The following is a 107,023-nucleotide window of genomic DNA, read 5'->3' on the forward strand; positions in this document are numbered from 1 at the left end:
AATGACTAGTGTATTCCAGAATCTTAGTTGAGGGAAAATGTATCTCAATGGCTTTGAAGTCTTCTAGGGAAGTGAGTGACCTTTGTCATCCCAAAGGTCCTTAATGGTGTTAGAAGAAAGTACCACTGGGCATGAAACATGAGCATGAGGAAGAGGGTACTGGCTAAGGAAGTAGATTCACAGTCATCTGTGATTAAATTGAAGAGGAGTCAAGTTTATTTGGATAAAATCAGTTCTTTTCACTAGTTTTCTATGTAATAAGCAATATTCACCAGCAGTTGGAAAAATCAGTTTTTAGCCTGCATAAATCTGCATTAACTCAGATTTCTCTATATTTTAATTTTTAATCATCTGTTGAGGGCCTGGACCAAAGCATGACTTTAAACTATTTATAAATAAAGGATTTGATTAGCATGTTCAATATGCAAGCTTACATTCCATGCCTTAATTTTGAGACACTGGAGAGCCAAGCTTTTAAAACTTTAAAAAATAACTTTAGAAACACTCATTTAACATTTAAAAGCTAATTACCTAATCATAAGTCATTTTTATTCATTCAGTTTTTTTAAACAAGCATCTAATGTTTTGCTAGCCTGGTGAAAGTTATTCATTATACTTGAACACTTTTCAAGACAGAATTTTTTATTTTTATCTTTTATAGTCCTTGTATTTTATTTTATTTTTACAGTATTTCTCTTTAAATATTGCGCAATTTATACTGGCCGGCCTACCAGTTAGTCTAGATGAGTGAGATCTGGCATTGCATTTGAGATTAGAACCAATGGACTAAGTTGAAAATGTGACAGCTTATTTTCCATTTTAATTACTACCTACATCACATACAGTTCCTTTGTTGGAATAAAAATCTCGGTAAAGTACACACTGACCACTAAAAATAGCAGTTATAGGCCTGCGCATTCAGGAGAGTCTCCAGGGAGTGTACTTACACATTGTTTAGAAGAGGAAATTCTTCTGACGTTCATATTTTCCATTGTGGGTGACATGGGTTCTCCCATGCCATGCCTTCATTAGCTTCCATTTTCTGTGCCATTTAGAAATCCGACTGACAGTTTTCAGAAGATTGTTCAATATGTGCTGTTTCTGTTTCTTTTCTTTTCTTTTCTTTTTCTTATACTGGGGATTGGACCCAGGGATACGTCCCCAGCCCTTTTTGTTTTTTTTTTATCTTAAAAGAGTTTTCCTAAGTTGCAGGAGACCTCACTAAGTTGCTGAGACTGTCCGTAAACTTGCACTCCTCCTTTCTCAGCCTCCTAAATGCTGGGATTACAGATGTGTGTCACACGCCTGATCAATATGTGCCTTTTATTTTCCTAAAGCTAGCTTGGGTCTCATTGTCCAGCGGGAATCTTGCGTCCTTCTTGGGGCTTTCCAAAAGAGAGCTCAAAAATCGAGAGCACGAGAACCTAGCTAATGCAGGAGTCCTCTTATTCCGGAGCCAGTAGCTCTCCTGGGCCTGCTTAGAATCACAGGAGTCATTCCCTTTCTGATTCCTACAGAAAACCTTGCACTGTTGGCAGGTTTGTCCAGAGGAATTCAAGAGACAAAGTGAGAAAACCCTTGAGCAGCCAAGGTGATGGGTTATCAAACTGATACAAAGACAAGAAGCATCGTTGGGTGTAATAATCCTGCAGCTCTCCCAAGGCACTGTTGGCAACTATGGTAGATGTTTATCTCTGCCCACTCCCTCCTTGAGCACTCCCTGTTTCTCAAAACTGTAGCGTAAGTCTGGTTTCCCCTCTATGGGGGCCTATTTTAGGAGTCTAATATTCTTTCCCCATTTCTCCCTCCTTGTGAAGAGGATGAGAACAGAACTGCTGTTTAATGGCCTTTGTTAAAAACTGAGATGTAGAAAGAGCTGATATACTTTTTTTTTTCTACCACCTTCTTTTAATAACATCTCATTCTTCCTACCTCACCAAGAAAGCTAACCATTCCAATTATATGAATCTTCTCTGAGCCAGCATTTTCATGGTCCAGCCTGGCTATCCAGGGATAATGATTGTTACCAATGCTCTGTGGATTTGGAACTAAATAGAATGTAGTTTTCGTAAAACTCAAGGTAAAGTCCCCAAATCCTTTAGTTGCTAAGTGCTTTACATCATGGGCATCTAGATACAAATTTTAGATTGTGGCATGTGTCTGCACCATGGAAAAGCTCAACTAACAAGGCATACCTTTCAGAAAGGGGCCAGTTTTCCATGACAGCACTGCCTGAAGTACAGAATTGCTGCTAGGAGATTTATCTACTGTCCTATTGGTTATTTGGTCAGAAAGGAATGCTCTCTTATATTGTGTGAAAGGGAGTTAGTGGCCCAAATGATTTGATCCAGGCTTATATACCTAGCAGAGCATAGTGGCACATCCCTGTAATCCCAGTATTTGGGAGACTGAGACAGGTTCAAGGCCCGCCTTGGCAACATAGTGAGAATCTCAGTAAAGTAGTGAGACTATGTTTTCAAACAAACAAAAAAAGGGCTTGGGGTATAGCTCAGAGGTAGAATACCCCTGAGTTCAGTCCCTAGTAGCTCCCACCAAAAAATAAAAGAACTGTCAGTGGTAGAGTGAAATCTGGAAGCCTTATCATATATTCCAACTTTTTTGGTGCATTTTTTTGTCTGTGTTGTGCTATGCTCAATTCTTAATGTATAAAAAGGCCAATCTATGATATTGACCTCCTACTTAAGAAAGTATCTTTTAGATCAAGGATAACAGAAATGACTCGGGTAAAGTTTCAGCAGGGCTGGGCTTCCTCATGTGTGAAACAAAGCCAACACTTCCCGGGGAGGAGGGGTTGAGAAAATGAAGTGAAACAAAGAGAAATGCCAACAAAAATGTAAAGGGTGATGATGCACCTGGTGTGCCTCTACCACGGCCAGGTGCCCGTGTGATTCATCTAAGTCAGATTCCTTGCCATTTTACTGGCTTCTGAGCTTCAGGTTCCATTCTGGTCACATACTGTGTTGCAAAAGAATGTTCTTACTTCTCAGCCTGCTAACTTATGCCATCTCAGGCATTCTAGGCTTTCAAAACCCAGATATAAATCCTCAGTAATGGTCCCAAAGAACTCAAGTCAACACACTCTAGCCATACATGCATGCCAGTGTTTAGAGTCATACAATTCATGAAAGCCAAGTTATGGAACCAGCCTCTATGTCTATCAACACAATGAATGGAGAAAGAAAATGTAGCATATATAATATATACATATATATATATATATATATATATATATATATATATACATATATACATATATATATGTACACACAAACATACATACCATGGAGCTTTGTTCAGTCATAAAGAAGAGTGAAATTAGGAAGTTTCCTGCCATTCGCAGGAAAATAGATGGAATTTGAGAGCATTATGATAAGCAAAATAAGCCAGACTCAGAAAGTCAAGGGTCATGTGTTTTTCTCTCCTATGTGAAACTAGAAAGAAAAAAAGAAGAGAGGGAGATATCATGGAAATAGATGGGAGACCAGTTGAGTAGAGGAAGGGAGATCAACAAGAAGGGGGAGGGGAGACAAAGAGAAGGCACTGGGGAATGAAACTGACCAAGATATGTTGTGCACATGTAAGCATAGGTAAATGAATCCCACTATTATTAACATGTATATTTATAATGCATTATAATTTTTTTAAAAACATGTCTAAGTCAATCACTAAGCCAAGTATGGGAAGGAAGGATGGGGAGGAAATGGGGTGGGGATCGGCTAATTGGGTGATGTGCACATGTATGTCTCCACAAGCCTTTTATCCCATTAAGATGTGTGACTACAGTGCACCAATAAAAAAATATATTTTTTAAAAACCTCAGGTAGCTTTCCCTAATATGTGAGAGTTAGGGAGAATTGGGTCATAGGAGAAACTCTAGATGAAAAAGAAAATCCTATGGAGGAGCAAACAAGACAACCTAAAGGAGGAGAAAGGAGGGGGGAAGAGGAAAATCTCTAAAACACACAATGTACTTAAACATATCGAAGTCAACCACTAAGCCAAGCAAGGGAGGGAGGGACGGGGAGGGAATGGGGTGGGAATTGGGTAGGGGTTAAATCAGTGATGTGTGCATGTCTCTACACACAAGTTTTTTACCCCAATATGATGTATGAATATAATGCACCAATAAAAATTTAAAAAAAACCTCAGGTACATAAACAAAGTTATAAAATATTACCTGCCACTCTCCCCAGAGAGCCTGTCATCTCTAGAGGGGACTTAGGACCTCAAGTGCAGGTTAGAAAAAGGGAAGCCATTTTCTCTCCCTTTCCCCTGTAGTTGTGAATCTGAAGAGAAAAGTCAAAAGATTTTAAACAACGACTTTACCCTAATTGGAATGACACTGTGATGTTTACTGAGAGAGCTGGTCACTTTTGGTCACCAGCCTGTCTGGTTTTTCTTCTAAGTTGGCAGAGGTGCTCGGGCTTAGACGGCTCAACACCACTCACTTCTCTCCCGCACCCCTTGTAACCGCGGAACTCTCACTCACCTTCAATGTCCAGCCCAGTGACCGCCCTATAGGAAAGCTTCCCAGACATCCCTAGTCTAAGCGGCTGATTTCTCACTGTGAGTCTTATTTAGGGCTTTTCTGTGGGTTAATTATTGTTACCTCTTTTTTTTTTTTTTTTTTTTTTGCGGGTCTGGGGATGGAACCCAGGGGCATTTGACCTCCGAGCTACACCCCCTGCCCTATTTATTATTCTTTATTTTGAATCCGGGTTTCACTGCGTTGCAGAAGGCCTCACTAAGTAACTGAGGCTGTCCATGAACTGAGATCCCCCAGGTCTCAGCCTCCCGAATGCTGGGATTACAAGCGTGCGCCACCACGCCCGGCTTTGTTACCTCTTTTATGTGTATATTTGTCCCATGTGTTTTCTCCACCAATAGAAAGTGACCATAGATCAGAAACCATGTCATTCCCCAAAGTTCAGAACGCAGCGTTGAAGGGGCACCAGTATTTCAGTTCAGACTTGTGTTTTGAGGCAGAACTTGGCTAAATTTGCCAAGCTGTTTAGAGGAGGCGAAATTGTTGGTGACCATCATGATATCCTAAGTATACAGAGACCATATTTATACTTCTAATAATTCATTTTATGCTCACTTGTGTTAGGAGAGCAAATGATATTAATAAAGAAAGAGTCAATTTCCTTGTGTTGACCCATTGGCTCTAGCACTCAAGCTCTTAGTCTTATTTGCAATTTGTATCTATATTTTAAAATCAGATAATCAGCAAATTGCAAGGTTCAGCATAAATCCTCAGGAGTCTAGCAGTGAGTGGACTGTATAATCAAACCTTTTGCCAACAAAAAACCAAGCATGTGGTTGGGAGGAGAAAAGGGCTTCAGTTAATCCCAAGAGAATGGGAAGAAGTAGACGATGGGTAGGACTAACCTCTAGCTAGTGTTCGTCAACTCTTTCCAAAATAGACAGTGTCTAATGTTTAAGTTGGGTCTGAAGTTTAGATTTTAAGTGAGGGATTGTTTTCTAGTACTAGGAGAGGATGGTCAAAGAGAAAAAAAAGGAAAAAAAATCAATACATTAAAACTAAAACTTTTCCTTAGTGCTTTCAAGTTTTATGAGCAATTTAATCATATTTTTTGACATTCATAAACAATACAATTTTACTTCTTACTTCTGGAGGCTGAGATGTCCAAGGTCAAGATGCCAGTGGCTTCTGTGTCTGGTCAGGGTTTCTCTCTCCGCGGCAAGATGGTGCATAACTCACTGCTGTGTTTGTGGAGGAAACGAACACTGTGCCTTCAAATGGTGGAAGAGCAGAAGGGACCTGGTGAAACCTCTCTTTTAAGAGCCTTAATTCCAGTCAAGAGGAAGATGCCCTCCTGGCATCATCGCTTCTCAAAGGCCCCACCTCTCAATACTGCTGCACTAGAGATTAAGTTTTTAACATGATTTTGGAGAGGACACAACCATCATATGTGATAAGAACTCCCCCAAAGAAGATTCATACCCACCCTGCCTCCCCATTCTCTAGCAACACCCTCTTCCGTTGTAGACACGGGCCCCAGCAGCCATGTTGAGCAATTGACCATTTCACATAAAGTTTTGAAATGCTCCAAAGCTAACAGGATGGTTGGCATTTTTGCATCTATCTTAACCCGAGCATGAATATAATTGTCGATTACATAAAATAGTATACACTAATATTCTCATAGATATACCATTATACAATATTAGTTTTATTACTTTTACTCTATAATATGTGTATAACCATCATTGACAATTTTACCTAAAAGGATAGAGCCAAAATTTTCTAATCAAGATTGAGAGTGGGTAATTTTCTTTTTTAAGTAAAGTGGAACATTTTTTGTTTGTTTGTTTTATAAATACTGAACGTAGATTGAAAAGTGCTGTTTGGATAAAAGGAGGGAGTATTCTTAAATTGAGTTTTTTTTCACATGAAAATTTGTAAATTAAAATAAAGTTAGTGAATTGGAACACTCAGGAGTTGGAAGCCCAATAGCCTTGCAATTGTGCCTCTTAGTTTTTAACTTAATTTAAAATGTTTACATCTACTAGAAAAGAGTCAGAAGGAAAGATAATTTCAAGTTATCCTAGAAGGACTCTGAATTCTAAAATACCTAGGAGAATCTCCAATTACTTCAGCTCTCTCTACTTTGCAACATATTTTAAGAAAGCTGTATTCATATTTCACAGCATTGGCTTCCAAATTTGAAGTGACTGTCTGCTACTTTTTTAAAGTACCATTTATTTTATTGTCTTTATTGTCTTCGTAAAGTCTTAAAATTAAAAAGTTTTCCAGATGGCTTCTGGCTTTTAAATGAGAAAAAATGAATGGGATTTTTTTTATTAAGTGTTTTCTCTAAAAAAAAAACTGTCTGGTTCAAGTCTATAACCTAATGAGCATAAAAAGAGCTCATTTACTTTTCTTGCCTTAATTCTAATAAGAGCTTGATTTTATTGCTCAATAACTTCAAAGTAAAATAGCATTCTAAAGCTGAAAAATCCTTCTTCTAGTCTATTTCTAATCTCCTGTATTACACTGCCACCATGAAGTCACCTAAGACTTCTACAAAAGACTATTTCATTTTTTACGTACTTTTTTGGTGTGTTGTATTATACATCATGCTGAGGTATCTAGTAATAGGAATATAGATGTAAACAACACTTGGAGCCCTTCCCTCCAGGTCCCGCTTCTCGCTCCCCTTTCTAGTCCATGTCACTGAGATTGCCATTCATAATTTCATATATGTCCAGAGCATTATTCCAGATATTATCTTATTTATGTCTTTATCCTCTCTCCTCCTTCCCCTAAACCTGCTCCATCACTCCATTGGAGTCTGCTTCTCTAGCTGAGATCTCACAAAAGAGTATGATAAATTCAACACATAAGGGTCAAATGCATTGCTATCCTTGATTTAAACAAGTGGAATCTAACTGTATGCTATGAGCAAACCTGCTGAGAGAATGGGCGAGTAGAAAACATCTGAATGAATGCCAAGTCCAAGTCCAAGGTGGCTCCGGGCATCTAGGAATGTTCAGGTGAGATAGGCTTTGGACCTCAGGGTCTGTCCGGGCCTATGGTGTGACAAGTCCTCTCTCACTGGAATAGGTGTTTCCTCGTGCTTCCTTTGGACTCTGGTGAGATATTCCTCGTGATGACTTTACCTCCCTTTGCTCTGACTCCATACTCATGAAGAAGTCTCTACAGATCTTCCTGACATTCTAGGTTGGGGAATGGGAGATGTCCTCACTGGGAAACGAGAGCTCTCCGGACACCAGAGAGCTCGGAACTCATTCGTTCTCTCTTATTGAATTGGCATTGTGGTGTAATACACTAGTCTCTTGTGCACCTGCACAGTCAATCAGTCTTTCTGAGACTTGGTTAACTCTGGAACTCCCCAGATCCAGTTTGTGGTGACCCAGCTTGGTTAACTCTGGAACTCCCCAGATCCAGTTTGTGGTGACCCAGCTTGGTTAACTCTGGAACTCCCCAGATCTAGTTTGTAGTGATCCAGTTTGGTTAACTCTAGAACTCACCAGATCCAGTTTTTGGTGGTCTAGCTTGGTTAACTGTAGAACTCCCAAGATCCAGTTTTTGGTGGTCCAGCTTGGTTAACTCTAGAACTCCCCAGATCTAGTCTGTGGTGATCCAGTTTGGTTAACTCTGGAACTCCCCAGATCCAGTCTGTGGTGAACATAGATCTTGGACTCTGAAGAATGACCAAGAGGACCGCTCTGCAGAAGCCTTTGGAAGGGCCAGCCAACTGGCATTCTGAGAACAGCTTCTCTATTTCGATGTCTCTCTTGAACGCAGATAACAAATGAGAAGTCCTTATTAACTATCTGCTTGTTTTGTTTTTGTGGTATTAGGGATTGAGCCCAGGGGCATTCTACCACTGAGCTATACCCCAAGTCCTTTTTTATTTTTTAATTTTGAAACAGGGTCTCCCTAAGTTGCCGAGGGCCTCACTAAGTTTCTGAGGCTTGCTTTGAACCTGCAATCCTCCTTTCTTAGCCTCCCAAGTACTGAGATTACAGGTGGGCACTACCATCTACTTTATACCTAACACTACTCCAGGCTGTACTGGATGCAAAACAGGTATTAGGACATATCCCTGCCAGCAATATATTTGTTTAGAAAAAGTTATATTCATAAGAAGAATAATGAATAAATAAGATACTATACATCTATCATAATTATGTACTGATTCATGTAATATATTATTTTAAAACAAGACGGTACTTAATACCTAAATAATGACACCTATAATTATATTGCCACCTATTTAATATAAATAATAAGCACAATACCCTAAGTTTCAAAAGCATACAATAGGCCATTTCTCTGGCTGTAGGAGCAAATATGCTTTAATCCAAGTTTGACTTCCAAAAAAAGAAATCAGTATTTTGCAAGACTTATATGGTATCACTAGAAAAAATCTGGATTTGATTCTAGCTATAAAAGCCATATGTAAATTTAATATCCAGATGCATGAAGTGGACACCAGCTAATATATTTATGGCTGTGGAGATATTTAGATACTTTGAACAAGAGTAATACACACTGAGAATTCCGTGGCTTATGAACTAGCATACTTCCTTTGAAGATTTGATCTTTTTTCCTGTACTAGAATGTATCCTTAGGGTCCCTGTGACAATTTCTTAATTCCCTTCACAGTGTAGTAGCATCTATGTACAACAGGTCTGTGTTCTAAAATATATCATTGTGACTTAGATTTAGTTTCCTGTGGATAAAAATCATATCCTTCCTGTACATGCTTATTTCCTAGAATTATATAAAGTAGGGAGTTTCACTAAGATCAGAACCAGGGATCTATAGACATTCACTGGCAACAATTCACTCAAGAAACTGTTTCTAGGGCCCTAATATTTCCAAGCACTGTTTCATTGCTTTAAAGATGTGTTTCAAGCTGGAGGGGAGAAGGAAGTTGAAGAAATGATCCTTTTAAGAGAGAGACTTTTCTGTCCAAAAAAAGAAAATAGTCTAGTTGATTAAAATCTTGATTTCAGAAAGATTGGGCAGAATAGACCTAAATAAGTAGTACCAAAGAATTTAACAGAAACCTGGGAACTTGTAGCAAGTTAGATGGAAAGGCTGATTCATACATTATGACATAATTATTTTTCAAAAACATGGAATAGTGGCTCAAAATTCCTGCTCTCTCCCTTTATATGTAATAAATTATAAAGATATAAAAGTCAATCCTAGGATTACATTTGTAATCCCAGTACTTGGGAGGTTGAGACAGGAGGATCCGTGTTCGTAGCCAGCCTCAGCTAGTGAGGCCCTCTGCAACTTAGTTAGACTCTGTTTCAAAATAAAGAATGAAAAATAGGGTTAGGAGTATAGCTTGGAGATAGAATGCCCCTGGGTTCAATCCCCAGTACCACACACACACACACACACACACACACACACACACACATACAAAAAAAAAAGTTAAACTTGGGAAGATTTCATGGAGGTAGAGACAAGCCACTGTTGTTTTATTTTGTACCAAGAATTGAAATCAAAGACACTCTACCTCTGAGCTCCATGTATGAGTTGCATGTTTACGGACCCATGGTTCTGATCTTAGCAAAAATAATAACACTCTCTACATAATTCTAGGAGAAAAAAAAGTATGTACAGGAAGGATATGATTTTTATGCACAGAAAACTTGAATCCCCTACTCTTTTATTTTTTAATTTAACACAAAGTCTCACTAAATTGCTGAGACTAGACCTTTGATCCTCTTGTCTCAGCCTCCTAAGTACTGGGATTACAGGCATGTGCCACCACACCTGGCAAGCCACTGATTCTTAAAAAATTACTAGAATCCAGAGAAACAAAGGGAAGAAGGCAAAAGAAAAGAAAGGCCTGTCACATAAGGACAGAGAACATCGAGAAAGGTCAGGAAGATGGTAACAGGTGGAAATAATGCTTCCTCTGAACACCAGAAGGGAGGGTTTTACGATACCCATTGGAGTGCATCACACTGCTGACCACATGTTGGTGGGCGTGTGGCTCCAGGTAAGGACACCCTCAGGGGAAAAGTGGCAGGGGGAAGGCCGGGACTCCAAGTTGGCTTGTTAATAAAAGAATGTCTTTTTTTAACTGAGCCATAGTCTCGTGTTAAGGAACCTGCATCTCACTGTGAAAACCACAGAAACGTTAAGAGTGCAATGTTGTCCCAGCATACGGTTCCACCCTGTTTCATCATAGAGTCAAGTAGATGCTGGTGACTCCGGTGAGCCCACGGGGGTGGGACCAGGGATGCGTGTGGAAGAGATGGGAGGAAGGGCTCACAAGATTCGCTGTTGAGAAAGTCAACTGTACACAAGCAGATTGAGGAACATAGCTACCTCCAGGTGGAGAGGAAGAGAATGCTACTCTAGAAGAATGCACAGAGGTGCTAAGTTACTTGGGAAACTTTTTTTTCTTAAGTTAGATAGTGAGGGTGCATGTGCTTCCTCTGGTATTTTTAATTCACTTTAGTTTGTCACATTTCAAGATAAAATGTAATTTTTAAAAGACAGAGAGCCCATCTAGCTGTTGCTCCTGTGACTTCAGAATCTGTTTACAGGGGGTCAATAGAATCACATTACTAGTCAGTGACAAATGACTGTAATCCCAGTACATGGAAGGCAGAGATGGGGATTACGGATTTGAAGACAGTCTCAACGGCTTAGTGAGATGCTATCTCAAAATAAAAAAATTTAAAAAAAGTGAGAGTGTAGCTCAGGGACAGAATGCTCTTGGGTTAAATCTCCAGTAGCAAAAAAAAAAAAAAAAGAAAGAAAAAGAAAAGAAAAGAAAAAAAAAGCTCATTACTAATAATATAATTCTTAATTCTAGCTACCATACCACCTCCAATTTAAAAAGTGTCTCCTAACTGTATGCGCATCTGTCAAGAGCCACCTCTGTGGCTCCTGTTGCCTGACCCCTGCCCCGTGAGACTCTGGCCTGACTCTGCTAGAAAGTCACTTGCAAAGGACTCTCTGTCACTGCCCTATAAACCCCACCCTAAGACTCGGGGCCTCTGTGCCAAAGACATTATCAAGTGCCCTGTGATGTAACTTGGAGGCACCGTAGTGGCCCCGCCTTCTTTCAGCCTTAAGTCCTCCAGTGTCCTGAAACTGTAGAAGTAGAGACAGAAACAGGGATAGTCGCCCACTCTCCTATTCTGTTTTTCCCGGTCAGCTAGCACCAGAGCTTGGCTTATCCTCGCCGCATCGCCACAGAAGGAGCCTCAGAATCCTTTGGCAGCCGCCTTTCCCTGGAGCACAGACATGCTGCGGTGGACTGGGCTGAGGGACCGGTTCCACAGCGTGCAACAGTGAACAACCTCCCCAGCCCCGTGCAAATTATCTGTCTCCTCCCAGTCCCACACACCCAGATATCTCTCAGCACTGACACCACTTATTTCCTCGTTTTTTAACTTAATTTCAGAAAAAACAAATTAACTCGGTCGAGGTTATAATTTGCTCTTCATGAAGCCACAAGTGCCTCATGGCTTATAGAATTCATATTACAGAGACGTACACTCTCCGAGTACTGTATCAACTGGAGTGAAAGGAGGATCGCAAAGATGGGTAAGACATACATACTCCCCGTTCTCAAAGGAAAGGCAGATAATTTAAACACAGCCCCGCTACAGTGCAGAACCTTGGACTGTATGGTGTTGCAACTAGGGAATTGGACTTCTTGAGTATTCGAATTCAGGTACTTACTCTCTGAAAGATCTTTGTCTCCCGTTTTGAAATCAGTCCTTGTGTTCTCTGGTTTCCTGTTCTGGTAACCAAGGCTTCAGACAAGAGAAATAGACTATCCTAAAAAAAAAAAAAGTTGGAAAACGAGCCCCTTGAAAACAGTATAAGGCTCACCATATTAAGTGAACCTTATTAAATAATAATAAGAAAAATAGCTTCACAGACAAATACTGGAAATGGACTGACCTAGCAACAGATCTGGAAAAGAAAAGATCCTGGGTTTGTCCCAGAAGTAAATGAATGTTCTCTGTAAGCAATGCTACTATCAATGAGGAAATTATGTTGGGATGTGTTCACAGGAACACGGTAGGTGGCCCTGGGACTCCATCCAGGCATATCCAGCCCCAGGCAAGCTTTTATGATGACCAATTTTGGTTTCCCATTTGAAGAGCTGTTATAGTTCAGGCCAATATGGAAAGGAAGGAAAATGGGCATTGGTGTCTAGCCTAGAAGAGACAGGCTTCCAGGATGACTTAACACCTGTGGCCCTGGTAGATAGCGGGTGTTTCTGTCACTGCAACAGGAAGTCTGGCTTGATGGCAGGACAAATGTCACTGAGAGTCTGAGCGTTGGAACTCGGAGGCCTTGATCACTGCATGTTACTTTTGAAGTCCTGCGCTTCGGCTTGATCACTTTGAAGAGTACCGTTCACTTTCTCGCCTGTGTCGAAATGTTTGCACGCGTCTCTTATCTCCCTTTGAGACTGCCCTCCTTATTTGGGGGATCTTCTCCCCTGCAGCCCTCAGTAGAATGAAATATTCAAATAACACTAAGCAGCAGGGCGTGGTGGCTCACGCCTGCGGATCCCGGTACTTGGGAGGCTGAGACACAAGGAGCGCAGGTTCAAGACCAGCCTCAACAATTTAATGGGACCCTATTTCAAAATAAAAAATTAAACAGGGCTCTGGAGGGGGGTGGCTCAGAGGTAGAATGCTCCTGCATTCAATCCCCAGTATCCTTCTCCCCATCTCTGCCTTGCAAACACACACACACACACACACACACACACACACACCCCCCAAAACAACAACAAAAAACTGCTGCTTTGGGAAGGGTTTGCTTAGGACGAAACTATACAGCCACCATCCCGAGGACAATAAGGAAACGAAGCAATCCAAACCCTTGCTACAGGCCTAGAGACAGAAGAGGCAAGAACGTGGTGTAGTTAAAGTCATGGTGTCAGCCCAGGCCACGACATTGGTGAAGACATGGGAACCAAGAGGAAGTTTCTGGAAGGCAGAAAGCTGAGGAATGAGAACGGGCATGGCCATAATTTCTATAAAGGGAGAGGTGTTTCGTGAGAATATTTCATAGAGCTGTTAAGAGGCAATGACCATCGAGCAGTCTGCAGCAACACTGTTTAAGTGAGCGTGCCCAGCGCTGTAGCAAAGGGGTGAGGTACCACCAGCCGTGGGGCATACAGAAGGGGCAAGCGGGAGGGAGGACGGGGACTGCTGCCTGCAAATAGGTAGTTATGCCCTTTACTTTTCGTTCCTAGCTACCTCTGTGTGAGCAGCTGTCTAGACAAGATTTTTGCCTGCTTCTAAGAGTATAATGTCTTTGAATTTCTTTCCTCCAAGAATCTTTTCAAAAAATCCATTTAAACCATTGCCTCCTGAGTGAGTAAAATGTAAGTTTCTGTAGAAAATGAATAGTTCCTTGAGTTTGTGCCTGTGCGCAGGCACACATGCACATGTGTATATGCACAGATGTGTGTGCGTGTCTTAAGTGAATTAGGGCGGTACACACAGCACTTCCTGCATACCTCTCTCTTCTCCATGGAATTGCTCCAAAGTCGAAGCTGTTCTTAAACAATGATTGCAGACTATAAAGTCTGGAACAGCTCATGTGGTCCAGTCTCCTACCTCCATGAAATAAAGTTATTTTTAAAATCATATTTTACTAATAAAGGACCACCCGGTGGTGGGAGCGATTCCTTTCTATCACACTGACCTCAGCCGAGCCTTTCCAGCCCAGGATCTCTTTGATGCAAACGGAAAGTGCCCAGGAACAAGGGAGATTGTGAATAATCTGAGCGAGGCCGTGGTTTTTATTTTGTTTGGTCAGATCCCTGAAGCATCAGCTCATGTGTCACACCTACCATCTCCCTGAAGGATGCCTGGCCCGTGTCCATGGTGCCAGCAAGTGGTCTTAGCTCAGTTCTCAGGTGCCAGCTCAGGAAGCTGGAGTCTGAATTTCTCCAGGCTCCGCTACCCAGTAAAAGCACAGGTGTCTGTACAGAACACTCTCCATGAATAACCTTTAGCTTGCTCTTCCTAATTCTTCTCCCTTGACCCCATTCCTCTCCCAGCCCCTGGCTCATATTGAGAAGCTGTCGCCCACCCAGGCCTGCTCTGATTCACTGTTCTCTCCCTGAGCACATCAGCCCGGCCCCTGCCCCTGCTCTGCCTGTTTCCCGCAGGTGTCTGACCCAGGTCCCAGACTCACGTCTCAATTCACTCTTTCCCACCAGTGCTATAGCCGGAGTTATGACAGCAGTGAGTTTTACTCTTGCATACTGGAGACAGACATCTACTTCCCAGATGTGTTGCATTAGTAACAGGGGAGCAGCTGAGAGTGTGCAGGGGTTTCCTTTCCCCTGTCTTTAGCAGGGGGGATAGCTTGGGGCACATCTTTGACACACCTGCACCTTCAGCAGACCTTCAACACATGAATATGAGCATCTGAGCAGGAGGTTGCTACATTCTTGCTTTCTTTTGTGGATGGCAAGGGAGTGTGTGTGTGTGTGAGAGAGAGAGAAAGAGACAGACAGACAGACAGACAGACACACACACACACACACACACACACACACACACACTACTGGCCTGGAAGAACCACAGAATTTTTTCTCGGCTATCCCATTCCATGAGCCCATTCTGAATATACCAAAACTATACTTCCCACCTCCTTTTGGAATGCAAAAGGATTGGGGGGGTAAAATTTATCCTAAGCAATGCGTAGGTTTTCTATCACCACTGTAACAAAACAACACAAACTCCTTATCTACAGGTGCGTAGAAGTCCACCACTGATGTAGCTGGGCTGAAGTCAAGGTGCTGGCAGGGCTGCGCTCCTTGCGAGAGGCTCCAGGGGAGGATCTGTTTCCTGGCCTTCTCCAGCATGGGCAGGCTGCCATATTCCTTGACTCCTGCTCCCCTTCCTCCGTCATTAAAGCCAGTAGCATTGCAGTACTCTGACCTTTCTCGTATAGTCCTATCTCCCTTTGGCCACGGGTAGAAAGGGCTCTCTGATTTTTAAAGACCCACATGATTACATTGAGCGCCTCTTGATAATCCAGGATAATTCCCCCATTTCAATGCCTTCAACTTAATCACCTCAGCAAACTCCCTTGTGCCTTGTAAAGTAACGTGTTCTCAGGTTCTAGAGATTAAAATGTCTCAGGACCTGTTTCTGTGTTAACTCTGAAGCAATCAACTCAAGCCAAGTCAGCGAGTATTTAAGTCCTCTGATGGGGAGACACACAGAGCTCTGTTTCTATGAGTGTCTTATGTCCTCCCGCCAACAAATGCTGAGCGGTACTGTAGAGAATCAGAGGAATACGTAAATGTAGAGATACAGTCTGATAAGTTAACTTTGAAGTTCATCAGAGTGTATTTACTCTACAAATGATGGCTTTGATGACGGCACAGTATTTAAGCAAGAAAACCACCAGAAGGTTCTGGCTAGTTGAGGTGGAGAGAGCTGTTACCCTAACTGAATTAAACTTCTCGAAGCTGAGCACGACGGGGTCGCTGAAGCCCAGCTCCATGGCACAGGAGTTTTGTTGGGTTTTTTTTTTTTTTTTTTTTTTTTGGTAGTACTGGGGTTCCTGGAAGCCCTTCTACCTCCAGGCTACACTCCCAGACCTATTTTATATTTTTGAAACAGGGTCTCTTAAGCCGGCATGCTGGCTTCGAACCTGCGCCATCCTCCTGTCTCCGCCTCCCAAGCGCGGGGATTACAAGCGTGCGCCACCACGCCCGGCTCGACACCCGAGTTTTTTAAATGTTCCTAGTCTCCATGTGCCATGAAGCTGTCGATCGCAAAGGCCTCTTTCATTCCGTGCAGTGGCGCTCCGCGGGAGAGGCTGATTACTCCTGCTGCTTCTCTACATTGAAGAGATCTGAGTTGTTCTGCTCATTTGACAGCCAGTCCCGCAAGTTGCTGGCTCCAATGCCTTCATTGCTTGTCAGAGGTGAAGGAATGTATTCATAACTCAGGCCGAGACGGGGTGTCATCTCCAGATAGGATCGCACCACCCCGTCTTCAGGGGCTGGCATTTGGTTGCTGTGGCTGACCAGCCTCCCTGGCAGGGCTTGGCTGATGAAATCACCTCCCTAGGGCCGGGCCGTGGGTGCAGAAAAGCCCCGTTTCCAGGAGGGCTGTCGCTCTTGTTCCTCTGAGCGGCGTAAGCACCTAACACCCGAAGTCCAGCCCATCATGGAACAGAACGCACTTCTCCTCATCTCTTACACTTGGCTTGAATTCTGATACCATATCTCTTTTCTGGATAAAAGGGATATGAAGAGTTTCTCAGATTTGATTTCTCAGTGGGAACTGTTTGCTTTGGAAGCCCACCTATTTCCATGCTAATTGAGAACAGAGCTCGGGACCAGGGCCTGAGAACACCACGGAACTGAGAACACCACGGGATCAGTGGGCTAATTTCTGTGGATCTTGTCAGATTGTCTGCCTGCAAATAATACCACGATCAACTGTTTCCCCTAAATGCCCAGCACAGGCCTTTTAGCATCTTCCCCTTAACCAATGACCTCCTGCTTTTGTATAGCTGTTTATTCCGTATAGATAAGCATATAAAATCTTCACCAGGAAAGCTACTGGGGAATCCTGACCCTTATGACCCAGCAAGAAGAGTTTGGAAATCTGCAAGCAATCCGCCCCTTTCCCAGCTAAATTGGATGGGCTTCTATTAGAGAGATTACAGTAAAAAATAACAATCAGCGCTCTGAAGATCCTGTGTGGAAGGGGAGGATGGGGAGGAGTAGATTTGGCTGAGGACAAGCCCAGGCTTTCGTCACAGGGACAGACCAAAGTGTGAACACAAAGGGAGGACCCCGGAGCATCCTGCACGCTGCATTTCAGCCACAGATGACATGGCCCATCCGCGGGCCCGGCCCACGCCCTGACGCCCACCGGGCTGCCCGCCTGGCCAGGTCGGGTACCTCTGCCGCTGCCCGCCGACCCCTCCGCCTGGCCCAGCGGCCCCAGCTGCGGACATGCTGGGCGGATCTGGGTCCCATGGAAGACGCAGCCTGGCCGCGCTCTCCCAGTGAGTCTGCACCTCGTCTCTTCCACTTCTCTCTTCTTTCTTTCCTTTTTTTCTTATTAAACAAAAGAATTGTTTAAAGAAAGAAAAAGATTGTGGGAGTGGGAGAGAAGAGAGAGACCCCATGAAGGCAGGAGGGCTCGCATTTCAGACCTGCCCAGAAACTTTCTGCTCTCAACGGAGTAGTGGTTCTAATCCTGTGGTTTTCCATGTTTTGGGTACCCTCGTCCGATTTATCCTTAGGTAGTACACGTTTCTGTATTCCTGGTGTGGATTCCTAAAGTACGTGTTGCTGAAGATCATGGCAGCTGGTGATTTAGACCTGAGCCCTCTGCCACAGACTGATCCATTTACAGGAGATTTCACATTGCCCAATCCCTAAAGTAAACAGCCCAGAGCCCTTGCACTGACCATCTGACTGGGACCCATGGTGACCCAGAGCATATGCTATTGATCGGGGACTTGCTTGGATCACGGGCTCTGAGGCTTTCGGATCATGAAATCCTGGATGTGAGCGCTAGTGAGAAGGGGCCTCCAGGATCCTTCACTGCAGTGCTGGGTGCTGCTCCCACAGGGTAACTTCACTCACCCAACATCAGGTGAAAGCGGGTGGGGAAGCCAGGTCTCTGTACTCCCGGGGAGGGCCATTTCCACATGGGCGTTTATGAGCTCTGAAAAACCTACTGGGTCTTGGGAAAGGCACGGCGGTGTGAGAGTGAGCTCACCGAATGGGCTTTCAGTGAGTCTTTTCCATGTTTGAGAGTCTTGGCGCTGAGTCAGAATGACAATTGTTGTTCCAGTTGTCCCAGCATTTGTGCAACAGCTAATCAAATAAACAGAAGCCCTCAATGGAGTCCTAAAAAATGAGACCCAAGTCCATTACTTGAGCAGGCTTCTTGGATAGCCAGTCTCTGCGAGTGTGGTCACACGAGCTTGAGAGGTTATCTCTGTAGTCCCACGCCTGACGCACTTTGTCAAATATCAAATCTAACTTTACAAGGAATCCTATTCTGTAGAGTTGTTCTAGTTAAATAAGTTTGTGATCCAGAGCTCCAGATCCCCACTCCACTGTCCATTCACAGCCCACCGCATGCTGTATCCCACTCTTTATTCCTCCTCCATCCTGCCTGTGGACCCCTCCACCAGAAAACTTCCTCAGAATCCTACAGCTTCACAGAATGGCCTGCAAAGCACCGATCTTGTTGAACGCCTTCATTTCAAATAAGGACACTGAGGCTCATGGAAGATTGAGAGCTTGCCGGGCCTTGTAACTGGTCAGCAGCAGAGCGCACATTTCTTTCTCTCTCCTTCCCTTCTTCCCTGATGCGCTGCCCTCCCCAGTACCTCTCTCTCTCTCTCCCCCTCTCTCTCCCTTTCTCCCTGACACTCAGGCCTCCGGCACCTGGACCAAGCTCTTTTTCCACTGCATCATGCCTGTGATTCCATCCATTGACCGTCTCCACGTTGCCCTCACTCTTCCCCACCCACTCCGTCATTTCCTGAATCCCAGGGGTTATTGCCTTCCACCTGGATGACGGTAATTGCCTCCCATCTGGTCCTTGGCCTCAGTCTCTGTCCCCTTTCTGATCCGACATCAGCCCCCTTCCCACATTCACCATCTCCACCATATCCGCTTTCCTCTCTACATTATTTAGAGCTCCCCACACCCTGCATTCAGACTTTCTCCCCATTCTGACCTTCTCTGGCTCCAGCCAAATCTGTCCACTCGCTGCTTCCCAGATGAGCGCCACCTCCAGCTCCTGGCTCACTCTGCTTCCTACACTGGGCACAAATACCCTTACTTTCCATATCTGCTTCTAACTTCATCGAGGCTCCAACCAAATGCTGCTTTCCTCCCTAAGCCTTGCTTGCTCAGTTCCTCTGTTCCCTCTACTCCCAAGAACCTGTGTCCACCCTTTATTAGTATTAGCCTTGTACTAAATTTAGAGGAGAACATGTCTGCTTCCTCCTAACAGCTGGGAATTCATTTGAAGGCAAAAAAACAAAACAAAACAACAACAAAAAAAAACTATTTGGAATTTTTGGAACTTCAGCATCCAGAATGTTGCCAGCCCTCCAAATAGATTCTTTAAGTTTTCTATTATTGAAGAAACCAAAGTCATTCCATCTTAAGTTTATACCCTGTTCATTTCAGTCATTTGAACACCCAGTGCCTTTGCTGTGCAAGACATGCTTAGGCTAAATGCTAAAGCAGGTGCCCAACCAAATGAATTCGAAATTCCTTTGCATTTCCGTCAGACCGTCAGATAATTTATCTCAGTTTCATCACCTACAGAGCATGATTGGAAGTGGGTGTTGTTTTTTTTTTTTTTTTTTTTTTAACGAGGCACATTAAAATTCCTGAATGCCAGGACCGACACAAGGGCCACGCTCTTTTCAGGAGCAGGTGTGAATGGCGAGCCAGTTCTTGAGATTTCAAGGTGTGTTTCATTTGTTCCGAGTAAGATCATGGAGAGATTCTGTCCTTTGCAGTTTAATATTTTTACTGCCACTTTTATCATTTTTCCCCAAAGCCGTAATAATTTACTTGAGTCTGGATTTTGGGGTTTCCTGTAAATATTTGTGTTTTAGTCCATTAAGAGAATATATCTTAAAAAGAAATCTGCTTTTATATATCCTCAGGATGAAAGGTCAAAGTTTTCTTCTGGCACCCCATTTTGTAACAAATGGGGAAGGGCACATGCATTTTTTAGATGCATGGAATCCAGGAAATAGAGAAAGTTATTCGGTGTATTCCACTGCTTTTTGAGGGAACTAAACTGAAAATGTTGCAGAGAAATGAGTGGTTGGCACATTTTATAAGGTTCTGTAGACACGGTGGAAGAAACGCACACAGAAATATTTGGATTTGTAAAAAGAACAGGCACCTTTTTTATCCAGTGTGATCCGGGAACGTGGCATTCCAATTCTCCAGCATGCTGAATTTGTAAATAATGATAGTGATTATGGAAACTACCTTTTCCCTGCCTTAAAATCAGTATTGCAATACATTTTATTTTGTATACTCGTTTACATTCTTTTAAAAATAAATACTTTTATTGGTGTATCACAATTATACATCATCATGAGGTTCAGACTAATAAAAACATACACGCACACAGAGCCTTGGCGCTCCCCCCCCCCCGGGTGCTAGCCCACTCCCCCACTCCTGGCGCACGTTGGTGAGATTGGTAGTGATACCTTCATATATGGACATAGTATTATTTCGAATGTTTCCTTCTTCTAGTCTACTGGTCTCCTCATTTATCTGCACTTTTGTTTCTTGTTTTCTCTATACAGCCCTTCACTTGCTGAGACCGGCTCATCTCACTTACCATCACATTCTCTAGTTCCGTTTATTTTCCTCAAAAGGATCTAGTTTTGTTTGTCTTCATGGCTGAGTAAAACGCCATTGTGTATGTGTACCAGATTTTCTTTATCCATTCATCTCTTGACGGACGCCTAGGTTCGTTCCATAATTCAGCGATTGTGAATACTTTTTAAAGACTCTGTCATTGCCGGGGTTTATCACCTTTAACATAGTTTTTAAGCCACGCATTTAAATAGTGATGCTTGAGAGGATAATGCACATCTCCCTGTGGGTAATCTTCTAGAGAACCCTTCAGTTAGAATATGTTCAAAGTGGAAATTAATAGTCCAGTTAAAGGGCCTTCTCTCCTACCAAGAAAAGAGTATGTACATTTTCTGGCTGCTAGTTTATATAACAAATTGGCCTTTTTTGAGGCATGTTGAGTTCAATGATAGATTGTAAAAGGTGAGATTTTTAGGCCTCTCATCTGGTGAAAGGCAAAGTTACTAACTTTTATGGATGAAAAAAAAAATAAGAGAACGATCTGGGCATGATGGTACACACCTATCATCCCAGTACTTGGGAGGAGGCAGGACAGTCATAGGCTTGAAGACAGCCTCAGCAAGTTGTCGAGGCTCTCAGCAACCTAGCAAGACCCTGTGTCAAAACATAAAATATAAAAAGAAAGGGCTGGTGGGTATAGCTCAGAGTTAGAATGCCCCTAGGTTCAATCTCCAGACACACACACACACACACACACACACACACACACACACACACACACGGACAGTCCCGTCCAGTTAGGACCGTGGCTGCAGTCGGAGCCCTACAGCTACGTGAATAGTATTATCTACATTCCTGTTCTCGGTTCTCTTTTTTTCTTATGGCCTTTTGAAAGAAATTCATTTCTCCTTGTGACCCTGCATTTACCCTTGCTGTATATATTGTCCTCTGATATTTTCCATCCTATTCTATTTCATTTAAGAATGCTGGTTACGCAGCTGGGTGTATGATGGTGTGCGCCTGTAATCCCACTGCTCGGGAAGCTGAGACAGGAAGATCGTGGATTCAAGGCCAGCCTCAGCCATTTAGTGAGACCCTTAGCAACTTATCAAGACTCTGTTTCAAATTTTAAGAAATGAGGCCGGCCGCCGGGCGTGATGGCGCACGCTTGTAATCCCTGCACTTGGGAGGCAGAGACAGGAGGATCATGCAGGTTCGAAGCCAGCCACGCGCGCTGGCTTAGGAGACCCTGTTTCCAAATAAAAATATAAAAATAGGTCTGGGAGTGTAGCCCGGAGGTAGAAGGGCTTCCAGGAATCCCCAGTACCGCCACAAAAAAAAAAAAAAAAAAAAATTGAGGCCAGGCATGGTGGTGCTTGCTTGTAATCCCCGCACTTGGGAGGCGGAGACAGGAGGATCGCGCAGGTTCGGAGCCAGCCGCGCCGGCTTAAGAGACCCTGTTTCCAAATAAAAATATAAAAAAGTAGGCCTGGGAGTGTAGCCCAGAGGTAGAAGGGCTTCCAGGAACCCCAGTACCACCAAAAAAAAAAAAAAATTAAGAAACAAAATGAAATAGGGCTAGGGATGTGGCTTAGAGGTAGAATGGCCATGGGTTCAATCCCCAGTATTACACACACAAAAAATAAATAAATAAATAAATAAATAAATAAATAAATAAATAAATAAAATTATTGGTTATGACACACTAAATAAATTTTATAAGCTGACAACAGGTCACAAACTGAAGTTTGACAACCACGGGACATAGCAGATGACCTTTATCTGGTCTGCGGACTCATAGCAGCTTAAGAAGCCCTTCTAACCAGGAACCACCCAGGCTGTTGGATACGGAGGTCAGCCTGGAGGTTAGGGGAAGGGTTGTGTGGATGGGAGTCAGGGTCTAGATTCCAGCAGAGCTCCTTCTGTGATCTCCAGAAAGTCACTTCAACTTGCTGCAACACAGCTATAACGCGGAGATGCAAATGCCAGCTCTGTGCAAATCACAGGGTGAGCACGGACACCCAGCGTAATGACATGCATTAAAAAGTATACCCGAATATTAGGTACAGAACCAAGGCAAGTTATTGTCAAGAGACCTTATTTTTCCTAGTTAAATGTGTTATTATTTTTATACTAATCTTATTGGTGCATTATAATTATACACCATAGCGGGCTTGAAAGTAATACATTCATACATGCACACTCACTTAGTGTATTCCCTCCCCATCCCACCCCACTCCCAATTAAAATTTAATATCAGAGGAACATCTAGCAGAGACCATGTGTTCTTAATAGAGCTGGGCAGGGATCCTTAAACAGGCTACAGTATGATGCAAACTCATAAGCAAAAACCTCAAAGTGACATTTGTTTGTGATATTGTAACTATTTGTATTTAAGAAACTCAGCCAGGTCATCCTCTTTCATTAAGTACTTTTCCTGTTTTAACATCAAGGAAGCAACTAGGTGGTCAGTGAGTTTTAAAGTCAGGAGCCAACTTGTGAAGGAGTGTGCTTTGTTGATGTTATCTGCTCTTCCCCGCTAGACTCATTAACACTAATTTCCACTCTTTTTAAGACTACTTTTTATTACAAGCAATGAATGTCAAGCAAAACTAACTGGTAAGGGAGATCATTTTATTAAGAAAAGTTAAAGTGATAAATTTATAGATAAAATATGGTGCTTTTCTCAATGATCTTTCATGTCTCCTTAATAACTTCATTCTAAATCTCATCTCACACAAATGTTGATGAAAATGAATGCTGCTTTCCAGTCCTGCTGAGTTTCCTGTCAGCACCATCCTAGACATTTGCCCCCTACAGGTTATTAATGCCAGCTATATCAGCTTTCTGTGTCTTGCCTAGAGTCTACCTTTCCATGAGTGTTTGCTGATTGTGTTAGTCAACTTTCTGTTACTATAACAAAATATCTGAGCTAATCAACTTAAAAAGAAAAAAAGGTTTGTTCAAATATTTCAGTTCATGGCATCTGGCCCTGTTGCTTTGGGCCTGTGAAAGCACAGTACATCATGGTAGGAACATACGGTAGAAGAGGCCCGTTTACCTCCTGGTAGCCAAGAATCAGAAAGACAGGAAGAATCCAGGGTCCCGATATACCTTCCAATGCCCCGATGATTTGACTTCTTCCAACTAGATTCTACCACCTCCCAACCGTACCACACGCTGGGGACCAAGCATGTAACACACAGGCCTTTGGGCAACACTCTAGATCCAAACTATAGCGTTGATCCTGCAAGAAAAGAAATTTCTCTATTCACCTTTTCTAGAATTTGATTCTCCAAATCACTCTACCTTTCACTTTATATGTAACCGAGAGAAAATAAAATAGTGGTGAAATAAGGGCTAGATTTACTCCAAAGAGAAGGAAATGAACCGGCCAATTCTGTTTTTCAGAAGGTGAAGTTATCACTTATTCTAGTTAGCCATAGTCTACAAAGGGCACCGAGCCTCACTACACTGTGTCATTTCCAAGGAAAATACGTAACATACATAAAATCGAAGCCATTTTTAAAAACTAGCTTCAGGCTGCTTTCATGACCATTGTAGCTTCTGTATAAATCATTCCTACAGCTATTTAATAAATGGGCATGATACGCCTACCCATCGAATTTAAAAAGACTATGTTTACACAGCTTTTTAATGAGTCATTCGAGGCCAAGAGGCATGGGGACCGTGGACTGCTGGAGCAGAGGGATGGTTTAGCAAGGATAATCTGTTCTCCAGTGGTGATCCCCCTGAGGTGCAGTAGTCCCTGCAGGTTGGAGAGGAGTCTCCGTGTCCCTGTTGTATAGACCCAGCTCTTTCCCAACACTAATGCCTATGTTCTTGACAGAAGGGAGACTGGGACCAGGCATTCTGATTCCCGAGCCCGTGTTAAGTCACATTCATTCCTGTATGACCTTGAACAGACTGCTTAATTCACTGTGCCTTATTTCTCCATCTGCAAAAACGAAGGGAGTCCTATTTGTCCTGCAGGTTTAGTGGAGGCTGAAGAAACTACCAAAGTGTTTGAACCACAGTGAGTGCTTGATCTATGTGGTGTCTCCTTTCCTCCAAGCACTCCTCTTCCCAGAGACCCCAGAGGAGAAATGACATGATGTCACTAAGCCCAGGAAGCGACCGAGGCTGGGCAAAAGGCAGCAGAATTGGGAATGACATGTATTTATTAAAACATTCCTCTACGTCTCAGAAAACCAGAGTTCTTCATCTCAGATCTTGGCTATCGTTTACTTACTACATAAAATGAGAATTTACCCTGGTATACTTGGGCCAACTGTAATCTTAAAGGAAATTGGCAAAAACTGACTTTTTTAGCAAAATTCAGGATTACTTCTTTTCTTAGTTGGCCTAAACCAGAGACAATTGGAAGGATATAGTAAGATGTAGGGATTTGCTCGCCAGCAAATGTCACCAATCTTTTAAGGATTCTTGACAGGTGAGGAGAGCACTGATTCAGAACACTGACTTCAAAATCCAGAAAAGCTTGGGTTCACATCTTAACCCCATCATTTCAGTAATGGCGATGCCCCTGAGCAGGTTACTTAGTCTCCCTGAATTTCTCAATTTACTCATCTGTAACAAAGAGGGGTAAATATGTAAAATAGCACAGTGCCTGGCATTTAGTAAATACTCAAAAAAGAGGGAAAGAGCTAGGCATAGTGGTGCATGCTTGTAATCCCAGTGCTCGGGAGGCTGAGATTAGAGTATCTCAGGCTCAGGGCGAGTATCAGCAACCTAGCAAGATCCTGTTCCAGAATAAAACATAAAGGGCTGGGGTGTATCTTGGAGGTAGAATACCCCTAGGTTCAACCCCTGAGGGAGTGGAGTAATTAGCCATGATAAGTATTGGCTTGAACCGGGTGTGTGGGAGAGAAATCTGGGGAACTTCTAGGTAATCACCAAAGCATGAGTGACTCTGAGGAGTTGAATTTGTTTTTCAGCACCTGAATAACAAGGTGCCACACTGTGTGGCTTAGAACAACAGAAACCTATTGTCTCTAAAATCTAAAGGCTGGACATCTGAAATCAGATGTCAGGCCCTACAGACACCTTGACCTCTCCTTGCCTGATCCAGCTTTTGGTAGCCCTGATGTGTCTGGGCTTGTGTCTGGCAACATGACTTGCTCTTCCCTGATTCACATGTCATTCCATCTGTGTCTCTTCGGTCTTCCCTCTGTGCATGTCTGGGTTTGTGTCCAAAGGGCATCAGTCTTACTGGATTGGATCCCATCCCAGTGACCTCATCTTCGTTTGATTACATCCCCAAAGACCCTAATTCTAAATAAGGTCACATCCTGAGGTGTTGGGGGTTAGGATTGCAGTTTACTTATTGTGTGTGTGGGGGGGGGCACAATTCAATCCAGAAATTAGTATATAGACTTTCTGGGATTAAATTAAATAGAATGAGTTCAATCATTATCTTCACATTTGAAAGTTTGCTGAGGTCTCCACAAGCTGCACCAACCTCTTGCATCCTGGAGAGGCCTATTGTGGAAAAAAACATTCTGATATTGGTTAGCTTTCTGAGAAGTAGATGCTTCCTGATCACAAAAGGGCAAAAGCTCCCTAAACCCAAGCGTGAGCAAGGCCTCTCCTTTTAACCTCACCAAGCAAAGAGCACCCAGGAAGTATGTATAATGTCTACTCACCTTGCAGTCAGAGATTGACTCATCCCAGGTTAATACCATATGAAATATTCTTTTCTACTTCCTCTCTTTTCCTTGTATAAATGTTTAATTTCTGATCTTACTTAAACATTCAGTTTGATCCAGGGAAGTATTATGAGTCTTCCTCTCCTGGATCTCCAGATTGGTGGGCTGGGAAGGAGACAAAATCAAACATGCCCTATCTCGGGGGAATGGAGTGGCTCTGTGACCCAGCAGCCCTGGGGACCTAAGGTCAAGTCCTGTGAACCTACTTCAGAGGTACAGGATCCGGCTCCAGAGGACAAAAGGAGCACAGCAGAAGTATAAACTGCATGTGAGAAAATAACTCTACAAGTTACAACAATGAAAGCGCCCCATAAATCAGATAGACTCTTGGCTCAGTGGGCTATAACAAAGGAGAGCCATAAGTCCCTCAGTTGAGTGCTGTGTTAGTTGACTAGCGCTGCCTGCACAAAGCACCACATATGGGTGGCTTGGCTGTGAACAACAGGCAGATTGTCCTTTGATAGGTGAATGGATTCATGTCCTTCAGTGAGTGAGTGGGTAAACAAACGGTGACACATTGAGCAACAGAGTATTATTCAACACTGAAAATATATGAGCTCCCAAGTCATCAAAAGACATGAGGGAACTTCATTGTATAGCACTAAGTGAAAGAATCCATTCTGGAAAGGCGCCTACTTTATGATTTCAACCCTAGGCATTCTAGAGAAGGCAAAACTATGGAGACAGGAGATCGGTGGCTGGCAAAAGTTAGAAAGGAGGAAGACGGGGGAGAAGAGATGAACAGGCTGAGCACAGAGGGTTTTGAAGTCCATGAAATGCATTATGGATACATGTCATTCTATACTTGCTCAAACTCATGGGATGTACAACAGTAAGAGTGACCCTGATAGAAACCGTGGACTCTGCCATGTGATAGTGACTTGTCACTGAAGGTTTATGAATTATAACAAAGGCACTACTGTGGACCCTTATGTCCATAGTGGAGGAGGTTGTGAGCAGGTGGGGACAGGAATGGATGAGGAATCTCTTGTATCTTCTCCATTTTGCTTTGGACCTAAAACTACTTTACAAAGGTTAAATTTTCAAAATAAATCAGTAACAGGCAGGGTTGGTTCCTTCGAGAGCTGTGAGGAGGCAGAGTGAGGGGCTCTTTCTGGCTTCTGGAGGTTGGCAGCTGTCTCTGGCATTTCTTGGCTTGTAGAACCATTACTGTGATCCTCTGGCTTCATTTGGAGTTCTACCCATCCCTTTACATAGTTACCCTCTGTCTCTGTGTCTGTGGTGTGTGTTCAGATCCTTACACACACACACACACACACACACACACACACACACACACTTTTAAGGTCATCAATCATATTAGATTTGAATCTACCCCATGTCTTTTTTTAAGTCTTTATTTCCAAATATGATCACATTCAGAGATCCTGGGAGTTATGTTGTCAACACCTTATTTTTTGGTGCATAAAACTCAATGCATGACAAGTCCTTACTGAATGATTTTAAGGCCTTAACAGGACATTTTGTAGTTTAATTTATAAGCAGTACATGGGGTGATTACTGAGTATACCTAAAATGTTAGCCGTCTGAAGGATGTTGGGCCAGTGGAGACAGCTGGGTACCTCCCTGAAAGGCTGCTGTCTTAAGACCAAGTGAGAGTCCGAACCAACCTCCCTACATGGAGCCCTGATCTATCAACCCTCCAGGAGGCTGGGTCCTAAAGAAGAACTGACAAGGGGAATTATCCTTTTCCACTAGGACACATGCCTTGTCTGGCATGGGAAGATTAAACTCTCTGTTGATAAATGTCCATCTATGTTTAATAAAAAATGACATGGGTTTAAAAAGAGAATCAGAGATGAAAGGCATTCCATTTATTGGATATTTTTAGCTGCTACTCTCCCCATCTACTCTCAAAAGAAAGAAAAAAGAAGGAATGAAATAAACAAAGGAGGAATAAGGGAGTACAAAGAAGAGATAAGAAATTCTCTCTGTATTTATCCCACATTTCTCAGCCTTCTCTGGTGTTAATATTACTGATGAAAAGGAGCCTGAGGAAGACCTTGAATTAGAAAAAGATTTCTAACCAATTCCCCCTTTATGGTTGGGAAAAACACAGTGTGCCTTGAACAACCTGTAACCATAGGACCTATTTTCTAGATGACAAGGGATGGTAGCGATAACATCACAAAAATGGTTAACACATACTGTATGCCAAGCACTGACCTATGTATTTTGCATCTATTAATTTGTCAAATGCTTAATACCACAATGAGTTAAGTACTATCACCTCCTTTTAACAGATGAGGCAATGGAAGCCAGAGAGATGAACTCACTTGCCCACCTCTCCCTTGCCTGGGTGTGTGTAATGGATTCCTACTGGCTCCCCCGGTCTCTCCAACTTAACACTGAGCGAATGTTATTCCCTGTGTGTCTTTTGGAACTCTAACCTCTGGTCTTTGAGTGGGTGAATCTGGCAGCGATTGTATTATTACATCAGATCCTGCCGGATGAGCAAGCTTCTCCTCCTGGAGGAATAGGGTTAAAGGGGATGGAGAAAAGGGATGGTGGATGGTCTTTCATCTTGCGTGACTCTACCTTAAAGAACCACCCAAGGGACCAAAGACTGCTTTAGGAGCCCTAAAAAGAGGTCATGAGTGTAATTTCTTCCCCCAGTAGATCTGAACTCCCACGAAACTAGCAACTTCTCTCATTTTCTTTTATTAACATCACATGACTTTTGTATGCCAATTAAAGGGAAGTAAATTCTTTCCATAATTTTGGACTCTGTGTGTGTGTGTGTGTGTGTGTGTGTGTGTGTGTGTGTGTGTGTGTGGTGCGGGAGATTGAACCCAGAGGCATTCTACCTCCGAGCTACACCCCCAGCCTGATTTTTTATTATTTATTCTGAAAGAGGGTCTCACTAAGTAGCTGAGGCTGGCCATGAACCTGGACCCTCCTGTCTCAGCCTCCTAAGTACTAGGGTTACAAGAGTGCACCACCACACCTGGCTCCAAGTCTTAACTTCTAAATCCTGTCCTGTCAAAAATCAGAAAACTGATAGTTGGAAAAAATGAATGAGCTACATTACTATGTAGAGAGAGAGCTCAGACTTTGGGATCAGCCAGGTGATAGTTAAAAGGCTATGTGTAGAATCCTGGGCAAGTGATTAGCTTCTCTGTGCTGGGTTCACTCATCTAGATTGTAAAATAAGAGTCACAGTGTCTATCCAGTGTTGCCTTTAGGAGTGGATGGATGCGTATGCCTAGGATCTAACAAGCGCTGCACCCATCCTTGTTTGTTTGATTTGCTGACTCAGAGTCAAGGTTGAAAAAAATAGAAAACAAAATAAATTACAAAAAACAAAGTCAAACTTGACTGGTCTTGTACCTTCTTTTTTTTGAAAAAGTCATTCATATCACTACTTATTTTTACATAGACAATGGCTATTGTATTTGGCATTTTAGTCTTAGAAATGGCAAACCTACAACTTCAAGAAGTAAAATTTCTCATTTAGTTCACTAGAAAACGCCTGATCTCAGGAGAGTAAGGTGATTCCTTGAGCGTCTTCTACAGTCTCCAAAGGGCCCTGATAGCCTTTGTTAGAGGCCCCTAGGGGAAGTTAGGAAGTTAAGACTTAAGTTCTCTTTTATAGCCTTCAGTGCTCCTTATTTGAGCAGAACATAGTACTTAGACATCTTGGAGACAGATGAGAACACCAGTCAGCAAAGCCCAAGATTATACTGATGTCTTGGCGCTGAATGCAAGTCCCCAGCCCCGCCTTTTCCCTCCACTGTGAAGTAGAAATGGGAATAGCGCCCACATCACCACTATGGTGAGGATCATATGAGATCCTGTGCGTGGTGAAAGCGCTTTGTAAAGAGCTGCGATCTGTTAGGGCTCGGATGCATCTGAGTTCATGAGTTGGCTCCAGAAACGGCTTAGCCACCAAACAGGATGGGATTGACAGGACAGCCCTGCTGACACGGACTGTGATACTGAGATGCCTCATTTTGACTTGGAAGCCACTCCCAGTTGTACCAACAATGTGTAGGGGGAACAAAATCTGGCTTGGACGGTGGTCCACTGCGAGAAGAGGAAGTAAGCATGAGCCGGGACTAGCGCCAAGGCACGGAGGAGGTAGCCCATACACAAGCTACACGCAGAAAGGTAGCAGGGGAGACAGTTTGTATTTCACTCTAGGTGAAAACAAGGTGGAAAAAGAGAGGGAGAGAGGGTGGGAGGAAAGGAGGGAGGGAGGGAGGAAGGAAAAGAGGCAGAGGAGAGAGAGGGGGGGGGAGGGAAGGAAAGAGAAAGGGAATTAAGGAAGGAAGGAAACATAGAGTTATATATATGTATACATATATGTATCTGAAGGTATCTATGTATATATGCATTAGACACTTCTCGATTCAAGTACATGCCCAGATCTTAGAACTGAGACAGCCATGCAAACAGCCCAAGCCCGGCCCTTCTTAAAAACAAAGATCAGGTACTTGCTATTCTATAGGGAACTCCCTAGGAGCGTGCAAATGACATTTTCCTTAACTGCATTACCAAGTTTCAAAAACACCCTTCCTAAAAAAAAAATGCATTTTATATAAAAAATTAAGATTGTGTTTTTTTGGTTTAGCCTTTAAAAAAAAATTTCCCCTCAAAGCGTAATTTTGTGGCCTGCCCCAAATGGATTCCCCTCCATACAGTGAGGCTTTAGCTTTTCCAGCCACCCCTCCTCCAGGCCCGCTCCCCTCTGCGTCTGATGAAGTGCACATGTGGTGGAAGCCACTCCTGGGCCCTCAGACAGGAGCAGTGCGCTCTGCCAGTGTCCTAATAAGGCAGCGAGGCGCTCCTGTGGGTGAGAGAAGGGGAGTCGGGCGCTGAGGGTATTTTTGCTGATTGAGGAGGATAAGGTGTGGTTTGGCAGGTACCTGGTTGGCTTGGCTGGCTCCCAACTTGGTATTTTCTCTTTTTACAGTTTAAATGATGTAAAGCAGACGGTAAGCATTGTTTTTCCTCAGCTCTTGCACTGTGGAGCTTTGGGAATACCCGGGGACGCAGTGTATCCGTGGCAGGGAAAGGTGGAGCTGGGCTTCTGTGATATTCGGTCGTGCTGGCAGGTGGAGGGCAGAGGTGAAGTCCTCTGTCACTGGCTGATGCAGGGCACTTTGGGGTTTGGAGAGAACATGGGATCTACCAACACAGGACACACCACTCGGCTTATTTAACCACTGTTTATTCACTTACCAGTCTATCTGCACAATGATATTAACACCTACTTTTTGCTCATGAATATTGATATATATTCCACAATTGTTTTTTGTTTGTTTTGGGTTGCTTTTTGGTGCTGGGAATTGAACCCAGGGGCATTCTACCTCTGAGCTACACCCCAAGTTCTTTTTCTTTCTTTCTTTCTTTTTTTTTTTTTTTGTGTGTGTGTGGTGCTGGGAATTAAACTCAGGGGAGTCCTACCTCTGAGCTACACCCCCTGCCCTATTTTATTTTTTGTTTAAAAGCAAGGTCTTGGTAAGTTGCTGAGAGCCTCACTAAGTTGTCGGGACTGGCTTTGAACCTGCGATTCTCCTGTATCAGCCTCGCAAATACTGGGATTATAGTGTGCACCACCACACCTGGCTTATTTTTATTTTTTTGTTGTTGTTGGTAGTACTGGGGTTTCTGGAAGCCCTTCTACCTCCGGGCTACACTCCTAGGCCTATTTTTATATTTTTGTTTGGAAACAGGGTCTCTTAAGCCAGCGCGCTGGCTTCAAACCTGCGCGATCCTCCTGTCTCTGCCTCCCAAGCACGGGTATTACAAGTGTGCGCCACCACGCCCGGCCTGGCTTATTTTTATTCTGAAACAAGGCCTCACTAAATTTCTGAGGTTGGCCTCAAACGTTTGATCCTCCTGGCTTAGCCTCCCACATACTGGGATTACAGGCAGGCACTACCTTAGTGGGTTTTTTTTCTTTTTTAAAGGAGAAGAAACAAAAAATCCTGCCATTAATACAATAAGGACAGGGCCTTCATTTATTTCCCTCTCATTTCTGCATGCCTGCCTCCTGTAGAGTCATCTCTTGGTTCAATTTTTTTTTTTTTTTTTTTTTTTTTTTTTTTTTTTTTTTTTTAGGGGTGGTGATGGTACTAGGAATTGAATCCAGGGGGAGTCTTCCTCCAAGCTACACCCCTAACCCTATGTTATTTTTTATTTTGAAACTGAGACTCATTAAGTTTGCAGAGGGCTTCGCTAAGATTGCTGAGGCTGTCCTCGAACCTGTGATCCTTCTGTCTCAAGCATAGTATGTGCCACTATGCTTGGCTTGGGTCTGTCTTCGGATTGACTCTGCCCTGCCTCTTGTCAAAACTGTACTGGCCGGAACCCTTCATTGGAATTACTTAGGGAACTTTCAAAAGTGCTGATGCCCAGCCCCTATCCCCAAGAATTCTTATTTAATTGGTCTGGAGCACAGACTTGGCATGGGGGACTTTTAAGAGTGTTTCCAGGGCTTGGCCAAGGTTGGTAACCTTGAGATCTGCCACTCTGAAAGCTTCCTCTGTCATATCATCCAGCTCCCTGAAGGATGGGCTCTTTTTCTATCTGATGTTTTGAAACCTTTAGATAAAATACAATATATATATATATATATGGATGAAACAAGTTAGGCAGGTTTCTTCTCAGCTTAGAAGGTTCCGTGGAGTTGTTTTAAACTCAACAGTAGAGAATTGTGCTTTCAACCAAAATCAACTTCTAGACACACAAGTATTGTTTAAATGCCATTTCCCATGCACGTAAGGAGGGGAATGCTCTGCCAAGCAGTTGAAAGCCATGTATCCGTTTCACAGTCATAAGTAATGGAGTTATATTTTTAATGTTTACTGTGTCCCTGAAAGCTCCCTTGACATTTAATTTAGTTACTAAATGCCTCTTTCTTTGATTTTTTTCTTTTAATATTAAGCCAACTTCACATCCTGAAATTGTGAAATTGCTGTATCTAATAAGGATGGGACAATATGACCAAAGAATGAAAAAAAATTTATTGGTGCAGTGTAACTATACATCCTAGTGACACTGACCTGACACATTCTTATATGCACCATCTCTTGATGCGGCTCCCTCCTAACCCCAGCCTACAATCCCCTTCCTCCCTCCCTGTACATGCTAGTAGAGTTGTTAGTGATACCTTCATACATGGACATAGTACTTAGGGTGGACAGAAATTTATGACTGCTGCTCATCTTCAGAAAGAATAGGGCATAAGAGCACAATAGAGACACAGGGAGGAATTTTGAGTTTTGGAAGAAGTGTGGATTAGTAAGGTGTCTAGAAGAACTCAGTACTGTCTTCTTTCTTAATGGATATTCCATTATTGAGGAAGAAATGTCATTGGGGCATTTAGGAGAGCAAATTGAGCTGGAAATACAGACTAGAGAATTGCCACCTTAAAGCGGACAGACGGGTTATAAATATAGAGGCACTACCCAGGCAGCGTATGTTGAGCCAGAGAAGGAATGAGGAAGAAAGTCAGTGAAAGACACAAAGGAAATTTTTTTTTTAAAAAAAAAGGTTAAGCAGAGAATTTTAAAAATTTGAAATTTTTTAAACAACAATGTCAAAGCTCTCTGTGAGGTCAATTAAAATGGCATGTTCAGTGCCCCCTCCTGTACTTTCCCCTCCCTTGGTTTCAGTTTCCTATAATCACCCTTAGTCCAGAAATATTAGAAGGGAAATTCCATACATAGACAGCTCATAAGTTGCAAATAACTTTTAGCATAGTGTATTATTATAATTTTTATATTTTCTTATTAGTTTCATTGTTCATCTCTGAGTTGAATCTACAAATTGAACTTTATCATAGGTATGATAGAAAATAAACATGATATATATTATGATAACATTTTGATAGAGTTTGGTGCTATTAACATTTCAGGAATCCATGAAATGTCTCAAAAGGAGCCACTGTATGAAGGACCATTGAACACATTGTCCCAAAGTATAGCCCCAGAGAGTACAAGCCATAATACAATGTCAGTTTGGAGTTATAATTACTAGTACCTGGCTAGAAAACACCACATGTATAGTCAGTATAGTGTTCTGAGATAACAGAATCAAACTGTTCTTTTGATATTTTGATCAACTGGGAAAATATTTCAGATGTCTGGAACCAAACAAAATCACTTCCCTGGCCCCATCTAGCTGTGTCCCAAAGTGAGCTTAGCACACATACAAAGTAGATCAAACTAACTTAAAATCTTCACTCTGAAATCAAATGTCAAAGTGACGAAACAGCCCATGAAAGAGTGGCATTTGCTAGTTGGGGCTATCTCTATAATATCCATTGAATGACAGAGCCAGTTTGGGCTAGAGCACATGAAAATATTTCTAAAGGACAGACAAAATCAAACGTGTTTAGTTTACCTGCTTGTACTGAATTATTTTTGCTTTCCAAAGATATTGCAAGAATCCTAAACCAACGCTCGGCTTGACGGTGAGAAGGGAGAGAGAATATAGAAAAACATGAGAAATTTGCAAGGGAAGAAGGAGAGGGAATGACAGACAGAAAAGTCATGCCCCAGGGCAGCAGCAAGACAGAGAACTTCTGCCCTATTGAATATGAGCAAGCCAAGGCTAGATTCATGACGATAAAAGAGACAGACTGATAGCACGCAGACACACACACACACACACACACACACACACACACACACACACACTTCCTGAGAGCAGGCCAGAGTCCACGGTCTGATTGGAAAATACCAGATCGCCCAGTTTGCCTTTAGCCCCGATTATTGATTAGACTGAAAAGGAAAAGTCAAATATCTTTTCAGCCCAAAAGCAACTGTTTCTTCTTGACAAGAAAAATAGACATTTTCCAACTCTGAACTCAAAAGGCTTTTCTGTATATAGTTGCCACATAATGCCATCTACAGAGAAAGTATCATGAGAATAGGAAACACCTTTATAACAAAGGCTTTAAGACTTTTGTGTTTTCTAGCAATGAGCAGGATGTACCAGGTACTTAACTAGGCAAACTCTGGCAAGAGAGTTCATAGCCAGCAATGGCTTCCAACTTTTAGAGGGACGAAATTGAGGGCAGTGTGAAGTGTTGAATTCCATTTCTTACATTTTTTTTCCAATGCCCATTCTCTCTCCAAGCCTAATTTTGAAGCCATCACCATCATTCCTAGGTTGGTTTAATATGGTTCTGTTCTATAACTTAATAGTTAAAAAAAATTGAAACTAGAGAGATCACCTCTTCCCTTGGTGAAATCCCCCACATTCAGGGATATGTTCACCTTCACGACTGCTGTTGTTTCGTTTCTTAATCTCATATGCCTTTCTTGAATGCGGTCACTAAAGGCACTTACTAAATACCTACTGTATGCAAGGCATAGTGGGAGGAGGGCCAAAAGTGTATACAACAACATGACTCTTGCTTTCAATAAATATATGACCAGACATGGGAGATAAGATAATAATACAGAAATAATGACAAGAAAGCAAATGTGCTAAACATCTGAACAATCAGAGAGATTTCAAAGAAGGGAAAGGTCTCCTTCCACTTGACTTCCATGATGGAAGAGTGTGGCATTTGAGCTGTCCTGGAGGGATAGATGGGGTCATCCTGGGTGAAATGGAAAGGAGGGGAGAACCCCATACGCAGAAGCATGATCAAAGAAAAGAAGGCAAGAGCCGGGCGTGATGGTGCACACCTATACTCCCAGTACTTGGGAGGCCAAGACAAGAGGATTTCAGGTTCAAGGCCAGTCTCAGCAACTTAGTGAGGCCCTGTTTCAAAATGAAAAATAAAATAGGGCTGGGGGTGTAGCTCAGAAGTAGAATGCCCCTGGGTTCAATATCTAATACACGGAGGAGAAAGAGGAAGAGGAGGACAAGGAGGAGGAGGAGGAGAAAAGGAAGGAAGAAAGGAGGAAGGTATAGAGGGAGACAGATGGGCATGGTGGTGCAAACCTGTAATCCCAGTACTTGAGAGGCTGAGACGGGAGGATCACAGATTCGTGGCCAGCCTCAGCAACTTAGCAAGGAAGGAAGGAAGGGAAAAAAAAGTAGAAAATGAAAAGACAAATAAATAAGGCTTTGCTGACGTGCTTTGTGACACCAGCAGCTCCCCTTCATCCACATGTGTGGCCGCATGTGACTGGTCCCAAGGGAAGAACATGTGTTCCATTCCCACAGGGCGGCCGGCAGGGCGCGGTATACTCAGCACACGGTGATTCATGGCCGTTTACTTAGAGCGGGCTCAGCGGATGTGCAGTTGGTGAGGCTTATCTAGTTTCACCTAAACTAACCTTCATGAAATGGACTTGCAGTTAGAGGGGTTTCTGCAGAAGCTGCAGGAGGAAGGCAGTTTGCTGGGAATGGACGCCCAAGGAAAGGCTGAGACCTGGGGCAGAGCCTTCTCAGCGCGTGCTCCACCTGCCCCTGCCAGCAAGGTGGGGTTCCCAAGATAGGGGGGCTGTAACTGCTTTTTTTCTTCTTTTCTTTTTGGTGGTACTGGGGATGGAACCCTTCTACCTCCGGGCTACACTCCCAGACCTATTTTATTCTTTTTATTTGAAAACAGGGTCTCTTAAGCCAGCGTGGCTGGCTTCGAAACTGGGTGATCCTCCTGTCTCCACCTCCCAAGCGCGAGGATTACAAGCATGCGCCACCACGCCGGGCCTGCCTTTCTTCTTTAAAAATCAGCTTTATTGAGATACAATTTCCGTATCATACAGTCATTTATAGTGTGCGGTCAGTGTTTCTTAGGATGATCACAGACTTGAGCAACTGTCACTACAGTCTTAGAACACTGTCATCTTCAGAAGAAACTCGGGCAGTAGAGAACTCATTCGGAATACAAGGGGTTTCTTTGTTCTGTTTTGTGATTTGGATATCCAAAAGGATGTGAACATGAAACCTACCAAGGCTAACACATCTTCACTCCTTACCTTGGAAAAAGTATTTTCCACACAACTTTAAAATCTCCCAAGCTGAGCATTTCAGGAGGTTTTGAAATAATCTATTAAAAATGTAAAACTAAAACACCTGTGCTTGACTTGGAACAAACAGCTGATTGACATCAGGAGAGATGTAAATCTTCTAGGCAAAGTAAAGCATGGTTGGTAGGGGAGAGTTTGTATCTTAATATCATGCTTCTACATGACAGGTCAATGAGGTATTTCTGCCATTTGTGCCCATTATTTTTATTTTTATTTATTTATTTTTGCGGGTCTGGGGATGGAACCCAGGGGCATTCGACCTCCAAGCTACACCCCCTTCCCTATTTTTTATTCTTTATTTTGAAACCAGGTCTCACTGAGTTGCAGAGGGCCTCACTAAATAGCTGAGGCTGTCCGCGAACCGCGATCCTCTGGTCTCAGCCTCCCTAATGCTGAGATTACAAGCGTGCGCCACCATGCCCGGCTCCGTACCCACACATTTTAAAGGGGATTTTTAAAATACTTTTATGGGTGCATTGCGATCATACATAGAGTAAGGTTTAAAGTGATACAAACACACATACACACATCACTCCAACCCCACCCCGTCCTACCCCGCTCCCCTACACGTTAGTGAGACTGGTAGCGATACCCTCATGTATGGGCACAGCGTTATTTGAACTGTTTTCTTCAATAATCCTCCTTTTTCCCCTCCCCACCCCCTTTCCCCAGTCCTCTTCCACTCTTCCACTGGTCTCTCTCCTCATTTCTGTAAAGGCCCTTTTATTTTCTATTTTCTCTCTAGCTTCACATATGAGAAAAAACGCACACCTCTTGACTTTCTGAGACTGGCTAATCTCGTATAGCATAACATTCTCTTGTTCTGTCCAGTTCTTGCAAATGATATCATTTCATTCTCCTTTATGGCTCAGTACAATCCCATTGTATGTATATAACACATTTTAAAATTCATTCATCTGTTGACAAACATGTAGGTCGATTCCATAATTTGTCTGTTGTGAATTGCGCTGCTCTAAACATGGGTACTCATGAGTCACTGTAGAATTTTAACTTTAGTTCTTTTGGAAAGATAGCAGGGTCAATGATGGTTCTGTTCCTGGTCTTTGGAGAAACCTCCATTCTAATCCCTATAGTGGTTGTAAAGGGCTTTTTAAAAGGTTAAGCTATGATGTCATTTAACACTTAATGCTAAAACAAACTGAATTTAGAGCCAGACCTTCCAATTACTGATGACAGTGTGCTAAACCAAGATTTTTCCAAAATAATAAAGGTTTTATGAACACTCACAGATTAAACATTGCTTTAAATATAGTTGTATTCCATTGTTACTCTTTTAAGTTTTTGTGTTTTATAATGTCTATAATTATTTAAGTAGCATTATATATATAATTTATAAATAAATGACTACATAGACATACATATACCTATATATAGATGTTAGTGGTACATGATTAATTTTTTAATTGACAGGAATACGCTATAAAAATAATTTAAGAAACATTGATTTAGACCAGGGATCAGCAAGATTTTTGCATATGGCCAAATAGTATATATTTTCAAATTTGTATGCCATGTAACCTCTGTCAGAAGTACTTAGTTCCAGCACTGAAGTATAAAAACCAACCACAGACAGTATGAGCATCGTTGCTCTCCCACAAAGCTTTATTTACAGAAGCTGGAGGTGGTGGAACATGCTTGTAATCCTAGTACTTAAGAGACTGAAACAGGAGGATTGTAGGTTCAAGGCTAGCCTCAGCAATTTAGCAAGACCTTCAGATCCTCCTTCAAAATAAAAAAATACAGTAGGATTGTGGTGTGTCTCGGCCTGCAGGCCATAGTCTGCCAGTCCCTGGCTTAGGTGGCAGAAATGTCGAGTTTTCAGAATACCCTAAGGGAGCTGCCATGTTAAAGGATGGCAGGGGTGGTAATGTGGAGGCCTAGGTCGGTACTAATCTTGTAATTACTTGTGTAAGTCACTTCACCTCTTAGCCCCAGGTTCCTGTGCATTAACTATAGAGCTTGGAAGGAAAGTCACCTCCAGAATTCCTCCCAGTAGCCGGGCGTGGTGGCGCACGCTTGTAATCCTCGCGCTTGGGAGGCAGAGACAGGAGGATCGCGCAGGTTCGAAGCCAGCCGCGCTGGCGTTAGAGACCCTGTTTCAAAAATATAAAATAGGTCTGGGAGTGTAGCCCGGAGGTAGAAGGGCTTCCAGGAACCCCAGTACCACTAAAAAAAAAAAAAAAAAAAAAAAGAATTCCTCCCAGTAGCATTCTTCTCTGATCCTAAGATCTTGCCACCTACCTCACCACAGCAGTGGGTTTCCGCTGGGCCTCTCAAAGCAGAGTGTGTGAAAATGGGGTTTAACTTTGTGAATGAAATGGTGCAGAAGAGCAGAGAAGGTGGCAAGATTCAAGAGGGCCGACATTCCATTCTGAACAATTGGAAGTCCTGGCTTGCTCTTCTGGAAGAATCCTTCGCCGTGCAAATGTTCTAACGTGATGGTAGCGTTCTCTGAACCACAGCCTCCTCTTGCGGCTAAGATTTATGGAGCTCTTGTTGGTGGTAGCCGGCCCTGATTTCTTTTATTTCTTGAGGAAAGCTGCAGAGTGAGAGGAAACACCTGGTGTGGAGACAGAGACTTAGAAAAGCCTCCACGCGTGCGGCCTCTTCGGGCTCCTTTTGGCAGGGCGGAGCCTATGGAAGCACCCTTCCCCCTTCAGCGCCACTGATGTCTGTCTGCCCTTCCCGGTTGCTAGAAGCTGTGCTTGTGTTTGCACCATGCACCACCAGAGCTTCGCTCATTCTCTCCGAGCCTTCCGCACCCCGGGCGAACTGGAATGTTTGCTTTTCCACGTCCGTATTTCCTGACCGTGCAACCTTGCCGTTTGAGCTCTCGTGTGTGTAGAAAGGGCCTCTCCAGCCGACCAGCTCCCCCAACCTTACCCATCTGAAGGGTTCCGGCTCAAATGCCACTTTCTCCACGAAACTTTCTCGGAGCCTTTAGCCAGAATTGTGGATTTTTTCCCCCTCTATACTTGAAGTCACTTTGTCTATAAGTCCCCTGTGATACATCTCACATTCAACTATCAATACACTTTTACACAATCTTAGCTTCCCTGCCAGATCATAAACTCCTTTATTCATCTTGGATTCCTCCCCCAGTGGCTTGAATAAAGAAAATGCTTTATCAGTATCCATTGGATGGATGCCCCAGTGCTAGCCATCCGGGTGTCAGTGTCCAGGTTAGAGCAGCCAGCATTGCCAGGGAGAATCCCACTACCACAAGTGGGCGTTGCCTGCCACCAGCTGACTCTGCCTGTCATCCGTCTCATCTGCTCAGAGTCTGGGCTCCCTGCAACCCCCTTTGCTGCCCAGGCTCACCAGTCTGTATTGAACTGTCTTCTCTCAAAGTCTAAGTCTCACATGGCTCAGTGGTTTGGTCAGAGAGAAGAATCTACACAAGTTTAGAAACCCATAAAGTAGGCAGGCGTAGTGGTGCACACCTGTAATCTCAGTACTTGGGATGCAGAAACAACAGGTTCACAGGTTTGAGGCCAGCCTCAACAACTTGCAAAGGCCCTCCGCAACTTAATAAGACCCTAAAATTTTAATTTACATTAAAAATAAAAGATAGGCTGAGGGTATATGTAGATCGCAGGTTAAATGCCCCTTGTTTCAATCCCCAGTACCACAAATACTCAAAAATGGGACCCAGAAATCAAGTCCAGTGATGTAACTTTGTCATTTGTATTCGAAGATAGGGCATTCTTAAAGTTTGTAATCTCCACTCCTGAAGCCACTCCTCCCTCTGTCACATAACAATTTTAAGGAATCAGTGATTATTACTAATGACTAGTCAAAAGACCCCGTAAGCCTCATCTTTTAACAATCTCTTGTTGGGATGGACATCCTCTGATCTAGGACGGGTTCCTTCAAGTCATTTAAGTGCTGTCCAAAAACCTCCCTAATGCCCAGGCCTCTCAAGGGCTCAGTTCCCCGAGTCTCAAGCTGTTGGTGATTCTAATTCAGTTAGCACACACAAACATGGGTTCGTGCTTCCTTAATGTTACCCTATCGATGAAAACATTTGCATTTTTACAGGGATCTTCTGTTTATTCAAAGGCAGTCTTTAAGCATGAAATCAGGTTCTATTTGGTTTGCTTGGTCAGGCTAACTTTTTACCAAATCACAAGTACCATCTGCTGTCCTCCCTCCACTTTGAGCAGATCCTGCCCTAGGTACGGTTTTCCTAGACAGGACAATGACCTGTCCAGAGCAAAGCAGACTCCTTGACTTCCTGTCCCAGCAGTAGGGAGGCTGGACCCATTAGCAATGAGTGGCTGCCAAGTCTCCTGCAAGAGTTAAGGGTTCTTTCCGGTGGGCCAAACATCCAGGATATGGTCCTTCATTTTCTGTTTCCTGTCTCCACATGAGGTTTGTCCTTCACTTGTAAATAAAACTACGCAATTCCAGCGTGCCGAGCATCTGGAGCGCCAGCTGGATGCTGGATGAGTTTGAGCAATACCTCTGCCACCAGGGAGGGGGCACCACCCTCCGTATGTTTTCTCCTTGGAATCACAGTCACTTCTTTGGCTAACAGTGTTAAAAATAACGCCCCAGCATCTCATCTATTGGTACATTAGAGCTATCTGCTTTTTTTTTTTTTTTTTTTTTTTTGGTGGTGGTACTGGAGTTCCTGGAAGCCCTTCTACCTCCGGGCTACACTCCCAGACCTATTTCTACATTTTTATTTGGAAACAGGGTCTCCTAAGCCAGCGCGCGCGGCTGGCTTCGAACCTGCGCGATCCTCCTGTCTCCGCCTCCCAAGCGCGGGGATTACAAGCGTGCGCGACCACGCCCCGGCGAGCTATCTGCTTCTAAAGAGAGATGCGGGACACAGAGAAGAGGAAGAGATGGGAGGTGATGCCACACAAATAGAAAGGAAGGTTGGGAAGAAGGCAATGAATAGTAAATCTTTTTCCAATTAAGAAAAAATGAGAGTGGCAGCAGAAAAACTCCAGAGGGCACTTTGGGGGGGAAGGGAAAGATGACAAAAGGCCTGTTATGAAAATCCATTGCCCATAAATTTCCCCACATTAAGCCCTGCCTGTCTAGAGAAGTGTCTGAGAATCCACACAGCTGAATCTCAGAAACACTAGATATGTGACTTGACTTAGCAGTGCCCGCAGGCTGGTACCCCTCCCATAGGCACGTCTGCAAGACCACTTTCCCTGACGGGGATTCCCTTTCATTAGTCACAGGTTCATCATCTCCGTTTAAGGACATCTTGTTTTCATTTTTCCAGTGACTTTCTTTCTTTGTCAGATGTTTTATCAGTGTGATAGCAGTGCTATAATTTGAAGCTCAACCACATGAAATCATAGACTTGTGTACTGCGCCGCACAAATATTTCAGATTTGGGAGTACGACGAGTTTTTAGATCACTCAAAGATTCATCTCAAAACGAGTTCCTATTTTTTACCTTTCAAGATGGAAATGGAAATGTCTGTTTCAGGGAGATTGTCCTCGAGTATGAAGAGATTTTGTCGACACACCTGTGGTCAAATGCAGTTTCACCCTGAGCAAGCCATGGGAATGTGAGACTGTCCCCTCGCCCACGACACAGCAGGTGTTTGTTAGTGTATACTCGCATCTAGACTTTTATAAAGTCTAGCAGGTGAACAAGCTGGCAGAATGTAGCTTTGCCAGACATGGGCACCTGGGTCGGAATTGTTTTCTCATCTTTTACTTTTAAAAAATTGGCTGATCCCATTGTTTGTCCATACAATATGTAAAGCAAGACTGTCCTCTTTGACAATAGCCAGAGAATGTTTTCAATTAAAATTTACTGTGTGTGGGGGAGGGAGCTAATTGGGGATTGAACTCAGGGGCATTCTACCTCTGAGCTACACCCCCGGCCCTTTCTATTGTTTTATTTTGAAACAGGATCTCACTAACTTCTGCAGGGCCTCGCTAAGTTGCTAAGGCTGGCTTTGAACCTGCAATCCTCCTGTCTCAGCCTTCCAAGTACTGGGCCTGTAGGTATGTGCCGCCACATCTAGCAGTTTTCTTTTCACTGGCACATTTTTTTAAAGCCTAAGATTGTTATGACTCACATTTTCCTATTTTATACATTCAAATTCCTTCAAGAGTCTTATTCATTATTTATGATTCTTATTAGACCAGAGGATCCTAGATTATCCTTGAAGAAGATAATGTTTAAGGAAATGCAAGCAGTAATGGAGCTTACCTGCATGAGTCACATTTATACCAGGTGAATCTCAAATAAAAGTAGAAAGTGAGCAAGGAATTTTTCAATTTTATTTTTGGCTTCCTAGACACGCATTTCTCTTTCTCCTTTTAGTTTACTTTACCCAAAGTTTGACCCAGGTAACCAAGTGAGAAACAAAGCAGCTGTCTTCTCCAACACCAATCTTCTCTTTCCATAACTATTCTTTAGAAATATTAATAAAAGATGAATATTATCGCTTTAATAGGGTGGCATAGATGGAATGGCACAAATTCAGTCCTATTTGTGACAAAATGTATAGATTTTAGTTTATCTCAGGAAACTCTCATGGAATACCCCACCAAAATCTATACTCGACAAAATGCATTCTTTCTTTTCAAAAGAAATGTGAGAAAAATAACAACTTAATAAGGAAGCCAGTCCAAATCCTATTGATTTTTTTCTCCTGAATATCATACCATTTGTGGCCCTTGTGACATTGAAAAGAAATGTCACCAGCTGAATAAGAAGTTAGACATTTATCCCATTCAAACTATAATCTCAAGAAAGGTTTGGAAAACCCTGTGCCTCCTCTGTAATTATAAACTATATCTATTCATAATAGAGAGATGAATCTCAAAAACATATTATATGAAAGATATTAGAGAATGCTTACATTAGTATCATGTACAGTTTTTTAAAGACAAAACGTTAAAAGTCCATTATTTTGTGATTCATATTATGATGGTAAAAACGATTGAGAAAAGCAAGAAAATAATATGAACAACCCCCAAATTTAGGCTACTGGTTACTTGGTGGCCTTTTAAAAAAGATAGAAAAGGAATTGAAAAGGGACACCTAAGATTAAGGTGCTGGTGCTTTTTAAGTTGGATATTAGGTACATGGGTATTTGCTTTATTATTATCTTTATAGTGGTTATATACTATTCATATATTTGCAGGTACAATGTAATTCATGATAAAAAATCCTTTTAATTAATTTTTTTTTGCGGGTCTGGGGATGGAACCCAGGGGCATTTTGAATTCCAAGTTATACCCCCTGCCATATTTTTTTATTCTTTATTTTGAAACAGGGTCTCACTAAGTTGTGGAGGACCTCACTAAGTAGCTGAGGCTGTCCGCCAACCGCTATCCTCTGGTCTCAGCCTCCCAAATGCTGGGATTACAAGCGTGTGCTATCACACCCAGCAAAAATCTTTTTAATTTAAAATAAGAAGCCCAAGGCTGGGAGTATAGCCCGGAGGTAGAAGGGTTTCCAGGAATCCCAGTACCACCAAAAAATAAATAAATAAAATAAAATAAGAAAACCAGCCGGGCGTGGTGGCACATGCTTGTAATCCCTGCGCTTGGGAGGCGGAGACAGGAGGATCACACAGGTTCAAAGCCAGCCTTTCTAAATAAAAATATAAAAAAATAGGTATCTGGGAGTGTAGCCTGGAGGCAGAAGGGTTTCCAGGAATCCCAGTAGCACCAAAAAAAAATTAATAATAATAAAATAAGAAACCTAAACAATTAGAATCTGTCGTCTTAAAATCCCCTCTGGTTATGTGCAATGCTTCAGAAATGAGCCTCTCAACTTGAGGATCTGCTTGTCTTGGGCCATTCTAGAACATTATAGAATCTACTGTAATCTGACTCAGAGTTAGAATCAGAACTCTGAGTAGCCCCAGGTCTCTGCTAACCATACATGATCAATGAGATACGATCTCACTGGACAGGATGTTTCTTCATAATGATGCCAATTACCAGCCTATTATGATATGGGTAGAAGCAAGAAGAGGTTTTTTTCCCTGTCTGATTCTCTGCAGCACATTCCCTGCATCACAGTCTGTGTTTATAGAGTTTATGTGATTATGGGAGGTCATCATTTTATAAAGCAAAGGCGAGACTGGTTGGTGGTGATGACTTGCAAGGACATACGTAAGAGCAGTCAAGTGTAAAGCACACAGCGTTCTATCTTGGAGAACCCAAGTGTATGGTTGGTATAAGAAGGCAGTGACTCAGTGTGTCTCTGTATGTAGAGAGGGGATGGAAGAAAGAAAAATAAATGAAGTGAGAAAGACTTCTTTTCCTGGAATTTTCTTCAAGGTATTAAATCTTCTTGTATACCTTTACTCCAGTAAAAGACACAATACTGGCCGGGCGTGGTGGCGCACGCTTGTAATCCCGCGCTTGGGAGGTGGAGAAAGGAGGATCGCGCAGGTTCAAAGCCAGCCACGCGCGCTGGCTTAGGAGACCCTGTTTCCAAATAAAAATGTAAAAATAGGTCTGGGAGTGTAGCCCAGAGGTAGAAGGGCTTCCAGGAACCCCAGTACCACCAAAAAAAAAAAAAAAGAAAAAGAAAGAAAGAAAGAAAGAAAGAAAGAAAGAAAGAAAGAAAGAATGCAGCACATTTTTACTTTTCTTTTCCACCAAAAAAACCTGCTAAGAATGCTTTCTTTCACTCTATCTTGTATTAACTACTAATGAGCCAATTGACTCTTGACGATGAGTCAATTTCTAAACATATTCTGACCTGAAGATATTTTAATTTTCTTAAGTTTTGTTTCTCCATTATAGTTTTTAATTGTCATCCTTTTAAGGACTGCAAGAAAAACTTCAGAGTTGGACTTTATGTGCATTCAATGAAACCACAACATTTTTTCAGACACCACACATAAACAAAATCATAATTAAGGGGCTGGAATGTCTCTATAAACTTCTTTTAACTTTCGGGCATACAGTTAAGTCTGCTGGGCAGATATGATTCATTTCAGTAGTCAGAATTCTCCCTGACTACTCCCTGATCACAGCATGGCCTGAGATTTTGCTAAGAGCCTTTGAAATTTTTAGAGTTGATTGCATATATTTGGAGATTCTGCTTGCGTTTCATATTATGAAAGAAAAATCCCTGGGGTTTTTGCTACATGAGAAAAAATAATGAAAGTACGTATGAGTCATTTTGCCTCCAAGTAGTCGATGAGCATATTTTCAACCACATGAGATTTTAACTCCTTAAGTGGGATTCTATATTAAGACCTCATTTCATACTGTGACTTCGGAAGATCCAGTGATGATGGCAATCAAAATAATAACACTAATTGGCTAAGAAGTCGACCTTCTTTGAAGCCGTGAGCCCCAGTCTTTCTTCCTCCTGGGACTAAATGGGCAATATATACTGCAGGAAACTGGGGCAGGACAGAGCTCTAACCTGAGTGTCTCAATTACAAGCCTGTAATCTCCTTTAGCCAACACCGCTTCCTCACATTAAAGTGGATTACAGAAAGGCACAAGGGCACACACCTGCACTCCTAGTATTAGGAAGCCTGAGACCTAAGAAGAATCGTAGGTTCAAGGCCAGCCTCAACAATTGAGTGATATCCTCAGCAGCTTAGAAAGACCGTGTTTCAAAAAATAAAAATTAAATTAAATTGGGCTGGGGGTATAGCTCAGTGGTAGAGTGCCGCTGGGTTCAGTCTTTAGTAACACACACACACACACACGCGTGCGCGCGGCAGTGCCATGATACACAGAAACATCAGTGCTAATCGTGGGGGCCAGCTGCCGTCTACTGGCCTACGAGTTGTTATGAATTCCTAAACAGCTGACTCCGGTAGGCTTCATTCTTTCAGGTGGTAAATCTAGGGAATCTGTTGGTGCATCTATTATATCCTCTTAAACATGTAATCAAACCAGCCCAGGCACCAATAAAAGCAATTAATATTTTTTCTTATTCTATTAGAGATCTTGTTTCATTAGTAAAATACAATTGCTGGAATTTTACTTAAAAATTTAAGGATATCCTATGGTCTCAATCAAGAAAGTAGCAAAGCAGAAAAAGGACAACATGAAAGGAAGTAAGAGCGACCCTCTTCAAAGCGCGGGGGACGTGGGGTGCAAACAGAACAAAGCAGCCCGGGCTGGAGAGCAGAGCGCTGTAAGAATTGTGTCCGTGTCGCCCAAGTGTTGGGTAGAAATTGGTGGGAAGTAAGGGATGAGGAGACCCTGAGGCAAGATGGCCCCTGAGATGTGGTTAAAGAAACTTCTGCCAGTCTCCATTTCTCTCATGTGAATGACATGTAGACCTTAGCCATCCCCATGTAAGGATGCCAAGTCTTCAACGGTTTCCTTATTTGCCATGTCTGCAGCACTTTTATGTATTTTAGTTTCCTATCTAAAAGGCCCAGACTATACCATGGTCATCCTGAGACTTGAATATACTGCGGCGGCAGAGCTCTGGTGGTGAAGACTTAAAATAAGCTTCTTATAAAAGCCACAGCGTGCCGGCGTGGTGGCACACGCTTGTCATCCCCGCGCTTGGGAGGCGGAGACAGGAGGATCGCGCAGGTTCGGAGCCAGCCTTGCTGGCTTAAGAGACCCTGTTTCCAAATAAAAATATAAAATAGGTCTGGGAGTGTAGCCAGGAAGTAGAAGGGCTTCCAGGAACCCCAGTACCACCAAAAGGAAAAAAAAAAAAGCCATAGCGTTCCAAGCAAGTTTTTCTGTTGCATAGACCCGTTTTTCCTTATCCTGTAACACCAGGGCCTTTAAGCAATTATTCTGGAAATGAAACAAAAGCCAGTCCTCCACTTTTCCATACTACTGACACAATCAAATGATGTCATGTAATTAGTATGGACTTTTGAGATTGTTCACACTTACTCATAGGTGTACAGGCATGCACATGAGCACACACACTAGATCATCCCTCTTATCTCCCAAATATCCCATCATACATTTTTCTGTCAACATCTCCGACCTTTCTGCAGAAAGGTCAATCATCCCTTTCTCCAAGTGTTTATGGCAAGAAATGAGCAAAGACACCTACCAAGAAACAAACTCTGGTTTGTTTACTACACCATGGCTGTAAGAAGACGTACCATAGAGTTTTTACCAAGAGTGTAAATCCTCTTACAGCCAGCATGGGTGGGAAGCCCAGGGATTCTAGTCAAAAAATTTAATAAGAGAGTTGCTTAGCAGATTATTTGAGAATTACCAGATTTGTAAAATAAAAAAAAATTGATCACAATAAAATGCATTCAAGCCTGGTGTGATTGCATGAGCCTATAATCCCAGTAGAATTAGGAGGCTGAGACAGAAGGATTGCAGGTTCAAGGCCAGCCTTTACAGCTTATCAAGATCCTGTTTTATTTTATTTTTAAAGGCTGGGGGTACAGCTCAGAGTTATGCCCTGAGTTCAATCTCCAATACAAATATATATAAATATATGTTATATATATAACACAATGCATTCAATTAGAACTCTATTAAATAAAGTTCAGTCTTCCTCATGAATCAGAGGACTTTGAGGCTCCAACCCCACTTCTGAGTTTCTGAGTCATCTGGGAGCATCCATTGTCTTTGTACTGTAGAGTATGTGTGGACTGGTTAATACCAGAATCTGCTGAATTTTCACAGAAGAGACAAATGGATTGTTATGCATTAATGACGGTCCAGTGGTTGGTTAGGTGTGATTTCTACTAGTCAGCACATTTCAAATAGGTTTACATCTGGTGTGTGGAAAACCAGAAATGCTAACATATTGTCTTTAACTGGAGCGTAAAGCGGAGCTTGTGCTATCATTTGGTTATATTTAGGATGCTGTGTACTTGTCTCTCATTGAGGGCAAATTCAGCCCATGGTGGATTTAGCACTCTTATGCATTGCTTATTTCATTTGGAACTTTTTGGAAGTCAGTTAATCAATGCATATCAAAAGCCTTTAAAATAAGCATACTATCATTAAAAGTCAGAAATTGTAACTTTTTTTTTTTTTTTTTTGGGTGGTACTGGGGATGGAACCCTTCTACCTCCGGGATACACACCCAGACCTATTTGGGTTTTTTTTTTGTTTTTTTTTTGGTGGTACTGGGGGTGGAACCCAGAGCCTTTCTACCTCCAGGCTATACTCCCAGACCTTTTTTTTATATTTTATTTGGAAACAGGGTCTAACTAAATTGCTGAAAGCCTCACTAAGTAGCTGAGGCTGTCTTCGAACCCGTGCGATCCTCCTGTCTCAGCCTCCCAAGTGCGGGGATTACAAGCATGCGCCACCACATCCAGACCTATTTGTTATATATATATATATATATATATATATATATATATATATATATATATATTAAATTTGGAAACAGGGTCTCTTAAACCAGCAAGGCTGGCTTCAAACTTGTGTGATCCTTCTGTCTCTGCATCCCAAGCCCAGGGATTATAAGCGTGCACCACCATGCCCAGCAGAAATTCTAACTTCTGATACCGGTTCCTAAATAATTGTACAAATGATATAAAGATAATTATAATGTTCTTTACAGCATTATTTATAAGAACATGAAGTTGAAAAAAACCTCAATGCCCACCAGTAGAAAATTGGTTAAATAGATTATGGTATATCCATTTAATTGTCATATGGGGGGTTGTATGTATATATGTGAGTGTAAACTACTATTTCTGTTGACATATTTTGTTGTTTCTAAAAAGTCATAAATAAGGTAAACTAGAGAAACAATGAAATTAGACATCATCCCACTTTATTAAAAATGTAAATATCTATATACACATAGGAAAATATCTGGTAGAAAATATCAAATATAGCTAGAATGGTGGCACATACCTGTAATCCCAGTGTTTGTAAGGCTGAGATAGGATCACAGATTCAAGGCCGGCCTCAGCAACTTAGCAAGACCCTGTTTCAAAATAAAAAGGGTTGGGGATGCAGCTTAGAGGTAGAATGCCCCTAGCTTCATTCCCCAGGACTAAAAAAAGAATATATCAAATGTTCATTGTGTTTATATCTGAGTAGTATGACTCAAGGGAGCTGATATTTACTTTGCCTATATACATTTTGTATTAACTGGGGTTTTTTGTTGTTTTTTGTTTGTTTGTTTGTTTGTTTGTTTATTGGTGGTACTGGGGTTCCTGGAAACCCTTCTACCTCCGGGCTACACTCAGACCCATTTTTATACTTTTTTATTTGGAAACAGGGTCTCCTAAGCCAGCGCTGCTGGCTTTGAACCTGCGCGATCCTCCTGTCTCCGCCTCTCAACCGCAGGGATTCCAAGCCTGTGCCACTACACCCAGCACGTATTAACTGGTTTTTAAAAAATAATAATAATTATATGTTATCTCTAGAATAAAAAAATAAACAATTGAATTTTTTCAATTTTGAAAGAAAATAGTATAAACCTGTAGTAGAAGTGTGAAGGTTAGGTCACTTTGGGAAATGCCTAAAAGCTAAGAAATTACCACTTGCTTCATATGATGAGGGATAAGATAGGATTTCTCACAGTGGAAGGATTTTCATACTTACCAAGTCATGTAGCACAGACACAATTTCTCTTAGAAAGTGCACGGGCTACTAGCAAGTTCTTGAGATAGCTACTGAGCGTGTGATGACCTAAAATACCATGAAACCATTTTGGCACTTTTGTTGTTTTTCTTCTTCTTTACTTTGTAAACAATCTTAACTTGTACCCTTCTTAGAAGTAATGAAAGATCCTTACAAACCTACCTCTGTTCATGGTGTATTCTAGAGAAGGGCTACCAATGGAGAGGGGCTGTCCATAAATCCTAAGCTGCAGTAAGGGAGAAGATCAGAAGAGACAACAAAGCTGATCCAGTTATTCAAGTCACTTCGCCAACAAGAAACAAAAGAGGAAGAAAGCTGAAGTGTGTTCTGGCAGAGGTGGCAGCCATAACACGTGTAGGAACTGAAAGCCACCAATATCTCACCATGAAGCTCACTGGATTTGTGGAGGAAGGAAAATAGTAACATCTCAAAACTTTCAAACATACTGGGAGTTGAGGGCTTAACATTAGATTCTGTTTGGGGCTGGGGGGTTGTTTTTAGCACAGATATGTCTCTTGCTTGTCTTGGAAGAAGAGAGTCCCCAGTAATAGCCATGAGCTCATGGCTGATGCAAAGATGCAGAAGAGCACATGAAGACTTTGATTAGCTTAGGAGCTGTCATGAAGGTCTCATTCTCCCTTCTGCAGTTAAAGCCGTCTCCTGAGAAATTAGCCAAGAGAATATTTAGGGCAAGAATCTAAAAGCCGGAGCCAAACCGCTGGGAAGGGCGTTCAGTTGCAAGCTCCAATGTGATGGAACTAGAAACGAACATTCGAATCATGTCATGTTGACACCTCAGATTCAACAAGTCTAAAATGGGACCCGTCTGTCCTCACAAAGTAACTCCTTAGCTGAACAAGCTAATGCACTTTAGGAAGCTCTGTGATAGCATATCCATTATTTCATTTGGTTGCCACAAGCTTATAGACAAGGACATTTAACTCAGGGTGATCAAAGGGCTGCCAGTTCCTACTAGTTCAATTCCAGAAACCAAGTTTTCTGAGTCCTAATCTAGCCATCCATTAGCTCTACCGCACTGCCCATCCTTCCATATTTGTGGAAAATTACCAGTCAGTTTTATAGAATTACTAAGTGACACTTTATTTATATTGGCATTTGAGTATTGCACACCAGCAGATTTTAGGAAGTATGAAGTCAGATTTTTGTGAAGTAGCAAAGAGCAAATCAAACAACCTTTGCAACTATTCATCTCGGTGTTTTTTTTTTTTTAAATAAGATGTTTAGTTAAAAAATGACATGTGTAGTATTATCATCAAGGAAATCAAAAGAGAACACAGGTAAATAAAGTACTAGATCTCGGCGTAAACCTGCCTGTTTGTAAACCTAACAGGAGCAAAACGTTGTCAGTCATGTCCGATGTTCTGATGTTTTGTTTTCTTTAATTTGAAAATCATTTTGGACTTTTCCTTGCCTAAGAATTAGAAGCAAGCCAGGCATGATGTTGCACCACTGTAATCCCAGTACTTGGGAGGCTGAAACAGGAGGATCACAGGTTCGAAGCCAGCCTCAACAATTTAGTGAGGCTCTCAGCAACCTGGTGAGACCCCGATTCCAAATTAAAAAAGAAAAATGATAAAATGAGCTGGGTATGTAGCTCAGAGGTAGAATACCCCGGGCTCAATCCCTAGGAACACACACACACACACACACACACACACACACACACACACACGCACAAAGCATTTTAGAGAGCTACTATACAATAATGTGCATATCATTATACTGTACTGTACACTTAAAATTTTATCAAGAGAATAATAGATCACATGTGAACTGTTTCTGCCACAACTTACAAAAAAAAAAAGAATTTTTAACATGAAACGTTTCCATATCTTAATTCCTATTTGTACTCTGTGAGTAACATCATAAAAGCACTTTAACTTTGTAGGGGAAAAAGCAGCCCACGGTGATTAAGCTCCATCAGGATCCCCAGCCAGCCAGCCCCTGCCAGGCTTATCAGCACACACACAAAAAATGCCCAGAGCATTTCGTATCTCAGTGCACATTAGACTTTCAAAAGTAGACACGTTTTCTGGGCATGGTAGCACAACCCTGTAATTCTAGTAGTTGGGAGACTGAGGCAGAAGGGTCGCAGGTTCAAAGTTAGCTTCAGCCAACTTAGTGAGATGCCCAGCTAATTAGAAGACCCTGTTTCAAAAAAGAAAAAGTAAAAATGGCTAGGGGTGTAGCTCAGAGGTAGAATTCTCCTGGTTTCTACCCCTAGTATAAAAAGACGACAACAGAAACATAGCCAAGTTAACCGTGCAGGCCATTTTCTCTTGATTTGGGGCATCTGTAGGTCCGTAGCCCCATTTCTTTATTTGGAAATCAGTATTAGAAGAAACATATCTAGCTTTGTAATGCTGGTTGTATAATTTTCCCAAACAAGCATTTCCTTTAGATAAAACCACAAACATTAAATAAGATACACACACATAAAGCCCCCTATAGGCTCTCCTACCTGCCTCAACTATTTTGCTTCTCTCCAAACATGCAGCTGTGGGTTCTGTGAGGTGCCCGGCATGGGCGTGCGAGGGGTGACAGCGTGTTTTAGAGAGGTCCCTAGAGGGAGCTGCCACCTCTTCAACATACACTGCCTTTGAAGCCCCCTACCGCTTGTCAGTAACACCTGCCTTATCCCGTAAAACGGAACTAAACAGGAAAAAAAACAAAATCCAACCAAAGAAGACATCCCACTCTCCATTTGGATGAATAGTTTTGGCTTATCACACCAACATCTTGCTTGGATCTGGTAACTTGATACTTGTCTGATCTTTGTAACAGCCCCTAGGCACACACACACCAAAAAATTCACACAATATGCCAAATCCTTTTTAATATGTGTTTTGATTATTTTTCATTTAATACTTTGGACTTTTGCTCCTACGCCTAGGTGTGATGAAGAGCGCAGTAAATCTAAATGTACTAACCAATAGTCTCCAAAGGCAGCCTGCTTTTACAAAAATGTTTTTCTCTAAATTATTTGATTGTAATAAATTCTCTTCTGTAGTTATTGAATTAATGCTTTTTAAATACCCAGAAGAGCCGGGCGTGGTGGCGCACGCTTGTAATCCCCGCACTTGGGAGGCGGAGACAGGAGGATGGCGCAGGTTCGAAGCCAGCCGCTCTGGCTTAGGAGACCCTGTTTCCAAATAAAAATATAAAATAGGTCTGGGAGTGTAGCCCGGAGGTAGAATGTTTTCCAGGAACCCCAGTACCACCAATAAATAAATAAATACCCAGAAGTTTGAAATCTGATCAAGTTAGGTCTCCAACTGAAGGAACAGAGCCATCCTGCTAGAACTCCGTAGTCAAGTTCAGTAAAGGGATGAAGGCTATTTCTGCCCAGAAGTCAAAGCAGGTAGTTGGCAGCCAGCATGCTCAAGAGGTTGTCTTGTAATGTTTCAGAATTGCCTACCAGAGGAACGATGATGATGAGGAAGAGGCGGCCAGGGAGCGGCGTCGCCGAGCCCGCCAGGAAAGGCTGCGGCAGAAGCAAGAGGAGGAATCCTTGGGACAGGTGACCGACCAGGTGGAGGTTCATGCCCAGAACAGGTACTGACCTTTTTGGAATGGAGAATTTCTCAATTGTGTTTTAGCCTGGCTCTTTACCAAGCAAAGCATTCCCTTCTCAATCCAACTCAGCCCTTTTCAATCTAATTTACTTATGGCTGACTTGGGCAACATGAACACTTAATTTGATTTAGACATTGGGATGCCCCCACTCCCTACACACACACCATTTACATCCCCTAAATATAGTCCAAGTGAAGGCTTTTGTTTTATAAATTGATATTCTTTTAAATTTATTAAATATGGTAGGTTATGTCTTTTTGTAAGAAAAAATTATTATGTTCTTGCTATGTTGCCATATTTTATAAATTAATATTCTTTTAGTGTATTAAATATGGTATGTTATATCTTTACATAGAAAAAATTGCATTCTTGATATGCTGCTATCTGATCTGCACGAAGATTTATTATTTTAATAGAGTTCTATGTACCTACCAGTAACAGTTAAAATTGAATTTTGAAAGTAGTCATGAATTACAAATGCCTTCTTTTTCTTAGTGTACAGCTTGAATCAATAGTTTTTGATCACTATAGTACTAGTCAAGGTACAGAATCTCACTTAACTTAATATGATTATTCATATATGCTTAACATGTTTACCATTACATTGTTTTCTACTCATGCTCTGGTAGAAATTGAAGAAGTAGAGAATACCTAATAATAATTTTTCAGGAAGGGATTTTGCAACAGAAATAGGATCACAGAGTTCAGTATGTCCATGGTTATTGTATGCCATTTATATGCTAAGGGTCTAAAAAAGATAAGGTTTAAGGTTGAGGGCAATGGAGAAAAAAATTATTTTAATATAAAACTATGAACTGATTAAATTTAATGAAGCCATATTATAAGGTCTCGCATGTGGTTGTGCTTTTCGTTTGCTTTATTGGTGCACATTGGGAGGTAGCCGTCCATAGTTCTTTAAATCCAGTCTATTTAGAAAATCCAGGAGGACACTGGTCATGGCCTTTTGTGCTCATGGCTTTTTGAATGGCTCCCTTGGGTTTCTGAGGTGGTCTTTCAGGTGCTGTTGGGCAAGGCAAGTTCAATACAAAAGCTATTGGATGAGAGAGAAAATAGAAACCTTGGCCCCTGGTGAGTTACTTCAGAAGTATAGCAAAGTGGAAATAGGTTCACCAGCTGGCTTTGAATCCAGCCAAAGCTTAGCCTTTAGCTGTGTATGTAAAATGCTCAGTGCCTTGCAGATAGAAAACACTCAACGAATTTAGCTATTATCAGTCTTACAAGAGGGCACATTCATTCACTGCCTTTTCTATGTCTAAGCTGAGGGAAAAGGGATAGAAAGAGCTTTTAAAATGTCATGTTGAGGCCTTTTCTGAATCTAGTTTTGAGTAAGTGGTCAACAGTAACTATAAGAGTTACTACTGATTCATAATTTTCTTCATTCATTTATTTCTTTGTTTATACCGGGGATTGAACTCAGAGGAATTCTATCCCTGAGCTACACCTTCAGCCCTATTTTTTTTTTTTTTGAAACAAGGTTACTGAGGGTCTCACTAAGTTACTGAGGCTGGCCTTAAAACTGTGATTTTCCTGTCTCAGCCTCCCACATACTGGGATTACAGGCATGCACTACCATACCTAGCCAGTTTTCTGCATTCAAAATCTTACTTTAATTTGTGTTTCTCTTCTACTTTTACTTTTTATTACTCTTAGTTATATTATGGCGTTGATTGAATTAAAATTTCTTCCTTTTTTCCTAAGGAAGGTATATTCAGTCTGAGAATATGTGATTTATTTCTGGCATATTAATTGGCTCAAGATAAACACATCTTCTTGGAGCTAAATACCTCTTAACTGGTCCTTAACATCTACAGTGACTGTTGCCATAATTTGTAAAAAGGCAAAGAAAGATCGAATAGAGTCTTTTTTTTTTTAACTTAAGAGTATTTGCATCTGGCTAGCACTTTGGAATTTTTGTGCCTTTTAAAAATTATTAGAATTCAGTTGATCCAAATGCCTTATGTAGAGATTTTTTTCCCCTTGAATACTAAATTCATGGACATTTAATCCTTATATGTCTAACTCATAGAAACAGTATCCTGCAGCAACAACTAAGGCCAAGAAAGTTTAAAATCTGGGCTCTGCTCTGCCATAGTTTGCTGTTAAATACAAAATGTGGTTTTGCAAAATTAAGTGAACTTGAACATCAAAAAGGGCTGAGTTTGGTATGAACCATGAAATTTAGTGGAGTTCTCTAAACATTGCAAGACATATGCTTTCCAACTCTGGTATCACATGATTAGTTATCTCCTGCCAGGGGAGACCAACCCCTGGCGTGGGCAGTAGCCAACATCTTACCAGAGGGAATGAGATGGTAGGCATGGCACTGTCTGGTTTTTAGAGATTTTCTTTTTATATATATAAGCATGAAACTTAACCGCCCTTTATCCACTGTTGAAAAAGGACAAAAAGCCCTTTATTCCTGGGAATCTTGACAAAGAAGGTAGATAGTCTATATATTAGTGAGGGTAATGCAGCTACTATGATGATGACACCCCCCCAAATTTTAGTAGTTTAATACAATACACATACCAGTCTGGTGTGGGTATTTCCATCTAGCTAGGTAGAACCTATCTTCTTTCCTCTGGTGACTCTGCCAGGCACTAAGGATTTAGACTGATCTTCCCAATAAAGATAGAGAAGATGGAAAATGCACCTCTGCTTCTTAATTGCCTTGGTCTTGTATCTCTTCTCATCATATGTCACTGCAATTATTGGTCACACGGCCCTCCCTGGGCATAAGGAAGACTGAAAACATAACCCTTGAATGGAAACCACTCCCCCGTGCTCCTCCAAGAAGGAGCAGGAGACATGGAGGTCACTTAGATTTGTCTACCATGGGGGTCACTGGCAGGAGTGGAGAATGTCCACACTGCCTTCCCCTCAGAGTGCATCTGGACCCACTAATCCAGAGCAAGAATTTTATATGACTTGGTACCACGCGAGAACACTATATGATGCTAGAGGAATTCATTCATTGTTTTCATCTGGTCTGTGCCCTACCTTGAATTCCCAAAGAAGTAGATTCCAAAGTGAAGATATGAGTACAAGTAGTCTATCTGTGAGGTGATCCTAGGGATGTAGGGATCCTGGTAGGGATGTAGGGAGGTGAGACAGGGAAGAGGAGGCAACCAGATAAAAGGTGCATCACAGACAGGCATGGTGACCCACACCTGTAATCCCAGTATCTGGAAGGCTGAGACAGGAAGATCACAGATTGGAAGCCAGCCTCAGCAACTTAGTGAGGCTCTCCACAACTTAACAAGACCTTGTTTCTAAATAAAAAATAAAACGGACTGGGGGTATAGTTTGGAGGTAAAATGCCCCTGGGTTCAATTCCCAACACACCACCAAAAGAAAAGGTGCACCACCAAGCAAATTACCAAGATGGGTATCTGGGGCATAACTCCCCTGGGCGGGGCTAAGAGCCAGTGTAGATATGGCACCCCAGAGTTCCCCAACCCAAACAGGAAAGGAAGCTGAGGGATCTATACACTGATGCTCATCAACTTCTGCTGGAAGGATGCTCACAGTGGTCACTAACACCCAAAGCACTCCTAGCCTGTTGAGCAGACTCCACCGGCCAGATAAAGACCAAGGACAAGTGCTTCTGCAAGTGCTGTCAGTTGCAAACCAGACGTGTGCTGAAAGGGTGGTGGCCGAGGGTGGACAGGCAGGGTGCGCCTGCCATCTGCTCTGGCCCTGGGTGACCCCGCTATATGGAGGCAGCTGACTGATTAACCAGCAAGCTGTCTTTGGCATTGTTCTCTTTGTTCAACAGTGTCCCCAACGAGGAAGCCAAGCCGACCGCCACGAACACTCAGGTGGAAGGTGACGATGAGGCGGCCTTGCTGGAGCGCCTGGCTCGGAGAGAGGAGAGACGCCAGAAACGCCTTCAGGAAGCCCTGGAGCGCCAGAAGGAGTTCGACCCGACCATAACTGACACCAGCGCGTCACTCCCTAGCAGAAGAATGCAAAACGACACGGAGGACCACGAGACCGCAGAGAAGGAAGGAACGCGAGAAAGTCGCCGCCAGAGATACGAGATGGAGGAAACGGAAATCGTCACCAAGTCCTACCAGAAGAATGACTGGCGGGATGCCGAAGACAAAAAGAAAGAGGAAAAAGAGAGGGAGGAAGAGGAAGATGAGAAGCCAAAGCAAGGGAGCATTGGAGAAAATCAGGTAGAGGCCATGGTAGATGAGAAAACGGAAACCCGGGAGGAGACGGTGGTGATGGCGTTGAAAAATGGGCAGATCAGCAGGGAAGAGTCAAAACTAGAGGGGGAAGGGGAACAAGGCTCAGAGGAGAGGCCCTGTGATGAAAAGATGGGGGAGGAAGAGAGGGAAAGGGCCGAGGCAGAGAGGCTGCGGTTGGAAGCAGAAGAAAGAGAAAGAATTAAAGCTGAGCAAGAGAAAAAGCTAGCGGAGGAGCAAGCAAGAATTGAAGCAGAAGAAAAGGCAGCCGCCCAAGAGCGAGAAAGGAGGGAGGCCGAGGAGAGGGAGAGGGCGCAGGAGGAGGAGAGAAGGGCTGCTGCAGAGAGGCAGAGGGCCAAGGCCGAGGAGGAGGAGAAGGCTAGGGTGGAGGAGCAGCTGCGTGAAAAACAGCTAGAGCTGGAGAAAAGGAACGAAAAAGCACAAGAGACAAAGGTAAAAGGGGAAAAGATAGAAGAGAAACAAGAAGGGAAGGGGGTAAATGAAAAGAAAGTGCAAGAGGAGAAACTCCAGACAGCTGCCCTAAAGAAACAGGTACAGTAAGCCTTTTGCACCCGATGTGTGATGCCTGTGACTTACGAGAAGTGTCATGCACCTCCCATGCGGGCCTGAGGCACATGCGTACAGCCCCACTTGATCGCTTGCCACGCTATTCATTTTTTTTTCAGACCATAGCAATATGCAAGCACGAAGCAATCGATTGATGGCTAATGATACAATCAATCAGATTTTCTGGGACAACCAGAGGAAAATTAATTGCTCTGTGCTTGGTTGTTATGAATACCAAAAAAAAAAAAATGAATTAACCCCAAAATGATCAGTGTGGTGGTGCTGCACTGACTTCTGTTTCTGCGTCTGCATCTGAACTAATTTTCTTTTACATCCTTCCTCTATCCATTGGTCTACATGAGGCAGGATGCCCATAATTCCTTGTCTCACCTATGTTTTTGATATTCAATAATTATAAAATGGAGGGCGGGAAATTTACATAAGGAATTATGGACAGATATTTGGTCTTAAGAAGATAAAAATAGATCCTTTGAAACCAACTGGTGATAAAGAACAGAAAGGAGTTTTATTTTAAAAATTTAAAACTCTGATTTGCCATCATCTAGACCTAAGTTTAATGTGGGCTTGCAGAAGGCCATGCATCCCCAGATGGGACAGTATCAATTAATAGCTGATAGGTAATTAACAGCAGACAGTTTGCTCCATTTACTACCTGGGAGACATAGATTTGTGTGGTCTGAGAAGAATGGGACTAAGGAAGGTGGGGTGTGGAGGTGGGGAGAATGTTTATAAGCTACAAAAGTTGACTTATTCCATCTGCAAGACCACATTAAAAATACTATACCTAAGCACCACCACCACTCACCCACCCACCCCCCAAAATAGAAAAAGAAAAACAGAGACACTTGCATGTGTACCCCTCCCAAACGACTTCCCTGTCACTCTGCACTACCTAAAGCTGTCTGTGGCTTCTGCTTTCGTACAAGGGGCTCATGCACACAGCTGTCATTGAGAAAATCATGGACCGAGTGCACCCAGCCATACCTGAGGTTTGTAAACACACTCAAAGAGCACCAGGACATGCTAGATTTCAGTGGCTACGAGGGAAGGCACGTGAGAAAAAACCTGGGGGCGGGAAGAAAATAGCCCACATTGGCTCTAGCGAACCACTGGCCACGGAGTGACGTGTGCGCTCAGGCTGAGAAAAGCCGCCCACCGCACTGCAGAGTGATCCGCGCACCCGCTCACTCTTGCAAGCTGGGAGGGCCTTCCTCCCCATGAGTGATCTTAACCAATCTTGAAAACGAAAAGGAAGAAGAGAAGAGAGCTCGAGGGCATGCTCAAAGACAAAAGTCCCAAGAAGACAAGCCTACCTTCAAAAAAGAAGAGGTAAATGTGAGCGAGAACCGATCTGACCAGAAAGCGACAGAGGGCAGAGTTTGGGGCATCTCGGGTCTGATGGTTCTCAGAACTGTAGCTGGTACTTTCCAAGCTCATGGCTCATGACCAGTAAGATCGGCTGAGAGCAGCTCAAAATTAGTTAATCAGCATTTTTTATTATTGTTTTTAATTTTTTATTGGTGCATTATATTCATACATCATATTGGGGTAAAAAAAAACTTGTGTGTACATACATGTACACATCACTGATTTAACCCCCACCCAAAATGAAATAGAATCAAAAGTATCAGAGGACATTTGTAGACAAGAAGTATTATTGCATTGTGTAAATTGTCTTTCTTGCTGTGGGCCATAGTAAAAAATGCTTAGAAAACACGGCTCCCAGCAATCTGTCCTGCTTTTTACTCTTTTGAGAGCTAATTCTGTTTGCCATAAGCCATCTCACTTGCATTTCAATCTATGAAATATTCCCAACTAGCCTTGATTAATGCTCTAACTTTTCAAAGGAAAAACACCCCCCCCCCACACACACACACACACACACACACATCTCAGAGAATTTAGTTAACTGGAGATTTTTTTTCTCCAAAATAAATGGCTGGCAAATGTTCTGTATTGCATTTCTGAGGCACACAGGACTGCAGGTGCCCGGGTGCTGGCATGTTGGGAAGTAAACAAGGCTGCTCCAGATGGGATGTCGGGGAATGCCATGGCGCCCCAACGTCGTCAAAGCGCCGCAGCGGAGAGCCTGGCCTCATTTTAACAATTGCGCATATCTTAGCTCCAAATAATCCTACAAATTGCAACTATAAGCAATAAGCTCAAAGTACTTAAAAGCAGTAAAACTGAATCAGCAGGTGTAGGGAGACCTGAATAACCGTGCCCATGAGTCTGATAAAGTGATCGCAGCCACTGAGCCGTCAACCCAGGTGGACTCCTGTGACATTCCTCTGCCTGTTACAACATCTAGGAAGATAACTTAAAATTCTAAACAGGAAACCCCATTTTTGGAAAAGAGATAAACAGATTAAATAGAGGGAGGGTTATTTTCTTATGTAATTTTTATAAGATTCACATAAAAAACCAGGAGCCTCCAGTTCATGTTACATGTTATATTTATTTAAAGCTTCATGTTCCCTCTGTTTTTAATCGAGCTTGTGCTGGTTTGGGAGTGAAGATTGAATGGGAGCCCTGTCCGTCTAAAGGAAGGAGAGAGTGTAATGCTAATTAATAACTGGGAAACAGAGTTTAGCTCTGTCTAGTGAGGCAGCTAAATGAGGTAGTCAAAGTGCAAAATGTTGGGAAATGCTTCTCATTGTGTGAGAAACACCTCCAAATTCATCTATCAAAGGAAAGAGAGAGAGAGGGAGGGAGGGAGGGAGGGAGGGAGAGAGAGAGAGAGAGAGAGAGAGAGAGAGAGAGAGAGAGAGAGAGGAAAGTTACTGTCCTAAACTCAAGAGGAATGTCCCATATGGGTTCCTTTGCAAAATGAGTGAACATCTTAGACTAAAGAAGAGCATGACATCGGAACTCATGAGGGAAGGGAGGCTATAAGAAAATATTCTTTGGGCGCCAGGCGTGGTGGCGCACGCTTGTAATCCCCGCGCTTGGGCAGCGGAGACAAGAGGATTGCACAGGTTCAAAGCCAGCCATGCTGGCTTAAAAGACCTTGTTTCCAAAAATAAAAAAAGTATAAAATAGGTCTGGGAGTGTAGCCCGGAGGTAGAAGGGCTTCCAGGAACCTCAGTATCACCCAAAAAAAAAAAAAAAGTTAAAAATAATATGGTTTGGTATAATTTGGAGGTAATACACCCTTGGGTTTAATCCCCAGTACCAAAAGAAAATACATTTGGGTTCTACGTGTAATATTTAATTCAGTTTGCTAAGATATGATTTGTTTCTAGTGGTCAAAGCATTCCATGCCCATGTAGGCATCTGTGAGCTAACAAGGGTCCATCAGTGGTCACCCAGATCCTCCTTGGACTTTCAGATGAGGCCCCATCCAGTTTCAGTGATATCCAAGGAATGGTTTCAGGCCTGCCTCTTTCCCAGTTTGCCCCAGTGCCTCAAAACTTTGGCCTCTTTTTATCCAAGGCCAGATAAGCTCTTCCACCCAGGCTTTAAAAAAAACCACTGTGTTCCCGTTTTAACATGAGTAGATAAAAGTGTAGGTTGCATGAGCAGCTCCCCTTTCTAGCTAGCTGTGTTGTTCCTTTCCATAGACAGCTTTAAATCGTTTTCCATGATCTAGCCATTTAAATAACCTCTTTCTACTCTTTTTTATTTTTGTTTTTATTTTAAATTCCACTAAAACATTTTCTTGCTAGGATCTGTGCAGCGTAAGCAGGATGGATCCGTCGGAAGTAAACACCAAGAACACAGAAGCCTGCTTAGATAAAATTCCAGAAGGCACCCCAGTGCCTTAAAACACAAGCAGGCAAACAAAAACCCGATTCTTCCTCCTCTGCAGTTTAACTCTGTGATGGTAAAAGGAGGCAGATGATCGACAACCTGAAACTTAATTCCACTTGCTTTCTCTCCTCTCCGATTACTAACACCCTGTTTTTAGTCCTTCTCCAAAAAGCTGTTTTTCTCCCCTGGGCTCCAACCTAAAACCAAAGCTTCTAGCAGAGTTGCTTGTACAGAACTGAACCTGATATTTTTATCATCTAGGTCCACACTGCCCAAATGTCACTGTGCAGTCAGATCACCCAGGAATCTTGTTAAACATAGAATTGATTCTGTACCTCTGGGGTAGAGTTTGAACTACTCCATGGTGGGATCCATGTTGTCCATGGACCAAACTTTCAGTAGAAAGGAGGCTGGAGGACATCTGTGTTATGGAAAAGGGACCCAGGGACGCCGGGCGTGGTGGTGCACGCTTGTAATTTCCGCACTTGGGAGGCTGAGACGGGAAGATCGCATAGGTTCGAAGCCAGCCTCAGCTACTTAGTGAGGCTCTCATCCAACTTAGTGAGACCCTGTTTCCAAATAAATTATAAAATAGATCTGGGAGTATAGCCTGGAGGTAAAAAAGCCCCTGGGTTCTACCCCCAGTACCAAGTAAAGAAGGAAGGAAGGAAAGAAGGAAGGAAGGAAGGAAGGAAGGAAGGGAGGGAGGATGGGAGGGAGGGAAAAGAAAGAAAAGGGACCCAGGAAAGGCTGTGGGGCTTCTAAAGCAAACAAAGCCTGTTAAACTTGGCCTGGAAAACTGTCACTGGTGCCTACCTAGCTCTTGTCACCATTTGAGAATCAAATTATGCAGAGCATTACTTGTGGACACTCACAGCTAGTCCTTTCCCCACATCCAGCTGGGCGTAGTGGTGCACACCTGTAATCCCACTACTTGAGAGACTAAGACAAAAGGATTGCAGGTTTTAGACCAGCCTCAGCAACTTATTGAGACTCTGTTTCAAAATAAAAAGTAAAATAGGGCTGGGGGTATAGCTTAGAGGTAGAATGCCCCTGGGTTCAATCCCCAGTACCACAAAACACAAATTCCCACGCCCACACACCCATATTTTATCCATTGAATGTCCCATATGTTCAAAGTTTTGACCAACATTCAACCACAGCTTTTCTCATGAGTATGCTATTATCTGTGTATGAAGCACTTTGACTCTTCAAAGACACTTGGCTACCTAATAATCATTCAGCGCAGATTTCCTTTTTTCATGGTAGCCTACCAAACCAGAAGATATAAGTCTTTTCCCAGGGGTCTCAGAATCCCAGAGGCTAGGGCTGAACCCACCATAGAATCCAACCCACAATATGCCTTAAAATAGAATTTAAAGGTTCTATGGCAATGCTTTATTTACTCATTTCCCAGAAAGAGAAAATAATATTCAGTTGAACTCAAGTGATCATCATTATATTGATAATGTTTCTAAAATGAGTTTTTTTCAAGGAGAATATAAGTATACCATCCAACGTAGTAGATGCCAATAAAGGCACCTACTATTTTTCTATTAAGAAAAATAGGTGTGGGAGATTTTTTCTTCTTTTATACATTGATTGCTTATCTTTTACATATATAAACACTATTTTGGCCAGGAAATCAGATAATACATTTGGGGAGAATGAAAGCATTTCTGACTATAAAATAGAAGAAATGAGTTAAAAGGAATTTCTGTGCATAATGCTACACAAACCATAAATGTGACTCAGCATTTATTTCATGAGTATCCCTGAAATAATCACCACTAACCTCTAAATTGTACCCACAGATACTTCTTAACCAGGGCATAAACTCTAGTCCATGGTTTCTGGGGCTCTATCCAACAATCCCCAAAGGAGAATCTATCCTGTATCCTCCTACCTGTCCAGTGTGTACTGACTTATCCCTGGGTAGGAATAGCCACCGAGCAGCTGTAGTCCAGGCCCTGAACTTGCTCCTCTGAGCTGAGGCCTCTCCTGACCAATCAGGAGCCAAGAAGGAAAGGATTGGGTGAAAGATGGGGAAGGGATGGTCCCGTCCAACCCCACCTGTCCACTTGCCCAGGACCAGCATCCCATACACTAGCTCAAGCGACAAAGCTAGGTTGTTGACTGCCCTGGAACCAAGACTTAGGTCCGTTGACTTACAGACAAACCTCCCAGGGAGATTGGCCCAACAGCTGCCTTCTCCAGCATTGCTGAGGGACATCTTTCTTGGAGAATGATTACAGTCTTAGGTAATTAGAGCAACATCCTATCGAGTACGCCATCCTTAGTAACTTAATAAGTAACACCCAAAGAAGATAACCAGGCAACAGTCATTTGAAATTCATCAGTAAAGAGCAAGAAAAAAAATTTAATAAGTCTTCAACTTGCCATTTAGGAGTAGATATTTAGAGGGTATCCAAGAATAGCCGGAAAGAGATGAGGGGTCAGGGAAGAAGACAATCCTAGAGTCACCTGAGACCAGCTGCTGGTTCTTATGGCCTACCCTTTCTCCAAGTTTCCTTGGAGCACCAGTGCTTATGTGTGTCTTGAAAAGAACAATTAGGAACCTCCCCTGCCTCATGCGCATCTTTTAGCAATGGGTGAGATGGTGTAGGTGAAATCATTTGAACTCCTTTACACTGCTCCCCCTAGAAAGGCTATGTAAATTTAGTTTACTTTAAAATAATGAGGGAGTTTGTAATACAAAATATAAAAGCTAACATGTGCCCCCTGTGTATCATTTTTAACTGTCTCCCCCAACCATCACCAAACCACTTCCAGAGGTCTGTTTTTCTTAGCAATGGAAGTCAAGGTGAGCCCTGGAATTCCTATTCCATTCCAACATTAGTGGTTTAGATGACAAATATGGTCCAACAAATCTCTCCAGGTTTCCTCCCTAAAGGTAGTTTATTACATCTTCCATCCTTGGTACCCAGTTACTCATTTGATGGAAGTACAAGCGCTGGGCATGGTGGCACATGCCTGTAATCCCAGTACTTAGGAGGCTGAGACAAGAGGATTGCCCTTTCAAGATCAGCCTCTGCAGCTTAGCGGGGCCCTCAGTAACTTAGTGAGACCTTGTTTCAAAAATAAAATAGGGCTAAGGATGTGTCTCAGAGGTAGAATGCCCCTGGGTTCTATCCCCAGTACTACACACACACACACACACACACACACACACACACACACACAATCTAAGGGTGGATTGCCCCAACATTGGCTTGGCAGATCTGTCTAGCCCAGTAGGTTTCCTTAACTGTGTCCTCCTCAAAGACTCATTCTCCATCCAGGAATAAACTGGCCAAGCAACCTGAGAGTCCTTCCATCAGAACACACTGATAACTGCTCTTCACAGTGAGATCCACAAACAACTACTCTTACGTGGAATCCTTGAAGTTCGTCATTTCAAAACAGTAGCACCCCCGTCACTCCCCAGCACTAAAAACTCCAGTGACATCAGATGCCTTCTCTTTTATTTTATTTATTTTGTGGTGCTATGGATTGAGCCCAGGGCCATTCTACCTCTGAGCTACACCCCCAGACCTATTTTATTTTTGTTTTCAAACAGAATCTCACTAGGTTGATGACAGTGTCACTACTTGCTGAAACTACCCTTGAACCTGTGATCCTCCTGTCTCAGCCTCCTGAGTACTAGGATTACAGGTGTGCACCACCACGCCCAACTTGACACTGATTCCTTAAAATGATGGTAAAAGTCTCTGCCCATAGACCAAAGGACCATGGCTCGCACTGAGAAGTCCCCCTACCTGGTTGTAGTGGTACACACTTATAACCCCAGTACTTCAGAGGCTGAGACAGGAGGATCATAGGTTCGAATCCAGCCTCAGCAACTTGGTGAGGCCTTCAGCAACTTAGTGGGATCCTATTTTAAAATGGAGCTGGGAATGTTATCTCAGAGGTGGAATACTCCTGCGTTCAATCCTCAGCACCACAAAAGGAAAAAAATAAATCCCCTGATCCCATCTCTACCACACCATTCTCCAGGTGGTTGTCTTACTTCTGAGTTTTCTGGCGCCCTAAAGATTTGAGGGGGTTACTTGGTAATACCAACCCAAACGCAGTATGGGCCTTATCATTATGCTTCTCCCTGCCGTGTACTGTTGGTTAGGTCAAAGATGAGAAGATTAAAAAAGAGAAAGAGCCCAAAGAGGAAGTGAAGAGCTTCTTGGATCGGAAGAAGGGATTTACAGAGGTGAAGACCCAGAATGGGGAATTCACGAGCCACAAACTTAAGCACACCGAGAACACTTTCAGGTAAGAAGCAGCCCGGAGTTGGCAGTGACCGCGTGTGTGTGTGTGTGTGTGTGTGTGTGTGTGTGTGTGTTGATGGGGGGGGGGGTCTGCCTCCCTATTCTGTGCCTCCAGATGGAAACAAAAGGCAACAGTCTTCTGCTGCAAGGTCACGGGCCATTGTCTTAGAGAGCCAGTCAGCAAGTCTGGCCCTGGCGTCACCAACCAGACCAGCAGTCACTGCTCAGCCAGACTTAGTCTACTTGCCTTTTTTTATTTATCTTTTTGTTGTGTTTTGTTTGTTTGTTAGCAAGGCAGAGCATGCTTGGTGTCCTCATGCTCTTTACTAAACGAATATGCTCACATGGGGTCAGTTTTATTATGACTGCAGTTAATGGTATTTTTTAATTTTTCTATAGGGTCTGGCAACCTCATAAGAGACCCTTTTCCCTTCCTGGTGCCATTTTCAAGAGTTCTTTGTTTTTCTTTTATTTTTCTTTCTTTTTTTCGTAGTAGGGGATCAAGACCAGGAGCATTCTACCTCTGAGCTAGGACTCTCCCACACACCCTATTTATCTTTTATTTTGCCATGGGGATCCTAGCTCAGCCTCCCAAGTACTGGGATCATAGACGTGCGCCACCACACCCAGCCTTCAAGAATTCTCTCTCTCTCTCTCTCTCTCTCTCTCTCTCTCTCTCTCTCTCTCTCTCTCAATGTTGCATAAAACTCAGATTTTTCCATATCCAAATACTTGACAGACCTTAGATTAAATGAAGTTACTTCTCTTTACCATTGGGGTTTGAGAGGTCTTGATATTAATGTGCGTTAGGACTCTCTAAGAGCGAGGGAAAGGGGGTGGAACTATTGTTCTGTTGCAGACAGACTCTGGTCTAGTTTCAGCTTCTCCTTTCTGACACCCTCCTGTCCTAGCATATGAAAAATACAGGCAGTTGATTATAGGACAGACTAGACCAATACATGCAGGTAAATCCTCATTTCTGGATACGGTTGAATACTGAGGTCTGTAGAAGGACTTGGGGTGCAAAGCTGATTCTCTGTGCCCCATCCCCAAATCTCAACCTCTGGTACATTACTAGCTGCTGTGCCAGATGTGCTGAATGTGCTGATAAAGAGTTTTAGGTCTCTGCAATGTGGGTGGGGCGGGGTTGGTGGTGGTGGTACTGAGATTGAACCTAGAGGTGTTCTACCTCTGAGCCTCACCCCCAGCCCCATTTTATTTTTTATTCTGAAGCAGGGTCTAAGTTGTGAGACCCTCACTAAGTTGCTGAAGCTGGTTTCCAGTCTGTGATCCTCCTGTCTCAGCCTCCCAAGTACTGGGATGACAGGTGCACCGCCATGCCCGGCTACAAGCTGTATTCTTAATGGCCAAAGTCCCAGTGTTCATCTTGACTTAAACCTAAAGAAGCCAAGGATAGAGGAGGGAACATTCTGGAAGGAATTTCCATATAACCGCCACCCTAATGCTGAGAGCCTGCCATATATAGGCAGAGGTGGTAGAGCCAAAGTCTTGCTCCTGTTTTGATGAGGGTTAGACTTTTTATTCTTAAAGTAATAATCAAAGGATTTTTGTCTCATTACCAGTAACGTGCTTCCAGACATCTTTATGTGTTATAACACCCAAGATAGACGCATATGTACTACACATATGCGTATGTGTGGATGTCATCATAAATAATTGTTCATTGATTCTTGCACCAGGCATAACAGTGTAGTCTAGCTGGCTTTCTAAACCAACGAATACAAGCTGACATCAATGATGTTGAAGTATCCCACCAGATGATGTGTTATAACTTATTTAACCAGGCCCTAAGGATGGGCGACTGGATTGTCCAAAACGGCGACTGAGCGACCCCTAGTGGAGCCCTGTGAAGTTTCTACCAGGCTGTCTCCTATTAGCTGCAGAGAGCAAACTCCATTCTGAAGATGAAAAGACCTCAGGTCAACTGGGAGAGGAATCTCAGGCCTGCGGACCTGTACGATTCTTAAAGAGAAACATAATGTTTTTCATTTTTAAGGTTTTTTTTTTAAAAAAAACATTACTAGAGATTAAGCCCAGGGGCATTCTACCTCTGAGCTACATACCCAGCGCTTTTTTATTTTCTTTTTATTTAAAAACAGGGTCTCACCAGGTTACTGAGGGGCTTGATCTGTTGACGAGGCTGGCCTTGAACCTGAAACCCTCCTGTCTCAGCCTCCCAAGTACTGGGATTACAGGCATGTGCCACCATGCCCACCAGCAACCTAAGGTTTTAATAGATCCTCTAACTTTGTTTGAGTTCAGAATAAGAGCATCCATCTTTAACTGATGAGAACCTAGACTGATATTTTTAAACTTTTTAACCTCAGCCCATAATAAGGAACACATGTCACATGATGACCCAGTATACACACACACACACACACACACACACACACACACACATATAACTTATGCAAGTGTATAATGAAATGGTACTTTATTTTGCTCCATGCAATGCACACTAGTATTTTCTATTTTATTTATTAAAATGCTGATCACAATCTACTAAATTGATTTTTTTTTTACCTGCAACTTAAAAAGCTTCGTCCTAGAGGACATTGGAATCCAGAACTACCTCAATGCTTAAGAACTGTGACATGAGGTGTACAGATAAGATCAGTACTCTCTAATGTATATTTGGAACCCATTCATTGTTTTACTGGGTCTCTCACTTCACAGTTAGAAAGTTTCACTATTCTTTACATAGAATAAATGATAGCGGATAGTAGTGAGTCTTTTGTTTCTTAGACAGGTGTCAGAGATGAGCTACCGATGTCTAGATCTACCTAAGGATGACCTCACTACTCATTAATAACTATGTAAATAGAAAACGTGCTGTCCTCTTGTCTCTCAATGAAGAGAGCTCTAACAGGCCCTTCAAGCGCACCACTCACTTCTCCGAAACAAAGTCCCAAGCGGATCTAGTTCATGCGGGCTCTGCTTTTAATGAAACCAGAATGTTCGGCAGAAGTTCTCCTCTGAGTATTAACAGGTTCCAAATCGTCAATGTTCTAACTCAATTGATAGCAGATTTGTTGGAGGAGCTCAGAGTCAGTGGGTGCCAGGGATGTTGGTCCATATTTTTCTGTGATCCATGTAAAATTTAGGAATATCAGTTCTGGAATGGAATGTTCTCACAAGGACTCGGGATAGCACTCTCTTCTTTAGCCTTCCGACGTTCCCAGTGCTGCAGTGAAATCCCTGTGGGTCATCTTTAGTTGCAAAGGAAAATTAAAGTTTTCATTTCAGCTCCTATTTATAAGAAGACTTATCTGTTCTCTTCCTGTTTAATAAGCTGTGCTCTTGGATAAAGCACTATTCCAGTTCAGGCGTGGAAGGGTGCTAGATCTCGACCACAGAAATTCTAGAGACTTGAAGTAAGAAACATTCCTCACGGCCTGTTCTCCAAGTCCCAGATTAGAGGGAGGGAGGTGCACTGACATTTTCCTTATTTTATAACAAATTGTATTTAACTTCAGGTATAATTACAGTATGGGGGGGGGGGACGAAGAAGAGTATGATTGGCGGAGAAATATTCTAATCCAGTCATGGGTCGACCACTTCCTAGTTCCCAAATGTTTCAATAAAACACCGTATCAGAACTAATTTGGTAACATAAGGTCCTGATAAAGACTATTCCAGTTGTGTTCAGGTCAGAGGATAGAAAACACACATTGAAGTCATAGGTTAAATGCACGGTCATGAGGAACATTCTGGAAGCAGCTCTGTAAGACGAGATGTGTGTCACTGTGCTTGGCTCAGTCAAGAGGCGGAGGGCAGCGTCACCTGCCGCAGCAGCTGCTACGGTCAAGATCAAGGCTAAGTGGTGGGTCCATGGATTTATACCAGGGTGTCCTCCTAGTTCAACCATTTTCTTCTCTCGTACCTGTACCTCTCTCTTCTCTCTCTTCTCTCTCTTCTCTCCTCTCTCCTCTCTCTCTCCTCCTCCTCCTCCTCCTCTTCTTCTTTCTTCTTCTTCTTCTTCTTCTTCTTCTTCTTCTTCTTCTTCTTCTTCTTCTTCTTCTTCTTCTTCTTCTTTCTCTCTCTCTCTCTCTCTCTCTCTCTCTCTCTCATAATACTGGGGATGGAACCCGGGAGCATTCTACCTCCAAGCTACACCCCTGGTCCTGTTTTTGTCTTTTTATTTTTGAAACAAGGTCTCACTGAGTTGCCAAGGGCCTCCCTAAGTAGATGAGGCTGTCTGAGAACCACGATCCTTCTGTCTTCGCCTCTTGAATGCTGGGATTACAAGCGTGCACCACCATGCCCAGCTCTGTTTTCTCTCTTGATCCGTAATTCCAGGAAGATACAAGTTACTTATTTAGCCCGCTCCTAAATTTTAAAACTCATTCAAATAGGAGTGTTTTGGACTAACTGCCTTCCTTCTTAATAACAACTAATATTTATATAAGCTCTAATCCCATGGGACCCAAGGAGAAGCCCACTGGGGTAAACAGAATAAATAATAGTTTCCCAGTTTTTCTGTGTTCTAATATAAGTCATGTACTTTTTAATTGTGACTTTTTAAAAAACCATAAAATTTACCATCTTAGCCATTTTCAAGTATAAAGTTCAGCGGTGTTATGCGTGCTTTCAAAGTTGTACAACAGATATCCAGAATTATTTCATTTTGCAGAACTGAAACTCTATACCCATTAAACACCTTCTCCTTTCTCCCACCTCCTAGCCTCAGATAACCACCACTGTACGTTGTTTCTATAAATTTGTTTTTTTTAATTTTATTTTATTGGTGCACTGTATTCATACATCATAGTGGGATACAAACTTTTGTAGACATACATGCACACATCGCTCAGTCAGCCCCCACCCGATCCCCACCCCATTCTCTCCCCATCCCTCCCTCCCATGCTTGGCTTAGTGGTTGACATCTAGTATTATAGCAATTTATCCAAAATTAAAAATGATAATCTCACATAACAGTTTCATTTGTCTGATACCAAGCTTTTGATGACTTAAAGATAACATTTCAATATTTCTTTTTGCTTTCTTTCTTACCAGAGAATATTTTTTTCTTTTTTTTAGGTGAAACTATCATATATTTATTTTTCAGAAAAAAATCTATCCTGATATGGAATATGGACTCTAGATACCCAAAACAATCTCGAAGCAAAAACAAAGCTAGAAGATGTATATTTTCTGATTTCAAACCATATAAAGCTACAATAATTGAAACAGTGTAGTACTGTTCTAAAGGCAGATATATAGACCATTGGAGTTAAATACAAGCCTAGAGCTAACTTCTTCCCTATATTGTCAAGTTATTTTTGACAAGGTTTCCATGAAGATTTGGTGGTGGAAATAATAATCTTTTAACTAAATATTGTTGAAAAATAATAATTACATGGAAAAGAATAAAATTGGACCCTTACCTAATCCCACATACAAGTATTAACTCAAACTAGATAAAAGACCTAAATATAAATCTGAAGACTATAAACTTTTAGGAGAAAATCTGGGTCATAAAACCTCACAACATTGAAATTGGCAGTGATTTCTTGGATATGATTTCAATGGCACAGGCAACAGAAGAATATACAAACTCCCTAAAAAAATAAAAGAAAATATTGTATATCCAAAGACAATGTAAACAGAGTTAAAAGTTACTAATAGAATTGGATAAAATATTTCCAAATGCTATATCTGAAGGTATATTAATATTCCAACTAGAAATCCTAAAAATTAACAACAATAAAGGCAAACAATACAATTTAGAGATAGGTAAAAGACTAACATAAATAATGAATCTCCACAGATAACCAATCTTAGTTGTCTGTTGAATGGAAACTCTTGTTTCTCTGGTTCTGGTGAGTGTTACCTATTTCTTCTTTGTAGTTAATCTCTTTGAGTATTTTCTCTAGCGCTGGTTTTGAAGACATAAATTCCTTCAGTTTCTGTTTGTCATGGAAGCTTCTTATTTCTCCATCTAATTTGATAGAAAGTTTTGCTGGATAGGAAATTTTTGGCTGGAAGTTGTTTTCTTTCAGAGTTTGGAATATGTTACTCCAAGCCCTTCTGGCTCTCATGACTTGGTTTGGGAAGTCTGGAGTGATTCTAATTGGTTTGCCTCTGAATGTCAGTTGGCCCTTTGTTTTTGTTGCCTTTAAGATTCTCTGCTTGGCTTCCACATTGGTCATTTTGACAATTATATGGCGTGGGGATCCTCTTCTCGGATCCTGTCTAAAGGGAGTTCTATAAGTTTCCTGGATCTGTGTATCAACCTCTTGCTCTATATTTGGAAATTTTTCTGCTATTACTTCCTTGAAGAGATTGTTGATCCCTTTGGTATCACTTTCTTTTCCCTCCTCTATTCCAATTATTCTTAGGTTAGCTCTCTTAAGATGGGCCCATAATTCTTCAATGTCAGATTCCTGCTGTTGGATATCTTTTTCTAGATTAGAAATTATGCATTCATTTTTGGATTGCTCATCTTCTAAGAGCGAGATTCTGTTCTCCATGTGGTCTAATCGGTTGTTTGTGCTTTGAATTGAGGCCTTTACTTCATTAATTGCATCCTTTATCTCTTTTTGGCTCTCTCTGAGTTCTTTTCGAAGCACCTCTATTATTTCTACAGTTATTTTCCTGATTTGATCTTCTAGAAATCTCTGATTTTCTGTTTTATCAGGTTCTGATGTTGTGGGGTTGTGCACATTCATTACTTCAGTGTTATTCCTCTTTCCCATGATTTCGGAGGTTTGTGCCTTCTCTGGGTTCTTCCCTTGGGTCACTATGGCTTCACTTAAGGTGCTCTGGATCTCGAGTCTGTATTATCTCAGACCCTACTACTCCTTTACTGGGTTGTATCACAGAGTCTCCGACCCAGGGAGTCGATAGAGGCTGCTTTAAACTATGGGGGGTGCCAGGTTGCACGTTCTCCTATGGTGTGATATCTCTGCCACCACCACTCCCTCACTGGGTCAAGTCCCAGGAGGCACAATACTGGGATTTCTCCTCTGTGGCCCGCAATTTGACTCACTGTTCTTGAGTACGTAGATGTAGCTGTACTGGACTCGGTGAATTCACTGCTGCTGCCGCCGCAGGTGGCAATATGGCACCTCTGCCACGCCCTCGGCCATGAGGCTGGCGTATTTTTTCTTCTCTGGTTTTGATTTCCACTCTGAATCCCTGCAGCGTGTGCTGAGTTCAGCCACTGGGAGCTTTAAATGCTGTCTGCGCCGAAAGATCCCGCCTGGCTGTTCCGCATCGGCTCACCTCGGCTTGCTGTAGCCGTCCGCTGAGTTCGCCGCTGCCGCCGGCAGTATGGCGCTGCTGCCGCGTTCTCGGGCGCGTGTGTCTCCTCTGTGGCCCTGAGCTCTGTTCTCAGTCCGCTTTCTCTCTGGAGTCTGGTGGTTTTTTTGTTTTTCTGGTGATGGTGTTTTCTGGCTATGAAAGGCGCTCTTTTTGTGGTAATGGAGATTGGTTGTTAGCGGGACTCTTAAGCCCCGCTTTTCTCGGTCGCCATCTTCCCGGAAGTCTGTTTCTATAAATTTGATTATCTTAGATTCCTCATACAAGTGGAATCATACAGTATTTTTATAAATGGTTTTATTTAGCATGATGTAATTATGCAAGTTCATCCATGTCATATGTGTTATGAATTTCCTTCCTTTTGAGGGCTGAATAATATTCCACTGTGTAGATATACCACATTTAATCACCCATCCATCCATCCCACAGCTCTTGAGATGCTACTCTTAGCTCTTGTGAATTCTACTGCTGTGAACCTGTGTGTACAGCCATCTCAAGGCCTTTTTAATATCTACCAGATGGAATTGCTGGATCGTATGGAGGGTGGCTCTATTTTTAATGTTCTGAGGGACCATAGAAACTTGACCATTTTACAGCCCACTACAGTTCGTATTTGCCTCATTGAGCCGCTGAGGGGGTCAAGGTGAGTGGCACCGCTGGGCGCCCGTGGAGACCCCGCGGTTCCTGGCCGACCCATTCTCCCCTGGGGCTGGTGAGAGGAACCGGTGTCCGGTGAGGGCTGATGGAGCTGTGGGTGCGATTCAGAGTCTGCAGACCCACAGCCCCTCCGGCCAGGGGACCCTGCGAGGCAGCAGCCCTTGAGCGCCCACCCCTTGCCCACCTTGCAGCCCCGGCCGCCCCGGAGGCAGGGCCCTGGCGGACGGCCCGGAGGCCGAGGCCGCGCCGCAGGTGGAGGCCGGCAAGAGGCTGGAGGAGCTTCGCCGCCGCCGTGGGGAGACAGAGAGCGAGGAGTTCGAGAGGCTCAAGCAGAAGCAGCAGGAGGCGGCCCTGGAGCTGGAGGAGCTGAAGAAAAAGAGGGAGGAGCGGAGGAAGGTCCTGGAGGAGGAGGAGCAGAAGAGGAAGCAGGAGGAGGCGGAGCGCAGAGCCCGCGAGGAGGTAGGAGGAGCGGGGAGGCTGGCCGCGGGGAGGCTGGGCCTCTGCCACAGGGACCTGTAACCCCCAGCTCCAATCCAGCAAGGGTTCGCGAGTTCCCTCTGCCTTTCTGACACTTCTGAAACAAACATCGTGGTCAGGCTACAAACCACAGCTATCCTTTTGAACACCTGTTCCTGTTTGGTGCCAGGCGCTGGAAGACAGGAACGCGGCCCTTCTGAGCATGGGCTCTGGGGCTGGGCAGGGCCTGAAACCCAGGGACCTGCGAGGATCCAGTTCTTAGAGGAACTCTATGATGTGGGTGCTTATCAACATTTTAATTGAGTAACGAGAGGGAGACTTGCGATTTTACCAGTCCCACTTGTCTTCTTAGCCCAATGGCCTATATCGCCTCTTAATATAGAATAAAAAGAAAAACCAAGAAGGATGGAAGGACCTCAAACTAGTCACAAGAACTAAGACACATGATCATTGTTTTCTAAAATTTAAAGGGTTTTTAAAGAGGAGATTTTTATTTTATATTTATTTTCTTTTTCGTGCTTCTGAGGTTTGAACCCAACGGTGTTTGTTCTTCCTCTGAGCTCCTTCCCCAGCCCTGTTTTATTTTTTTAATCTCGAAACAGGGTCCCACTGTGTTGCTGAGGGTCTTGATAAATTGCTGAGGCTGTCCCCGAACCTGTGATCCTCTTGTCTCAGCCCTCCAAGTACTGGGATTAATTATAAGTATGCACCACTTTGCCCAGTTTATTTTTTAATTTTTAAAGTAGATTAGAATGCTAATAAGCAGGGACAGTGTCTGCTTTTCGCTACTGTAGACCAAGGACACAATATGGTATCTGACATGCCACAAAAGCCCCATCATTATGAAATGACACATTTGTTCCCTCCTTTAAGACAGAATTAAATCAACGGATAAGGTTACAAGCAGGAAAACTTTGGCTCAGCATATGACAAAATGCTCAACCAGAGTCAGCTTCTGTGGCCACGGTTTACAAAGTGCATTCTTTGCTTTATCCAGGAGTACACTCTCATTTTATGGGCAAAAAAAAAAAAAAAAAACAGGAACCAAATAGTTTCAGTGACAGCTGAAGATTTTTGACTGATGAGCGATTGGATCATAAGTATTGGGAGCCCATTTTGCCAAATTTTGGCCCTAGAACCTACAAGATGGTGATGTCCCAGCCTTCAAAATATGCAAAAAGATTTTCAGTGACTTTCTGATACTAGCTCTTGTGACCCTAAGGAAATGTCAGAAAGAAATGTCCTAGATCCATGGCAGACAACTATTCCCTAACCTGTGTGGGAAGTTTCAAGAAATTATTTCACGGTTCCTTCTAGCACCGGCTTTAAATGAGCCTAAATCCAAAAAAAAATATTCCTAGATCTATGTCAGAAAATCATTCCCTAAACCGTGTGGGAAGTTGGGATGGATTATCCCGTGGCCTCTTCTAACTCCGACTTCAAATGAGCCGATGAACTTGTTTGGAAAAGTAATTTTAATGGTAGGGAGCTGAGACCCTGGGGCATCCGCCGGCTTACTCCGTCATATTTTCCTTATCTGTGAAATAATATCTACTTTGCAGGATTTTTCTGGTGACTAAATAGATCATTGTGTTTATGTAGTAAGTGTTCAAAACGTGGTGGTTATGGTTATTCTTATCATTGCTCTGTTATTCAGAAGAGTATCCAGAAGGGAGCTCATGAATTCTTAGCCCAGGATTGGCCCCAGGGGATGACTTGGCCTGACTTTCTCCCAAGGGCAGAATCCTCTCTTGAGATCAGTCTGAGAACAACCCGTGATAACAATCTCACAGTCTGAGATGACCGAGGCCCCCGTGGGTCTCAGGGGGTCTTCGTTCAGAGAGAACCGGCAGCTTGAGCAGAGCTCTGTTGCTTTGCCTGGTAGAAGACAGAGCCGCAGACCGTTCTGGGCTAGGAATTAATGCATAGATAAAACATCTGTTATTTCCTCACTGAGGTACAATATGGGCATCACGTTAGGTGTGTCAAACCATCTAAAATAATGTGTTCGGGGCGGCCAGGGACAACCATAAAGTCATCTCTTGTGCAATTTGGCAAATATAGCACCAGAGATTTATAGAGCTGTTCGCATAAGTGATGTCATGTGTTTTCATGGCTCTCCCAGGAAGTAGCTAGGAAGGAGGCGTGTATTCATTGTACACACACAGAGCTGGAAGTGCAGTGTCGCACGCCTTCCCAAGGGTGACGGATCCACCCCACTGAGCGTTCGTGGAACCATTTTACATGTGCTTTCTCAGTTTGGTCCTTGGGAAAGCCCTGTGAGGTGGGTGCTAAGCTTGTTCCTGTTTAACACGTGAAGAAATTTGGGTGCATAGCTGATAACAAGGGCAACATCACACACCTGGAAAGCAGCTGCTCCCGATTGCAAAACCCAGCAGCTGGGCGCTCGGGCTCGGCTTCCAGCGACACCCTTGAGGACAGGGAAGCATCCAGTCTCGACCCTGAGTCTGTGGCCCTGACTGGGGCTCCTTCTCCCCCACGACACGCTCCCCTTTAACTTGAAGCTGACCGTGACGTCCCTGTTCTTCGTCCTTTCCTCCTTAGGAAGAGAAGAGGAGGCTAAGAGAAGAGATTGAGAGGCGAAGGGCGGAAGCTGCTGAGAAACGCCAGAAGATGCCAGAAGACGGCCTGGCAGACGACAAGAAGCCATTCAAGTGTTTCACGCCCAAAGGCTCTTCTCTCAAGGTAACCGTATAGTATTTCTCTTATAGACACTTGATTTTAGCCCCTTATTTGTGGATTATCCAAGACCTGCTTCTGTTTTGTTAATCCCTTTGCTATCCTTCTGCTATAACAAAATACCTTAGACTGGTAACTTATAAACAACAGAAACGTAGCACTCACAGATCTGGAGGCGGGGACGCCGAGGCTCGAGGTACCAGTGGAGTCCGTGTGTGGGGAGGGCCTGAGTCTCGCCTACACCTTCTCTCTCGGGCCTCCGCCCTCATGACCTGGACCTTTACTGTGGTTACTATATATATATATATATATAGTTAATGTTGTACAATGCCAGAGAAAGGGGAAATATTGTGTGTGTGTATGTGTGTGTGTGTGTGTGTGTGTGTGTGTGTGTGTGTGTGTGTTACTGGGGGTAGAACACATGGGCTTTTCTACCTCTGGGCTATAATCCCAGACCTATTTTTTTTTAATATTTTATTTGGAAACAGGGTCTAAGTTGCTGAGAGCTTTACTAAGTAGCTAAGGCTGGCTTCAAACCTGTGCAATACTCCTGTCTCATCCTCCCAAGTGCTGGGAATACAAGTGTGCACCACCACACCCGGCTTTTTGAAAGAGGGGTAATATTTGATATCAAAATATTTTCAAAGAGCCAGGCATGGTGGCACATGCTTGTAATCCCAGCATTCAGGAGGCTGAGACTGGAGGATCGCGGTTTGTGGACAGCCTCAGTTACTTAGTGAAGCCCTCCACAACTTAGTGAGACCCTGTTTCAGAATAAAGAATAATAATTTTAAAAAGGGGCAGGAGGTATAGTGTGGAGATTAAATGTCCCTGGGTGCCATCCCCAGACCCACACACACAAAAAAATTATACCACACAAAGAAAAAGTATCAAAGAAGCTGGGCGTGGTGGTGCTTGCCTGTGACCTCAGTACTTTGGAAGCTAAGATAGGAAGCTCTCAGGTTTGAGGCCAGCCTCATCAACTTAGCAAGACCCTGTTTCAAAAATAAAAAATAAAAATAAATACATTACGCTGGGCATGGCGGTGCATGCTTGTAATCCCAGTACTTGGAAGGCAGAAACAAGAGGATCACAGGTTTGCAGCCAGCCTCCAACCATAACATAGTGAGAGCCTGTTTCAAAATTAAAAAATAAAATAAGGCTGGGGTATAGCTCAGAGATATAATGCTCCTGGGTTCCACCCCAAGTATCACAAAATAAATAAGTTATATATATTCAAAGAGTGTATTTTGTTCATTGCTCGTGACTTCTGTGTTTGAGAAATTCAGAACCTGGCTTCTCATTGTTAAATTATGTTAGCAATGAGTAATTTTTCAAATGTAAAATATCCACCAAAAAAAATGTAAGTAAGTAAAAGTTAAAGGCTTGTATTATTGTCATTCTTTTCATGTACTGAGGTAAAAGCAGAACGTGAAGTGCCAGTTTTCCAAAACACTCCGCCGTTAATCTCTAAGTTTTATTGAGGCCACACTGCCATCCCTCGGCCTTTGGAAGAACCAAGTTTCCCTTCTTAAGCTCCTTCAACATGAAGCGGAGTGTTTAATTGACAAATTCAGTGCAAATTGTTTCTTTACTCACAGCCACTAAGTTAGGGCATTTCTCCAATAAGAGCGCCTCCGTGAATGGGCCATGAGGCCCGGCCAACTGTGATGTCAAGGTCCAGCTGCCTTCGCTATTCTTGAAACACAGGGAGGGGCAGGAGTCTGAGAGCCTCCGTAGTGTAAGTGTTAGAGGATCCTGGAAGCCCCACCAGGCCCACCACGCTGCAGGGCCCACGTCTCTGCAGAGGCTGCTTTGCTAACAGTGTCCCAGGCACTCCCACTTTTCATAAACCCCTTAGGAAACCTAAACTATAAATCTCAGCTCAGATATCTGAAAACAGCCCTCTCTAATTCCCTGAGATAGTCACTTGTCGTGTGTATGTGACATTTTATTCTTAACTGTAACAAGGCACATGCTGTTGGGTTTTGTTTTGGTTTTGGTTTCTTTGTTTGTTTGTTTGTTTGTTTGGGCCATACTGAGGATGAAACCCAGGGGCATTTAACCTCCAAGCTATAACCCCAACCCTATTTTTTATTCTTTATTTTTGAAACAGAGTCTCGCTGAGTTGCAAAGGGTCTCACTAAGTAGCTGAGGCTGTACATGAACCACTATCAGCCTCCAAAATGCTGAGATTATAAGCATGTGCCACCACACCCAGCAGTTTTAAAGTACTTTATTTAGCCGGGCGTGGCACACGCTTGTAATCCCTGCGCTTGGGAGGCAGAGACAGGAAGACGTGCAGGTTCAAAGCCAGCCGCACTGGTGTAAGAAACCCTGTTTCAAAAATATAAAATAGGTCTGGGAGTGTAGCCCGGAGGTAGAAGGACTTCCAGGAACCCCAGTACCACCACAAAAAAAAAAAGTACTTTATTTAGATGCTCTACTAATCTTCTCTACTGAGTTCATATGAATCTTAGAGAATAGGCTGGGCATCGTGGCACATGCCTGTAATCCCAGTACTTGGGAGGCTGAGACAGAGGGATCACAAGTTTGAGGCTAGCCTCAGCAACTTACTGAGACCTTGTTTCAAAATTTAAAATGGGGCTGAAAACATAGGTCAGAATAGAGGTAGAATGCCTCTGGATGCACTCTCCAGTAAAACACACACACACACACACACACACACACAGAATGGAACCTCATCTCTCGTAATCGGCTCATGCTACCATAACAAAACACCATAGATTTGATGGCTTATATATTCTAAATAGGCAGTTCGGCAGTCTTTATTAATTCTTTCCCTTTCTTTCTTTCTTTCTTTCTTTTCTTTCTTTCCCTCTTTCTGTCTTTCTTTTTGTGTGTAGCTACCTCCAAGCTTTAATTCTAATCCATTTTGCTTTGAAACAGGGTCTTTTTTCATTGCTTGGCCTTGCTACATGACAGAGGTTTATCCTAATCTCTAGTTTTCTTGTCTCAACCTCCCAAGTACTGGTATTGCAGGTGTGAACCGCCACATCCAGCTGAATTGTTTTTTTAACTACAAACTTTTTGCTACAACCAAAGCTGCTGAAGTCAAAGATTATATTTTTAGTGAAACTGTATCACTTAAATTCAGATGTTCTTTATAACACAGTATCACGTGATACCCAACTCCAGGCTAGAAATACCCTTTAGTATCCATCACCTATGGATATGAGAAAACAGTAAAAACTCTCTCTGCACACAGACTGTCTGTGCCAAAGCACATGTGTGCAGAAGGTTCCATGCGCTGCCCTGTCAGGACAGCTGCTGTCAACTAGACTAGAATTACCCACCCCAAACTCATGTAGTTGAACGTCTCCTCATCTCAATCAGTTGGGTCTAATAGAATGACTTACTATAAACCGACTGGCTGAAACAACTAACATTTCTCATGGTTTTGGGGAGTGGAGAGTCCAGCATCAGCATGCCAGCTTTGTCAGGTTTTGGTGAGCACTCTCTTTCTCCTTTGCAAATGGCCGGCTTCTTGCTATTTCTAAGATAGCAAAGATGAGGGAGAGGGAGAGGGAGAAGGAGAGGGAATGGCACCATATTAAAGTTTGGATTTTCACATATGAATAATTCATTTGACACTGATTTGTATTCTTATAGGTGCATTTAACCTTCTGGTCTTTAATTTGCTTCCAAAACATTCTATTTCTCTAATTTTTTCCTATCCTCTGCCAATCTTACCCTCATCTCCCAAATCGCATAATTAAATACCTTTACCCATAGTTTTCCTCTCTAGCAGAGATGCTGTACACAGCACCCTACTATCCTTATACATTCCTTGTTGTTGTTTTTTTTTTATTCACTAGTCTCAGGAGAATGGTAGGATAAACTGAGAGACGTGGTTTCTAAGCTGAAATTCCTAACAGGATTTGTTCTTTTCAATTTCTAGATAGAAGAACGAGCAGAGTTTTTGAATAAGTCTGTACAGAAAAGGTAAGTATGGTTCCATTGGGGGGAAAATCAGCTTTTGTAGACATGGAAAGATTCATCTTTTCCCGTTTTCATATGTGTGCTTGTTCAGTAGTGGGGTCAAAACAACTCATCAAGCTGCAGTTGTCTCCAAGATCGACAGCAGGCTGGAGCAGTACACCAGTGCGATCGAGGTGAGAGTCGGCCATCCTCTGGCTTCTGGGCCTGTCGAACAGAAACGGGCTCCCATTTCTATGATCCTCTGGGATCACTTAGGGCGGTTCACAAATCCATAGCTTCAGTAGCGTTAGAATATTAGTGATGCCTTAACACACTGGAAACTAGTTATGGAAAAGCATAGGAATAAAGATAAATTATAAAAGTTGAAAAGAGATTACTGTTGGCCACTTTCAGCCTGAACATTGCATTTTTTTGTTTGTTTGTTTGGTTTGGGTTTTGGGGGATGGAGTCCAGGGACATTCTACCTCTGGCCTATACCCCTACCCTATTTTATTTTTTATTTTGAAACAGAGTTTGGTGAAATTGCAGAGGCTGGACTTGAACCTGCATCCTTCTGTCTCAGCCTTCTGAGTACTAAAATTACAGGCATGGCTTCCATGCTCAACTAGTCTGAATATTATTTAATGAAGGTGTTATTCTTTTAATGAATGGGTTTACTGGTATTTAACGATGTTATGTAGATGTTCACAGCTGAGGATCTTCAGTATCCTTATACAACGTGTTTCCATACATGGTTTAAATAGGTCCCTTACAATCTTGCTTATAAAAGTTCATATTATCAAAGCAATAGTATAAAGTAATATAAAGATGGTTGCCAACTCAAGTTTATTTATCATCAAGTTCAAGTTGATTGTTCATGCTATCTACTTCACTTGACCTATGTATTTCACTAGATTTGGAAATAATGTGTAATGTCTAAGTACCAAAGCACTAAAGGAGTAGGTCTCATGGACCCAGATGTGTCCCAGGTTTTCCTCTGTGCAGACGTCACTCAATGGCTTCAGTCTTCTCAGAGTTCCTTCAATGAAGCCATTGGACCACTTTGATTTGGTTTTTCTCTTCTCCTTTGTACTCTACAGTGGTTAGGCCTATAAAATAGTTTACTAACAAAGGACAAGAGACACTAAGAAAGAGGGATCTACTGATTTACCAAATGGATAGTCAAGTCCTAATACTCGGGATATGTTTCTGAGTCACAAGATTAATGTCCTATAAACATAAGATTGCATAGAGTTGTTTTCTATGGTTAAATTGGTCATGGCATTAAGAGGTCTAATGAAGCCAAGACTGTGACTTCAGACTCTGCATGGATGGGCGAGAGCATCTTTTATGCCATGGCCGCTAATGGTGCATCCTGGCTGACCATCTTGACCACGGGCCACAAAGCAAGACCAGGGTAGAAACCTGTGCAGCTCAGGGTGTACCTGTCCTTAGTACTAGAGAAGTATCTCAAATGCTCATCTTTCTCACTCCCTCACCCCAGGGGGGGTTAAATTCATTCTACTTCCAAGTTTCACCCCAGCCCTTTCTACTTTGTATTTTGAAACAGGGTCTCACTAAGTTTCCGGGAGTCTTGCTAAGTTGCTGAGACTGGCCTCAAGACCATGCTCCTCCTGTCTCGGCCTCCCAAGTCCTGGGATCACAGGCACATGCCACCACTCAGACTGTGTTTGTTTGTTTGTTTGTTTTTGGTGGTACTTGGTTTCATGGAAACCCTTCTACCTCTGGGCTACACTCCCAGACCTATATGTTTTATATTTTTATTTGGAAACAGGGTCTCTTAAGCCAGCACGGCTGGCTTCGAACCTGCGCGATCCTCCTGTCTCCGCCTCCCAAGCGCGGGGATTACAAGCGTGCGCCACCACGCCCGGCTGAGCTTTTTAACTTGTACCCATTCTCTTGACCTTTCAGTCTATTTTCCACTCAGTGACATCTCAGTCTTTTGGTCTTAATGCACCTCCTTGTAGTAGGATCTCTGCACTCACTATTACTCTGCATAGAGTGGAATTTGTTCCTCTCATTCCCTTTATGACTTAGGAGTCTTTTGCCAGGTCTGGGTTAAATGTCACCTCCTTAGAATACCCTATTTTATGCCCCCAAATAATAAATATGATCCTCTTATTATATGCTTTCTTGCCAGGTTTGTGGTACTGTGTCATTTTTCATAGCATTTAGCACAATGTGAAGTCAGTACTTCTGTAACTAGTTCCTATCTTTCCTATTAAAATGTAAGCACACTGAAGCTTACACAACAGACTGTCTTATTTGAGGGCTTTTAGTTCTGGTTTGGGCTTTTTTTGTGTGTGTGTACTAAAAATTGAACCCGGGGGCATTCTACTTCCAAGCTATACCCCCCCCCATCCCTTTTTTCTTATTTTTTGTATGGAAACAGAGTCTCACTAAGTTGCTGAGGCTAGCCTAAAACCTGTGGTCATCCTTTTAGGACATCCTAAAACCTGTGGTCTCAGCCTTTCAAATTCTGGAATTACAGGCATGTGCCACCCTGCCCAGCTCAGACTATCTTGGTTTTGAGCACCACCATATACCCAGAGCCTTGCAAAATGCGCTGCATACAGTAGGCACTTAAATAAAATACTTACTTGCAGAAATAAAGTCAGACAATATTCCAACAACCAATGGTATCCCAGTAAAAAGCATATCTCATTGTTGGTTTACTCTGAGAACTTTCATCAGAGAACAAAACATAAAAATGATGACTCATTCTTGGTGAAGATGTCTACAAACCAAAATTTTTACCTGATCCTGTTGGAAAAGACCAGCTCACTCTAATTTTCCAAGGACAAACTTCTATAGCACCAATCCTAAAGATAATTCACACATTTCAGGGAACAAAAACTGCAAAACCTGCCAAGCCAGCGGCCTCGGATCTTCCTGTTCCCGCCGAAGGCGTCCGCAACATCAAGAACATGTGGGAGAAAGGAAACGTGTTCTCCTCCCCGGCGGCTTCGGGCACGCCCAATAAGGTGAGCTCGGGTTGCCATCTGCTAGGTTTCGAGGAGCAGACTTTGCTTTCCGTTTTGTTTCAGGAATCACACGATTTCATAATAAAAGCAGAGAAGAAGGCGCAACTTGTACTTTATTTTGCAGTGACCATAAAAGCAAGCTCAGCAAGACCATGTTTAGCCCTGGCATGCTAAAGGAAGTATCTGAGGCTCATGGTCAATCCTTGGCATTGGAATGGAGTGAGATGCACTGGGGAAGAAAGCAGATTTTATATATATATATATATATATATATATATATATATATATATATATATACACACATACATATGTATATATGTAGTACTGGGGATTGAACCCAGGGACATTCTACTTCCAATCTATACCCCTAGTCCTATTTTATTTTGTGTGTGTGTGTGTGTGTGTGTGTGTGTGTGTGTGTGTGTGTGTGATATATATATATATATATATATATATATATATATATATATATATATATTAGGGCCTGAACTTTGAACTCAGGGGCATTCTGCCTCCAAGCTATACCTCCAGTCCTATTTTTATTTATTTATGTGTGTTTATGGGGGGGGGCGGGATTGAACCCAGGGGGCATTCTGTGTCTAAGCCCCCCTCCCAAGCCCTAATTTTTTTTTAATTTTGAAACATCATCTCACTAAGTTCAGGGGGCCTCACTAAGTTGCTGAGGCTGGCTGTGAACCTATGAACCTCCTGTCCCAGCCTCCCATGTACTAGGATTAGAGGAATGTACCATGATAACTGGCTAGCATATATTCTTCTAAGGCTTATGGGTCTATGAAATGATACTTAATGATATTTGAAGGTTACTTTGAGGATCCCCTTGCTGGTAAAGTCTACCTTTCTCCTTAACATTTCCACGCTTGACTCTTTGTAGGAAACTGCTGGTCTGAAGGTGGGCATTTCCAGCCGCATCAGTGAATGGCTGACCAAAACCCCAGATGGGAACAAGTCTCCTGCTCCCAAACCTTCTGTAAGTAGCTTCGGGTACCTCTGAGTTTCTGTGATCTCAGCTTTCAGCAACAGAAGGGCACAGGCAGTCAGTCCATCTCCCTGGGAAGGACAGTATTCTCTGCTGTCACTGTTCGGTAGCAATCAAGGAGGGGTGCAGATTTAGAACCGTCCTGAGCAGCTGTCTTCTAATTTCCTAGAGGGGAAAATGGAACAAAAATTGTCACCTCTCCACCCTGAGAGGAAGACTTACCTAGAATGCTAAGGCAAGTCAAATTCAGACCCTTCGCTGGTCTATTTTATCCATTTCTGCTCTATAAATTATATATAGGAATTTAAAAATGAAAATGTCAGATTACTTTGGCTGCTTCTCTATTACAAGCATCCCTGAACGTATTCCCAAAAACTGTGTATGTTAACTGGGTCTGTGATGCAAGCCTATAGTCCCAGTACCAGCTTCAACAACGTAGCGAGGCCCTCCACAACCTAGTGAGACGCTGTTCAAAATAAAACATAAAATAGAACTGGGGGTGTAGATCATATATAGAATGCTTCTATATCCCTGGGGTCAGTCCCCAGTCCCACAAAAGAGAAGGAAGGGAAGGAGAGAGGGAGAGAGAGAGAGAGAAGAAAAAGGAGGAGGAGGAAGAGGAGGGAGGAGGAGGAGCCGGCAGCAGAGGCAGAGGAGGAAGAAAAGGAGGAGGAGAGGAGAATGAGGAAGAGAAAGAAAGAAAGAAAGAGAAAGAAAGAAAGCAAAAGAAAGAGAAAATATGCATATGTTGGCCATTTTGAACTCGCTTTTTCCAAATTACCCAGTTTCTGTAACTTGGCACAAAAAAAGTAGTTCTTCAGTAGTTGTTGAAATGATTGCTATAATTTTGTTATCAACACCTATAAAGGAAAGCCATAAAAATATGTGGAACCTAGAAAAATTGGAAGCAATTTTTCCCACAACCAGTACAATTGGAAACTAGAAAACCCAATTATGAATGTTGTTTTTAAAAACCTAAAATGGCCGAGCGTGGTGGTGCACGCTTGTAATCCCAGCATTCAGGAGGCTGAGACTGGAGGATCAGGGTTTGCAGACAGCCTTAGCTACTACTTAGTGAGGCCCTCTGCAACTCAGTGAGATGCTGTTTCAAAATAAATAATAAAAAAATAGGGCTGGGGATGTAGCTCGGATGTAGAATGCCCCTGGGTTTCATTGCCAGTACCACACACACACACAAAAAAAAAAAAAAAAATTAAAATGTTCTCCTTTATTAAGTATTGATATCTTACTATAAAAGTATTATTTTAACGTTTTTATTGAAAGAATATGATAGTTGCCTTGCATTTCTCCCCATAAAAAACAAAAATACTATTACTATTACTATTTTCTGTTAAATTGCCTTTATAGCTTTGTTGATGCCCAAGGGATCTGAGAGGCCACTGCCATTGCACTACATTCTAGAAGAAGAAAAAAAACCTTTCCAAATCCCAGGCCTCTGAGTTGTTGTGCCACAACACCATTTAATTGCACCTGTTGGAAACACATGTCATCTTCAAAGTCACTAAATTTTATCACTTCCAATTTCAAGAGATATGTTTGTATACTCTGCTTGAGTATAAGTCCTTGACCCATTTAATTTTCAACCCAAGACTCTTTGCATAAGGGTTCACACGAGGTATAAACAAATATAAACCCACTTTATAATTGGAAAATCTTTATATATGGACAAAAATATATTTTTCTCTTTCCCACTAGATATAGGAAGGGGGCCCTATAAAAGGGACAAGAAACCATACCCGAAAGGTATGTTCTCTTTAGTGTCTCAAGTTTCCCCAGCACCCATGGTGGCTTAAAAAATAGAAATTATCCCTGGGCAGAGCTGCACATGCCTGTAATGCCAGTACTTTCAAGGCTGAAACAGGAGGATTTCAGTTTTGAGACCAGCCTCAGCAATCTGGTGAGACCCTCAATAACTTTGTGAGACCCTGTTTCAAAGGTGGGAAAAAAAAATTAAAAGGGGTGAGGATGTAGCTCAGAGGTAGAATGACCTTGGGTTTAATCTCTAGTACCAAAAGCTAAAAATAAAAACAAAAGAGTGGAAATTATTTTTTAACACCCACCAGCAATTTATATAAGTTTTATGATTCTAGATTAGTGACTAGTAAACTTTTTAAATTATAAAGCCTAACCCAGCACCATGTCAGGGTGCGGAGAGCAACATAGCAATTGCTTGGGGAGAGGCTATGACTTGGAGCTGAGCAGGGATGGAGTGGGTTCACAGACACAATGGGACCAGCAGAAGGGAGGTGATGCTTTGGCAGCATGGAGAGTGCTGGAAGGATCCTGCAGATGCATAAGGTTGGCAGGCAAAAGGGCCAAGAGAGGTAGATTAGAAAGACAGGTGCACTAATAGTATTAGTCTTGTTCACGGAATCTCACACTTTGGGCCTGCAGCTAAAATCTGTATGGTTTGGCTGACAACCTTGTGCTTTGATTTTTAAAATTATAATTTTAACACATTTTTTGGAAGCATGACTAGATACACTCCTGAATTTGTTTATTTTTTTTTTTCTTATCATTTTCTGACAACAAACTTCTTTAGGCGTTTGTATTTGCATCTTGGTCCTTCTTGGCAGACATCTGACTTTGACACCTTTGGGACTCTGGACCCTGTGCCTGGGCTATCAGCAGTTAAAATAACAGCAGTTAGGAGGGCCCCCATGGTGCCTTCTGGTTTTGGACCAGAGACAATTTATGCTCAGCCCTTTGCTTCGATTCCTTGGCATGGATGGACACAGGAGATAGCTCGGGTTTGGGTTTGCAGATATGTGGCACGTGGCCATTGGGGCCAAGTCAGAGAGGTTAATTCAACAAAACGGTCCTCACCCAGGGAAATGCCAAGAAGAAAGAGAAGAGAAATTCATAGGATTCAGGTGTTGAGTTCTATAACTCACTTAAAGAGAAAAGGATCACGTTCATAGATGCTAAGAATCACAAGTGCTCAAAAGGGTATGTCAGTTCCATATTATGAATGTGTGTGAGGAATGTCACTGAAAATCTATTTAAAATTAAACGTTGGCCGGGCGTGGTGGCGCCCGCTCGTAATCCCCGCGCTCGGGAGGCGGAGACAGGAGGATCGCGCAGGTTCGAAGCCAGCCACGCGAATTGGCTTAGGAGACCCTGTTTCCAAATAAAAATGTAAAAATAGGTCTGAGAGTGTACCCCGGAGGTAGAAGGGCTTCCGGGAACCCCAGTACCACCAAAAAATAAAAAATAAATAAAAAATAAACGTTGATCTACAATGGACTTCTTACTGGGACAGTTAAGCTCTTTATGGGTAGAATGTGTAGGATTTCAGTTTAACACTGTAAATACAATGTAATTCTGAGTATCCGTTTTAGCTGGTTTGTCTAATTCTGTGTGTCTGAACTGCATGTTATACAGCAATTAAGATGCTAATTTGTCTTTCTTTTTGTTTATAAAACAACAATGTCTTTCTCAGCTGGCTTCTCTTCTTCACTCTTTGGTCTCTGGTTGATTGGAAACCTGCTTTTCCTGCCTTCATTTCTCCCTCTTCTTCGGAGTGGTTCTTTCTCTAAAATGTAGTCTGGTCAGGTAATTCCATTTCTATTTCCCCTTTGATCTAAGGATGTGAATATTTTTTATTTAAAAGTCAATAATCTTATTTTATAGAGCAATCTTAGATTCACAGCAGAATCCATAGATTACAGAATTCCCATATACCCCAACCCTGACATTCTTAGTCTCCTTCTCTATCAAGTATGTTAATAGATTCTTAAAACTGATCCTTTAAGCTTTTGAAATGATCTTGAAAGATTCATCAGCAGAATTTAAGGGCAGCAGAGCTGGGCATGGTGGCACATGCTTATAATCCCAGTACTTGGAAGACTGAGACAGGAGAATTGCAGGCTCTCGGCTAGCCTCAGCTACTTAGTGAGGACCTCTGCAACTCGGTGCGACCTGTTTCAAAATACAGAATAAAAAACCAGGCTGGGAGTATAGCTCAGATGTAGAATGCCCCAACACCACACACACACACACACACACACACACACACACACACACACAGAGAATTTAAGGAAAACACAATCCATTTCTCATACAAAGCAATAATAGTCACTTTCCAGAGCTTCCATTAGCATGTTCCTAATTATAGTTCCCAAATTTTTAAAAGTCTTCCAGACAATTTGGCAACTTTTACCTACATCGGCAAATATAGTGGAATTCTTAAAAAAAAAAAAAAACTGACTTGTTGCTTAATATTTCCAAGTTAAATAGGTATAACTCTCTAATAGAATATCAGGAATTCATACCATAGAGAAATCCAGAAACTCAGTAAGATTGGGGCAAATCTGAAAAGCTTCACGTGGTATCGTTTAACAGTGCATTTTCTGCCTTGAGATTAGAGGTATGTCTAGTTCAACTGGTGTCATGGATGAAGCTGACTACTATTACCTCTGCCTTTCTAAACGAGAGAAGGGTTTGCCAAAATAAGCAATACTATTTAGTAGAACACATTTGTTTTCTACGGACTGCCTTTTGCCACGTACTAATACAAGCGAATGCTGGAAGAGAAGTAAATGGAGACAGAAATTTGGATCCTCGTGCAAACAAAATTAGCTCAGAGGCAGTAAATTAAGGCTCCAGGCTACACAACTGTTAGAGACCACATTAGGGTTTCCTTCCCAAGTTCCCCACACGGTCTTACACCCATCCTCAACTGTCAACTTCTCTTATGAGTACAATTTGTGATAAATGTTTATTTTGGTGGGGCAAGGTTCTGCTGATTCATTTCTGAATTGCCCACTTACTTTGGGGAAACAAAATGATTTGGGGGGGAGGAAAGTAAAGTTAGAAAAGCATCTTAGTTTGGGGCTGCTTAGACCCTAAGACATGACCTCAGTGCAAGGAGTTTATTTGGAAGGTGAAGGAAACAGGAAGGAAATGAACCGGGGAGAAGGCAGCCACTAAGACAGTGATACTAGCTGGGCACAGTGGCGCCACGTGGAGTTCCAGTACTTAGGAGGCTGAGACAGGGGGATTGGAGATTGGAAGCCAGCATCAGCAACTTAGGCCCTCTGCAACTTAGTGAAAACCTATTTTAAGATAAAAATAAAAAGTAACCTAGGGCTAGGGAGTAACAAAGAGGTAGAATGTTTCTGGGTTCAATCCCCATTACCACACACACAAAAAGAGTTACTAGCAAGTCACCAGATGGGTGTTTCCAAGTCTCCTGAGTCATACGTGAGTCTGAGAGGCAGTCTTGAACCCTTGCCCACCAGTCAGCAGGTGAGAACTGTCCTAGCATATGGACCCTCTGAACCTGTTGGGCAGGCAAAGTGGGCATCTGCAGCCAGAGAAAAGACCTCACGCTAAGCAATGCAGTGTTAGAAGCTGAGGTCAGGCTGCTGTTCGCTGAAGTAATAAGGGTGGAGGGGCACCCAAAGAATTCATCTTCAAGGAATAAAGTGCCTATTAAACTCCAAATGAATTGTTTCCAAATCACCCACATTGAGCCGGTCGGGCGTGGTGGCGCACGCCTGTAATCCCAGTACTTGGGAGGCTGAGACAGGAGCATCTCAGGTTCCAGGACAGCCTCAGCAAATAGCGAGCCCCTTAGCAACTTAGTGAGACCCTGTTTCACAGACTAGTTCTTAAGCTGGCATGTTGGCGCATACTTGTAATCCAAGTACTTGGGAGACAGAGATGGGAAGATCAGAGGTTCACAGCCAGCCTCAGATACTTAATGAGGCCCTCTGCAAGAATAAAAAATAGGGCTGGGGGTGCAGCTCGGAGGTAGAATGCCTCTGGGTTCGATCCAAATGCAACAACAAAAGAACTATGCCATATTTACTTTCAAGAGTATAGAAAGTTAAAAAAGCTACATTATTTCAAATATGCTTATATTCCAGTTTCACTGTTCAGTAGATAGTAAACCCTAGGTGAAGGACGAATCAATGCTCTAATGCAATTCCAGCTCCTTCTCATTAGCATGAGTCAGGTCAAGGAAATACTGGTGGGCCTTTCAAACCCAGCCATTTCAGATCACTGAGATAAAAGTGTATTAAACTCCAAATTGATTAAAAACAACAATAGATGCAGTCATTTATTTAGACCTGGCCAGAAAATATAAATGATCACCTCTCAATTTTGTCCGCTTTCTCTTCATTAGGACTTGAGGCCGGGAGACGTCTCTGGCAAGAGGAACCTCTGGGAAAAGCAGTCGGTGGACAAGGTCACTTCCCCCACTAAGGTAATCTCTTGGGAGGACTGGTAGTTCACACGGGGATTCACGGGGATTTTCCTGATGAAGCCTGGAGTATGATGTCCCGGGGCCCAATGAGATCTTCACTTATCCCCAGTTGTGGGCGGGCCTCACCCTCGGTTCCTAAAAGACCCGTGTGCATCACGGTGAAAGGAGGAGCGCACGGAGCCTTTGACACCGCATGCTTGGCAGTCTTGCCATATAAATGGCCCGCATTTATGAACCGGCTCCCATGAAACATTCTAAATACACCAGAGTGTCAGGGAGGTCGGCAGAGATGGCCGCGAGGGATGGCCACGGTCTGCATTTCCTTGCAAAGTCACAGCTTGGCCCTAGTCATCTGGAGAAAACAGATCCTCTGGGAGAAATGCCTATCTTCCAAAGTAGGTCCAAAGCTGTTTTCTGAAACCATTTTAGGAGACCTTGCCAGAAGCCTTGGAACCAAGGTTGCTATGACAATTAAAATTAGATTCATGAATAAGGGAAAATTTGCTATCTTTTGAAAACTAATGGCTTAAACTACTTAGGTCCCTCTTTCGCTTTGGGTCTTTTGGGCAGAGGGAGTGTTCCTTCTTCAGAAAGGGGGTTCTGGACTGTATCAGAAGGATGCTCAGATAACAGAGAGGCCCCTGTGTGGTACAAGGAGCTAATTCAAGTCCTGACTCCAGCCCTTTCCCATTTCAAGAAATTGTTCCAGCCTTCTCCTTTAATAGAGGCAAATTTTAAAAAAGAAATCAGAGGCCAATAATAAGTGAGACCAGAACAGTCTGCGTATGGGCTGATGCAGAAGTCTAGGGAAGGAAGCACTGCTTCAGCAAACTCAGGACCAAAGAACACAGCAAAGGAAACTAGAGCATCACTAGGACTCACTGAGATGAGAGGCTCTCCTCCCCTTTCCTACTCTCAACACTCTTAAATCAGGTGCCACTGCCTGAGTATCTTACTTCATCTTCTCTATAGTCATTCACTACTCTTTTATTCCAGTAAAATCCACTCAGCCAGCCTCTCCACTTGAAGTGTTGTTTAAGTAAGTTCGGTTGAGCCGGCCGTGGTGGTGCAGGCTTGTAATCCCAGCATTTGGGAGGCTGAGACAGGATGATTGAGGTTCGAGCACAGCCTCAGCTACTTAAGTGAGGCCCTTTGCAACTCAGTGAGAAACAAAATAAATAACTTTACTTTGTTTCAAAATAAAGAATAAAAAATAGGGTTGGGGGGTATAGCTCAGAGGTAGAATGCCCTTAGGTTCCATCCCCAGTACCATTAAATACATACATACATACATACATACATACATACATAGTTCAGTCTTCTACATAGTTCAGTCTTCTACATAATTGCTAAATATATTAAAAAGTACCTAGTAGTAAGGACCACCACTACAAACCACTAAGACTAAGGGGCTTTCTACAATGTATACTGTTGTTATCTACATCGGCCCTCCGGCCAGCAGGTGAAATAAGTAGTAGAATTATTCCTCTTTTATATAAAAAGAAAGTGAGGTGCTGAGAGATTAACTCCCCTAAGCACAAAGAAAAAAATTGAATAAGACCTGTATCAATGACCTCAGCTGTCTGATCTGAGCCTTCATTCTTAACCTTTCTGTTGAGAATGTCTATTAGGCAGAAAATGTCAAGGTGTTAAGGCCCTTGCATAATTTTCTGTTGGTGGCGGAGGCGGGGGGATTTTTGTCAGTATGTTTCTTAAAGAATGTACTCGCTGGCCTGAGACTTAGTGATCCTTGTGGCATAGATAGGTGACATTTTAGAAGTGCCAAACCAGGGGTTTCTGAAGCCTCCTTTCTGAGCAAGGGAGTCATCTGTGCATAGTCCATCCTCACAGGGATGATGGGGTCTCTCTGGACCCATCCCTCTTAGCCAGAGAGCTGGGAAGTAGAATAAAGATGATGCACTGAGACCCAGCAGTTGTGTGCATGTGTGATCACTCTATATCTCAGTATGATATATAATTATAATGCACCAAATAAAAACATACAAAAGCAAAAGATGATCTAGGATGACAGAGAACACGACTCACATACAACACAAATGAATGGTTCTCCCTGGACCACCTGTGTGACATGGTCCTCCAAGGTAGGAGGATGACAAGCGTGTACACATGCCACCCCCTCCTCCCAGGTCTACACCTCCCAGGTCTACACCACTGAACTCCTTCTACCGCACTCCTTCTGTTAATGCTAACAGAACCACCAGACCCACGGCTGAGCTTAGGAGCCAGCAACTCAGGTAGCTCTGCTTCCAAATGCCAGACTCACTGCTCCTCATGCAGTCCTTCCTTGGAAGTGAAGGCACACAACACAACACAAAATGCAAATTCACAGCACAGTAAGATGTGTTCATATTTTTATGCAGGACTTTTAGCAGCTAGGTGAGAGGAGAAAGGAATGGAATAAGAATAGGACTACGACTCAAGGAATCTGGGGTAATTATAAGAAGAGGAGGGAGAAAATAGGACTTCTAGGGGAAAATGGGAGGAGATCAAAGTAAACATAGCTGGCTTCTCCATTGTGTGTTGACGTCGTCCTGACTGAGCTACTAAGTCACGCGTGTGTGTTCTGGAATGCACGCTAGAAATTCCTGGAGCTTCAGAAAACCTCCTTGGTTCTGAAAGCTGAAGGCCAAGGTAGGAAAAGGGAACCAAAAGAGAAAAGAAAGGAAGAGAGAAATGGAAAAAAAAAATCCACAGAAGGGTAAAATAAAAGTATACATTTGAATAGAATGCCAACAGTAATCCTCCCTTTCATAAATATTTATTCCTGACATACTATATTTTTTTACACAAATCATCTGGCTGAGCCACTGGGCTGTGGATTTAAAGTTCTCTTCTCTTAGCAGGTTTGAGACAGCTGAAGAGAGAATCCAAGCTCAAGACGCTGGACCAGTTTAGTTGTAGAGGGCCAATTGCTCTGTTTTATATTTATGTTGATTTACTAAATTGGGTTCATTTCTTTTGTTTTTCAATATCCCAGTAAACCAATGTATATGATCACTATATTTAATAATCACATCTAGAGATGTTCATGGTAAAAGTTCTGCCTTTGCACACGAGCCTGTTTCTGAAGAAACCCATGCTGTGAAATAGAGACTCTTCTACTGCTCATCCTAACTCCAACTCGGAACAGTGATACCAACCACATTGGAGGTCAACAACAGCAGATCTGAGGTTAAGATTGCCGGAAGAATGTGTGCAGTATTGAGGAAAATGAAACACAGTTTTCTGTTGTTGTTTTGAAGACAGAAGTCATGTTGTTTCTGCACTTTACAGTAAAGCATGGAAGAAATTATCTAAGTAGGCAATGGTAACTGTTTCTGAAAGTGACCCATTTTAGATCTGATATACTGCAATAATGATTGTCCTTTTTTAAAAAAAAAAAGAAGAAGATGTAATGTTAAGGTATTACTTTTCATGCTGATTCATATCTAAATTGGGTTATTATTTTAGATGACAGTGGTACTGATTTTTTAAGGTTGGTTGCTTTATGGATTTCTTTGGTAGTAATAGTAACCTGAACCACATTTTAGATTACCCAAGTATGTATGTATGTGCATACACCTATATGAACACACTAAAGGTAGAATGCTTTTTCATGTGCTAGACTATTATATTTAGTAGTATGTCCTTGCAACTAGCCAATATCACAGCTTTTCAAAAAATAAAAATCACATTATATTAATATTTCATATTTGCCAGTAGAAACATGGCAGAAAGGTATTGATAAATTCTCAACACTCAATGACCTATAAGAAAAAGTATTGAAAGAAAAGAAATTAGAAGTGTCAAAATGAGTTGAAATTTTCTATGACATAGTATTTAGTTTGTAATTAAAGGCAATCTTAAAGTCCAGTGGTAATTTTATAATCTACTTTCTGGATCAAGCTCAAAGCCTGCTTTTTTGTTACAATAAAGTTCCCGGTAAGGTGGTCTTCCTGATTTCCTTCCTTCTCTGAAACTTAAAGACTAGACTTTCAGTGACAATACTTCACAGAGTTAAAACAAAAGCCAACTTTGACTCCTGGCTAAAAGCAGAAAAGTGACCAAGTACTTAGGAGGCATGAAAGTACCTCCATCTTTAGAAGTTCCAAAACGTGATTCAGATTTAGCTTTTCTACCTTTTTTAGTCATTGGTACTTTTCATAAGTTAATAATGTTTTGAAATTTCAAGAATATTTGTAAACTTTACTAGTTTTACTTCCCACCAGTCCCTCTTCACTTGCTATTTGGACACACACAATAGAGAGGAGATCTTAGTTTAGCCTGGAAGCCTTTATTCTCCACAAGAGATGATCAAAGAGTTCTCCACTGCCTCGACTAAATGTCTGAGTATAAACATATATGAACAGCGTCCTTATATAAATTCATACCTGGATTGACTAAATCAAAATGGACTTAGTCTTAATTCCTGAGTGAGCCTCCCAAATAACTCTTTTTTAATCCACATACTTCCCCAGAAGAGCTAGCCAGGGCAAGACTGGCTTGAGGCATGACCACTACTTTCCAGAGTCTTTTTCCTCATAAATCAGGAAAGGTTAGTTGGATTCCCTTAACTTTTAGGAAAGCCACCAAGATTGTGCACATCGGCCCTCTGTGACAGCATAGACGCAGGTCTATGATAAGATCACCTAGAATTTGCATGAAGCCCCCAGGTAAACGACTCCCGCCATCGCAATGAAATGGATCAAAGTTTGAAGTCAGGCCAACGGCGAGGAAACCTTGTGTCATCGAACTTTTGAACAAGAGCTTCTTCTCCTGATCACTATCATGTATTTCTCTAGAAAGTCTAAAGTTGAGAATGTTATCAATCCTGACTTTCATTCCAGCATTTGGATGGGATAAGTTTTAGGGGTAGAATTTTGTGCAATTTGTGATTTAATCTTTTGGAAAACAGACCCCCTCGTTTACTTGTTCAATTAACAATTCTCTGTTATCTTTCCCAGATACAACTGCAAGCTGACTAGCATGTTCTGTGAATCTGCCATTCTTAAAAAATGTTATCAACACTTGATACTTGTCACTGATAATTGATCGCTGCAATAAAAACATATTGTGAGAATGCATCCACAATAAACGGAATTCCTCCAAAAGCCTCTGCCCGGTGTCTTTTTGTGGACTCTGTTGATTGCAAGAGGCATGTTCATTGTAATAAAGATGATGGTGTGCCAAAAGCTGTATTTCACAGGGAGTGTCAGCTTCACTCTCTAAAGATTAAAAGCATTTTTATGTTTTAATGCTTATTAAAATAGTTTTCTAACAAAATAATCAAAATTGCTCTGATGTGGACAACTGGACAAATGTGAGAAATATTGAAAAGAGGGATTTATTTTTTTTCTAAAAATCAGACTATCAAATGTTCTTGCATTGTCCTGTCATTCCCAGTGTAGTCAACTTCCACTCCTGGACCTCCTAAGATGAAGAGTACTATTTTCCCAAAGATAGTATCCTTCATAATAAGTACAAACATCCCTTTACTATATGCCATTCATTTGTAGAATACTTACTACTTGAAAGGCTCTGGAAGTTATATGTGAAACCAAGTAGGGTTTTTTGTAGTAATTTTGCACATTTTATGTATCACTAATTCATCTGAAATCTGAAGTTCTTATAAAAGTTTTAAACTGTGGGTCCAGAGCTCTGTAACAGTTCCCTAAGATTGGCAGAATTAACTAAGCAACTATAAAATATATATTTTGCTGCTGTGTTTTGACAAGAAGGATGATATCTACGCAATAAGATAGTTGTCATCAAAATCAATTTACAGAGTCGGGCATGATAGCACACACTTGTAATCCTAGTATTTGGGAAGCTGAGCCAGGAGGATCACAGGTTCAAAACCAGCCTCAGCTACTTAGTGAAGCCTCTGGAACTTAATGAGACCCTGTTTCAAAATAAAGAAGAGAAAATAGGGCTGGGGGTGTAGCTCAGAGGTAGAATGCCTCTGGGTTCAATCCCCAGTACTGAAGGGAAAAAAAAAAGAAAGAAAATAAACTTACAAAATTAAGCAATAAAGACAATATTGTCTGCAGTACTAATAGCAAACTGATAAGCCTCGGGGCAAATAAAAATTAATTTTACAAAATATATATTCAGGATACAAGCTTAGAAAAACATACTAGTCTCTGTAGAATGTGGAAATGAGTGAATAGAATAGGTTTTTCCTTACCCTTGTTGCACATCTCCTCCAAATGGAAGAATGGATGAGAGAGAAGATCTCATGATCCTAAAGGAGCGTTCTTCCATAGAAGTTGGGAAAGAACCTCACGGTCAGGATTTGAAGGCAGTGTCTATCAGTGTCAAGGTCACTGATCATGTTGTCCCAGCATTCTACCTATCCTTTCTGGTGTTTTTCCTATTACTGAGTAAGGAATGCAATAAAATAAAATAAAATCTCCCAGTATGATCAAGGGCTTCTCTATTCCACTGTATAATTCTATTAATTTTGCTTTCCATATTTTAAGAGGATGCTTTGGGTACATTAAAATCTGCAATCATATCTTCCTACTGAACAGGATACTTTAGCTTTATGAAGTGGCCCCTCTTTATAGCAAAGATTTTTGCCTGAAAGTTTATTGTTCCTGTTCTTAATATTGTCGCCATTGTCTCTCTCATAGCTAGCACTTGTGTCATGCATGTTTTTTCATCCCTTTGCTTTCAACTTTTGCATATCTTTTAGGTTTCAGATGTATGTCTTTAAAATATTTACATTTTAGCCAAGCAATAGAGTCCTGAGAGTTTGGTTCATGACATCTTGGATTCCAACATTCAGTGTATGTACCGATTCATCCCTGATCGCTGCTCCATAAAGAATATTGGCTTCAACCAGGTGTGGTGGTGCACACGAGGAATCCCAGTACTTGGAGCCTGAGGCGGGAGGATCGCAGGTTCTTGGCCAACCTCAGCTGCTTAGTGAGGCCCTCTGCAACTTAGACCCTGTTTCAAAATAAAAAATAAAAAATAAGGCTGGCGTTGTAGCTCAAAGATAGAACTCCTTAGGTTCAATCCCCACTAACACACACACACACACACACACACACACACACACACACAGAATATTGACTTCTTGCTCCACTCTGATGCAGATGCGGTAGCAGGTTCTGCCCAGGGCCATTTTCCACTTCTCATGGCTGCCTTCTAATGTGGTCCCCCCCCCCACACACACACACACAAGTGGGGAGTTACTAAGAAAGATTTCAGAAGGCCCAGCTGGTCATTTCTATCTGGAAAAGGAACCTTCACTCAAAAATCTCTTACAGATTATGCTAACATTCTGCAAAAGGGCTGCCATCATTCAGAATACAAGATTAGTTTCTTACTAGTTTTCAGCCTTACTCCACACTCTTCTATACAAACTTACTTTTCATAAAATAAACATATCTACATGTGTCTGTGTGTCTGTGTCTGTGGTTGAATCCAAAGGCATTCTACCTCCAAGATACACCTCCAGCCCTTTTTATTTTATTTTTGTTTGGAACAGGGTCTCCCTAGGTGGCTGAGGCTGGTTTTGAACCTGCGATCCTCCTGGCTCAGCCTCCCAAGTGCCACAATTACAGGCGTGCGCCACTATGCTCAGCAAATGCCGTTTTTGATATGTCTCATTGCCTGCCACCATTAGTAACACTTTGAGGTTTGAGGTTTGTTTTATTTTTCCAAATGATAGAAATCTGTTGTCCTGAGTTCACTAGAGCTTCTGAATCCTAGGTGAACATTAGAAGCAATAAGGTGGGGGTGATTTTTAGTTAAGCAAATATGTAGGTCCCACCCTCAGGTCTCCTTTGTAGGTCTAGAATTGAGTCGTACAATATCCCTTTTCAACTGCAAGGAAAAGTGCAGATTCTAGACAATACAAAAAGGAAGGAAAGAAAGAAAGGGAAAAGAAAGAAAGAGAAACAAAGAAAATCACTGCTGGGCTCTATTAGGAAAGGGGGAGGCTCTGACCTGCCCCTCGTGTGTTGCCGAGTGAGTGCCCTGCAGGTGCTGAGAACTTGGCAGGTCGTGCACGCCTCAAATCCTCCCAATGACCCTACAAGATAGGTAGTGCTCTCCTGTCCCCATTCCCAGATGACTGGAAGGTGCACAGAGCACTTAAAACAACAACAACAATATAAATCCCAGTACTGGGGAAGCTGAAGCAGGAAAAGAGCAGGTCTGAAGCCAGCCTCAGCAACTTAGGGAAACTCTTAGGAGACTTTGTTTCCAAAAAGAAAAGAACAGCCTGTAAGTCCTGGGAATTTGGCCAGTCAAGGGGACCTTTGTCCTTGTGGCCCTTCCTGATCCCAGGACAGCAAAGAGCTCGGATGCTGAAGGAATAAGGGATGAGTGTGAACAGCAAAACACCAGTCTCCTTCCTGTGTCCCAAGTAATGAGAGGTGGGACCCATCTAGATGGCTCTGAGAGGAGGGCTTGGAATTAAGTGTAAAATTGAGGTTTAAAAAGAACTTCTGCCGGGCGTGGTGGCGCACACTTGTAATCCCAGCATCTGGGAGGCTGAGACAGGAGGATAGAGGTTCGTGGACAGCCTCAGCAATTTAGGCCCTTTCCAACTCAGTGAAACCCTATTTCCAAAAAAAATAATTAAAAAAAAAATAGTGCAGGGGGTGCAGCTCGGAGGTCGAATGCCCCTGAACTCCATCCCCAGACTGGCAAAAAAAAAAAAAAAAAAAAAAAAAAGACTGAGAAAGGAGGATCACAGGTTCAAGGCCAGCCTCAGCAATTTAGTGAGATTCTCAGCAACCTAGGGAGATCCTATTTCAATTAAAAAAAAAAAAACTAAAAAGAGCTAGAGGGTATAGCTCAGAAATAGAATGGCCCTGAGTTCAATCCTTAGAACCAAAAAACTAAAAACTTCTAAGATGGGAGCAGTGTCTCACACCTCTAATCCCTGTACTTGGGAGGCCAAGATAGGAGGATTGCAGGTTCAAGGCTAACCTCAGAAACCTAGCAAGACCCTGTTTCAAAAAAAAAATTTTTTTTTTAAGTGTCAGGAATATACCTCAGTTTTTTATTATTTAGGCACTGGGTTCGATTCCTAAAAAATAAAAAACAATACTAAACCTAAATACCAAGTATCAGAAAGAAATCTTAAATGCCAGATTGAAACTGTTCCAGTAGTCTAAAGAGGCTGAAACCTTATGGAATTTGGCCACTACATCCTCCTGGGAAGAAGAACAACTTCACCCTTGCACAATTCAAGGACGGCTTTGAAGAAGGAAGACCCTGTTTGTGTGTGTGTGTGTGTTTGTTTGTTTGTTTGTTTGTTTGTCATGAGATTTCACGCCCAGCCCAGGAGCTGCTTGTTCTCGGTTGTGATTTATTTTGTCATTTGCTGGTAAGGCCCATTCTTACTACCATGCCTCACTTCCAGGCACTACGGGACTGACGGCCTCTCGATGAACACTGTTGACAGAGAGATAAGGGAACGCCTACAACATCTTTACAGGAATGACCCTTAAGTTAAGTTTGATTAGTTTCTAGCTAAAGCAGATCTCAAGGTTGAGCTTGAAAACACTTTCAGAGGTTTGGACTTTGTTGAATCATCCTACAGCCAGGTGGTCTGAGGAAGGTGAGACAGGTCCTGGAGGGCTCCCAAGCCCTAGTAACGGCTCCTCGGATGAACTGTGGTGGTCACTGAGTTCTATGACGTCATAAAAACAATCACCCACTGACTTCACATTCTCACTTAAGCAGTGGTCAATAAATCCAAAATGATATAATCACACAAAAATTACATTCCCGATACAGCCTAAACTTAGCCAGATTGCTCAAATGAAGGTGGCTTCTGATTCCCATGGCAGTAATTGTGTCTTGGGGGGTAAGGTGTGGGTTATGTTTTCATTTTTACTTGCCCTTTTTAGATTGTCTTTTATACTGCAGGCTTGGAGTAAACTCACCAAAAAAGAAAAAAGTAGGAAAAGGTTGTGCTGCAGAAATAAATCTGCCTTCCCAAAAGGCTGTGGAAGCTGCTCTATAAGGTATCTGTCCTGTAACCTTCTTAAGTGAGATCATAGGGAAAAGGAACAAAAACTCAGACTGTAGAAAGTCCTTGGAGAAATATACTCTGGCCTTATTCTCACTTTACCTCAAAATGATTTTTCTCTAAGGACTCCTCAACCTATGATAACATAAATATGTGGACTAAAATAATCACAGGACTTCAGTCCTAGCTTTGCCATTTACTTCTTGTACAACCTGGTCACATCATTTCTAGCAGCTTTACCTGTGCATCTGGCAGCATATGACTTATAACTTATAGCTAAAATCCCACAGAAAAAGATTCCTGAGATTTAGAAATGTCAGAAATGTGGAACAACTGCAAGGAAAGGCTGCTAGCTGTGAGCTATGGAGTCAGACTGGCAGGAGCAGTAAACTGCCCATTACAATGAGCCAGGCCACAGGACAGGGCTTCCAAGGTCCCTTGATTGGAGATCCCATCTCACCACCATGTGTCCTGGACCCCAGAAGTGGATCTGCGAGGTCAAATGCTTACCATGCAGCTTTTGTTACTGTTTTGGTCCCATCCAGTCTTTCTATGTCCCTATTCTTCCCTTTGGGGATGTGAATGTTTACATTTTGCCTTTGGATTTTGGATGCATGTAACTTGTTTTGATCTTCATTATCTTTTACAGGGGCTCACAGAAGAGTTCACCTTGAGTTTCAGAGGAGACTTTGTGTAAAGTGGGGGCAGGGCCGAGAGCTAGGAGGTGGAGCCTGCGATTCCGGGACCAGGCCTCCCACCCCGGAAGAGAGAGTTCAGAGAGGACCGGGAGAGGGAGGGAGGCACTCTCCCGCCGGCCACCGGCCCCCGCGGCCACGCGGGGGCTGGGGGTTGACCCCCCACGAATAAAGCCTCTCGTAACTTATTATGGATCTCGGCGTGTCTCTATGCTACTGGTGGGGCACACTTGCATTTCTACAATCTTACATTTTGGTGCCGAACTCGTACCGGACTTTTGGGACCTGGCTTGGACCTGCGCTTACTAGACTCTCAGCTTATTTAACTACATGCGCGGCCTCTGCGCGCCCGCCCGCCCGCCCGGCCCGCGAACTTCTGCAAACTGCTGAAAAAGGTACGCGGCTCCGCTGGGATGGGCCGGGGCGCCTGCCCGCCTGCCCGCAGCACGCCGAGCCGCCTCTGCTAAAATGGGCGCTCACGCCGCCCGCCCCCGACCGCGCCCCAGCCCGGGCTGTGCGACCGGCCGAGCTGCGCCCGGTCCGAGCCGCGTGGCGAGCACGCCCGTGGCCCCGAGCCGCCAGCCGCCCGCCTGCGCGGCGTCCGCGGACCCCGCCGGACTGTGCCACTTGGCGCGCCTTGGCTTTCTCTGCGCCTGGCGCCGCGCCCACGCCACTCTGGGTGCCCGACCACGCCGCCGCGCCCGTGAACCTAGGATGGGCCTGAGCTGCTGGCGCGCCCCGCTCCCATCACCGGGGCAAGCCCCCGGCCCCGCGGACTGCCACGCCAGCACCGCGACCCCACCGCGCCACACTTTGCTGCTTAGCGCCCGCTCTCTGCTGATCTCCCGCGCTCCTGCCGATTCCTTCACCCTATACCCACCCACCCCCGCTGCCCGGACCCGACCATTTCGGTAAGCACCCACAGGGCATCACTGTGGGGGGGAGGCCCGCCATCTTTGGCCCACGTGTAATCACTGAGGAGCCGCCATGTTTCTTTAACCCCTCCCCCCTCACGGCCTCGCTGGAGGTTCGCCATGTTTCTTTAACCCCTCCCCCCTCATGGCCTCACTGGAGGCCCTGCCATATTTGACCCCTCCCACCTCATGGCCTCGCTGGAGGCCCCGCCATCTTTATTCCCGCCCACTTTCCATTCCTAACCAATCCTAGGAGTCGGCGGCCATTTTTAAAAAATTTTTCGCAGCCATCTTCAGGCCAGATCTCCACAGCAGCCTCTCTCAGCGGTAAGCTTCCTCTTAAGGGAATAAGTGGGTTCTGCCTAACTCGGAGGGTTCTGACTGACTGACTGCTGTAAAATCCGGTATACTGGTATCCTCCAGTTCTCCAATCGTCCAGGACGATTGCGAGGTGTGTAAAAGAGAAAAGAGACGTCTTCTCTCTGGCACTCCTACTCTATACCGAACTAGGCAGGGCCCTGGGACGCTGGAGTTTCCTGCCTTTGTTCTCGCTTGCCCACTTACAACTCATGGGGGGAAGTCAGCCATCTAAGATTGAGATCGATTCTCAATCCCCGCTGGGCCGTGCGTTATATAATCTGCAGGCTCTTGGATTCTCAGGGGAACTGTCCCCAGAGAGACTTATTTCTCTTTGTACTAAGATCTGGCCGACATATGAGTTAACCAATAATCTTCGATGGCCTGCGATGGGTACATTAAATCCTAGGATGTTAATGGCTCTCAGTGATTTTTGTACACGCTCAGCAAAATGGTCTGACCTGTTATATTTACAGCCCTTCTGGCGGCTGCATTTCCTGTTTTCTCCCCCTACCGGCTCTACTGCTGCCCAGGGCATGCTGGCTGGAGTATCCCGCCAGCCACAGCCGCCATCTTGGACACCACGTGGCAACTCACAGGCGCCACCTGGTGGCCATTCTGGGTCACAGGCTTACAATTCTGCGGACCCACAGCAGCCATCTTGCAATAAAACATGGGGGCCGGGGTCTGACCCAGCTGGGTTACAAGCCCCATCTTCCTCTCTCCTGGCCCCACTTCGCGAAGTGGCTGGAGCAGAAGGGGTGATACGGGTCCATGTTCCTTTTTCCCTTCCTGACCTCACTCAACTGGAAAAGAGACTGGGATCCTTTTCTACCAATCCTTCTGCTTTTATCAAGGAATTCCAGCATATTGTGTAGGCATATGATCTAACGTGGCGGGATTTGCATGTCATTCTAACCTCTTCTCTAACTCCAGACGAACGTGATCGGATCCTGAAGGCAGCCAAAGAGAGGGCTGACCAGAGTCATTTAACAGATCCAGGGCTTCCTATTGGTACGGCTGCAGTTCCATCTGAGGAGCCCCATTGGAATTATAATGTAAAGGAGGGAATAGAAATGAGAAATTATATGATACAATGTCTTCTTGATGGTATGCGAGATGCTTCCCATAAGGCGGTTAATTATGATAAGCTCAGGGAAATCACCCAGGGTCCAAATGAAAACCCAGCAGTTTTTCTTAATCGGTTGCAAGAGGCTCTTACACGCTATACCCGTTTAGATCCATCCTCTGAGGCAGGCTCGATCATATTGGCCACCCATTTCATTGGGCAAGCGGCTCCTGATATAAGAAAAAAGCTAAAGAAAGTTGAGGATGGCCCACAGACTCCTATTCGAGACTTGATGAACATGGCATTTAAAGTCTTTAATTCCAGAGAGGAACAGGCCGAAGCAGAGCGTACTCTCCATCTTCGTCAGATGGCGGACTTACAGTCCCAGGCCCTGATAGCAGCCTTGAGGCCGGAGGAGGAAGGGCAGCTTTCCAGGTGGCAAGCGCCACCCAGGAGAGGACGACAGTAAAGACAACCACCTCCAGGAGCCTGTTTCAGGTGTGGAGTATATGGCCATGGAAAGGCGAATGTCCTTTAAAAAGCGGTGGACCTCAGGTACCTCACTACAGGGGGTCTACCCTTCTGGACAAGGACCCGCCGCTGGCCCTATCTGGTCTGACCAAGGACTGACAGCTCCTGGAATCCCTCGTCCTCCTTCCTCTATCTTCCTTGCTGGCCCAGGGTAACTGCAGGTACAGGGTAAGCCAGTTTCCTCTTTGGTGGCCTGCTCGATCTTTCAGGCCTTAGTTTCCTTCTCAAGTCTCGGTTCAGGATGATGAGGCAAGCCCTCCAGCCTCTGCCCACAGCTTAGGCCATATCTAAAAGGGCTCTGTTACAACAGCTCCAGGGACAAATTCTCTTACACGGTGTTGGGATCCACTAAACTTTGTTTCTTTCAACATAACTCTCTTTGATGTTTATATTTTAGCAGGTCCACTTGTTTACGTACTATGGTGCTCTCCCTCCTCGGATGCCAAATTGCCTAAGTATTAAACTTCTAAAATGGGTAACTGATGCTCCCAAGGCAGTGACAGGTGTTTAACCAGACATATCCATACTCACTCGATGCTAAAAAGAGTGGTGTGGGTCTGCTTCGGGAGTTGCTGCTATTAATAACTCTGATCTAATAAAAAAAAAACTGCTAAAGGGGCGATAGA

The 107,023-nt window shown here is 42.9% G+C and overlaps 1 protein-coding gene across 1 annotated transcript; it reads left to right on the forward strand.

Annotated features, from left to right (window-relative positions):
- Positions 1 to 17,513: 17,513 nt before the first annotated feature.
- Positions 17,514 to 95,945, forward strand: CALD1 (caldesmon 1; the record flags this gene model as incomplete). The annotated part of the gene is made up of 13 exons (XM_080701071.1): positions 17,514 to 17,569; positions 54,529 to 54,675; positions 58,496 to 59,462; positions 60,750 to 60,827; positions 67,393 to 67,538; positions 75,670 to 75,937; positions 78,521 to 78,661; positions 82,578 to 82,621; positions 82,710 to 82,791; positions 85,465 to 85,602; positions 86,495 to 86,590; positions 92,754 to 92,834; positions 95,910 to 95,945. The coding sequence occupies exons 1-13, from the start codon at positions 17,517 to 17,519 to the stop codon at positions 95,943 to 95,945; spliced, it is 2,277 nt and encodes a 758-aa protein (XP_080557197.1). The 5' UTR covers positions 17,514 to 17,516.
- Positions 95,946 to 107,023: the final 11,078 nt, after the last annotated feature.

This window comes from Muscardinus avellanarius (genome assembly GCF_963383645.1).
Source record: "Muscardinus avellanarius genome assembly, chromosome: 9".
NCBI classification, from domain to species: domain Eukaryota; kingdom Metazoa; phylum Chordata; class Mammalia; order Rodentia; family Gliridae; genus Muscardinus; species Muscardinus avellanarius.